We start from the raw sequence: 140,613 nt of genomic DNA, 5'->3' as shown, positions 1-140,613 counted from the left end.
GGGAGAAGACGCAAATCAATAGAAACGAAAAAAGAGAGATTACAACTGACACTGCAGAAATACAAAGCATCCTAAGAGACTACTACAAACAACTATATGCCAATAAAATGGACAACCTGGAAGAAATGGACAAATTCTTGGAAAGGTACAACTTTCCAAGACTAACAAACGTAAGGTAGATAGCTAGTGGGAAGCAGCCGCATAGCAGAGGGATATCAGCTCAGTGCTTTGTGACTGCCTGGAGGGGTGGGATAGGGAGGATGGGAGGGAGGGAGACACAAGAGGGAAGAGATATGGGAACATATGTATATGTATAACTGATTCACTTTGTTATAAAGCACAAACTAACACACCATTTTAAAGCAATTATACCCCAATAAAGATGTTAAAAAAAAATTGAGCAAAGATGAAAAAAAAAAAAGACTGAACCAGGAAGAATTAGAAAATATAAACAGACCAATCACAGGTAATGAAATTGAAACTGTAACTAAAAATCTTCCAACAAACAAAAGTTCAGGACCAGGTGGCTTCACAGGAGAATTCCATCAAACATTTAGAGAAGAGCTAACACCCATCCTTCTCAAACTCTTCCAAAAGATTGCAGAGGGAGGAACACTCCCAAATTCATTCTACGAGGCCACCATCACCCTGATACCAAAACCAGACAAAGATATCACACACACAAAAAGAAAATTACAGACCAGTATCACTGAGGAGCATAGATGCAAAAATCTTCAACAAAATTCTAGCGAACAGAATCCAGCAATACATTAAAAAGATCATACACCATGATCAAGTGGGATTTATCCCAGAGATACAAGGATTCTTCACTATATGCAAATCAATCAATGTGATACACCACATTAACAAATTAAAGAATAAAAATCATATGATCATCTCAATAGATGCAGAAAAAGCTTTTGACAAAGTTCAACACCTATTTATGATAAAAACTCTCCAGAAAGTGGGCTTAGAGGGAACCTACCTCAACATAATAAAGCCCATATACGACAAACCCACAGCAAACATCATTCTCAATGGTGAAAAACTGAAAGCATTTCCTCTATGATCAGGAATGAGACAAGGATGTCCACTCTCACCACTATTATTCAACATAGTTTTGGAAGTCCTAGCCACGGCAATCAGAGAAGGGAAAGAAATAAAAGGAATCCAAATTGGAAAAGAAAAAGTAAAACTGTCACTGTTTGCAGACGACATGATACTATACATAGAGAATCCTAAAGATGCCACCAGAAAGCTCCCAGAACTAATCAATGAATTTGGTAAAGTTGCAGGATACAAAATTAATGCACAGAAATCTCTTGCATTGCTATACACTAATGATGAAAAACCTGAAAGAGAAATTAAGGAAACACTCCCATTTACCATCACAACAAAAAGAATAAAATACCTAGGAATAAACCTGCCTAAGGAGGTAAAAGACCTGTATGCAGAAAACTATAAGACAATGTTGAAAGAAATGAAAGGTGACACAAACAGATGGAGAGATATACCATGTTCTTGGATTGGAAGAATCAATATAGTGAAAATGACTATACTACCCAAAGCAATCTACAGGTTAAATGCAATCCCTATCAAACTACCAACGGCATTTTTCACAGAATTGGAACAAAAAATGTTACAATTTGTATGGAAACACAGAAGACCCCGAATAGCCAAAGCCATCTTGATCACTGTCCATTGAACCTTTCAGATGTTGATGATGATGGTGATGATGGTGATGATGGTGATGGTGATGGTGATGATGATGGTGATGATCGTGATGATGGTGATGGTGATGATGATGGTGATGATCATGATGATGGTGATGGTGATGATGGTGATGATGATGGTGATGATGGTGATGATGGTGACGATGGTGATGATGGTGATGATGGTGATGATGGTGATGGTGGTGATGATGATGATGGTGATGGTGATGATGGTGACGATGGTGATGATGGTGATGATGATGGTGATGATGGTGATGGTGGTGATGATGGTGATGATGGTGACGATGGTGATGATGGTGATGATGATGATGGTGACGATGGTGATGATGATGATGGTGATGGTGATGATGGTGATGATGATGGTGATGATGGTGACGATGGTGATGATGATGATGGTGATGGTGATGATGGTGGTGATGATGGTGATGGTGATGATGGTGATGATGGTGATGGTGATGATGATGATGATGATGGTGGTGATGATGGTGATGATGGTGATGGTGTTGATGGTGAGGAAGACGGTGGTTTTAGTAATGATAATGGTGATAATGATGAGGACAATGATGATGGTGACTCTGATGGTAGTGGTGATAATGAGGGTGATGTTGGTGTTATGATGTCAATATACACATTTAATGAGAATCCATCATGTTCTAGTCACCAGCTAAGTCCTTTGGATATATTATCCCACTCAATCCTCTCACCTGTGAGGTACATATTGCGATTATCTTTATTTTAAAGTTGAGGAAATTGAGGCACAGAGAGGATAAAAACTCACCCAAGGTCTAGCAGGTATTTGGTGATGGAGCTGAGATACAGCTGTTTCCCTCAGTGGTTCTTGCCAGAATGGCTGACACCCCACAGGAAAAGGGTTGGGTGTGATGCCAGGCCCGGGAAGGCTCAGTGGCCAAGGAGAGAAGAAGGAATTCCTGGAGACGGGAGGCCGGCAGGAGGGGGGGCGGTGCTCAGATGGTTCCGGTGAATAGGGCAGGGAAACAAGTCATTGCACATCAAACAGACTGACCCATAGGCCAAAGCGAGATTTGATCAAATATGTTAGCGCCCGTCACTCATCACTCAACAAAGGGCCCTCAGAAGCTGGTGGCCCAGCAGGCCCCTGTCCTCTGTGCCCAGCTCTTTCTGAGATGGCCCCGCTCCCCTCCCCACTGCTGGACCCCAGGTCCTTCCAGAGACTGCACTTAGTAGGTGCTCAACAAATACTTGTGGAATGAAAGAGTATTTTTAAAAGTGTGGTTCTCATTACTGGATTATAACCACCATATCAGTCCATCAACCAGGGAAGCGGAACCAGCAGGAGGTTTGTCGTAGGGATTTTTTTCGAGGAATTGCCTTACGTGATTGTGGGGTCTGACTAGGCAAGCTGGAATCCATGGGGCAGGTGGTTGGGAAGAGCCAGCTGGGACTGGGGCACTAGGTAAGGCTGCGGCCACGGCGGATTCCTCCCTCGGCAGGGAGCTAGATCAGCACCCAGATGACCTAGGATAATCTCTTTTATTTAAAGTCAGCTGATTCTGGACTTTAACCACATCTGCAAATACCTTCCCAGCAAAATCTAGGTTTGCATTTGATTGAACAGACGGAATCTAGAGCCTGGCCTAGATGACCCATAAAACTGACCATCACGACAGCCACCAAGTTTAACCAGCGATGAGATGTTACATGCAGCTCATCAGAGTCAAAGCAGTCAATGCACGGTCTTTTGTCTGCTTGCCCAGACATCTCCCCCATCAGCCCCTCGAGGCTGGGGTTTGCGCATTGGTCTTCCCTCCATCCCAGGAGGTGAGGGGTTCCAGGGAACGCTGCTGCCCTCAGATGTGTGGGTGGTGACTGCCAGGCCAGAGCTCTGCGGAGGGCCCCTTGCACCCACAGCAAATCGGGTGACGCTCAGGTCTCTAATTGGTTTGATCCTCTGCTGCCCCGCTCCCTGCTAAGCATGGGCCACGTTCCCAGGTGCCCTGCAGCACCATGCCATTCAGACCCCCTAAGCGCCAATGGTACCTCCTTCCTCCCTCCCTCCCTCCCTCCCTCCATCAAAATGTACCTGTCCGGTCCCATCCCTGCACTGGCTCTGTGGTGGCTGAAGCAGAGGCCCCGCGAGCCCCCCGCCCACTTTCTAACGTGTCGTCCCCTCAGGGCTGTGTGTGTCTTCTCGGAGAGCTTCAGGGTCCTGACCCACAGGGCAGCCCGAGGTGTGGAGGAGACACTGGGCTTGGAGCTCAGACTGAGCAGGACCCCGTGAGGCCTTCCCGGGAACAGAACCTCAGTGTCCCCCTCCTCTTGTTTGTAGAAAATCTTTAGCCTCCTAGGCCTTCCCTGAGTTCCAAAGAGCAAATTGAATCAGAAAAGTGAGAAAATGAAGAAACAAAGGAAAGCCGTCAAGCAAGACAACATAATAATAGCTCAGCCCTAAAACAAAGCCAAGGACTTTAAGTTCCTCCTCGAGGGCTCTAGAGAACATCCTGAGCTGTGTCCTTGAGCTGTTCTGCAGGTACTGAGACCCCCAGCAGGTGGAAGAAGTTATGCAGGCTGCCCACCAGCAAGAAGACCCCAGACCAGGTGGAGCGAGAAAACTGATCACTGAGATTCCCGAAACGTCACCCAGTTACCGCAGCACCAACCAATCAGAGAACTGTGCACGAGCTGATCACACACCCCGTGAACCCCTCCCTCACGCCGTCTTTTAAAAACCCTTCCCTGAAAGCTCACCTTGTGGGAGTTTGGGTCTTTTGAACATTAGCTGCCTGTTCCCCTCTCCGTGGAAAAAAAAAAAGCTGAGTTCTGTGCCAAGCCAGGAAGCCGATCTTGGGAAGGATGGGGTAGGGGTGGGGGGGGCGGTGAGCTGACCCGGCAGGTCTGCACCCCCAGGTGTTGTCCATCCACACTCCTCCTAAATAAATACCCACTGAACGCCTGCTCTGGACCACAGCAGCCGATGAGAAGACAGGGCCTGGGACCTAGCGAGGCAGGAAGTCATGAGTCCCATTTTACAGATGAGAAGACTGAGGCCAGGAGCGGCCCCGTTCCTTCCCGGCTTGGCTTCCTTTCCATCCTATCGGCTTTGGGGCGAGTCATTTCTCTCTCTGCACACCGAGAAGGCTTGTCTCTCTGAGAACCTTCTTGAGACTACAAGTTCCTTCCTGGAACCTACTTTCTGCATCCACACAGAACCCCGGGTGGCTGCCCCCACCCCGGGCTGAGGAGAAGGAACACTGGCGAGGGGGGCGGGTCCCACCGGGTCCCACCCTTCCTTTCTGAAGAAAATGCTCACATCTCGCTCCTGCCTTCAGACCCTCACGCCCAGCCTAGTGGGGAGGAACTAGGTGATGATGGTGTCATCACCTTTTTTTAAATTTAAATTTGATTTAATCATCACTTTTTTAAAATTTAATTTTACTTATTTTTTTATACAGCAGGTTCTTATTAGTCATCCATTTTATACACATCAGTGCATACACATCAATCCCAATCTCCCAGTTCATCACACAGGCACTGCTTTCCCCCCTTGGTGTCCATACGTTTATTCTCTACATCTGTGTCTCTATTTCTGCCCTGCAAACCGGTTCATCTGTACCATTTTTCTAGGTTCCACATATATGCGTTAATATACGGTATTTGTTTTTCTCTTTCTGATTTACTTCACTCTGTATGACAGTCTCTAGATCCATCCACGTCTCTACAAGTGACCCAATTTCGCTCCTTTTTATGGCTGAGTAATATTCCATTGCATATTTGTACCACATCTTCTTTATCCATTCTTCTGTTGATGGGCATTTAGGTTGCTTCCATGACCTGGCTATTGTAAATAGCGCAGCAAGGAACATTGGGGTGCATGTGTCGTTTTGAATTATGGTTTCCTCTGGGTATATGCCCAGTAGTGGGATTGCTGGGTCATATGGTAATTCTATTTTTAGTTTTTTTAAGGAACCTCCATACTGTTCTCCATAGTGGCTGTACCAATTTACATTCCCACCAACAATGCAAGAGGGCTCCCTTTTCTCCACACCCTCTCCAGCTTTTGTTGTTTGTAGATTTTCTGATGATGCCCATTCTAATTGGTGTGAGGCAATACCTCATTGTAGTTTTGATTTGCATTTCTCTAATAATTAGTGATGTTCAGCAGCTTTTCGTGTGCCTCTTGGCCATCTGTATATCTTCTTTGGAGAAATGTCTATTTAGGTCTTCTGCCCGTTTTTGGATTGGGTTGTTTGTTTCTTTAATATTGAGCTGCACGAGTTGTTTGTATATTTTGAAGATTAATCCTTTGTCTGTTGCTTCATTTGCAAATATTTTCTCCCATTCTGAGGGTTGTCTTTTTGTCTTGTTTGTAGTTTCCTTTGCTTTGCAAAAGCTTTTAAGTTTCATTAGGTCCCATTCACTTATTTTTGTTTTTATTTCCATTACTCTAGGAGGTGGATCAAAAAAGATCTTGCTGTGATTTATGTCAAAGAGTGTTCTTCCTATGTTTTCCTCTAAGACTTTTATAGGTTCCAGTCTTACATTTAGGTCTTTAATCCATTTGGAGTTTATTTTTGTGTATGGTGTTAGGAAGTGTTCTAATTTCATTCTTTTACATGTAGCTGTCCAGTTTCCCCAGCACCACTTATTGAAGATACTGTCTTTTCTCCATTGTATATCCTTGCCTCCTTTGTGATAGATTAGTTGACCATAGGTGCATGAGTTTCTCTCTGGGCTTTCTATCCTGTTCCATTGATCTATATTTCTGTTTTTGAGCCAGTACCATACTATCTTGATTACTATAGCTTTGTAGTGTAGTCTGAAGTCAGGGAGTCTGATTCCTCCAGCTCCGTTTTTTTTCCCTCAAGACTGCTTTGGGTATTCGGGGTCTTTTATGTCTCCATACAAATTTTAAGATTTTTTTTGTTCTAGTTCTGTAAAAAATGCCATTGGTAATTTGATAGGGATTGCATTGAATCTGTAGATTGCTTGGGGTAGTATAGTCATTTTCACAATATTCATTCTTACAATCCAAGAACATGGAATATCTCTCCATTTCTTGGTATCATCTTTAATTTCTTGCATCAGTGTCTTATAGTTTTCTGCATACAGGTCTTTTGTCTCCCTAGGTAGGTTTAATCCTAGGTATTTTATTCTTTTTGTTACAATGGTAAATGGAAGTGTTTCCTTAATTTCTCTTTCAGATTTTTCATCATTAGTGTATAGGAATGCAAGAGATTTCTGTGCATTAATTTTGTATCCTGCTACTTTACCAAATTCATTGATTAGCTCTAGTAGTTTTCTGGTGGCATCTTTAGGATTCTCTATGTGTAGTGTCATGTCATCTGCATATAGTGACAGTTTTACTTCTTTTCCAATTTGTATTCCTTTTATTTCTTTTTGTTCTCTGATTGCCATGGCTGGGACTTCCAAAACTATGTTGAATAATAGTGGTGAGAGTGGACATCCTTGTCTTGTTCCCGATCTTAGAGGGAATGCTTTCAGTTTTTCGCCATTGAGAATGATGTTTGCTATGGGTTTGTTGTATATGGGCTTTATTATGTTGAGGTAGGTTTCCTCTATGCCCACTTTCTGGAGAGTTTTTATCATAAATGAGTGTTGCATTTTGTCCAAAGCTTTTTCTGCATCTATTGAGATGATCATATGGTTTTTATTCTTCAATTTGTTAATATGGTGTATCACATTGATTGATTTGCATATATTGAAGAATCCTTGCATCCCTGGGATAAATCCCACTTGATCATGGTGTATGATCCTTTTAATGTGCTGTTGGATTCTGTTTGCTAGTATTTTGTTAAGGATTTTTGCATCTATATTCATCAGTGATATTGGTCTGTAATTTTCTTTTTTTGTAGTATCTTTGTCTGGTTTTGGTATCAGGGTGATGGTGGCCTCGTAGAATGAGTTTGGGAATTTTCCTTCCTCTGCAATTTTTTGGAAGAGTTTGAGAAGGATGGGTGTTAGCTCTTCTCTAAATGTTTGATAGAATTCACCTGTGAAGCCATCTGGTCCTGGACTTTTGTTTGTTGGAAGATTTTTAATCACAGTTTCAATTTCATTACTTCTGATTGGTCTGTTCATATTTTCTATTTCTTCCTGGTTCAGTCTTGGAAGGTTGTGCTTTTCTAAGAATTTGTCCATTTATTCCAGGTTGTCCATTTTATTAGCATATAGTTGTTTGTAGTAATCTCTTATAATCCTTTGTATTTCTGCAGTGTCAGTTGTGATTTCTCCTTTTTCATTTCTAATTTTATTGATTTGAGTTCTCTCTCTCTTTTTCTTGATGAGTCTGGCTAATCGTCTTTCAATTTTTTTTATCTTCTCCAAAAACCAGCTTTTAGTTTTATTGATCTTTGCTATTGTTTTCTTTGTTTCTATTTCATTTATTTCTGCTCTGATCTTTATGATTTCTTTCCTTCTGCTAACTTTGGGTTTTGTTTGTTCTTCTTTCTCTGGTTCCTTTAGGTGTAAGGTTAGATTGTTTATTTGAGATTTTTCTTGTTTCTTGAGGTAGGCTTGTATAGCTATAAACTTCCCTCTTAGAACTGCTTTTGCTGCATCCCATAGGTTTTGGATCATCGTGTTTTCATTGTCATTTGTCTCTAGGTATTTTCTGATTTCCTCTTTGATTTCTTCAGTGATCTCTTGGTTATTTTGTAACGTATTGTTTAACCTTCATGTGTTTGTGCTTTTTACGTTTTTTCCCCTGTAATTGATTTCTAATCTCATAGCGTTGTGGTCAGAAAAGATGCTTGATATGATTCCAATTTTCTTAAATTTACCGAGGCTTGATTTGTGACCAAAGATATGAGCTATCCTCAAGAATGTTCCATGTACACTTGAGAAGAAAGTGTAATCTGCGGTTTTTGGATGGAATGTCCTGTAAATATCAATTAAATCTATTTGGTCTATTGTGTCATTTAAAGCTTCTGTTTCTGTATTTATTTTCTGTTTGGATGATCTGTCCATTGGTGTAAGTGAGGTGTTAAAGTCCCCCACTATTATTGTGTTACTGTCGATTTCCTCTTTTATAGCTGTTAGCAGTTGCTTTATGTATTGAGGTGCTCCTATGTTGGGTGCATCTATATTTATAATTATTATATCTTCTTCCTGGATTGATCCCTTGATCATTATGTAGTGTCCTTCCTAGTCTCTTGTAACATTCTTTACTTTAAAGTCTATTTTATCTGATATGAGTATTGCTACTCCAGCTTCCTTTTGATTTCCATTTGCATGGAATATCTTTTTCCATCCCCTCACTTTCAGTCTGAATGTGTCCCTAGGTCTGAAGTGGGTCTTTTGTAGACAGCATATATATGGGTATTGTTTTTGTATCCATTCAGCAAGCCTGTGTCTTTTGGTTGGAGCATTTAATCCATTCACGTTTAAGATAATTATCGGTATGTATGTTCCTATTATCATTTTCTTAATTGTTTTGGGTTTGTTTTTGTAAGTCCTTTTCTTCTCTTGTGTTTCCCACTTAGAGAAGTTCCTTTAGCATTTATTATAGAGCTGGTGGTGCTGAATTCTCTTAGCTTTTGCTTGTCTGTAAAGCTTTTGATTTCTCCATGGAATCTGAATGAGATCCTTGCCAGGTAGAGTAATCTTGGTTATAGGTTCTTTCCTTTCATATACTTTAAGTATATCATGCCCCTCCTTTCTGGCTTGTAGAGTTTCTCCTGAGAAATCACCTGTTAACCTTATGGGAGTTCCCTTGTATGTTATTTGTCGTTTTTCCCTTGCTTCTTTCAATAACTTTTCTTTGTCTTTAATTTTTGCCAGTTTGATTACTATGTGTCTTGGTGTGTTTCTCCTTGGGTTTATCCTGTATGGGACTCGCTGCACTTCCTGGACTTGGGTGGCTGTTTCCTTTCCCATGTTAGTGAAGTTTTTGACTATAATCTCTTCTAATATTTTCTTGGGTCCTTTCTCTCTCTCTTCCCCTTCTGGGACCCCTATACTGCGTATGTTGTTGCATTTTATGTTGTCCCAGAGGTCTCTTAGGCTGTCTTCATTTCTTTTCATTCTTTTTTCTTTATTCTGTTCTGCAGCAGTGAATTCCACCATTCTGTCTTCCAGGTCACTTATCCATTCTTCTGCCTCAGTTATTCTGCTATTGATTCCTTCTAGTGTATTTTTCATTTCAGTTATTGTGTTGTTCATCTCTGTTTGTTTGTTCGTTAATTCTTCTAGATCTTTGTTAAACATTTCTTGCATCTTCTCGATCTTTGCCTCCATTCTTTTTCTGAGATCCTGGATCATCTTCACTGTCATTATTCTGAATTCTTTTTCTGGAAGTTTGCCTATCTCCACTTCATTTAGTTGTTTTTCTGGGGTTTTATCTTGTTCCTTCATCTGGTACATAGTGCTCTGCCTTTTCATCTTGTCTGTCTTTCTGTGAATGTGGTTTTCGTTCCACAGGCTGCAGGATTGTAGTTCTTCTTGCTTCTACTGTCTGCCCTCTGGTGGATGAGGCTATCTAAGAGACTTGTGCAAGTTTCCTGATGGGAGGGACTGGTGGTGGGTAGAGCTGGGTATTGCTGTGGTGGGCAGAGCTCAGTAAAACTTTAATCCACTTGTCTGCTGATGGGTGGGGCTGGGTTCCCTCCCTGTTGGTTGTTTAGCCTGAGGTGACCCAACACTGGAGCATACCCAGGCTCTTTGGTGGGTCTAATGGCCGACTCTGGGAGGACTCACGCCAAGGAGTACTCCCCAGAACTTGTGCTACCAGTTTCCTTGTCCTCACGGTGAGACACAGCCACCCCCTGCCTCTGCAGGAGACCCTCCAACACTAGTAGGTGGTCTGGTTCAGTCTCCTATAGGGTCACTTTTCCTCCCCCTGGGTCCCGATGCGCACACTACTTTGTGTGTGCCCTCCAAGAGTGGAGTCTCTGTTTCCCCCAGTCCTGTCGAAGTTCTGCAATCAAATCCCGCTAACCTTCAAAGTCTGATTCTCTAGGAATTCCTCCTTCTGTTGCCGGATCCCCAGATTGGGAAGCCTGACGTGGGGCTCAGAACCTTCACTCCAGTGCATGGACTTCTGTGTTATAAGTGTTCTCCAGTTTGTGAGTCACCCACCCAGCAGTTATGGGATCTGATTTTTTTGTCATTGCGCCCCTCCTACCATCTCATTGTGGCTTCTCCTTTGTCTTTGGATATGGGGTATCTTTTTTGCTGAGTTCCAGTGTCTTCCTGATGATTGTTCAGCAGTGAGTTGTGATTCTGGTGTTCTTGTAAGAGGGAGTGAGAGCACATCCTTCTACTCCACCATCTTGAACCAATCTCCACACTCAGAAGTCTTTTAAAGGGATGAAAAATACTCAGTAGAAACACTGGCAGTAAACAAACTGGAATGAGAGAGAGAGATACAAATATACAAATGCCAGGAACCATAACTATGTGAAACATTGTTCCAAGTTCCTAATGATCAAAGTTACACAGGGAAAAAGGAAAGACTGCTTCCTCACCATTAGCTGCGAAGCCAGGGAACCGTGGTTCAGGTCAACATGGGCCCAGGAAACTGTCCAGGCTTATTACTGAGTTAACAAAAAGAGAAGACACATGAAGTCACGTATCACATATTATGATAGGGTTTCACTGTGAACATATGTCTGTGTGTGTGTGGTGCAGGTGTGAGCAGGCGAGCACACATGCATGTGGGGGGTGATTTGTGTGTACCCATAAAAAGGTGACATGAGGTTCACCAAAATGTTCAACTTTGATTTCTCTAGGAACAGGACATGGTCTGATTTTTTTTTTTTTTACACCTTTATTACAGTATAATTGCTTTACAGTGGTGTGTTACTTTCTGCTTTATAACAAAGTGAATCAGCTATACATATACATATGTTCCCATATCTCTTCCCTCTTGCGTCTCCCTCCCTCCCACCCCTCTAGGTGGTCACAAAGCACCAAGCTGACCTCCCTGTGCTATGCGGCTGCTTCCCACTAGCTATCTACCTTACATTTGGTAGGTAGATGATGATCTCAGCTCACATGTCCATGCCTGTCTCTCGCTTTGTCACAGCTTACCCTTCCCCCTCCCCATATCCTCAAGTCCATCCTCTAGTAGGTCTGTGTCTTTATTCCTGTCTTACACTTGGGTTCTTCATGACATTTTTTTTCTTAAATTCCATATATATGTGTTAGCATATGGTATTTGTTTTTCTCTTTCTGACTTACTTCACTCTGTATGACAGACTCTAGGTCCATCCACCTCATTACAAATAGCTCAATTTCGCTTCTTTTCATGGCTGAGTAATATTCCATTGTATATATGTGCCACATCTTCTTTATCCATTCATCCGATGATGGGCATTTAGGTTGTTTCCATCTCTGGGCTATTGTAAGTAGAGCTGCAATGAACATTTTGGTACATGACTCTTTTTGAATTATGGTTTTCTCAGGAATTGTTTTTAATCTCCTGTGTATTTATTTTACTTCTTAATGATATGCAGATCCTATTTAAAAAAACAAAAATACTATTTTCAAAACAATTCTCTGTATGATCACCCGCAGAGAAGCCGTGGAGAAACACGCATCTGCTCTTTTATGGATACTTCCAGTCTTGAAGCACAGCTTGAGGGCTCGTCCTCTGCAGCCTGGGTGATGGGGCCACAGCACCCTCTGCAGGCCGGCCAGCCTCACCGGCCAAGGGACGCTTCTCCTGGCAGCCCCCTCCCAGATGCAGGCCTGCCCTGGGGGGCGCTCCAGGAACCAGGCAGTTCTGAAAATTCTTTAATTTAATCCACACCACGGGAGACCCTCAAGGCAGAGCCTGGGCTGGGGGTTGGGTGGTCTGGAAATGAGCAGGGCCCTGGTTGGCTCCCGTGAGGATGGGTGAGTGGGACTTCATGAGGTGAAACAGGGGCTTCCGGGTCCTTTTTAGTTATGTATTCATTGTTTACGCTGCCTAACGAATTACCCAACTAAATCGACATCCATTCATCATCTCCATTCCAGTCGGTGAGAAGTCTGCACAGGACTTAGCTGGGCCCTGGGCTCAGGGTCTCACATAGCTGGGCTGTAGTCCCGCCTGGAACGTGGGCTCCTTTTCTGAGCTCATGGGGTTGAGGGCCGGGGCCTGCTCTTGGGTCCTGGCCACGTGGTCCTCCACCTCCATAGCCGGTAACAATGGACATTCGTCACGTAGAACCCCTCTCTTCAGGAGGAGCCCTGATTAGGTCAGGCCCACCAGGATACTTCCCCTTTCTTGAAGTCAAGAGTGAAATCCTATCAGATTCATGGGCTGGGCCCACATTGCAGGGGCGCTGATGATCTCAGCTCACACACCAGGGAATGGCATCCTGGGGTCACCTCAGGGTTCTGCCTTCACACCTGCCAGTCACTCATGCAGCCTCACCCCTCACCTTGAGCACTTAGCAGGAATCAGCACACGTACCCTGGGCACAGTCGTTGGAGACACCGGCCCAGGTTTTCAGCCACTGAGGCCTGATTAGCAGGGCTGTGGTCAGTGCCCAGTCCTGCAGCATTGGTCACGGCCCTGACTCCACGCAGCTGTCTCTGGGGCCCAGCCGGCCCAGCCAGGCCTGCTAGAGCCCACGGGTGGGGAGGCCAGGGCCCAGAGGTCAGAGGGGGTGCAATTGCAAGGAACATGACCTTGGGCCCTGGTGGAGGCGGTCACGGCCCAGAATCCTCACTGCGGGCCACCTGCACCCCCGAGACCACACTGAATGCTTGGAAGGCTCCCAGGACCCCTTCTTTCCCATTTGTCAAGAGTTGGAGGCCTGCCCAGGGGGCGGCTAATGTGGGAAACAGCTGGTCTGGAGGCAGCGCCACGTTGGGCAGCATGGCTGATGTGGCAGAGTCTGGCCTGGCTTCTGGCTGTGGGGCTCACTCCCCGCCCAGCTGCCCCGGATCTGGGCCAGGCCCCAGCTCTGCGATCCTGGGATGCCACAGCACGCCCTTAGCCATGGCTCATCCTGTCCCTCCTTTTATGGGCGGGACATGGGGACCCTGAGGATCTCTTAGACGCATTTCTCATTCAATCCTCACAACCACCCTGGAAGAAAAGGGGCCTCATCCCCTTTCATACACCAGAAAGCAGAGCCTCCACTGGCGAAGAGAACAGCTGAGGCCTCTGGTGAGTTACTGGATGAGTATCAGGGTCTTGCATTCATTCAACAAACGTGTTCCGGGCTGGCCCTCGCTGGGCCCAGGGCATATAGCAGGCGCACCATGGTCCCCAACTTCAGTCGCTCATAGCAGTGATGCCAGCACAGCTGGAGGGGCTGCAGGGCCGGGGCAATCCCCTCCACCAGCAGCAGCTTTGCCTACAAGCAGCGTTAAGACTTCACTGACCACTTGGGGACCTCTCTGCACACACACCCCCAGGTGGCAAAGGGCACCTTGGCTTGGAAGATCTTACCACCTGCAGGCCAGACAGACCTCGTCCTGGGAGTTTCTGGAGACCAGCCCTCCCCTGAGAGTGGAGACCCCCCAGGATCTGCCTCTTCTTAGACCCCCGCTGTCTTGGACCACTGCCAGGGGCAGGACTCTGATGGGTGGCACCTCTCAGCTGAGCGCTGACCCCAGCCTCCCTCCTCCCTCTGCACGGCTCCTTCCCAGCCACCACCACTGAGGTCCCCCAACCCTCGGGCTCTCCCAGGTTCCCTCCCTTCCAATGCAGCCCCGTCCTCCCACCACCCAAGAATCCTTGAGCATCTGTGACTCCTACTCCCTTCTGCTGTTCCTCAAGCCAGATGCAGGTCCTGTGCATCTCCTTGGACATCAGCCTTCACTCGGCTGCCTCCAGGAATGGGGAACTCACTTGCTTGTAAGGCGGCTCATCCCCTTATTCGAATGTTTCGGAGCTTCTTCCTCTTCACCTTGAGTCTTTGCACATGCCAGGCCCTCTGCCTGGTGTGCTCTCCCCAGTCTGTTCCAGGCTCCACTGCTCAGGCTGGCTCTGACCTCCTTCAGGTCTCGCCTCCTGGAAATCACAGACCCTTCCTCAGCCTGGAGGAGGTGAGCCCAATGGTTCCATGGCCCTCCCTGTCCTGTCAGGGCTGTATAATCACCTGCTCACATGCGTCCTCCCCCCACTAAACTCTGGGCACCGAGCCCTATATCTTGGCAGAACCATATCCCCACACCAGGCCCAGAGCTGCCTCCCTGAAATCTGATCATGAATTCATATAGTTCCAGTGAGATTCCCAAACAAAAGATGCCCAGCTTCCCTGGCTGCACACCCCTCCCCTTCCCAGAGGAACTGGCATTCATAAGCCAGGGGCCAAGCAGTGGCTGACCACCAGCAATGCAGTCTTCCCAATAAATTGACTACATGGACATATACTGCCCCCATTTTATAGACAGGGCACTTGGGTCTCAGTTTTTTTGGTTGATAATGAAAATCAAGACACCAATCAGGATTTGGCTCAGCTGCATAAGAGAGAAAACCCAGTCAGTGGCTCAACAAGACAGAGGTTTCATCTCTCCCATATGAAAGTCCAGAGGGAAGAAAAATCAGGGCAGTAGGCAGCTCCATGGTCATCAGGGACCCAGGCACCATCCTTCTGTTTCACTGTCCTTAGAGAGTGACATATATCTTCTAGGTCTCCGCCTGGTCCAAAATGGCTGCTGGAGCTCCAGCCATCACATTCAAATTCCAGGCAGAAAGCAGGAGGAAGGGGAAAGAAAAGAGAGAGGATATATACAAGTAGCCTGTCCCCCTTTTAAGATTTCCCAGTAGCCACATACAGTGACCTCCATTACATCTCTTTAACCACCCTGGGTTACAGGGGAAGCTGGGAAATGGAGTATTTTAACAAGCACATAACCACTGTGCTGGGCACCTGCTGCTTTACTCCCAGCCTCACTCCTGTTCTGTGTGATGGGGGCATTTCTCAGGCTCCCAGGCCAGGTGGCCTCCAGTTAAGGTCCAGCAGCAGGAGATGTGGAATGGGGGTGGGGGTGGGGTGGCAGGTGGAGAAGCAAACTCTTTGCTGTTCCAGTTTCACACAGTGTCTCTACGCACCTGAGTTGACAGCAGTGGCAGCCTCGGCTGTGGTCCCCACCGGTCAAGGCAGCACTGTTTCAGCCGACCCAGAGCTGTGACAGCATCTTCACCACTGTGCAGGGACTCGGGGCTCTGTCCAGTGGAGGGAGCAGCTTCTGATCTCAGGGCATCACCTCCTTTCCCCTGCCCCTCTAGTCCTCCCAGCACTGTGACCAGCACCTTGTGTTAAATCCCCTCTGTTTGAATACCTGGATGGGTTTCTGTTTTTCAGACCAGGAAATTACAGATCAGCTGCTCATGAGAGCTGACGTCACTGTAGGTACAGAGCAGCTACAGATAAGGGCTCACAATGAAATCCGGAAACCCCCCATGTCTCCCCGGGCCTTCACCCCACATGCAGTGTGGTGGAGAAGGCACAGGGCCCCTGTGTAGAACCACTTGACAACCATGGGCCCTGGGGTCCAGCTGCCTTCAGAACAGGCAGCTCTCTGTCCTCTGAGTTCCAGGAAGAACAGCTGGGAACACTTTCCAGAAGGTGACAGACTCGGAATCAGAGAACCTCAGGCAGGAAGGACGTGCAAGGTGGCGGATTCAACCCATTTATCCTGCCACTCAACAAATACTCACCAAGCCCCATGGCCAGCCAGGCCGGTTGCTGGGCTCTGGGGGCAAGGTCCGGGCACAAGAAGGGCCTGAGCTCAGCCCTCCCCCATCCAGGGCGGTGAGTCGCAGCCCTGCCACCTGCCAGCTGTGGGGCTCAGGCCTCTATCTCACTGTGCTCACTTACCAACAGAGTTACAAAGTCCTATTTTGTGTGAGGTGCTATTCCACGAACTGTGCTCCCAGGTGCTTGCCGGATGGAGCTGTCTGAAATCCGTGGGCGGCAGTACAAGTGCTCTGGGGGGCGGAAGCTGGTGGCAGGTGTGATGTGAGGCCTAGTAGGAAGAGAAGGTCCTGGGAGCATAGGTAGACCCCGTCTCTCCTCCCTGTGCAGGGTGCTGGCAAACTCCCTCAGGAAAGGGAAGAAGGAATAGCCCTGATCTGTAGAGCTTGACAATTTCCAGGGCGTAAATCCACCCAGCTTGGCTGATTCAGAGCCACCAGCCCTTTACTGCTGCTCCAGACATTCCTGAGTATTTAACAACCTGCTCTCCAGAAGATGGGTGCTCCAGTCACCGCTGCCTGCGGGAGAGAGAACGGGATTGCCCAGGCTCGTGGCACCCACCCCAGGGCGCCCAGGCCATCGGTCCAGACCACCAAGCCCATCTCGAATTAGGGATCTTGAGATGAGATCACCCTGGATTAGGATGCATCCTAAATCCTTATAAGAGAAGGAAAGGAGAGAAGACGTACAGAGAGGAAGACCATGTGATGATGGAGGCAGGGATTAGAGGGCTGCAGCCACAAGCCAAGGGTTGCCGGCAGCCACTAGAAGCTGCAAGAGGCAGGAAGGGTTCAGAGGGAAACAGCCCTGCTGACACCTTGAATTCACACTTCCGGCCTCCCGAACCGTGAGAGAATAAATGTCTGCTCCTTGAAGATGCTCAGTTTGTCCAAGGGGTGAAAGTGGTGGTGGTGGGGGGATGAACTGGGAGATTGGCATTGACATGCATACGCTAATATGTATAAAATAGGTAACTAATAAGAACCTGTTGTATAAAACAATAAATAAAATTCAAAAACAAAAAGATGTTCAATTTGTGGTGGTTTGCTACTGCAGCCATGGGAAATTCCTGGAGATGCTACCAAGTGTGAAATTCCAGGCTTCTGCTACTTAGGGAGGGGTTGACAGGACACACATGTGGAGACAACACACAGAGTGCCCACGCGCCCAGACTGCAGCACTGCCGTGCTGTGTGATGCTGGGCAACTTTCTAAACCTCTCTGTGCTTCATTTCCCTCCCCTGTAAAACAGGGTCATAACAACCCTCCTCCTAGGGCTGCCGAGGGGACTAGGTGAGACAGAGCACGGGAGGCGCTAAGAACTCTTCCCGCAGCAGTACCCGGTCATTACCCTCATTGTTATTTTTTTTCTTGTCTTGGGGCAGAGAAATGTGTGTGCTGACTCTAAAACCAAATAAAAAGATAGAGGCTGAGGCTCCACTGCAGGAGGAGGAATCCATGGGGGACTAGTTCAGGGGGGGGCTTTGCCGTGCGGCCCCAGGACACTTGTCCAGGGAAGTGGGCGGTGGGAAGTGGGAGGCTCAGGACCGGCCTCGGTGAGGGTTCTGCCCTGTGGACTCAGACGCTTGGTGGAGAGACTGGATTCTGCGTGGGGGTGGAGCGTGAGGGTTGCGAGATGACCTGGTAAAGTGAGACCTCGGAAAGGGGCAGGACGCTTTGACGAAGGTGTCCAGGTACACTCTTGCCCCTCCTCTTCTAGAATGGTCAAGAAAGGACCCCTCTTCCCACAACCCCCCAAAATAAGTTTCCAATTCAATCATTTTTTTTATTGAGCGCCTACTATGTGCCAGGGGTGGGGTCGTGGTGCAGAAAACCAGATCCAATGCCTGCCCTCAGAGGACTTACAGTTCTAGGGGGTGGGGTGGTGGGCCCTAGCAAACGCTTGCCCACCCACATGGAAAATTGCAGCTGTGACAAGGGCACCATGAGGCCACCAGGAGCACCTTCCACAGGGAGAAGGAGGGCTGAGCCAGGACAAGTGGGAGGGACAGGCAGGAATGCGGAGCCACCAGCCCTGGTCCCACAGGACAGAGCAGAGATGGAACCCTGGTCTTCTGCTGTAACCCAGAGACCCTGTCTCCAGAATAAGTGAATGAGTGAGTGAGTGAATGAATATCTCTCTTGGTTTCCCTGGTAGGTCAGGGACAGTGTGAGCCATTCCTGCGGCATCCAAATGATAAACAAGATAGGAAGAGAAGGCGGGGGGGAGGGACAGAAGGAGGGAGCAGTAGCCCTGTTGCTTTGACACTGCACACCAGCAGGAAGCATCTTCCTGTATTTCACCCTGACTGTTATCTAGAAGCTGCAGCCTGGACCGAGGGGAGGAAGCTAGTGTGGAGTATAAAAGGGAAGACAGTGACTTCTCTGGAGGCCTGTGGTGCAAAGAGCAAGGAAGGCAGAGTCTGGCAGATGCAGCTTGTAGGCTCAGCTGTGGCCGTGATGAGCTGTGCAACCTTGGGTAACTTCCTCAGCTTCTCTGAGCCTTGGTTTTCTAAGAGTTCTTTCCTTAAGGACTGCAGACTCTATGGGGTGATGGACACAAAGAAGCCCTGGGCTGTGCGTGTGAGGTGTGCTCAGGTGAGACTGAGTGCCACGTGGACATGGAAGGCAGGGGCTAAGGGGGGAGAGAAGGAGGGGAGAGCTTGTGGGGGAGGAGCAGGGGAGGGAGAGAAGGAGTAGAGGGGGTGGAGGAGCAGGGAATATTGCTCCCCCTGAAAAGAGTCAGGCAACAGATGTCCTGCAGTGGAGCTGAGGCTCAGCCTGTCTCAGAGCTTCAGCGAGCTGCCAGGTGAACAAGACAAAGCCTGCACGTAGGGAGAGCTTTCAGCAGGGCAGGGAGAAGCCCCTGTGGGTGGGTACCTGACTGACGACGGCTAAGGGAGAATGTGGGGGCTGTATCTGAGGACGGAGTTCCAGGTGCCAGGCCTCCACCCGTGCTGGCAGAGAGGCTGTACCCAAGCTTCTCTCGGACCACAGCGGCAGCACTAACAGCTGTGGCAGTGGGAGCCCATTGGTGCCCACACCTTCCTCTGCCAATCAGAGGAGCTGAAATCCCAAGAGGGTGGGACAAAACCAGTTGCTTTTTGCCCTGTCCTCCTACTACTTGGCCCTAGACTCAGGTGTAGTCTCAGGGAATGTATAGCAAAACAAGGTAAACAGAGCCCTAGCCTTTCAGCTAAAAGACAGAGGAGGGGACCTCAGGGAACATCATGAAGAGGAAGGAACTTGGACTCTGACATCATAACACTGTTCCTACTACAAACAAATATATGCCAAAAAAGTGGACAACCACGAATAAATGGACAAAATCTTGGAAAGGTACAATTTTGCAAGAGTGAAAAATTAGAAAATATAAACAGACCTATCACAGGTAATGAAATTGAACCCGCAATTAAAAATCGTCCACAAACAAAAGTCCAGGACCAGATGGCTTCACAGGCGAACTCTATCAAACATTTAGAGAAGAGCTAACACCCATCCTTCCCAAACTATTCCAAAAAATTGCAGAGTGAGAAATACTCCCAAATTCATTCTATGAAGCCATCATCATCCTGATACCAAAAACAGAAAAAGATATCACAAAAAAAGAAAATTATAGATCAATATCACTGGTGAACATAGAACCAAAAATCCTGAACAAAATACTAGCAAACAGAATCCAACAGCACATTAAAATTATCATACACCATGATCATGTGGGATTTATCCCAGGCATGCAAGGATTCCTCAATATACACAAATCAATCAATGTGATACACCACATTAACAAATTAAGGAATAAAAACCGTATGATCATCTCGATAGATGCAGAAAAAGCTTTTGACAAAATTCAACACCCATTTACAATAACAACTCTCCAGAAAGTGGGCATAGAGGGAAACTACCTCAACATAATAAAGGCCATATATGACAAACCCACAGCAAGCATCACACTCAATGGTGAAAAACTGAAAGCATTTTCACTAGGATCAGGAACAAGACAAGGATGTCCACTCTCGCCACTCTTATTCAGCATAGTTTTGGAAGTCCTAGCCACGGCAATCAGAGAAGAAAAAGAAATAAAAAGAATACAAATTGGAAAAGAAGAAGTAAAACTGTCACTATTTGCCAATGACATGATACTATACAAAGAAAATCCTAAAGATGCCACCAGAAAACTACTAGAGCTGATCAATGAATTTGGTAAGGTTGCAGGATACAAAATTAAGGCACAGAAATCTCTGGCATTCCTATACACCAACAATGAAAAATCAGAAAGGGAAATTAAGGACCCACTTCCATTTACCACTGCAACAAAAGGAATAAAATGCCTAGGAATAAACCTACCTAAGGAGGTGAAAGACTTGTACTCAGAAAACTATAAAACACTGATGAAAGAAATCAAAGATAACATAAACAGACAGAGAAATATACCAAGTTCTTGGATTGGAAGAATCAATATTGTGAAAATGACTGTACTACCCAAAGCAATCTACAGATTCAATGCAATCCTTATCAAACTACCAATGGCATTCTTCACAGAATTAGAACATAAAATCTTACAATTCCTATGGAAACACAAAAGACCCCAAATAGCCAAAGCAATCTTGAGAAAGAAAAATGGAGTTGGAAGAATAAGCTCCCCAACTTCAAACTATACCACAAAGCTACAGTAATCAAGACAGTATGGTACTGGCACAAAATCAGAAATATAGATCAATGGTACAGGATAGAATGCCCAGAGATAAACCCACGCACATATGGGCGCCTAATTTATGACAAACTAGGCAAGAACATACAATGGAGAAAAGACAGCCTCTTCAATAAGTAGTGCTGGAAAAACTGGACACCTACATGTAAAAGAATGAAATTAGAACACTACCTAACCCCATACACAAAAATAAACTCCAAATGGATTAAAGACTTAAATGTAAGACCAGACACTATAAAACTTTTAGAGGAAAACAGGAAAAACACCCTTTGACATAAACCACAGCAAGATCTTTTATGACTCACCTCCTAGACTAACAGAAATAAAAACAAAAATAAACACATGGGACTTAATTAAACTTAAAAGCTTTTGTACAGCAAAGGAAACCATAAACAAGACAAAAAGACCACCCTCAGAATGGTAGAAAATATTTGCAAATGAAACAACAGACAAAGGATTAATCTCCAAAATATACAAACAGCTCATGGAGCTCAATATCCAAAAAACAAACAATCCAGTTAAAAAACAGGTGGAAGACCTAAATAGACATTTCACCAAGGAAGACATACAGGTGGCCAAGAGGCACATGAAAAGATGCTCAACATCACTAATTATTAGAGAAATGCAAATCAAAACTACAATGAGGTATCACCTCACACCAGTCAGAAGGGCCATTATCAAAAAAGCTAGAAACAATAAATGCTGGACAGGGTGTGGTGAAAAGGGAAACCTCCTACACTGTTGGTGGGAATGTAAATTGATACAACCACTATGGAGAACAGTATGGAGGTTCCTTAAAAAACTAAAAATAGAACTACCATACGACCCAGCATTCCCACCACTGGGCATATACCCTGGGAAAACCATAATTCAAAAAGTGACATGTACCACAATGTTCACTGCAGCACTATTTACAATAGCCAGGACATGGAAGCAACCTAAGTGTCCATCGACAGAGGAATGGATAAAGAAGATGTGGTACATATATACAATGGAATATTACTCAGCCATAAAAAGAAACGAAATTGAGTTATTTGTAGTGAGGTGGATGGACCTAGAGTCTGTCATACAGAGTGAAGTAAGTCAGAAAGAGAAAACCAAATACCGTATGCTAACACATATATATGGAATCTAAAAAAAAAAATGATACTCATGAACCTAGTTGCAGGGCAGGAATGAAGAGGCAGACATAGAGAATGGACTTGATGACATGGGGTGGGAGGGTGAAGCTGGGGCGAAGTGAGAGTATCATTGACATATATACACTACGGAATGTAAAATAGTTGGCTGGTGGGAAGCGGCAGCATAGCACAGGGAGATCGGCTCGGTGCTTAGCGATGACCCAGAAGGGTGGGATAGGGAGGGTGGGAGGCAGGCTTAAGAGGGAAGGGATATGGGGACATGTGTATGCACATGGCAGATTCACTTTGTTGTACAACAGAAACTAACACGGTATTGTGAAGCAATTATACTCCAATAAAGATCTATTTTAAAAAATGAATAACTTTCTGCCAAGGATATTCTCAAGGAAGTGAAAAGGCCACACACAGAACGGGAAGAAATACTGGCAAACCATGTATCTGATAACTATCTGCTGTCTAGAATATAACAATAAAAAACCCAAATAATCCAACTTTAAAATGAGCAGAGGATCTCAAAGACATGTCTCCAAAGAAGACGTATAAATGGCCAACAGGCACACGAAAAGATGCTCGACGTCATTAGTCATCAGGGAGATGCAAATCAAAACCACAGTGAGACATCGCTTCACACCCACTAGGGTGGCTGTCACCAAAAACAGAAACAGCTGGTGCTGGTTAGGATGTGGAGAAATTGAAACCCTTGTGCACTGGTGATGGGCATGTAAAATGGGGCAGCCACTGTGGAAAAGTTCTCAGTGCCTCCAAAAGTTAAACATGGAATTTTCATGTGACACAGCAATTCTACTCCTAAGTATATAAGAAAAATGAAGAGAACAAGAGAAATGAAAACATAGGTCCACACAAAAACCCGCACATAGATGTTCATAGCAGCATTATTCACAACAGCCAAAAAGTGGAAACAGCCTACATGTCCACCAACGAATGGTTTTTTTTTTTTTTTTTGCGGTACGTGGGCCTCTCACTGCTGTGGCCTCTCCTGTTGTGGAGCACAGGCTCCGGACGCGCAGGCTCAGCGGCCATGGCTCACGGGCCCAGCCCCTCCGCGGCATGTGGGATCTTCCCGGACCGGGGCACGAACCTGTGTCCCCTGCACCGGCAGGCGGACTCTCAACCACTGCGCCACCAGGGAAGCCCAGATTTTTTTTAATGTGGTCCATCCAGACGATGGAAGATTATTCAACCATTAAAAGAAGTGATATAGCTACGACATGGATGAATCTTTGAAAACACTATGCTGACTGAAAGAAGACAGACACAGAGGCCACATATTAGTGGATTTCATTTATAAATGTTCATAGTAGGCAAACTTATAGAGACAGAGAGCAGATTAGGGGTCATTAGGGGATGAGGGCGAGGGGGGAATTGGGAATGATCACTAACAGGTGTGGGGTTTCCTCCTGGGATGAGAGAAATATTGTGGAATTAGATCATGGTGATGATCGCACAACACTGTGAAGATACTAACGCCACTGAGTTGTGCACTTTAAAATGGTGAAAACGGTGACTTTTATGTTACATAAATTATATCTCAATTAAAAATGCAATTTAATAAAAGGAAAAAAATGGACTTCCCTGGCGGTTCCATGGTTAAGACTCCGAGCTCCCTCTGCAGGAGGTGTGGGTTCGATCCCTGGTTGGGGAATTAAGATCCCACATGCCGTGCAGTACAGCCAAAATTTTTTTTTTTAAAAGGAAAAACCTGAATAAAGTTTCACAGGCCTGTGAGGAATAATGTAAGGCCGAATGTTTGTGTCATCAGAGTCCCAGACAGAGAGGAGGAAGGGGACAGTGCAGAAAAAAAATCTCAAGAAATAGTTGCTGAAAACGTCCCACATTTGGCAAGACATAAGCTTGAGACAACCCAAATGTCCTTCAGTGGGTAAACAGATAAACGAACGAGGTTACATCTGTACAACGAGAGCCACCCAGTGGACAAAGGAAGGTCCCGCTGACACAGGAAACTCCTGGGCTGGTCCCCAGGGCATCTCGCTGAGGAAGGAAGCCGTTCTCCAGGCCTCCCTGTCCCCCTGGGTTTCTTTCACAGTCGTTGCTCGAAGCCTTCTTCAGATCATCCCAATGTCCTATTTCATCTATAAGATGTTCTGGAAAAGACAGAACGTGGTGATGGAAAGTAAGTCACTGGTGGCCAGGGGTTACGGCTGGGGGAGACCACGGGCAGCTCTGGGGTGGCTGATTGGACCCCTGGGCCAAGGAGGAGAGGAAACGCCAGCTCCCCAGACGTGAGAGTCCTGACACTCGACCTGTGATGTGTGGGCACCACGCCGGGTCCAGGAGGAAGTCGGGGACACATGGAGCGGCCAGCCCTGCTTCCCCAAGGAGCCCCAGGAAGACTCCAGCACCCGGGCAATGAGCCCATCACCCTCACTGCCTGTCCCGACTTTGCCGTGGACACCCGCACCCTCCCCTCGAGCTCAGCCAGGCGGTCGCCCAGACCCCTCTCAGCGCGCAGCCCAGTTCACGGCCACTAAGCGTGTCTCCAGAAAGCTGGTGTCTGGCGCTGAGATGAAAGCGCCAGGTCTGCTTTCCGGGCAGCGGGTTTTGTCTCTTAGCGGCAGGTAGACGAGGGAGCGTCTCGCAGTGGTCCGTGTCTAAGAGTCAGGACGCTGTGCTGGTTAATCATTCCTGCAGCTGACACGGGCAGTGTGCCGCCGGGGGCTTCACTGGAGGAGGAAGCCGGGCCCAGGGCCGTGGACCATGCAGCCCTGCACAAGCGGGGTGAGTGAGTGGCAGAGCAAGGTCGCCCCAAGTGTCCACGCTCTGAGCTCAGCTCTGGCCTGATATCCGCCCTCCCCAGGCACCCTCCCTGCCCGAGCCCCCTCCACTGCCGACCTCGGCCCTCCCCAGGCCAGCTCCAGAGGCCTCTCCGGCCCTCACACCCTGGGAACACAATCCTTCCTTCCTCTTAAACTGGGAATATTTGAGATTCCACACAGTGCCCCATTGAACTTTTCCAGAAATATTTCCTGAGCAGCAAATTCTTGAGCCTTTTTTGAAATGCATTTTCCTTCTGTCCTGCTTTCTCTGCTGCCCTTTGCCTCTCCCGTGGCCCAGAAACTTCTCTGGCTCACAGGAAGACCTGTGTCCTTTTGAGCAGGGTTCCCTGGGGGGCCTTACTGAGGGGCTGTGAGTTTTCAGCCTCCATGGGTCCCATGGGCCTCCGTGCAGATGGATTCTGAACCTTGTGTCACCTTGGGAAACACCTCCCCCGGGAAGCCCTCCTGACAGCCAGCCCCACCCCGGGGCAGCACGTGGGCAAGGCGTCCATGGGGAAGAACCAACTCATCCCAGATCCAAACCTACAGGTCCTACCGTGCGTGAGCGTGCAGCCTGCGCCACGTGGGATTCGCCACGTAAATGGCGTGTCCGCATCAGGATGACATCTGATGAGCACGTGCTGGGTGCTGCTACCAGGCAAACTGCGATGAAGTCTCCCAACGCTTGCCGAGAACCCGGGACAAGCATTCTGCGACAGCCCCATGGTGCGAACTGCGCAGAATCGCCTGTCGGGGCCTCTCAGCTGTGGTGTGTCCTGATCCCAGGCTGAGCCCCCGAGCAGCGAGTGGGCGCCACGTCCCAGCAGGAGGCCTCCGGGCAGAAGCCGCGTTGAAGGAAGAAAGGAGTGAGTGTGAGCGAAGAATGAGCAGGAGAAGGGGCCCGTGGCCGAGAGGAGGGAGGCACCCGGCTTCCGGAAGGGCACGGTGAGCACCGGAGGCTGCCCTTCGCAGGCATGTGCCGTGTGAACGACCCCGACTGTGCTGTCGGCACCCTGCAGCACACGCTGTACACCGCTATTTCCTTTTATGGTCTGGACTTTCCTGTCCCGGTGAAGAAAGCATTCTCTAACCTGAGATCACAAGAACATTCTCCTGGATGTTCTTCTCAACGTTTTGGAGTTTTGTTTTTCCCATGTAGGTCTTCAATGCGTCCAGAATTTGCTTTGTGTACGATGGGGCCCTATGTCTTCATTGCCCACACAGACAAGCAATTATTTCAGCCCCATCTGTGAAAGTGCCTGCCCTTTCCACACTACATGACAGAGGGGAGCCAAGACCAGCTCTCTGACTTGCGATCCGGAATGCCCTCCTCCCCCTTAACCAACTCCTATTCATCCTTCAATACCCGATGTGCTCACTGCTCCCAGGCAGACTTCTCTGATGCCAGGCCTGGGTTTGGTGTCTCCTGTGGGCTCCTGCAGCCTCTCTGCTTCCCTCTGCCACAGCAGAAAACACAGAAATGAAGTCTGATAAACTGGGGTAGGTCGTGAAAGGTTGAAATCCTTCTCTCTCACTTGTGTGACCTTGAGAAAATTCCTTAACTTCTATTAGCTCAGTTCCCTTGTCTATAAAACAAGGGTAATAATGTATGCCCTAAAGGTTGTGGTAAGAATTAAATAAGGAGGGGCTTCCCTGGTGGCCCAGGGGTTAGGAATCCACCTGCCAGTGCAGGGGACACGGGTTCCAGCCCTGGTCCAGGAAGACCCCACATGCCGCAGGGCAACTAAGCCCATGCGCCCCAACTACTGAGCCTGCGCTCTAGAGCCCACAAGCCACAACTACTGAGCCCACGTGCCACAGCTACTGAGCCCACGAGCCACAACTACTGAGCCTGTGTGCCACAACTACTGAGCCTACGCTCTAGAGCCCACAAGCCACAACTACTGAGCCCATGTGCCACAGCTACTGAGCCCATGAGCCACAACTACTGAGCCTGCGTGCCACAACTACTGAAGCCCACGCGCCTAGAGCCCATGCTCCGCGACAAGAGAAGCCATGACAATGAGAAACCCACGCACTGCAACGAAGAGTAGCCCCCACTCGCCACAACTAGAGAAAGCCCGCATGCAGCAACGAAGACCCAACACAGCCAAAAATAAATAAATTTTAAAATAAATAAATTGACACCTTAAAAAAATAGAATTAAATAAGGAATCTTTATAAGCTTCCTAGAATATTACAAAACTCCATAAATGATCATTATAGCTGCAGTGCTGACTGTGGGTGTTGTGACCATCTCTTTCCTTGTCTGTTTCCCCCAGTAGATGGAAGGCTTCCTGGGGGCCGGAACTGGGACTGCCCCGGGGGGTGTTTGTGTTTGCATCCCAGGACAGCGAGAGGACACAGCTTCGGCCATCGCGGCGGGGAGCAGGCAGTTAAAAGGAAGAGCAGCCCGGGCTTGGCTTGGAATCGGGGCTCCAGTCCGCGTGGCCACCCCATCCCTTCCAGAGCGTCTCTTTTCACAGTGGAAAATCAGCCCTGGCAACCTCCCGCCGGAGGTACAGGCACTAGCGGGCGGGCCCTGCAGAGGGTTTCTCCAGATGGCCCCGGAGCAGCGCGGCTGAATTCCTGCTGAGAGCGCTCCCCTTCCCGAGGCGGCAGCCCGGAGCCCGGCGCGGGGGGTGGGCTGCTCATTGCCACCTTGTTTCCCGTCGCCCCGCTGGGGACACAGCCAAGCAGCGTCAGCACAGAGACCCAGGCCTTCAGCTTCCTCTCCTGCACTAAAAGTCAGAACGGAAAAGTTGACATGTTTAAAACCCACCGGTCCTTTCAACACGACTTTCTTGCCCTTTCTGTGTCCAGCCTGTGATAGGAGCAGGGGGTCAGAGAAGATGGAGCCCACCCAAGTCCCGGGCCGAGACCCCATCGCCGAGAGAGGAGCTGACGGGCCCTGGGGGGTTCTGTCCGGCCAGTCACAGCAAAAGGCCCAAGGCAGCTGCTGTCCAGCCCCCAGATGGTCTGTACCGAGCCAGCTACTGACCCACCCACCTCCCTCCGGCCAAACCCGGCTCTTCACGTCAAAGGCAAGATAGTTCATGGCCGAGCCCAGGAGGCAAACTGGCCTTTCATTTGTTCATCCATCCATTCATCCATTTGTTCATCTCTCTGTGCTTCAATTTCTTTCTTTCTTTCTTTCTTTTTTAAGTGAAATGTGATTTATTTCAATGTTTTTATTTATTTATTTATTTTTGGCTGTGTTGGGTCTTTGTTTCTGTGCGAGGGCTTTCTCTAGTTGCAGCGAGCGGGGGACACTCTTCATGGCGGTGCGCGGGCCTCTCACTATCGTGGCCTCTCTTGTTGCAGAGCACAGGCTCCAGACGCGCAGGCTCAGTAGTTGTGGCTCACGGGCCTAGTTGCTCCACGGCATGTGGGATCTTCCCAGACCAGGGTTCGAACCCGTGTCCCCTGCATTGGCAGGCGGACTCTTAACCACTGCGCCACCAGGGAAGCCCTGTGCTTCCATTTCTTCATCTGGAAAATGAGGATAATAATAGTGCCCGCAGGCTTCCCTGGTGGCACAGTGGTTAAGAATCCATCTGCCAATGCAGGGGACACGGGTTTGAGCCCTGGTCCGGGAAGATCCCACATGCCACAGAGCAACTAAGCCCGTGCGCCACAACTACTGAGCCTGCGCTCTATAGCCCGCGAGCCACAGCTACTGAGCCCACACTCCACAGCTACTGAAGCCCGCGTGCCTAGAGCCCATGCACTGCAACGAAGAGCAGCCCCTGCTCGCCACAACTAGAGAAAGCCCACACACAGCAAAGAAGACCCAATGTAGCCAAAAAAAAAAAAAAAAAAAATAGTGCCTGCCCCATAGGGATGGCGTGTGGATTACTTCCCGGAGGGAGGAGGTCTTCACTGATCAAGCTCGTGTGTCCTGCCCAAGACTGGAGCCAACTGGGGACAAAGAAATCAGGCAGGTGGGATTGGGAATAAAGCATCAGCTTTATTACTTAAAACAGGCAAACAAGGCTGGATTCAGAAGAACAATCCTGGGATGGGTACCAGCAGCGGCTTCCTAGTGCCGCCCACCACAGTCAGGCTATCGTCGGGCCACAGGCATCAGTGACCCCTGCAGGCCTCCTGTCGGGGCTGCCCCGAAACCCGGCCACCAGGTGGAGCTGACCACGCTGCGAACTTGGAGGGGACACGTCCGACCACGCTGCAAACTCAGAGGGGACAGAGAGCGGAGAAGCTTGTGCACGGCCTGCTGCCCCAGCAGGGAAGAGCTCTCTCCTCCAGGCAGGTTTAGGAAAATCCCTCCTTAAGGAGACTAGGTGAGGAAAAATGCCTTCTGCCGCTCCCACTCTGTCTACACAGGGTTGATATTGATATAAAGTGCTTAGACAGTGCCAGGTGTGGAGAAGGTGCACACTGACCATTGGCTGTTATGATTCTTACTACTATTATTTGCTAAGCCCTTGCGATGTGCCAGGCACGAGGCTAGAAGCTGAGGATGCAGAAGTGAGCAGAGCGGGCACGGTCCCGCCCACCTGAGCCGCCAGCCCAGCACCCACGAGCTGTGGGATCTGGGTAAGGCAACAACTTCCCTACGCCTGCTTCCTCTTGGGCTCGTGGAAAGGATGCCATGAGACACCGTGTTGTGTGTGTCCTCCTTCAAATAGTGGATACTTCAGCTTCACTTTGTTTGTTTGTCTGGCTGTACCACGTGGCTTGCAGGACCTTAGTTCTCCAACCAGGGACTGAACCAGCGTCCTGGGCAGTGAAAGCACCAAGCCCTAACCGCTGGGCCACCAGGGAACTCCCAGCTTCGTTCTTTTCAACTTGTTTTGGACACTTTGGGTCTTTTGCATTTCCATATGAATTTTAGAATCGGTTTGTCAATTTCTACTAAAAAGCCCACTGAGAGCTTGCCCGGGATTACGTCAAATCTACAGATAAATTTGGGGAGAAGAGTCATCTTAACCTCTTCTGTGTCTTCAGGTCTTTACTTTCCGCAGTATTTTGCGGTTTTCAGTGCACCAGCCTTTCAGCTCTTTCGTCAGATTTATTCCTATTTCGTACTTTTTGATGTTCTCGTAAATGGTTCTTTTATATTTCAATTTCCAGCCATTCGTTGCTAGTGTATTAAAAATGGCTTTATATATTGAATTTGTATCCTGCAACCTTACTTATTCGTTCTAATAGCTTTTTTGTAGATTCCATCAGATTTCCTACATAGATGACCATGGTGTATGTGAAAAAGACAGCTTTACTTCTTCATTTCCAATACGCACGCCCTTTATTTCTTTCTGTTGCCTCCTTGCACTGGCCGGCCTTCAGTACAATGCTGACCAGGAGTGGGGCAGCATATAACCTTGTCCTGTCCCTCTTCTCAGAGGCAGTCTGTCTTCCTCCACAAAGTACGATATGAACAGGGGTGTTTTGTAGGTGTCCTTGATCAGCTGAAGGAAGTTCCCTTCTATTCCTAGTGTGCTGAGAGTTTTTATCAGAGATACATGTTGGGTTTTATCAAAGCTTTTTTTGCGTCTATTGAGATGATCATGTGTTTTTTCATTTTCAGCTTATTAATGTGGTAAATTACATCAATTGCTTTTAAAATGTTAAACCAACCTTGCATTCCTGGGATAAATCTGGCTTGGTCATAACATATTATTCTATTTATATATTATTGCATTCAATTTGTTTAAATTTTTTTCACTTATGTTCATAAGAGAAGTTAGTCTGTACTTTCTGTAATGTTGTTGTCTGGGTTTGGTATCAGGATAAGGCTGGCTTCATAGAAGGAGTTGAGAAATATTCCTTCCTCTTCTATTTTCCAGAAGAGTCTGGGGATAATTGGTGTTATTTCTCCCTTAGATTTTGGTAGCATTTTCCAGTGAAACCACCTGGGCCTGAATTTTCTCTTTGGGGAGGTTTCAATTACTAATTCAATTTCTCTAATAGCTATAGGGCTACACTCTGAAAAGAGAATCTTTTTCTTCTTAAGCTTTGGTAGTTCATGTCTTTCAAGGAATGTGTCCATTGTAGCTAAGTTGTTGCGTTTTATGAAGTTGTACGTACTATTCCCTATTTTCCTTTTAATATCTGTGAAATCTGTAGTGACGTCACCTCTCTCATTCCTGATATTGGTAATACTGGTAGGCTTAGCCCAGACAGGATTTCCAACAAAATAGTAAAGACATGCTGAATTGGCTTCTCCGGTAGCTACTTCACATTCTTTCTGGAACCCCTAACGTTTCCTCCCCTCCTTCCCTTCTGCTCGTACCATCTGGTCCTATATCCAGTTGAGCCCCAAGGATAGCCAAGCAAGGTAGGACCAGGTATGGCTGCACACAACAGAAAACAGAATTAAATGGCTTAAAGAGTCCAGCAGGAGACATGAGGTCAGCGGAGACCCCAGAGCCTGCTCCCTTCCTGCTTCCACATACTCACTGTGCGGTAGGTATCTTCAAAGTCACAATCTGGCTGCTACAGCTCCGACTAGCACATATGCATCCCAGCCAATAAGAAGGGAAGAGGAGAGGTTAAGGGGGTGAGCACCCGCTATCTGTCCCCCTTTAAGGAACATTCCTAATTTTCTACTCCAGTACCTCCACTCCACTTCACTGGCCATGCCTGCAGCTCCAACTTCACCTGCTCTTCCCTTCAGCCCGTCTCTTGGGGTCTCACCAAGCCCACTCCTTCCCCAACACGACTCTGCACCAGAGTTCTGTGCCGCATCTCCTTCCCACCAGAGGCTCAGAGGATGGTCCTCATTCCCCATCCCTCTACAGATGGGGAAACTCAGGCCCCAAGAGAAGGGGCTCACCCAGGGTCTCACAAAGTTGGTGCCCCAGAAGGGCGACCACGCCAGCCCCTACTCCCGCCCAGAGCTCTAGTTGGCACAATCCGTCTGGCTCTCTGAAGACGACATTCCAAGAGATTGATTGCAGGATCCAGGACCACCCAGAAAGCGGCTGAATGAGTCATCTCACAGCCAAGGTGCCAGGTGCCTCTGAGCCCTCCAGAAACGGGGCTGTGGTCCTGCTGACCACGGCGGGCGGGGTTCTCTCATCCACTCCCCAAGTCTGCTCAGCCCCCAACACGGGTCAGACGTGGTGCCGAGCATGAGGGTTCAGCAGAGGGTCCTTTTGTCTTCCTAGAACGGTGCTTCAGTCCCCAATGCGACTCACTCGCCTCCCATCTCCCAGAGGGTGGGCACCGCTCACCACTGCCCGTGTCCTCGGCCGAGGAAGCACTGGGACAGAAACAGGCAAATGACCCCAGAGCACGGGCACAATCCCACCCTACACTCAGATCACCAGGGTTGGAAAGAACTGGAGAAAGTTCTAGACGCTCCTACAGCAGCCCCCCTATGCTGTCTTCTGTCCCCCGCCCACAGGTGGACCGCCTGGGGGTCCCAGAAGCACCTTGGGGCGCCATCAGAGTCAGGGCCTGGCTGCAGGCGGGCTGTGAGCAGAGACGCGTCCGCAGCAAAGGCTACTCCGAGCCCTCGGTCAGTCGTCTCCCAGCCACCCTGCACCGCGAAGGCCCTTGCTCATTTTGCAGACGGGAAGTTAAGTTAAACTGCCCCAAGGTATTTTAGACCCCTTGCTCTGCTGTCCCGCCTGGAGCCCTAACTCCCCTGACCCAGCCCCTTTGCCGTCCACCCCACACCAGCCCAGTCAGGAGAACCTCGGCAGGCTTCCTGCCTCCCTTCTGCCCTAACACCCAACTGAAGCCTGGACGGGCAGAGCCAGGCCAGTGAGGGCCAGCACAGGGAAAGGGCACTGTCAAAGCAAAGAGATTCCTGAATGCAACTCAGTTCTTGGAAGTCACTTTTTCCTTCTCTCTCCCCAGGTGCCCGCCCTCTTCGCGTCCTGCCAGGAGTTTGTACCTCGTGAAAATCCTGAGAGGAGGGGGCCGCCTCCCAGCCGTGGGCCTGCAGCTGACGTGGCCTCGAGCCTGGCCACCAGCAGGAGGACGAGGGGGCCAAATTGCCTGGGCCCCTCCTGGCCGGAGGGACAAGCCTCCACCAGGATGTCTTTGGGGGCTTTCTGGGTGAGGGGGCTGGAGACGAAGCGGAGCGGACCCCCTCAACAGGCGCCTGGGGCTCCCCTCTGTTATTTGGCCCCAGGGGTGCACAGACCCTGCAGGGCCTCCATCCCAGCCCCTGGCCCCCCCAGCAGCCCCGCCATACCCTCCCTCCTTCCTGCAGACAGGAGGTGCTGCCTGGGCACCTGTGCAGGTAAGGGCAGAAGGGTCTGACCCAGGTTACTCAGAGTGCGTGCCAAGGCCAGGTGTTCCGGACCCCAGAGCCTGTGCCCTCCCCGGCCATGACCTCTTGGGGCTGAAAACAGACTCTGTGAAGGAGCAGGAACCCAGGAGACTGTCAACGTCAGAGGACACCTGAGCTGGAAGGACGAGAGAGCCACCCAACCTGTCCTCAGGCGAGGACTTGGAGGCCCAGAGAGGGTGGGGGCCCCGACCTCACACAGCAGTTGGTGAGAGGGCTGGGACATGCCTGCCACTGCCTCCCAAACCCAGGAGACTGTGCCCCTCCCCTCCAAATGGCCCCCCTTCCCTCAGCTCCCTCCCCCTCCTCCCTCCCTGGCACTAAGGGAGAGAACTTCCCCAGGGTCTGGCCCTGATTACCACTGGATAGAAATGAATTTCAAAATAAATTTCTGGATGAATCATGGCAGCAGGAAACCAAAAGCTGCCTGTGTCTGCTGGAGGCTTCTGCCCCGTCTCACCTGTCAAGCGGCTTCCTGCTGTCTCCTTTTTTAAATCCTGGAAATAACTCATTGCTATTCGTTCATTTGGAACAAATGCTATGCGGCTGCAACACTGGGCCACCCAACCAGTTAGAGCTGCACTGAAGGCTGCCTGGTAATTATGACCAGTCACCCAGTACTAGGCACCTTCTGCAGTTGTTCAAGTTCGTTCTCTTTCCAGACACTAATGAACTGGGTGACAGAGCATCGCCATCAAGAAGAGGCTCCCCCTGTACACTAAGCCCTCATGCAATGTCTGAAATCAGCTAGGAGAGACGCCAGGCTTCTCAAGAAGTTGTCTGCTTGGTCGCGCGGGTTACACCGTTACAAGGTTACATTACTGCAAATGTCACTAGGGACACTGCTTGGGATAACACAGTGCTTAGCGCATGGAATGTCCCTGGTTCAATAACATCTTGCTGGACTGAAGGAAGAAAGCAGGGAGGGTAGGAGGGAGGGAAGGAGGAAGAAAGGAAGGGAGAGAGAATGGATAGACAGGTGGATGGTGGGTAGATAAAGGATGGATGGATGGATGGATGAGTGGGTGGTTGGATGGATGGATGGATGGATGATGATGGATGGCTGGAAAGATGGGTAACTGTGAGGATAGATCCTACATCCCCACAGGTACATTCATTCATTCATTCCACAAACATTTATTGAGCACCTATTATGCACCAAACCCATTCCAGACACTGGGGATTCAGTGGTAATCAAGAAAGACACAGTCTCTCTCTTCCTGGAGTTCACAGCCTGGAACTGGAAGGGGAACAAGAAGTCAGGCTCCATTTCCACAGAAGGAGTGCAGAAGGCAGTTTCCCCTTTTGCATAAGCCAGTGCACTTCAACCTTGGCTGGATATGTCTGCGTTTCTGTTGTGAGCTCAGTCATAATAAAAGGCAGTGTGGTGCATGAGAAGGAGCCTGCACTCTGGAGTCTGATCAGGTTAAATCAATGCATTGCTGCTTACCTGCTGTGTAACATGGGCAAGTCAGTTCACTTCTCTTGGTCTGTTTCTTCACCTATACAATGGAAGTAACTGTCCCCATTTGCAGTGCCGTTATGGAAACTGAATGAGAGAACGTAAAGCTCTCAATAAGTGGTAGCTTCTATGAATGTGCCTCAACTGTCAGCTTTATCCTCCCTCTTGAGTACTGCAAACATAGGGGTGTTTACCTATAGGACCCATCCTGTCCCTTGAACCACGGCTCCCTTCCTGGAGGAGGGGTCTTTCCAGTGCTCCCTATGGCCCCGTGAACCTACCTAGGCAGCTCACAGACATTCTGTCCAAGGCCCAGGCCCCACCGCAGCCGTCCAACCCCCTCTCGATGTGCTGTTGATGCTGCCGGGCTGCCCTGGGCTATCAGAGGGGCAAGGAGCAAACCCCACTGCCGTTTATCTCCCCACCCCTCGTTTCCCTCTTTGGTCCTCCTGCCAAAGTTGTAAAGAATCATGAAATTCCCTCCGAAGGTTAAGAAATTAAAAGACACGACAGTGTAAAAAGGAAAGAATGTAAACCTGTCTAATCAGACTGACTTTTCACACGGTCCAAAGGGAACCCCCCCCCAAAGTTAAGCCTTCCTTCCCCAACCATCTTCCTTGTCTTCTGAGGCAGCACATCCACCTGCAAACTTCTGCCCGTGACCCCCATCATCTCTCAGGGTCACAATGGACTTGGCACCAGCCACCCCCCTCAGGCGCTGAGTGGCCCCAGGTGGACCTGGGCCTGCAGCTCCACAGGATGCCCAACCCCCAGGGCCCTCAGGCCTCTCAGCTTCCTGAGGCTGACCCTGCTGGGCCAGCATGACCCCGAGCTAGCCCTGGCCCAGAGCCATCAGCAAACCGTTGTGACTCGTCGGGGGAAAAAGGCAGAGAAATCGAGAGTAGACAGAAACGTTTGTGACAGCTTGACAAAGCGACTTTGTTGTTAAATCTTAAAACAATGATTTTTAAATGAGCCTGTCTTTTGAATGACTTTTTATTTCATTTTCTAACAGTTTACTATATTTTCCAAAGGTATTGCTCTGACAGATTGGGAAGTTTTTGAAACTGTTCTTCCCCATAGATCATTTGAGAAGTGCAGATCTGAACGCGTAAGAAAAAAGAGGGTCTATCTTCCTGAGGGCCTTGCCGCCGCAGCCCCGCACCGCCACGCGGGGACTCAGGGTGTCTCATCCTCACACAGAACCAGGCTCCTTTCTGTTGGCCCATTCCTCTCCCCCACCCCTAAACTCCCCAGCTCAGGGACCTCCTGGGAATAGAAACCAACTTATTCGAGACTCCCTCTTAGCAGTTGATCCCCTCAGCCTCGGCACCCGCAGGGAACCTTCCTGATGGCTGCGTAAGAGGCCCCAGGGAAGCCAGAGGAGCACGAAGGCCAGGCTGTCAGGGACAGAGGCCAGGAGGGGTATGTCCCGTCTGCAGAGAGTCTGGGCCGGGCCCCCACCACTTACGTCTCTCTTGTCTTCAGCAGAAGGAAAGCAGACAGTTTACAAATAGAAGACAATGTTGGTGCAGCTGGCGGCCTCCGGGCGGAGCGGGGGATTGGGGGTGGTAGGTAGCAGGCGGGGGTAGTCACAGGCAGCCTGCGGTGTATTCCGGGTCACGAGATCCGAGCCCAGACAAGCGGCACAGAAGGGTCTCGCCGGCTGTGCCGGTCAACGTGTCGGCCTCTAGGGGTGCTCATGTTGAAGCCGGTGGCCATGGCCCTGACTGGCCAAGACTCAGGCAGCCCAATCCTTCCAATAAATGGCCTCGTACAAAATAACAGTGTCTTCTGCAGCCGCTGAGCACCTGCTGTATGCCGGGCTCTGACCAAGCGTAGGGTGCACGTGTAGCTCCCTTGAAACACAAGGGAAACCAGGACTCAGAGAAGAGACACGTTCTGACCAAAATCACAGAACATTTAAGTGTTAGTGCTGAGACTGGGACCTCGAGCACCAGCAGCAAAATCTGGCATATTTTTAGCCAAAAGGCCCATCTCACAAGCACAGAAAAGCCGGCCCAGAGCACGGAGGTCCTGGCTGCTACGTCAGCCAGCTGACCAAGCATCAGCTAGACAAATATTTCTTGAGCTGCTAGGACATACCAGGCCCTGGGCCGGACTCCTGGGATCCAGCCAGGCAGAACACAAAGTCCTGTTTCTAGAAGCAAAAGTGAACCGCCTCAGATCTGGCCCAAGGGAGGATATTTGAGCCAAGCCTGAGAGGGAGCAGTGAGTGAGCTGCATGAGTATTTTGGTGAAAGAATACTGCAGGCAGCGGGACACCCTGCTCCCTGGCCCAGAGGCAACACCAACCCCCAGTCCAGCCCCAGCCTCCTACACGTTCTTCAGGCTCATCCCAGGGTCACCTCCCCGTGGAAGACTTCCCAGATTCACCCCTCCCCAGCCTGGGTCCGACACTCCTCTGGGCTCCCACGGCCCTGGTTCTGCCGCTGGTGACACTTGTCACCTTTGAGTCCTCGTCAGCCCAGGAGCAGCGTGGGGACAGGGGCTGTGTCTGCAGCACGATTTCAGAGCCTGGCACAGAGTGAGAACCCAGGGTGCGAGTCACCGGGCACCCTTCACTGGATGGTGAGCTCCTAGCGGTCAGCTCGGCGGGGCTCAGCTTGGATTCCTCGAGATCGCTTCCTCCGAGCCTAGAACAGGACCCAGCCCAGAGCAGGAGTTCTGAGAGTATTTGTTAAATAAATGAACTCGAAGTCCCGGTGTGTGTGGACGGGCATCTCACGTGGTTCTCCCAACACGCCTGTGTGCCGGGGAGTCTTGTGAATTGTCTCACTGCGCAGCCCTGAGTTGGGGGGAGTATTTGGTAAATTTCTTAAGTAGCTAGAGAAAATACCCTCACTGGGCAGCTGGACGAAGTTTCATGAAGCGGCCACAGCCGTGCAGCCGCTGCCCAGATCAGAAAACACAGACCAGCACCTGCGCTCTGAGGCCTCTGCCCGCCCCCCGCAAGCACATCCCTCCTGAAAGCAGCACATCCTTCTCCCGCAGGCGCAGATGGCCTTGCCTGGGCGGGACCTTCTCAAAGGCGGCACACACGACACATCTCCTCTGTCCGGCTGCCCCGCGCAGCAGTCCCGCGCCCAGGACCCACCCACGCTGTGTGCCATGCGAGGCCGTGTCACTGCTGTGCGGTTCTCCCTCGCACTCAGGTCGGCCACTCGCTGTTGGAGACACCTAAGTGGTTTCCAGTGGGTGACCATCATGCGCGTTTTTGCTGGGTGTCCATCCGGGAGTGGGAGTGCTGAGTCGCCGGCCAGCAGATGCTGCCAGACGGTGTGACCCAAACTTTGGCTCAAAGCGCCAGAACCCGCTTGCCCCAGCGGCAGCGGCGCCCCACGAGCTCCGGCTGCCACAGCACTTGGAACGTCTGGTGTATTTCAGGACTTCATTCTGCTGGGTGCTGAATGACCCTGCGTGTGGTTCAATCTGCATTTCCCCGCGGACTGAGAAAGCTGAGCACCTCTTCAGGTTTCCCGATCCTTTGAATATCCTCTTTCCTGAGGTGTCTCTTTAAAGCCTTTTCCCCGTTTGTATGTTTTATCTGCCTTTTTCTTAATGGTTTGCAGTTGTTCTTTATTGTAGATTCAGATATTTTTGTCCATCGTACGTACTGCGAACACCTCCGTTTTCAGCTCGCTGGTTCCTTTTCTTACCGGTAGCTTTTGACGGGCTGACATCCTTAATTCTACTACAGCCCAACTTACAATGCTGTCTTTATGAGTAGGACTCACGTACGTGTCCCGGTGCAGAAACCTCTGCCTTCCCCCCCGCCCACCCGAGCCCTGAAGATGGTGTTCTACGTTGTCTTCCAAAAGGCTTCCTGTTCTGACCTCCACGTTCGGATCTGCGGTCCATCATAGACTGAGCTGGGGTGTGCGGAGAGCCGGGGGCGAGGCTCACTTTCCCAAAGACACGCACCTGAACGGGAAAGTGCACGCTTCCCCTGCAGAGGCGCCTTCCTCCCCCATCAGCGCAGGGACTTGGGGGCTGCACTGGATGTCCCGCCCTCTCGGTCTGGCTGCCTGTCTGGGTGCCAACACCTCCCCGGCTCGATTACGCCCCTTTATCACAGGGATGAACCCTGTCAGTGAGTCCCTCCAGCGTAGGTCTGCTTTTGCAAGATCGCCATGACTGTTCTCGGTTCTTCACACTTCCACGCACCTTTGACATCCCCCGTTGATTTTTCCCAAAGAAGGAACCACTGGGGTTTTATTGGCAGTTATTTTCCTTCAGCCCTTCACAGAGGTCGCTCCCGTTTCTCCCGGTTTCCATCACTCGTGTCGAGGAAGGGGACAGCGCCGCACAGGTTGGACAGCCAAGACCCAGGGAGACGGCCCTCGGGCTGTACTGCTCAACTGCCGCGGAGCTGACTGGCACAAACCGGCTTCCGGGGCGCCTAAAGCCGCCCGGGGCTGCTCTTCCAATTCAGGCAATTCTCTGCGCCCAAGTCAGACTAAACTGGTGTAGGTGGATCCCTGCGGGAAATGACGCCAAGGGAAGGCTCCCCATAGGGAGCTCAAACGGTGGGTCATCGTGAGCCCCAGGTGCACCCAGAATGCGCACGTTTAGCAAGCAGGTACCGGCATCCCACCAGCCTCTCATCCCGCCCTCCCGAGATCCCACGGGGGAGGCCAGTGCCCCATTTTACAGATGAAGAGGCTGAGCTGCAGGCTGGTGAGGGAGTTTCCCGAACGCATTCTCAGTGGCTGAGCTGAGACCCCGGGCGGGTCCGCCTGGCTCCCTCATCTGCGACCCCAGCAGTGACTCCCCCAACCCGTCCCTACCACCCCAATCCAGGTCCCAACAGGTGTCCTCCGGGCAGGCGACGGGAGGCGTGTCACTGGGGGCAGGGAGCCACTGCAGGGCTGGAGGAAGGTGCTGAGCCAGACGCCCGCCCAGCTCTGCTCTCCCAGCCCCCAGGTCCTGTCGGCCACGGGAGGCACACAGCAGCCTCCCCCAGGGGTCTGGCCCCTGAGATGCACCCTGCACAGGCTGCAGTGCCTCCTTCCCTCTGTGCCAGCCGGGAGCGGGGCCAGGACACAGACAGGGGCCTGCGCAGACAGAGGCCATCAGCAACCGTGAGCACAGCCGAGGGCCCGGAGGAGGGAGCCTGGGCTGCGCCGTTGCAGACGCAGGCCGGCAGCACCCGCTCCCTCGTCCACGATGTTTGCTGTGTCCACTCTGTCCCGCCCGGTCCTCGTGCTGAGCACACAGCAGCGGACCCCGCCAGCAAGGTCCTTCAAGCTCCGTGCTGCGAGGCTGACCCCAGCACCCAAAGTCACGTGAGGGTGGGGACGGCCGGTAGGGCGGGGTGCGGGGTGCGACTTGAGAGAGGAGTGGTGGCGACGCTGACAGGGCTAGGCTGCTGACCAGCCCTGGGGTCGGGGAGGAGACACCGGGCGGACCCTAGGCTTCTGAGCAGGGCCAAGACAGGGACGATGTCACCCGCAGGAGCCGCCGTGGGCCTCGACTCCGCTCACAGGCCCGGGGCTCCCAGAGGCCCCTGCTCTGTGCTGCCGAAGTGGCACGAGCCCCCTCCCCCCGGGGCTCGGCCCTGCTGCCCCCTCTCCCAGGTCACGGCCCCGCACCCCTTCCCTCACCCGCTCCTGTCTCTGCCGCACTGTCACCTGCCATCATGCCCCCTGAAGCGGTTCCTTGGAGGTTCCCATCGACTTAGCACTCAAACCTCTGAGATCACTGGGCGGCTCACGTGCCCACGTACCTGGGTCTGTCCCTCTGTCAGGGGCAGGTGCAGAGCCGCCTGGCCGATGGACACACCCGTGCTCTTTGGGGGCCACCCACACGGGGAGCGAGGAGGGCGGCTGGCTTCGGGTCCCCACGGTGGGAGACATCTTTGGGGGGCCGTCATCACAGACCACCACCGGGGAGAAAGTAAGCAGCCCCCGGCATCAGTCCCCCGGAAATCATCACTCAGCATTTTCCCATGTGTCCTTCCTGATTTTCTCTGAGCGCGCGTGGTTTCAGGAAGGGACCCACGCTCTCTGTGACTCGCTATTGTGAAAGCTCAGCGCGTCCGGGGCATTTCAGTGACACTCAGCACAGGGCCCTGTATGGCTGCGAGGATACCGCCCCCCCCCGAACCCCGCCCATCGGACACAAGCAGCAGCTGCGGCCTCTTTCCCCGGTGGGACGCTCAGGCGGTTCCCACAGTTGGTTACATAGACCGCAGGGAGCATCCTCTGGTTCCCTCTCCACGCTCACCCTTCCTCATCAAGACCCTGGGCTGAGCTCACTCCCCAGCAGCCTCTGGCCGTGGCCAGCTTGTCCTCTTCGGGTAGCCGACGGTCACGGTCGCAGGCGGAGGTGGCCAGGCAGAGCGCGGAGACCGGGGAGCAGCACAGACTCTGAAGCAGACCCGGGACCCTGGGGGCCTGCGCCCCTCAGTCCCATGGCTCCCTTCTCGGCTTCCGTGTCCCAGAGCCCCAGGGACCCCCATTCAGCCCCCTCGTGGGCCCTGCCGGCTCCACACTGCAGTCCCACCTCAGATCCACGTCTATACCCCTCTGATGGCCCCCGTGCTCCACCCTCTGCACACACTCCCTGCTGGTTTCATCCCCTCCCACTACCCCAGGTACCATCTGGGGTCAGGAGAATAGTGTCCCCTCCACCCAAGACGTCCCTGCGGGAATCCCTGTAAGCCGTGAGGTCAGGTCACGCTGCAAGGGGGAGTGAAGGGTGCAGACGGCAGGAAGCTGCTCACCAGCTGACCTTGAGATGGGCGATGGTCCTGGGCTGTCGGGCGGGCCCGATGGCATCAGAGGGTCCCTCAGTGTGGACGAGGGAGGGTCACCAGCAAGGACGTGACTGCGGAAATGGGGCAGGGGATGTGACAGGGCTGGCTCTGCAGATGAGGAGGGACCGCAAGCCAAGGAGTGCGGGCGCCTCTAGGAGCTAGAAAAGGTGAGAAGTGGATTCGCCCTGGAGCCTCCAGACGGGGTGTGGCCCTGACCACACCTGACTTTAGCCCGTGAGACCCGATGATAATTGGGGTTGTATAAGCCACCATTTCTGTGCTAATTTGTTACAGCAGCAAAAGGAAGCTAACTAACATCTCCATCTCTACCTGGGTGGTCCAAAGGACAGCTCCAGCCCAGATCCCGCTCGAGTCCAGACACATGAACCCAACTGCCCCCAGTGTCTCCACAGGGATGTCACCCCAAACTCAGCACATCCAAGTATGAATTCACCACCCACCCTCCGTGCCACCCCTTTTGCATCCCGAGTGACGGACACTGGGTCAAACACCATGACTGGAAGCCAACCGAGGTGGGCTTTGACGCGGGGGGGCACGTGTCAAAGGCCTCTGCTCCGGTTCGCCGGTGAGACCCGCCTCGCAGGGCCCAACCGCGCGGGCTGCGGTTTCCAGGCTGAGACGGGTTCCTGCCCACGAGAGCAGTGCAGCGGGCAGGGAAGGCCTGGCTCTGCCTCTTTCCACGGAAATCGCCCTCAGCACAGCCACCCCTGGGGTGTTGCTTCCCCGCCCAGCCCAGAGCACAGAAGGTACAAAAGGGCCCTCGCTGCCAGCTGGGCCTGCCGGACGGCACTGCTCACACACAGCTCCCGAGGGACCCAGCACGACTCCAGCGAGACTACTTTCTTGCCTAACTCCTTGCCCTACCTGGTCCTGACGTTCCGGGGTCCCTGTCTCGGGCTCCGCTTCTGGGGGACCTACCCCCTGCTTCGCACAGGGGGGTGCAGAGGTAGCCACCGCCCGCCTGGTGTTTCCCGAGCGTCACTTGTGCAGGGTGGCCCAGCGGTCAGCGGCTGCGGCCCTCAGCTGTCCTGCCCGTCGGGAAGTGCCGGTGGGCATCCACCGAGGGACACGGGCGCCCCTCCCTCCCTGCCTCCCTGCCTCCTCGGGCTCCCCTTTCACGGAGGCACCGCTGCTCAGGACTGTGGAGCAATCCCAACCCCTAAGGCTAGAGTTCGATTTACGATTGCTTGTGCTTCTCTGGTTACTCTAGGAGAGGTACAATCACAATCTCAGGCTTACCTGTACTCTGCTTCCCAGTTTCCACGGAAACCCCAAACGTTACCTGGCATGTGCTCAGGAGAGGAGTGCCCGACTGGGCCCCCTCCCAGCCGCCAGCTGCCAGCCCTTCATGGCCTCACGGGTTGGGGTGTGGGGCTGGCCAGCCAGCGCCTGATCTGGGAAAGGGAAGGGCCCAGAGGAGACGGGCAGCCCGAGGTCTCAGAAGAAGCTACTGGCTTGGAGAGGGGCTCCTCCCCCACTTTACAGGCAGGTGAGCAGGCTGAGGCTCGGGGAGGGGAAGGGACTTGCCCCAGACCCCACAGACCAGTCTCAGGACCCTGGCAAACATGACTGTGTTGTGGGCACATCGTCTGAGGCTCACAGCCAGCACTTTACGTTACAGCCACTGTCTGGGTCACCAAAACCACATGGTCACAGTCAGGGCTGGCGGACCCCAAGGCCCTGAGGGACTGAGACAGGCTTCCCTTCCACCCAGCCCCCCTGGGGCCTCCGAGCGTCCGCCTGCACAAACAGGTGACATGCAGCAGCCTTTGGGTGCATGAGGCGTCCCTCTGGCTGGGGAGTAGCTGGGGAGGGGGTTCTGGGGCTCCTGCCGCCCTCACCAGCCCAACAGTAGCCTACAGCCACAGGCAGGGCCGGCAGCCCTCACCCGCCCTTGTGGCCCCTAGCCACTAGCTACTAACAGCCTAAGTGCCTGGAATGTCACCTTCCTCCTCTCCCAGCCCAGTCCGGCTCTGCGGCGAGTTCAGTGCTGGTGGTGGAGCGCTTAGAGGGGTTCGCTGGCCCCAGGCCGGGCAGGGGAGGCTGGCATGGTCACAGGCCTTTCAGTCCTGCCAGGCCGTGGGCTGACCCCTGGACCAGGCACCGGGGGGCTTCGAGGGCAGCTCCGTCAGCCCATCTAACCGAGGCCCCCAGCTTCCCGGCTGCAGCCAGGCCTTCAGGAAGCCGGGACAGGGGCATGGGCTGCCCTGCTAACCAAGCCACAGTTTTCATTTGGGGCCAGAGGGAGCTTGAGTTGGGGTGTTCACTTGTGCCAGGAAACAGCTCCCAGCACTCCCAGCTGGGCCTCTGCTGGAGCCTCGGACGGGTGGGTGCTGGGGAGGGGTGGCGCCAAGGGGAAGAGCAATGCAGCACTTGGCCTGCTTCCCCGAGCAGAGCCCTCGCTCCGCTGCTTGCAGGGACCCCCGGCCGAGGGAGGGAACTGCCCGAGCCAGGCAGGGGCCGCAGAGCCCGAGGTTAAATCAGGCTAAGCGGGCGCTGGGCGCTGTGGGTCCCTGGCCGAGGCCCAGCTGAGAGGCTCTGCTTTGCTTTTAGTGGCATCAAGTTCTCATGGTTAAAAGGCAGTTTAAGAAACGCGGAATTCCAGCAGTCGTTTCCTGGGGCGCTGAGGGTTTAGGAGAAATTCCTTTCGCTTCACCCCCTGCTGTTGAAAGTCGGGGGACTGCTCCGTCTGGAGCTCTGTGACACCCTCCTTCGGCTCCTGGACGTCCCTCTGAGCGCCATCTCCTCGTATAGTACCCACTAGAGTAGGGAGCCCTCTCTCCTTTCACGTCCCGCGTGCACTCCAGCCAGACAGCCCTGGGTTCCAGCTCTGGTGTTGCCATCGACTGTGTGGCATTAAGCAAGTGTCTCAACCTCTCTGTTGTCTCTGACTTCTCATCAGTACAGAGAGGGACAATGAGGACACCCTTCTCTGGAGGTTGAGGATGAGCAGCCAGCTTCCTGCACCTCCCCTGCGTCAGCTCCACCTCACCCCGTGACCCCAGCCCACCCACCCTGCTGCCTCTCCAGGGCCACAGAGGAGGCCATGGGGGGTCTCTAGCCACCCCAAGTCTCACAAGCCGAGGCTGCAGCACTGCCAGCTAACCCCCCACCCGGGACATCCACCCACGACCTACATCTTACTGGGCAGGAGAGTCCCCTGCCCTCGCCAGTCGGCACGTGGCCCTGCTGCCTTTCTGCTCGGGACCCTCCACCTGAGCCCACACCCCGCACCTCTCGGGTTCACATTCCCACATGACTGAGTCTGTTGCTTCCGGCTGGTTCCCTGGGGTCTGGTCCTCTGGCCTGGTCCCATCAGCTGTGGGTGGGCAGGTGTGATATTGTGATTTATAGTAAGAAACATATCACATGTACCTTCACCAGGCGTGGAGAGACTGAGCCTCAGGTGGAGGGAGAGGCTGGGTCTGCACTGGGTGGACCATGTGAGCCCCTCTCACAGCCGGTGTTCACGTTCCCATTTTACAGATGGGAAATCGAGGCTCCCTAACCTGCCTGAGGTCACACAGCTAAGAGGCGCAGCCCACATTCAAACCCAGGTCTGTTTGGGCTGGTTTTATTGTTTTCTCAGCTTGGCGGAGAAAACCGGCTTGGGTGTCTCTTCCTGCCCCGCTCCCGTCCCCAGTGACTCTCTACCGGAACAGTGCATCCAGCCCATGATGCCCGGTGTGGGGTAAAAAGCAGAAAAGCCCCAGTGGGCAAACGCCTGGCAGCCGTCACCTGGATAAACCACCTGAATGGGGGGGCTGCAGGGGCTACTACAAAGGCCTGCGTCGGCCTCTGCAGACTAAGAATCACTGGACTGCTAGTCACCCAAGGCGGAAACCTACTGGTTGTGAAGGCCAAGTGGATTCATGCGCTTTCAGTTAACCTCCCAGCCGGTCCTGAGCCATCGGGCCTTCCTGGAGTCCGACCCACTGCAGCAACTGACACCATACCAACCACCCAGCCGAGCTCCTGCCTGGGGCCCGGCCGGCGACCCCGAAAACCCATCCACTCCTCCCCCCTTAGTTGCATCCTGAAGCCTGATAGACAAGGAAACAGCCACTGCCACTGCGGCTCAGGGTGGGGCGGCGACAAGGAGATCAGTGGTTTCTGCCTGCAAAACAGTGAGACGTGGACGCTGCCCCATCTTGGTTCTGGAGGAAGTTAGAGGGTAGCGATTTCCACGCTGGGACCATTCGCGTCCATACCACTTCTGTGAAGCTGGCCCCATCCCCGAACCAACTAAATCATCTACTTAACATTTTGTATTATACATTGACTTGCTTTTTACTAAAACAGATTCATTTTGAAAACACACTTCACCACTGACCATGGGAGACCAGCACCACCTGCCCTAAATGGTGAGAAATAAACACACACCCAGATTAAACCTCTGCTCGGCCCCTCGGCTCAAGGGTCCCCCCAGGAAAGAGCCACCTGGGAGGGGGGCTCCCAGGTTTGAATCTCGACTCCGGCAGCTGCTGTGTGATTTGGGGCAAGTCACCCAGCCTCTCTGAGCCTCAATTTGCTTTCTGTGGCACCAGGTCACTGACAGCCTATGGGTGGTGAGGTTTAACTATGATAACAGATATAAACCGTCAAGTGCAACAGGACTCGGGGGACGGCGTGGCTGTCCTGTCCGCCTCCTGTCTGGACGAGAGCAATCTCTTTGCAGGCAGCCCAGCCTCGCCGGGTCCAGGACTTCCCAAAAGTCCTGTCACCCCACTGGACCGAGGGCTCCATCCGGGATGAGTCGGGTGGCTCCAAGCAGCTATGGTAACCGTTTCCTGCGTGGAGGCCCACTGTTCACCCACTTCTAATGCACTTTCCTGTGAGCTGCCTCTTCCCCTAACCACAGAGCCCCCAAGAAAAACAACCCCAGGAAGGGGCCAGCCGGAAACAGGCGAGGAGAAGGTTAAAGGGTCCTCTCACCTCTCCGTGCCGGGGCTCTCCCTGCAGCAGCCCTGGGCCTCCATGGTGACCCTTGGTGGGCAGTCATCCCAGAAGCAGAGCCCAGAGGGACGAAGCACAGCCTCAGCTCCCGATCCCCTTCGAGGTGACAGCGGTCTTGAATGGGGAGACGGGGGTGGGGGTCACCTCTGGGTGGGACAGGAAGGTGGCTGCCTAGGGGAGCACACCCCCCACCGGCCAGGGACACAGAACAGGGTGGAGGACGGAGAGAGGCTGGACAGCACCTGGAAGATGTGCCACGTGACCTGAGGTCACTCCCCTGCCCGCAGGACCCCCCAGGACCCTCCCCTCTGGGTCTCACTCCACCACCAGCACCGACTCAGCCCACGGCCTCTAAACGCACCAGCCACCAAGCTAACAGCCACCCAGCCCTCGGGATACTGGGAGGTCACCTCCTGCCCTGCTAACCCCGACCAGCCCCAGCTGGTGGCAGGCCAGTCACTACGGTAACCACTCTGTTCCCCTTGGTGCACCTCCTCCGAGGCAGACGGGGTGAGCCAGGCTCTGGGGACGGGCGAGAGCTGCAGGGCCACGCACCTATGAGCCCACAGGGCTCCCTGGGTCCTCGTAGGAAATGGGACTTCAGGCCGGGCCACCTGGACACAGGCCGCTTGTGGGCCCTGACGCCGCCCGGCCTGCGGCTAGACCGCGTGGGCCTGGTTTAGTCCACCTCACAGCCACCTGTGGGCGCTCACGAGAGCCCACTTCCCACAAGACGCTCAGGCTCAGCGCCATCACCTGGCGTGTCCTCGGGGCAGGCCGCAGCCAGGCCACCGTGCTCAGCAATCGCCTGGCCTGTGCACCCAGACGTGTGGCACACTGCTGCGAAGCTATAGCGTGTGTGACGCCCAACGCCACGGTGACCTCTGGGCAGAGGGCATGGCGGTCCTGGGGACTGGTAAGAAATGGCTCCCGGAACCCAGAGGTTGGATCTGGGTGACACGGCCCAGCGCAGCCATTTCGGCAACGCTGGGTGGCAAACTGCAGGCGTGGCGCCCCGCTCAGCGCAGCTCTCAGCCGGGCAGCCCCCATTGGGACAGGCAGAGAGCACGCCGCCAGCTGGGGCAGGTGTCCCCGGGGCAACAGGGAGGGCTGAGGTCATTTCCCTGACCCCAAACAGGACGCGGGGCTGAGAACGTACCCTTGGGGCTTTTCAGGACAAGATGCCTGTCCCGGGACCTGGGGGCAGGGGTGCAGCTCATTTTCCTGAGGGCCACCCTGCCTGCCCCAGGACAGGCAGCTCTGGACGGGGTTTTGAGTCCAGATCCTGCAGACCCAGGCTACGGTGGCCGCAGTGCATCACCCTCGTACTGGAAAATGAGAGCGGGGTCTCGCCGGCTCGGGCAGACGGGCTGCCTGGGGGGCACACCCTGCACGTGGGGCGGGCCTGGGGCAGCCCCAGGGCTCACCCCGCAGGGATGCTCCCCTTCCAAGAGGAGAAGGGGGGAGGATGCCAACGCAGGGAGGCCAGGGGGCCCGTCCCGGGCAGCAAGCGACAGCAGCCTCAGCTCAGCGGCCTCGAGAATGGAGGCCCCTCGGCTCTGGGAGTAACAGCTCAGAGGCTCTGCGAACCTGGGCTCCTCCCAGCTTGGCTCTGCCCCCTTGACTTGCTACACCAGGAAGGGTCTCCACAGGCAGGAAACCGCCCCCGGGAGCCCCAGTGGTCCCCCACCCACCTCACTGGTCAGAACGGCCCCACCTGCACAGGCCGAGCCAACCACGGCCGGAGCGGCGTCACTGCAGCCACTCAGGCCCTCCAGGAGGTCCTCGCGGGGCCTCACGCAAGGGAGAGGCTGGGCGGCCGGTAGGCAGGCACAGCCCATGTGCCCACCCGGCCAACTCTGCCCATTCCTGGAGGCTGGCCAGGCGCCTGCTGGCCTGTCCTTGACCTCGACCTGCCACCGGGGGCTCCCAGCTGACCAGGGCTTCCCGAGCGCAGGGCCCTGTGCCCCGCGGCAGCCCCCGTCCCAGCCATGCCGCACAGAGCGGAAGGGAGTGGGTTCCTTCTCATCTCTCACAAATGAACGGAGAATCCCGCAGGAGGAACACTCCACAAGGAAAAGGCCGCCGGCTACGTTCCACGGAAAATCAAGGGGCAGAACCGTGTCACCGACACGGCCTTTTGTGTAAAACTACAAACACAATTTTAAATAGAAGCACATCAGGATCTGGGGATTATTTTTGTTTTCCCGGAATGAGAATTAACGGTATCTGTGGGGAGAAGATCTACGGCAGGAGGAGGCGGCCAACCCCGGAGCGGCTAGTGGTTGGCGGGGACGGCCACCCTGCTGGAGAAGGGCCAGTTCAAGCACTTCCCGCACCTCCTGAGCCACGAGACACCACGAGACTGTCACTCTCTCTACCCGATGTAAAGATGCTAAACACATTTAAGGGCGACCACATTTAAAACCAACCCAGCACTGGGACGGGGCGGGGGCAGGTGTGAGTGATTGTAGCTTCAGTGGGGCGTGAGCACATCCCCTGTGAGAAGCTGGAGCGAGGAGGAAGGAAAACGACCTTGAACGCCACCAGGGCAGAAGCGCAGCGCGGGGGAGCTGGGAGCTGCCCTCGGGCTCGGCCTCCCCGCCCCAGGCCTCCCGCAGGCGGAGCAGCTCACAGAGGCTGCTCGCTCTTCTTGGTGGTGGCTGGCCGCAACTCCCCAGGCCCGTGGGCAAACGGGCAGCGGTCGGAAGGCAGAACACAACCGTCAGGGTGATGAGCGAAAAACCAACAGATGCGGGTTTTGAACGTTTCCGAAAACTGCCTCCGTTTTGCTTCTGGTTCCTTTTCCTTCCGAGGCCTCTCTTCCCTCCAGTCGCGGATGCGAACTCGCCCGTTCACAACTGGGGTTGGGAACAAAGAGAAAAGACACAGCCGAGGCGTGAACTGCGAGCTGGGCAGGCGGCCGGGCTCTGTGGGGACAGCTGTCCAGGGCCGGGGTGCGGCCACAGGAGACGCAGCCCCCGCAGGCCCGGCGGCGGGAGGGGGAGAGGCGCGGGGATCCCGGGCCGTGGCACAAGGGAGGGGCCGAGGGGAGCAAGGACCAGGTGCAGGCGCCTGGGGCTGGGAGCCATCAGGAGGGGCTGCCGCACGCCAGGTGGACGGCAAAGAGCTGGTGCCTGAGGTCCTGCTGGTGACGGGACCCGGGCGTGGCCACTCATGGGCACCGGCTCGTGGAACAAGGCCAACGCCGACCACGAGCGTGGTCCCGACGCGGGCAGGACGTCCGCGTGGCGGCACTGGCCCTCGAGGGCACGCGTCCGCATCATAAGGAGGGAGCGGAGCGAGCGGGGAAGAGGCCCTGTCCAGGCAGGTGGAGACGAGGGGCAGGCTGCGGGGGCCAGCAGGGTCACAGGCAGAGCCCCCAGACGTAAACGGGAAGTAGGGGGTAGGGGCACGGCAGCCCTGTCGGCAGGGGCAGGGCGGGAGGCCCTCACAGAGCAGCAGGGGGCTGAGATGCGGCGGGGGGACCTGTGTGGGCAGGGTGGCCGCAGAGCTGGGCGGCTGGAGGACCCCAGGGCGGTGCACGGGGAGAGCCCGGGGCCGCCCAAACGCCTCCTGAACCAGTCGCCCCAACTCGGCTGAAGCCGCGCTGAGAGCTTCCGCTTCGCCGCTTCCTCCCGAGACGCCAACACCCCCACGTGGGACGGGGCCAGAGCAACCAAACCCGTCCTGCTTTTCCCTGGAAGCTGTACAGCCGCCTGGAGACGGAAAGGCTCGGCAGAAATAAAGGAAGCTCGCTGAACAAACCTGGCTCTCCAGCTTCTAAGGAAAACTTGAAAGTGTGCATTCACGCTTGGATTTCGCTTTCCAAATTGCCTCGTGTTGCAGCAACACGAGACTGTCTGTCTCTGCAGACTGATGCTTATTGAAAACTGTCCCCTGAAACCAGAGGAAGGAACCGCAGAGGTGCCTCTCCGCACGAGGGACACAACGCAGGGATTCACCCTCAGGGGGCGGCCGAGAAGCACCTAGGAAGGGCCAGGCCGGCCCTGCTTCCCACGAGGCAGACACTGAGAGCTCGGCTGCCCTGGCCCGGGAGCTGGGCAAGCAGCCACCGCCTTCCACAGGCGCTCCCACAGCAGCCCCTCCTGGCGCAGCCAGGAACAACACACCCCAGCCGTGTGCAAAGGAGCCTGGGAGGTGAGACTCCCCCAGACTCCCGCCGTGGGTGCCCCAGAAAGACGAGGAGCCCCTGACGGCCTGGACAGGCTCAAGAGAAGTCCGGGCGAGAGGGTGAGGGGCTCACTGGGGCCAAAGCCAAGTGCAGACCCTCACCCTCCACAGAGGCTGGCCCGTCCACGCTCCCTCAGGGCGGGCTGTCTCGCAGCGGGCCCTCCACCGGCCGTACCACGTTTCCCGAGCAATCCCCGCAGGGTCGGGGGAAGGGGACCCAGGCAGGATTCGTAGGGCCTGTGGAGCAGGCACTGGTGATGAGGGGTGGCCCTGCGGGGGGGCCAGGCCGGCTGACAGGCCCCCGCCCCCAGTCTGGGCAGGCCCGTGCCCTCTGCCTGCGCCCCTCCAGCCGGCTGGCAGGCCAGACCAGCAGACTTCCCGATTGTAAGTGCCTCACAGGCACAAAATGTGCTCTACGGAGCTCACTTCTCACCCGACATTTGTGCGCCCACTTCCTCCCCAAAGCGTGAGTCCCTCAGACTCGGTGGACCTGCTGTTCGGGCTCCCCCGCTGTCTCTGACCACAGACGTCACCTGAGCCACAGTGTCCTGAGGAAGCGGCTGAGGATTCTTCCAGAATCCCACTAGGGAGGTAAATTTACCGGGACAGCGCGGCGCGCTCAGCAGCACCAGTTCAGGGTCCCTCTCGACCCGGGGGGCCGGCCCAGCCCCCAAGCTCGCCGGAGACCCTGGGCCAGGGACCAACCTCGCTGAGCTGCGTCCATGTCCTCAAGGCTGAGCGCGGGCGCGTGCCCAGCCCACAAGGTGCTCAGGGCAGGTGGAACTGAAGCATCTGAAACTCTTTTCACCTCCTCACTCGTGTAAAACTAACCATGTTAGTTTTAAAAAAAATCTCCTACGAGATAAGACCCAGCTTTGGTGCTTATTTTTTGCGTGACTGGGTGTAGAATGTTTACTGGAGTTCAACCCCCAAGCCTCGTACTCAGAAGCGTTTCCAAAAATAAACGCGCTCAGCGATGCAAACCGCACAGAAAACCAATCGCACACATGCATATTTACGATGGGGGAGAAAAGAACACTCTTTCATGAAACCAAACAGAAAACCGTGCTCTGAACAGTAAGAAGCAGAGCAGCCCCCTGGGCACAGCGAATGTCAGTCACGAAAGCTCCACGTGGTGCAGCCCAGCTGGGCAGGGACTCCCAGCCGCAAGGCCCACCCGCCCCCTGCCTCTCCGCCCGCCAGTGGGCTGCCCTCCACAGCCCCCAACCCTGGACCCGCCAGCTCCACTGCGGGGCTCACTGCCATAGCAACAGCAGCATCTAGCCGACTGAGGTCAAGCTGAAATGAAAACCAACGTTAGCTCTGGAAGGCCCCCGACGGTGCTGCGGGCGTGAACACGCGAGCTCTCAGGTGCACACACAAGGGGCAGGTGGTACAGGTGTGTGTGCCTCGGGGTGGTGCACACACGGGCGGCGCGCACGGAGCTCTCAGGTGCACACGAGGAGGTGGGGCCGCAAGGCGGCAGCACTCGCCTCCCGAGGAGGTGCACAGGCCGAGGAGTGGGCAGATGTGCTTCTGCATCTCCGTGCGCGGTCCCTCCGCCCACGCCCCCCGTCACGGGGCAACCACCCTGGCGGCAGGAGTACAGAGGTGCAGGGGGAGGGACTGGCCCACATCCCGGGGGCGCGGGACGAGGCCTTCAGGCCCAGTGCTGGCCAGCGCCCTCGGGTCAGACTGCTATTCCGTGCTGCCACAGTGGCCTCCCCACCTCTGCAAAGGCCCCCGCCCAGCAGGGCCCGTAACCCCTCCCCACACAGACCCCCAAGGCACCTGTCCCAAGGGAGTGCCCACCCACCCGCCGGGCGCCGGGGACGGGTGGGGACAGGGAGGCTGTCATCTGGGCGTGCAGCCGCCAGCACGGACCGGGGGGTCAGGCAGGCACGGCCTCCTTGCCGGACGCCCCGCTCTGCATCCACGCAGCTGCTGAGCCTGAGGCTCTGCTCTCCGGGCGCCCCTCGGGCCGCCTGCACGAGCTCACGGGGCAGCTGGGCCTGCTCCTCCCACCACCACAGCAAGTCAGCGCGCCGCTGCCCGTCACAGAGGCCCAGGTCCCCCTCACGGCCACAGGGGGCTGCAGCCCGCCAGCCCTACCTACCCCGCCCCCACCCCGTTCAGCAAGGCCCCATCCTGCTACTTCGCACACGCTGCTCCCTCTGCCTGAAGTGTTTTCCTTGTTCACTTCACCAAGTCCCAGCTCAGATGTCATTTCCTAAGCGAAGCCTTCCTGATGCCTGTCTGAGGTGAGGCCAGGCCTCCCTGGGCGAGAATGTCACCTACGACACTAGGGTGATGCAAGAAGACACCCACTGTTTTTAAAGCCACGCACAGAAGTACTTAGGGGTGACTAGCATGTCAGATGGGATGTGCTTTAAAATACTTCCACAAAGACAAAGGGGAAAAAGCTTTAAGAAGCAAACACGACGACTTATGGACCCTCTGGCGGATGTGTACACAGAACTTCTTGAACCCCAGGTGCCCATGTCAACATCTGCGACGTCTCCCCTCCCTGTCAGGCTGCAAACTCCAGGAGGGCAGGGGCGGCGGCGCCCCGCTCTGCAGCGCTCTGCAGCCTGCGTGGAACAGCACGCAGGCCCCGGGCCCTCCTCCCTCCGCCCACCTGGATCCCGGGGCGCCAGTGTGTGTGGGGAGGGGGAGTGCAGGCACACGGGCCGGGGTAGGGAGGCCTCCCTCCTCTAGGCCCAGGGCCTGGCTGGGAGCTCAGCCAGAGGCCAAAGCACAGCAAGTACTGAAGCTCCACCCGGAAAAGCTCCCCAGCGACCGGAGGCCCTGCCAGCGTGGGAGGAGGGGGCGCGTCCTAGACGCGGCGGGGCTGGGCCCGGGGGTGCCGGGCAGAGGCTGGCAGCATCAGAGAAGCAGAGGGGCAACCCACATCCTGCGCGACTTGAGATGCACGTGAGGGGATCTATCCTCTAGCTCTGAAACTCCTCTCAAATAAGGTTTATTTCATTAAAAAAAAGGGGGGGAAAGGCAGGAGAGGGCGGGGGTAGAATCTGCACGAGAGCAGCTTCTCGTTGCCTCGGGAAGCGTGGAGCCCGTCCTCGGGCGCTGAGAACCGAGGGAGGCCCGGCCCACCCCTCACCTTGGAACACCTGCGAGCTGTTCCTCAGCAGCGTCTGCAGGCCCCCGCACTCCCGCTTCAGCTTCTGCAGCGTCTCCCTGTCCAGCTCCCCGGCCACTTCCGCCAAGGACAGGCTCCCTGTTGAAGACAGGGTTTCCCCCACGTGAGAACTTTAGTTAAACGGAATCCACAGCTTTGCCGGAACTCCGCAGGCAGAGCCATCGCACCTGAGATGCCAGGCCGCGCCCGCCGTGTCTGACCCCCGAGCCTCCCAGACACAGCAAGTCAGCCCTGCCGCGTGGCCCAGCCGCTGCTCGGGGCGGGGACTGCCATTCCACGTGCCAAGCCCGCCTCGCAGCCACCTGGAACCCCTTCTGAGAGGAGACGGGAAGTCCGGGGGAAAATTAAATCCTGGCCCAGAAGCCTGCCCTCCTCCCCCACCCCCTAGCCTAGAGCCCCACGACGCGGGCTCGCACGTGCAGCTCCGCACCGCTGCCTCTCACCCTTCCACGTGCGCGTGTCCCGAGCCTGCCACCTCCCACCCGGCGTCCCCTCCGCCATGCCTGGCAGAGGGTAGACCCCAGCCTGGGATGAGTGAGGTCCTGGGGACAGACCCGCTCACTGACGTCGCTCAGGGCTCAAACACACTGGGGGTCCCGAGCCTGACGCTGGGGCAGGGGTCACTAAGTCCAGTGACCAAGGGCGGAGCGTGTAGCTGCGAGGCTGAGGGTACCCCCCGCCCCCGCCGGGATAGGCTTCTCACGCCGGGCGGGGCAGTGGGAGTACCTCAGACCAGCCCGGCTGTTGGAGACCCACCCGGGGAGGACGGCACCCCGGCTCTCCGACGTTTCCAATGGGCGGGCAGGCCTGAGACCCCATCATCATCGGAGCCACCGCTACCCACCCAAACTGAGCCCAGGTAGAGACCCCATCTTTGCTCACTATCAGGGCGTCCCACCCCAGGCACAGGCCAGCGTTTCCTGGGCACAGTCATTCCCAAAGGACCCCGCAGAGGAAAGGACCATCCTGGGAATTAAAGGTCAGAGTCCATGTTTTCGGAGCCGCCCGCAGGTCCGAGGACCCTGAGCCCTTCGAGCCCCGCTCCGAGCCCCGAGGCAGCATCCTCCCTCTCCACCTTGGCCCGCCTCTGCAGGGCACACCGAGGAAGGGGTGCCGACCCACAGAACTCCCCAGGCAGCTGGGCCTTGTCCGCAGTTATGCGGACAGTCAGCCCCCTCCACCAGGGCGGCACTGGCTACGGCCGCCACCGGGTCCCCAGAGAGGCTCTCCCAACCAGCTGCTCCCAGGGTCAGGTGATCCCTGGAGGGGGTCAAGCTCGAGGGCACTGCCGCATCACACGTACACAAGGGATGGGAGGGGCGTGAGGATGAAGAGAGACTCAGCAGAGCACCATCCACGCTGTGGGGGGAGAAGGACCCACTGCTCACCGCTCCCTGGGCCGGCCCACCCACGGGGCCAGCAGGCAGCATCCCCAACAGGCTGAGGGTGGGGCCTCCATCTCCTCCAATGACCCCAAAACTCAGAGGGCGAGCGCCTGGCTGCTCAGGAAGCCCTACAGCACCCTCGGGCAGCAGCCCACCAACAAGCTCCTTCCCTCAGCCCATGTGCACACTCCTTAACGATGTGACAAAAATGATGAAGACTCCTCCTGACATTTAATTAAAAATGACCACACAGGGACGTGCCTGGTGGTCCAGTGGTTAAGGCTCCACGCTCCCAGTGCAGGGCGCCCAGGTTTGATCCCCGGTCAGGGAACTAGATCCACATGCTTGCCGCAACTAAGAGCCCACTTGCTGCAACTAAAGGTCCCGCACGCCGCAAGGAAGATCCCGCAGGCGGGCAACTAAGATCCGGTGCGGCCAAATAAATATTTAAAAAATGACTAAAGGGGGCTTCCCTGGCGGCGCAGTGGTTGAGAGTCCGCCTGCCGATGCAGGGGACACGGGTTCGTGCCCCAGTTCGGGAGGGTCCCGCGTGCCACAGAGCGGCTGGGCCCGTGAGCCACGGCCGCTGAGCTTGCACGTCCGTCCGGAGCCTGTGCTCCGCAGCGGGAGAGGCCACAGTGGTGAGAGGCCCGCGTACCGCAGTTTGAAGTTGGCTCTGAGAAGAGAAGAGCCCCTGCCTGGAGCCCAGCCAGTGCCCAGGGCGCCCGTTACCTCCCCGACTCCAGGCCTTCACGCTCCTGCTCTGACCCAGGGCGCCCATTACCTCCCCGACTCCAGGCCTTCGCGCTCCTGCTCTGACCCAGGTCGCCCGTTACCTCCCCGACTCCAGGCCTTCGCGCTCCTGCTCTGACCCAGGGTGCCTGTTACCTCCCCGACTCCAGGCCTTCGCGCTCCTGCTCTGACCAAGGGTGCCCGTTACCTCCCCGACTCCAGGCCTTCGCGCTCCTGCTCTGACCCAGGGTGCCCGTTACCTCCCCGACTCCAGGCCATCGCGCTCCTGCTCTGACCCAGGGCGCCCGTTACCTCCCCGACTCCAGGCCGTCGCGCTCCTGCTCTGACCCAGGGTGCCCGTTACCTCCTCGACTCCAGGCCGTCGCGCTCCTGCTCTGAAAGCTTGTCACATTTGACTGCTTTCTGCCCAACAACAGATTCGCCACTTGCAAAACCACTCGGCCAATAAAATCTCGAGGGAGGGCGGCACAGTTCCTCACGCACTTGGCTTTTTCTCTGGGGCGAAATCCAGACAGCCAGAGTCCTTCGGCGGGGGACTCCAGTGTGTGCCCGGCCCCGGCGTCCAGGGCTCCATGCCCCTCGGGGCCATCGGCACCACCGGCGGCCCCGGGTGGACGAGGGGCAGGGACCTGGCCAGGTGGGCTCACAGGACCGCCCCGCCTGCTGTTAATGTAGCGGGTTCTCCGCTCGTCCACAGAATCTTCTCCAGCGGGCGGGTATGTTCTGGATTTCCCAATGAGACACACCTACACGTGAAAAGAGCACAGGAAGTACTTTAGCAGGTTCCAATAGTATCTCAGCGTTCTCCAGGGAACTCTCTTGTTCTGGAGAATAAATTCCACGAAAGTCTTCGACACCTATCATGAAAGGAATCCTTATTTTAAAAAGTCATACCAACCAATGACTTAATATACTATCAGCAAAAGCCCACAAGAAGCTTCATTCCTGACTTCCACAGCGCCTAACAAACACGACAGACCAAGGTCACCTTTACTGAGCCAACCAGCCGCACCCCACTGCACCCCTCTTCCGCCCCACACACAGACCCTGACGGTAACCCTGCAGGGCTCTCAAGGGGCAGCGCTGCCAGAGTGAGGAGAACACGTGTGCACCTAGCAGAGCACCTGGCACGGCGGGGATGTCCAGTTCACGCTGTCCCCTTCCCCGTTCGCACGTCCAGACGAAGGCTGCCCTCAGGAGCCCCGGGGAGAGCCAGGCCCCGTCTGGCAACGCTGCAGTGGGTACAGCGTCTCTGGACGTCCTCTCCGGGCCTGAACCCGATGAAGGCGAATCTGGTTGCATCAGAGCCATCCCTCACTGCTCTCCAGCTGTGCCACCTGCTAAATGTGTGATCTCGGGCAGGTGACAACTTCTGTGTGCGTGGAATAAGGCGTGGCACGTAATCAGTCCTCAATTAACAGCTGCTGTGTGTGGACACCGCACTTGCACCTGACCCCCGAACCTTCCAGTTATAGGAAACCTGAGGTTCGGAGAGATTAAGCAATGCTCCGTGGTCTCCAGCAACCAGTAACGGAATAGCAAATGCAAACATCAAAACGGTAGGATCCTCGTACCTACGTGACCCGAACTCCAGCAAAATTCCATCCAACCTCAGAAGACTGACTTGCCAAAAGAGAGGACATGGAAGAGCACGACGTGAAGGCTCTGAAGGTGAGCCCTAAAGGACACTTCCCAAACGACCTTGAGCAGCGACAGCAGTGTACCTGAAGCCGACAGAGGGGCCCAGCGCAGGCAGCTGAGCCCGAGCGAGGGCCCGGCACCGGCCGGCGAGCTGCTGCTCCCTAGTTGGCAGTGAGGACACAGGCAGGGAGTGTCTGTGATGTGCCCCCGAACGCACTGCCAGGAAGTGGCAAGTCGAGAGTCAAGCTCAAACCTTCGATCCTTTTCACCACCGTCACGCAATCAAGCTGAGATCGGGTGACAGGTTGTCGTGTTTAGTTTTTCACAAAAAGCACTGAGGTCCACAGAGTCTCATGAAAGAAAGTTAACAGAGATTAATGAAACCAATGTCAATGGTTCCCCTGACTCTCTCAGTAGTTCAAGCCCCCTGCGTGGTAAGCAGGTCGGCCCCGACCACCTGGCAGGGTCACAGGCAGTGCAAGGGTCAATTTCTACCTGGAAAAGTTCATTTCAAGCAAATCTGAACTAATAAGCCTTTTGATGAGGACATGTGAAATCCTTTTGAGCTTCTGAAGCCATTTCAGCCTGTAATTTGGGACCCTAAGTCCGAAGTTAGAGCGTTCAGCCCCAGGCAGCACTACGGCCAGAAACCTGTAGCGAAGCCAAGCTGACACCCACTCTGCGAGGGTCCCCGAGGAGCAGTCACAGTTTCTGGAAAAGGGATGAAGACCTGCTGAGGGTTCCTGCAGAGCTGCCACAGGGCGGGAGAAGGAAGTACCAGAGCGCCTGCAAAGCAGGGATCTGCAGGCACAGAACAAGCCTCTGGACCCGCCAGTGATGGACGGGGATGCTGGGATCAGCAAGGGCACCTCTGGGACAGTCACACCTGCAACCATCCCAGTGCCGTCTACGGTTCTGTGACAAGGACGGCCCCAAGCTCTCCATCTAAACACCTCGGTGTCGCCCGCCGAGGACAGCCCAGGTGACCAGGACGCACCCTCTTGGTGGAAGGAATCCTAAGACAATCCTCCTCTACGTGGAAGCCACAGGTCGTCCCCACCTCGGTGATGAAATCCAGGTACCCTCGGTACTGGGTCTTCTTGCTCTGCCTCCGCTGATACTTCCCAACGAAGTCAAAGAAGCAGCAGGGCAGGACGAAGAAGCGGCAGTTGTAGGAGGACCTTCAAAGACAATCAGCGACATGGAAACCCACAGTCTTAAAGAGATTCAATAAAGAAAAGTCCTCAGAAAGCCACGCAGCAACGGTGTGCCCGGGGAAAACGCAAACGAGGTGCTACTGGCTCATTTTGTTTTTTATATAAAAAGAAGAATATAGCCTTCCCCAATTTAATTTCTAGAAACAATGCAGCATAGCACCTTTTCAATAAAATATGAATCTAATTACTTCTATTAAAAATATTTTTTCTATTGCAATTATGATCATCAACTGTAATCTAAAACTTTCTCAAGTACTTGGAGATTTCAGCTGTTGGACAGGAAATCTCAGAGGTAAGCAAAAAAAGATTATGATTTGCTCCTTGACCTATATTATCCTAAAACAGTCCAAAAGGATGGCCCTGGAAGGTGTTATGCTTAGTGCAATGAAGTCAGACAGAAAAAGACACATACTGTACGTTATCACTTGTCTGCTGAATCTACAAAACAAAACAAATGAAAATAACCGAAACGAAACAGACTCACAGATACAGAGAACGACTTCGTGGTCACCAGCGGGGAGAGGGAAGCGGGGAGGGGCGAGGCAGGGGTAGAGGAGTAAGAGGCACAGCCTACTACGTATAACACAGATAAGCCCCAGGGATATGCTGTACAGCACAGGGAACACAGGAAGTATTTTATGATAACTACCAATAGAGCATGACCAAAAAATTTTTAATCGCTACGTTGTACTCCTGAAACTATATAATATTGTAAATCAACTGTACCTAAAAGAAAAGGGGTGGGGAGGGCATTAAAAAAATAAATAAATAGAACAGTCCAAAAGAACCTTGGATAAAAGAGACCCGGCAATGAAACGTGAAAGGGCAGCAAGGTAACGCGCATCTTAAAGAAGTCTGCCCGAGGCAGAGCGCCCAAAACTGAGACAAAACATTTCAGCAGAGGTCTCTACTCTGAAAGACAAACCCTCCTGCTATCAGGAAAAACACACCTTTCAACACTGGATATAAACACTGTGGAAGTAATCACAACGAAAATATAATGTGAACATGTGAACCACATACATAATTTTATATTTTCTAGTATCCGTATCTCCAATAGCAAAATAAAACAGGTGGAATTTATTTTAAATTTAACCCAATATATCCAACAGATTATCGTCTCATCAATCTGGACCAGCCACACTTCAAGTACGCGATAGCCCCAAGCAGCCAGTGGCTACGGTTCTGGACAGCGAGGTTTAGGCAACAAAACATCCCCAGCCACCACTGTGCTAACACCTCCACCTACTCACCTGGCCGCAATCACAGGTATCCATGGCGTTAGTTCATCGGAATGGTTTCCGATTAACCAATCGACGTCCGGGAAGAGGGTCTTATCATTTGGCGTGATTGCACTTTCCTACAAGAAAGACACAGAACAAGACTGAACGTGTAGTAAATAGAATCAGAGCACAGAGGGAAACAACAAACGCAACCACCCCTGCAGAACCGCAGCTGTTCCCGGCCCGGTCTCAGCCCCTCTGGGCTGCAGGTCTTCATTTGCAAAAGGCGGAAGCTGGGCCAGGAGTGAGGAAGTGTGTGCCCAGCCCGGCCTGCCCGAGGGCACGGCTCCTGACAACTTTTAGCATCATCGCTGTGCCGATGAGCCAACAACACTTCTGGACGCTCATCTTCTTTTGATATTAAAAATAGCCTTTTTACATAAATATAAGACAGCTAAAGGAGACAGGGGACATGTGAACCACTTTACTTTTGACAGGAGGAGGGGCAAGAAACGGCCTGCAGAGGGGTGAGCGGAAAGCTGGGAGGTCTGAGGCTGACTTGACATAGACCCTGATGCACTTACACAACCCGCGGAATGAGCGCATCTATGAAAAGAGAAAATATAGGAAGAATTTGCAGAAGTGTGCACCAGCCTTTGCTATTACACTATTACCTTTTGTGAACTCTCAGACAGCAAGTTTTTACCCACTGAACAGGCATGTTCACCACTGTGATCGTTTCTGTAGTTAAGCTGGGAACAGCTTGCTTTGAGGATTTAAGAACTTTAAGTGAACACCTTATCCTTTCTGCTAATCAGCAGGCCGTCATTAATTATCAAAGTCAACAGTCTCAATGGTGAAGATGTCAGTGAGAACTGGAGACTGTACAGCCGAAACTAACACAACACTGCAAATTAACTATACTTCAATGTAAAACAAAGGGTTAAAAAAAAAAACTGGAAAGAGAGACTATATAACCACTCAAAATCCACTAATTTTAGAATTGAAGAATGAACCCCCACGGCAAGTAAGCAGACGTGTTAGTTCTCGGTCAGAACAAATGGGGAAGACACGATGTTAACCCTCACTTTGAAGGCCACAGGAGTGTTTTGCAAAGCTGACGGATATAAAAATTGAATTTAAATTCATCTTTTTGGCTCTTGAATAAGCATATGTGCTTCTATTTTCACATATATTAATACTATTTATTCTTTCTTCCCACCCATTCTACATTTAAATTTGCCTGCCCCTTTAAATGGTCTATATTTACAAAAACGAATTACGCTTAGTAATTACCACAATCACGTTTACAGTTTTCTTTCCAACAACATGCTAGACGAGAAAGCTCTACCTGTCTACCTGCCAGCCTCCACCCTCACATTTAACACGGGAAGATGCAGGACTCTTCCTCCAGCTCGGCGACCAGAGGTCCAGGTGTAACGAGAAAAAAATGCAGAAGAGGTGAGACACAGCACTCCTACTAGCAGGCCTTCACTGAGTGATGGGTGGGGTTTCCCCCACTCCACAGGGAACCTCGAATAAAGAACCAGAATCTTCCACCTGTTCTCCAAGGGGCACGTTGTGCCAGCCAGCTCTTCCTTGGGGTCATGATTTAAACAGAGCCTATTCAACTGCTGTGTGAACTTTTTACCCAAAGAAATCATTTTGCTGTTTCTCCCGGGACACAGGGGATTTGGGAATCAACCACGTTATTCCCTTAGCTTTGATCATCAGCCTCATCGAAATTCAGAGCCCAATTCTATTACCTGTGTGAGGACACGTGGTCTGTGCATGTGGCTGCAGAGCCTCCCCTGGTCCTGCATCTGGTTTACCACCATTCCTCAAACCTGAGATTTTTTTTAAATGTTCTAATTTATTGTAATGTATGAATATACAAGCAAATGTAAACTCTTATAGCATAGAACAAAGTATAAATATATAATGAGAAACTGAGCAAATAAAAAGCTGTCGGGCAGCTGCAATGAACCTCCCTTCCTCCAATGTTTTTATATTTTGCAATAATATTCTCAACTTCAATAGAAAGGCAAAGAGAAAATATCCAAATAAGTCTTGAAACTTTCGTTTTCTTTTCACAGATGAAATGATATACCCGAGATCTGCTTGGAAACCACGGCTGGGCTGATGCTGTGGTCAGGGAGGGGGAGGGATGAGACGAAAGAATCGCTGAGGCGGCCGATGAGTTGCTGGGGTTTGGCACGCGGGCATCTCTCCACTCCGGTATATTCCTGACGTTCTCCACGACGAAAAGCCAATGCCCTTTTCATTTCTCCAGTCGGCATCCTGCCCTCGGGCGGATGAGACGTCGCGTCCCGGTCACCCCCGCGCGTCTTCGCTCGGGGAAAGGGTCTAGAGGCGATGCGGGCAGCTGCACAGCAGAGGCCCCATGGCGCCCCGGGGCCAAGGGTGCAGCCCCACCGCCACGCTCCCCCGCCGGCTTGGAGGCCTGGGCTCTTAGAGACCAACGCCGGGAAACGCTACAGCCCTGACCTGCCACAGGGTGCTGCGGAGGAGACACCCCTCTCTGATGGCTCGGAGCTGCTCTGGACCACGGCGGGGTGGACGGGGCTCCCTGCAGCCCCGCGGTCACGACTGAGGCGAGGTGTGCTGTCCGTCCCCGCTGGACGGCTGCACGTGTGCAGCCCGGTCCGGCCACTCCACTGCGCTCCCCTCCTCCGACTCCTCGCCGGCTCGCCGTCTTGCTGGAGGCCACTCCTGGCCACGCTGCTCACAGAGTGGGACCGCCCATGGTGCCCCTGCCCCGGCCCGGTCCTGGCAGGGTGGGCACCCACTGCCTAGCGGAAGTCTGAACATGCGGCCTGTCCCAGGCACCAGAGGAGATGCAGAGGAGGGGTCGTCCTCCGCCCCCGCCACCCAGGCAGCCAATAGCCCCCTCGGGTACCCACAGGAGATGCAAAGGGCCTGCGGCAGACCCGGAGGAGGAGACACGCCTCCGGCTCCGGCATCCCTCCTTCGGTTTAACCAGAAGGCTGTGGAGGTCTAAAGCTTCATCCGCTCCTACAGTCTCAGGGCACTGAGACGAATGTGGACTGCTGTGGTTATGAGCATCTCTGACTGGCCCGTACACAGAGACACCCCTTCAAATAACCGCGCTGAGGTCAAGGGCAGGGACAGCGCCAGTACCTCTAAGTGCGTCTCTGGTCCGTACATGTCCCAAACTTTTCGTCTTCGGACATCAATCCCTCTGCCTGGATGCTGAAACGAGGAATTTCAGGAATCAAAGGTCCAGGTCAGTACACCACAATAAATTAGCAAGAACAGATCAAACTCTGCAGGTATCACCCCCTGCGTTAAGTGCAGGAGACCCTCAGCTCCTCGGCTGCTGAGAAGAGACACTTGCGTCCTGCGGGGCACAGACAGAACCTGTGCTGCCGAGGCTTCGGGAAGGGGAACAGAGCCAAGGCGTGCAAACACCTCCACGGCCACACGCAGCCCTGGGAAATACGCCTGCCCGGAAAGGGAGCCAGCTCCTCTGAGCTGGTCAAGTTCAGCTCTCGGGCTCACCTTCTCTTCCAGCCCCCAGACGAGCCTCGTCCTCAGGGTCGTTCTCATCCAGCGCACCCTGACCACACGCAGCTCTCCCGGGGCCCCACCCCCATGTCTCCACCCACTGGCTCCTAGTCACCACCAGATGCGCTAACACCCCACAGACAACCTGTTCACAGGGGTCACAACTGCAGCCTCACTCTTTTACAAAGCACCTCAGAAAGCCCCGTCTAACAACCCCATTCCAAAGTCCCACAGGTGAGGACAAATGTGTCTGTCCATAAGGCAGGATGCTACGGTCACAAGAAAACCAGCCTTCGGGTCACCACGACTGGGCTTCAATCCCCACTGTCACTCTCAAGCACGAAGCTCACTGGGCCAGGTGACGGCGCTGCTGCACCCAGTGCACTGGCCTCGCCGGACGCCACGAGACGCCGGGGGAAAGCTGACGCCTGCGAGTCCTGAACTGCTCCCAGGGCCGGGGCTGTTCTCAGCTCTCAATGCCTCTACTTCACAATCCAGAAAATGGGTGCAAGACTGACTATCACAGTTTTACATGTGTATGTGTATCAATACAATACACGGGTGCCTGACTGTCCTCTGAGCTAGAATCTAAACTTCTCTAGGGCAGAACCCACCTTATCCTTTATTCCCCTCTCTGTGCCTTGAAATGGTGGGTTTTCCAAAGAAAATACTGACAACAAAAACATCAGAGCTGCTGAAAGCGTGCTGTTCCGCAGGCCGAGTGTCTGAGAACCCTCTTCTAGTCTCACGAGACCGCTGTCTTTGGTCCTGTTTACAAGCTGCCCACCCCACAGAGTTTGCAACCAGCCACTATGCCGACAGCCAGGCCACCTCTGAATCCCGATCGGACCAGCAGAGAAAGACCCTGTGCTGGGCCTGAAGACGCTCTAGCGAAGGTACGAGAAACGGCCCCAAGCATGCTTTACCCCTTCTCTGCTCAGGATGTGGACCAGGAGGCCGTTCCCACAACCGAGGTCGACAAAGCACTGCCTGGCTGTCTCTCCCCGCTCAGCTCTCTCTTCTTCCCATAGAATCTAAGCAAACAGAAAAAAAAAAACCAAAGTCAGTTTGTGATTCACTTCACCCCAGAGTAATTCAGACACAACCCCACCTGGAACTGCAGATCCTCTCCCACAACAGGAGGAGCGGCCTCCTCCGAGGCCCCGGGCGTCCGCGCATGTGATGCCCGGGTGAGCAGAGCGAGGCGGGATCTGCCCACGGCCCTGGCCGGATGCTGCGCGGGCATCAAACCCTTCTTCTTCCACCCAGAGTCCACGTTCACGTGGTCATCTCTGGGCAAGAGCTGTACACATTACTGTCAGTTCCTTCAGGCATTCTCTCAATTCTTCAAGTGTTGTATACTTTGAGAAGCAATGTTATTTCGAAGACTAAGAGAATTACGGCTGAAAGGCAATTGCAAGGTATCTCCTCTAAACATCTCATAGATGAGAAAATCAAGACTACGAAGTTAAAGGCCTGCCCAGATCCAGGTGGTCAGCAAGGCAGCCGAGAAGGTCTAGAACTGGAAACACTGAACGCAAGGACTGCTAGGTAGGCATGTGCGTATCAGATGGGCCCCGACGGCAGCTCCCAGACGTAGCTAGCATCTCCGTGTTCTGCGCTGACTACTAATCAGGAAGGCACTGCTTCAGTTCAATTCCTGACGTTACATTTCACAATTCAGACTCGTTCTACATTCATGCAAGAGCACCATGCAAAGTTAAAAAAAAAAAATCCCTTGTGTAACCAACCCTGGCCAACAGAACTGTAGAAGTCCTGAGCTACCCGGAGCAACCTCCCGCCCTTCCACCTAAACTCAGCCCGCTCAGCCTTACCAGCAGGTAGGCAGCAAGAGCCACGTCTTCATGCACGAACTTCTCAGGGTCAGTTACTTCAGGCCACACCTACAACATTTGCAAGGGCATGTGTAAGTTTTCACCGCATCTGTGTGTGGAGTCTGAAGCAAGACTGTGGAGTAAAGACATTGTCTGTAAGACATTTAGGTGGGGCCGCTGGGCATCAGAGGAAAATGCTGAGCTATGCTACCCTCGTCACTTATCTAGACAAGTATGACAGAGAAGGAAATGAGGGGCGGGGGGGGGGTCGAGGAAGCAAAGGCGCAGGGGTCAGGAGGTCAGCGCTGCACCCTCTGGCCTGTCAGTGAGTTGCCGTCACTTGTCAGGAGTGTCACTCAGCTGTTGTCCCCGTCTCCCGATCTGTAAAGCGGGGATTGACTCTGCCTTAATTACCACGCAGGATGACCAGCAGGTACTGTGAAACTAGAAAATACTGGCTGTGCACGTGTGAGGCCTCGTTACTAACATCAGTAACGTGCAGAACGCGAGTTTGGCAGATGAGAAAAAAACCGATGGCCAATACTAAACGTTCAGATTTCTGTTTCCAGTCTAGTGGATTAGAGAGTTTGGACGAACCATCTCGCCAAGGACAATTTTAAAAGCTGGAAGAATAAAGAAGTCCCTTCTTAAAGGTACTAAACAGTAAGATAATGAAGAAGCGCTAGGCCAGGACCTGGGAGAGAAGGCGAGGCCAGCCAAGGCCAGCCAGCCCCAGCAGGAACGCCTGAGACGCTGGGGGATGCTCTGCTACACAGCAAGAGGGGACTGACACAAAAACATGTGGCAACGATGAACCGTGGTTACTTCTAGGAGAAGGGAGGGAGATACGAACAGGAAGAGTACAAAGTAGGTTCAACTCTGTTAGCACAGGCGCCTCGGAGATATTGCGGGTTCAGTTCCAGACACCCCAACAAAGTAAATATTGCAGTAAGGCGAGTCACGCAGATTTTTTGGTTTTCCAGTGCATATAAAAGTTCCGTTTACACTACAGAGTAGTCTATTAAGTGTGCAATAGCGCTGCGTCTAAGAAAACAATGGACGTACTTGAATTAAAAAATATTTTATTGCTGGGAATTCCCTGGCAGTCCAGTGGTTAAGACTCAGCACTTTCACAGCAGAAAGCGTGGGTTCAATCCCTGGCTGGGGACTTAAGATCCCATAAGCCGCCTGGGGCAGCCAAAAACTAAAATACTTGATCGCTAAAAATGCCAACCATCACCTGGGTCTGCAGTGAGTTACAGCAGTAACATCGAAGGTCACTGATCACAGGTCACCGCGACAAATACAATGATAATGCAAAAGTCTGAAATATTGTGCAAATTACCAAAATGTGACACAGAGATACGAAGTGAGCAAACGCTGTTGGAAAACGGCGCCAATAGAGCTACTCCGTGCAGGGCCGTTACAAACCTTCAATTCATAAAAACTACAATATTTGCAAAGCACAATAAATGGAGATATGCTTGTGATACTTTATTTCTTAAGCTGGGTGTGAATACACAGATGTTTGTGGTTACCTTGTTTTTACATCTTCAAGTTAAGGACCTTTTACAAAATTGGTCTCCTTTTTGGAAGTATGTGCTTTTGTACTTTAATTTTTCATATATTTTCTTCAAATACCTTTATGTTTATACTAAAGAATTATGGTAACTTAGTATTTAAATATTCCATTATTTTAAATTAAATTATTCTCCTTTTGTTCTCTTGAAAAAAAATAGTAACGTGCCAAAACAAAGCAAGACACAAAAACCAAATCCTTCTCCACAGCGTAACTGCCAGTGTTCTCATGGTCTGCATCCCTAACTATGTCAAAGTCCAGGCTGCGATGTGGGGCCCTGGGTGGGTATGTTTTGACTTAATGTCTGCATTTGTAGCTCACAGGCGAAACGACGTCACCTGGAGCAGCTTGGTACATCACCTCGTTTCAATGGGGGTGGGGGAAGTCACAGACGTCTCTGCCCAGAATTACCTTGGTCATGTCTTTATACTTCTCTTTAAGCGCCTGGTGAACCCTGCTGTACTTCATGATGGAAATGAGGGACAGGGTGCTTTTGAACCCACTCTGCCTGCTCTCCACACACCACCTGGCCAATCTGGCCAGCAGCTCTTCCCCAAGCCAGGTGGGTTTGGGATACACAATGCCATCTGAATGCCATCTTTCTGGACAGAAAATTAAAACAGATATGAACCTTTGAAAATAAGAGAGATATGAGTAAGTACAGCTGGTTTCAATTCTTATTTTCAAATTACACATTTCTTTGCCAAAAGAAGAGAGGAATTAAGACAGCTACGATGACAAAATATGGTACCCCAAACCCAAGACAATCTGGAACTAGTTACAGAATTTTCATCCTACAGAGAAAAACACATTTAAAAAGCAGAAAGAGTTCCTCCTCTCTTGCAAACGTTGTTAAAATGCATTTACACATCTTACGACGCCCATCAGCCCAACGACAAAGTCCCTCTCGCCTCCCGCTTCATGCACCGATCAGCTAGAGGCTCAAACGTTTACGGATTGCTTTAACTTTCCTAGGGTTTACACATTTCATATGTGCTACCCAGATGTAGAACGCTGGTCCACCGAGTACTTCCCATCCAGGAAGCTGAGCGCTCGGTCACCAAGCTGAGGACACACACACAGTCCCTGTGGCTCACAGTCCTTCTAGGTCACCGTGTGTCCTCTGCCACCAAAATGCAGAGGCTGCGGCCCTGTCTGTTCTGTTCGCCGCTCGACCCCGGCCCCAGCAGTGCCTGATCACGGCGGGCGCTCGCTGTCTGGGCGCCGAGTAAACGCGCAACCCGCGGGCCTAGGTCACGACAACACATCCACCGAGGCTGCGGCCCAGGCAGTGCGATGAAGGGGAGAGGCATCAAGTTTGCTGGCGCACAGAAAAGGAGGTGGCGTCCAGAAGCACAGGCGGCTGGGTGACGGGGCAGAGCTGGAGGCAGGCGCGGGCCAGGGGCAGGGGCAAGGGGTCGCCGGTCTGGTGAGAGTTACGACTGTCAGGCTTTTGCCACCAGGCGCATCAAAGGGACACAGCTCACTCCCATAAGTAACAGGTGCCAAGTGTCCGCTGAGAAACACGCCCCAAGATGCTCACCTTTCCCGTCCCTTCCCTTCGGAAGCTATCCTGCTGGGGCTGATGGCCTCGGGCCTTTCCTCTGCTCTTCCTGGGCCCCACGCTATTTCCCAGGTATCACCGGGGTCATCACGGCTACCCCCTCACCCGCTCAGGCCTCAGGGGCCTCTCCCGCCCACCCTGGTACGATGGGCACAGCACTGCCCTTGCCAATGAAGGGACCGGGAATAGAGGCCTGAGCCACCTCTCACTTCTCTGCCCGGCACTCAGCACCACCTGGCATTAGAGCATTCACCTGTCTCTCCCGGGCCTTGCTGACCCCCAGCTGCCCAGCACAAGCACACGGTGGGCACACCGAAGTCCTGCTGAAGCCAAGCACGGACCAGGAGTGCTGCATCCCACGGTGGCAACCACCAGACGTCCATTTAACTCGTGTTCTGCTGAGAAGGCCCCATACCTGGCCCCACGGTGTGGCCAGCTCCCAACGCAATGCAGGTGACAGCTGCCCGGCAGGGCAACGACAGGAGATGTCAGCCGGGAAAGATGGGGAGTAGCCACCCGGGCACTCGGAAGCTCATGGAGAACAGGGGCTGGGATTCCACCGCATCGACCACACTGAGCGCCTGCCGCGGCCGGACTTGGGCCGGGCTTCCCCAACCAGGCGAGGGGACAGCAGCCTCCAGCGCTCACCCCGCAGCTCCGCCATCGGCACCCCCTGGGTGACCCACACGGGCACACCCGGCTTTCCCACGGGGTCTGCCCTCACTCTCCAGGGGAGAGGAAAGGGCCTCGGGGCAAGGCCCCTTGGGGAGCATTTAACAACCGGCAAGAGGCTTCACCCCGGCCGACCCTGAGTACCCCACCCAGCGTGTAAGCCTACAACAGGTCCCTGGGAAGCCCGGCCCAGCCCCCTCCTGGGGGGCTCAAAGATGATTAAACCCGTTTCAGAGATGAGAAGACTGAGGGCCACAGAGGCAACGTACCCAAGCTCAATGCTGGTGGGGAAACGCAGGTCCATGTGACTCCAAAACCAAGCTATTCCCAATGTACCCCTCAGCTCCCTATGAAACCACGTGCAAAGCCCATCCCCAAGGCTGTCTTGAAAGAATAGACGCATGTGGCTCTCAGGAAAACACCAGCAGAAGAACAGCAAGTGATTTAACCTTCCTCTGACTTTTTCATTTAAAAAATACCAAATGGAAGTAAGTCAAATTTCACACTGTCCAGACAGGCCCAAACACCACGTGGAATTAAGGGAACGGGTGAAACTGCTGCTTTTATGATAAACATCACAGAACACCCGCTACGTCTAAGACCCCGTGAGCCTCAGTGGACAACGAAAAAGAAGGTTCCACTTACCACCCGTTACCAAGGGGTAAGAAATAACAGAACAACGAACGCACTGTGTTTATTTGGATTCGGTGCTAGAACCAGGTGCTACTAGCCATCGAGGCTGCACAGAATGCACGGGCCCTCCAGCCAGGCTGTGAGCACCCAGTGCCAACAGGAACAAGGGCGCGTCAGGGAAATGCCAACCAGAAAGCACGTTCCCACAAACCCGAACCGCCTAAGAGGCAGTCCCTGCTGCTCCTTGGTGACCGGAATCTTACAGCTGCCTAAAGAAATCACTGACTGGGGACTTCCCTGGGGGCGCAGTGGTTAAGAATCCGCCTGCCAATGCAGGGGACACAGATTCGAGCCCTGGTCCACGAAGATACTACATGCCGCGGAGCAACTAAGCCCAGGCGCCACAACTAGTGAGCCAGCGCTCTAGAGCCCGCGAGCCACAGCTACTGAAGCCCGTGCGCCTAGAGCCCGTGCTCTGCGATAAAAGATGCCACCGCAATGAGAAGCCCGCGCACCGCAACGAAGAGCAGCCCCCGCTCGCCGCGACTAGAGAAAGCCCGCGCGCAGCAACCAAGACCCAACGCAGCCCCCCCAAAATAATTAATTCATTGACTTCAAGCATCCATCACTGAGAGAAGAATAAGTTGTTCGGTCCTTACCATCCTCCTTCGCTCTGGCTGAGCTGAATGTGATACACGTTGCTCGTCTTAACCTTTAAATTCCCTTCACTGTCTTCTTCCAAAGGTAAAAAAATTACGGTTCCATTGAGGACATCTGGGGGAAAAAGATAGGGATAATCGATGAAAGTGCTTAGTTCAGAGTCTCATCAAAAGCGGTCTTAAAAAACAGTACTGAATGCACCGCGCCTTCAACCCCCAGGGCTTTCCCCACTCCATTTACATCAGCGAACGTCCTGGCCACGGCCCATCCCCAAGCCTGCACCGCGCCGAGCTGAGCGTGGTCCTGGAAGGGCCCCCCCGTGGAGGAGTGGTGCTCACCAAGAGGAAGAGGACAGGCTTAGCCCGCCCTGCTCTTCTGCGAAGCCCATGTGAGAATGCAGACATCCACGTTTGAAGGCCTCGTGGGCACTGATGCGCTCATCTCCTCAGGCCAGGAGAGGTGAAGTTTAAAAGGTGATAAAAGCTGGAAGGGCTCCTGAACTAGTCTGGGCAGCAGGGTCAGCGAGGGCCTCCTGGAGGAGGGAACACCCGCGAAGAGTCTTACAGGGGCACAGAGGCCCGCAGTACTGGGGGGCGGGGAGGGGGTATGCAGCCACCAGTAGTAATTCAGCAGCGCTGCTTGTGGTGGACAGAACAGCCTCCAGAGACACCCACACCCTGATACCCAGAACCTGTGACCACACGGAGTTGTTTCATGGCAAAAAGGGACTCTACAGATGTGAAGAGGGTTATGGACCTCGGAAGAGAGAGGGAGTATCCTGGACTACACAGGTGGGCCCCGTCTAGCCATGTGAGCCCCGAAAAGCTGAGAACCGTCTCCAGCTAGAGGCAGAAAAGATGCAGCAGCAGGGGAAGTCAATGAGGCTCTGAGCGTGAGTCAAATTCGGCACGGGTGCAGCTCTGAGATGTAGGGAGGCCTCCACGAGCTGCCCCAGGAGCTGGCCTTTTCCCTCATCCCTTTACCACTCATGGTCCAGCGCTCCTTCACCATCTTCCCCAAGCCTTCCAGACACCACCCCAATCCACAACCCCACCCTCTGTACTAAGGAGTCACATTTCTACGTGCCCCCTCCAAAAACAATGAAAAATCTACAACCTCCCTGGGGCATGGCAAGGAAACTGGCAGACTAAGTGCCTTTAGTGCCTTTTCACTTACTGGCTGGTTTTTAATCTAACTGCAGCCTCTGCGAGAGATTCTCCCCGGGACCAAACTCTAGGCAGGCTCCTCTGAGGCCTGTCTCAATTAGGGTTCAACCTTGGCCTATGAAGACCTGAACAAACATTGTCACAGCTCAAGGCCACATCCCTAGCATGACCCTAGGCCCCCTTAAAGGGCCCACCTGAAAAAACTCAAGGTTGAGAGAAGAATAGACTGTTCCAGCCCACACCTGAGCAAGAGCCCCTGGGACCGCCTCTGTGGGAGGGGAGGTCCTAACATCCACAGGCACCAGTTAGCAAACCCAGATGGTGTCACAGGGACTGATCCCCACCTTTCCTGCTTCTGGTTAATTTTTCACCTCCCGGGCTCTACCGCTCCATCCTCTTCCTTCATTCTCCCTGTAAAAAGCCCAGTCACCTCTGCACAAATCGCAGTGGAGTTCAGTTCACGCTGGACTCTTCCCCCTACTGTGATAGTGCATTACCAATTAAAACCTATCCTTGCCACTTTCACTAGTGTCCGGCTCTATGTATCTTTGACACCTGCCACTATCAGAAATACTCTTACCTTGCACGACTATTTCTCTCTTCGGAGCACAAGAATGCGCGTTCATTTTTGGGATGACGGTTCTGAGAATCACGTCGAGCTCGTGCTGAGCCTCTAGCTGTGATTCCGCCCCGGAGCGGGTGAAGAAGGCTAGCATCTCTCGATTACCGCTGGCGAGGCTCCGGGAGAAATCGTCCCAGAGAGAATCCAGGTCCGGGGCGGGGAAGTCGCCCTCCCCGGCTCCAGCCTTGCCGGGCTGCCCAGGGGCCCCAGAGAGCAGAGGCGCTTTGGCTGCTTCCCGCTGGTCCTCCCCTTGCTGGCGCCGGCCCTGGTACTCCTGGGGGCCCTGCTCGGGGACTGCGCCCGGCCGAGGGCCCGGCGCCCCCTCGGGGAAACACTGGCCGTGTCCCGGCCCCTCCTTGGGCCCGCATCCCGCCGGGGCACGCTCCTCCGGCTCGGGGCCTGAGCTCGGCCGGGGGCCGGAATGCTCGACCCGGGGCAAGCAGGCGCTCCGCCGGGCCTCTAGGCGAACGCCACACAGCCGCTTGTTGGCCACCTGCGGCCTCTCCACCCACACGGCCACCGCCGCCCAGAAGCCCCCAGGGAGCAGCGAATCCGGATCGCGAACTGCAACCCTTCCCAGCTCCGCCATGTTCTGTCTCCGCCGAGAGCCTCGGAGGCGCGCCGGGATGACGCACGTTACGGCGCGGCGTGTTTGCGTCATGGGGGCGGGACGCCGCGGCCGGAAGTGAAAGGGAAGAAGACGGACCCACTTCCTTTCCTGCTTTGGGTTCTTTATCGTTATTCGGCTGGGGAGTTCGGGGCTGAGGAATTTTTTTTTTAATTTTGTTTTGTTTTATACAGCAGGTTCTTATTAGTTATCCATTTTTTACATATTAGTGTGTACATGTCAATCCCAATCTCCCAGTTCATCACACCACCAGCTCCACGCCCCGCCGCTTTCTCCCCTTGGTGTCCATACGTTTGTTCTCTTCATCTGTGTCTCTATTTCTGCCCTGCAAACCGGTTCATCTGTACCATTTTTCTAGGTTCCACATATATGCGTTAATATACGCTATTTGTTTTTCTCTTTCTGACTTCCTTCACTCTGGGGGCTGAGGAATTTAACTTTTGCTTTATTCTCCAGGGAAACATCCAAGGGCGTCGGCGCCGGATAGTAACATGACCAGAGCTGAGTTTTGGAGAATTCTGGAGGTGGTGTATTTATGGAATCATAAAGGTCAATCCTGCATCCGACGTCTGATTGTTTCCGTATTGTTACCGATCAAAGTCATGGAGCCTCCGTTTGTGAATGTTCAGGGTTGTCTTCTAATGAAAGCTCGCGCGTCTCCGTTTTTACTCTGGCGTGCTTTCTCGTGTGGGAGAGTTGCAGCTGCTGCGTTCCTGCGTCTGACCGCTGCCCTGGGGTGTCTGTTAGGACAGGTGAACGTCACCTGTCACCTGCGTGTTCCCAGGAGGAGCAGAGAAGGGCGGGTACTGCGGGTTTAGGCCAACGTCAACTGCACAGTCTGCAGAATCTAGTGATATCCCGAAAACCTCAAAGATTCTTCATTCTTTTTGTACATTATAGTCCCTCAGTTGGGATTTTCCCTAAAGGGTCTCTGTCAGAATCAAGGAGTGAAAACTAACTCAGATCATGTGATTTACCAGAGAGAAGAGCAATGTCTGTTGAATTACGTAAAAGATAAATGAATGCTAAACCTCATAGTCTTTGACCATGGAGTTGATTTTCATGCTGTCTGTATTGCTTTCCCAGGGCTGCCATAAAAAATTACCACAAAATGGATGGTTTAAAACAACGGAAATTTATTCTCTCACAGATCTGAAAGCTCGGAGGGGGAATCTATTCCTTGCCTCTCAACTTCTGGGGGTCGCCAGCAATTTTAAGTGTTCCTGGGCTTGTGGTCACTAACTCTAATCGCTGCCTCTATGGTCATGTGGCCTTCTTGTGTTTCTCTGCGTCTCTTCTCCTGCAAAGACCCTATTTCCTAATAAGGTCACAGGTACGGTGGGTTAGGACTTTGGCATGTCTTTGGGGGGAGACATAATTCAACCTCCGCCGCTATCCAAAGATGTTTAGCCAGGTGGGATAGCCAAAAGATTAATAATTACAAACCTTATTAGTTGCTAACATGTGGAGGGACCTGGGCTAAGTATTGAGGATGCCGGGCGAAGGAAGATCCTGCCCTTGAGGAACCTTCAGGCCGACAGAGGAGGCAGACAGGTAAGACAATGATCAAGGAATATGAAAAGTGCAACAGTCAAGAGGCTGTCAACAGTCAAGAGGGGTGCAGACGCTGCAGAAGGAGGGAAGTTTTTTTTACACTATAAGGCTCCTCTGGGACTTTCCTGGTGGCGCAGGAAATCCGCCTGCCAATGCAGGGGACATGGGTTCGATCCCTGATCAGGGATGATCCCACATGCCACAGAACAACTAAGCCTGTGAGCCACAGCTACTGAAGCCCGCACACCTAGAGCCCATGCTCTGCAACAAGAGAAGCCACCACAATGAGAAGCCCATGCACCTCAACGAAGAGTAGCCCCCGCTCCCTGCAACTAGAGAAAGCCTGCGCGCGGCAACAAAGACCCAACGCGGCCAAAAGTAAATTAATTAAATAAAAAGTAAAAATAAAAGCCCTTGCCTGCTGATCGGCAGTGGGTAGTTGGCCTTTGGACAGGAGTCCACCTTCTCCCCTGGTTGCTGACTCGTGAATAAAGCAACCTTTCCTTTACACCAACACCTGCCTCTCAAGTATCAGCTTTCAAGTGGCAAGCAGTTGGACCTGAGTGCAGCAATGAGAGGTCATAAATCCAGAGACCAATGTTTAGGGGGAGGTGGAAAATTCCAGTTCGATGGGGGCGGTATCCCTGCATAAGCTCATGCCAGTTCCCTGCCAGAAGCCCACACATTGAATCAAAATTGCACGTATCCTGCCTCTTGGGCTCTTGCCTCTTGGCCTCCTGCCTCTGACGTCCCACACAGGCTGGTTCCTGCCTCCCTTGCCACCTCATTTCCCTTCCCTCACCTGCTAAGTCCTGCACGGGGTGCTTCTCGTCCTTGGAACTTGGAAGCTCATTCCCCTCTCTCCCACTCTGTTCCCTCTGCCTGGAATGCTCGTTCCCTATCTTCTCCCAATTAAGAGCTCAGATTAAATGTCCTCTCCTCAGACAGGGCTTCCCGAACGACCCCCGCCCCACCAAAAAAAGAGCCCTCCAGACACCTCATATCTTATTGCCCTGTTTTGTTTTCTTATAATTATCCAAGCGTTGTAGTGTGTTTTGTTTCCTTCCTCTGGAACACAAGCGTCCTTAGGTCAGGAACTCTATCTGGCTTGTTTGCCACCATAGCCCTAGCTTAGTTTTTGGCACACTGGACACACCCAGTGATAATTTCTGAGTGAAAATGTCCGTGAGGGAAGGCAGTGTGTCAGAGCCAGGCTTAGGTCAAGGTTGCAAGCCGTGGCCTGGGGTTGGGAGTGGTCTCAGGATACTGATAGCCTAGAGAACTTCCAGTGAGGTTGGAAATGTTCTATGTCTGCATCGTCTGAAACAGTAGCCACATGTGGCTACGGAGCATGTGAACTGTAGCTAACGCAACTGCGGAACTTAATGTGAAATGTATTTAACTAATGCACATTTGAATTAAAATAGGCGCATGAGGCTAGTGGCTACTGTACTGGACAGTGTGACTCTAGAGATACCCAGGTGGGACTCCCAAACACCCTCCAGGCTGGGTCCTCAACATCTAAGTGCCGGACGCCGGTGGAGCTCAGGGAAAGCAGCGGCTGAGGCTTCAGTGGGAAGGCCCTCTAGGCTCTGAGTGTCCTGAGTGCCAGCCCTATCGTGCTGACTGAACATGGGCTTCACGCCACTTCGGTAGGAGCCCATCCTCCCCATTACTTTCTAAGTCCTCAGCCAGACACTCCCCTGATGCCAAGCCTCCTTCAGTATTTAAACCCTTTGGATTGAATTGTTGGGTTTATGATTTCCAAAAATAAATTCTTTCATTGACTCATGCCTGTAACATTTGCCACGAAGATCAAAGCTTCGGCGCTTTCTGTGTGCATCTCATGCAAAACCATATTGAATTGCATAACTCTTTCCCAATACCGTTCTCAGCTGCCTACTACTTGATGTAGATTTACTACGGGGAAGGAGGTTGGTGCTTGTGGTCCTGGCAGAGCTGTGACAGGACCATACTTGGTACCAAGTCATCACGGCCCATCCCAACCCAGTGACCTGGTGACTCCTTTCCAACCACTCTTCTCCGGATCCTGAACTGGTAAGGGAGGTGGTGGTTGTGGGAGAGAAAGGAGGAAGGGGATAAGGAGAGACAAGTGGCCAGAGTTTTGGAGGAGACTTTAGTGTTAACAATGTGTTCAAATAATTGCAGTTACCAACAATGGCCAACAGAGCAAATGACTCAAAATGAGCAGGGAATGGGTGTGCCTAACAGGGTGGAGTGGGACAGATGTCAAAAGGACAAGAGTGGGCGGATGGGGAGTGACGGCAGAGCCCCAGCAGAGGACAGCCAGATCATCGTCAGCTGAGTTACCGAAAGAGCTTGCACCCTGCCCTACTGCTCACACCAGCTCCTGGCAGCTTTACCAGGAAGTAGCTAAGAAAACATATGCAAGACAGAACTCCCTTTCTCTTCCCCCAGGTGGCTCCTCCTATGTCGGTCTCCATGGCATCTCTACCTACCCAGCAAAACAACCCTGAGTAGTGTGTGAACCCTTCTCTCCCCACCTTGCCACTGCCCAAAAAGTCATTATGTCCACCCAATTCTACCTAGAGATGTCCAAAGCACGTTCCCTGTCAAATGCACGTCAAGCAGTGTCCTAAAACCAGAGAGGGAACAGAATCCCCGGGATTCTTCTGCAGGAAGGTCCACTGGGAAGATCGCCAGGGACCGTCGGAGGAAAGTGCCCCGTTCGCGCGCAGCCTCAGCGGCCTCCGCGCGCGGACGCGTCCTGCGTTTCCCGGGCGACGGGGCGGGCGGCGCGGTGAGATGACGTCAGGGGGCGGGGGAGGAGAACCGGGGCGGTGCGGAAGGCAGGGCCTGTCTGCGGCTGCGCGCGCTCTTCTTCGTCTGGGACTTCGGTCTCTGTCCCGGGGACGAGCGGTGAGCGCCTTCTGTGTGCGCTGGGCGGTGCGAGGACTCGCGAGCCGGAGGGCCTGGCGCATTCCGAAGGTCCAGCCCACCTTAGCCCGGGAGCGTGGGGGCGGCACGTGCAAAGGTCCGGGAGCAAACGTGTGTCCCGCGCGGGATTGCTGGGCGCAGAGGCTGCAAGGGGCGGCGGCCGGGCGGGTAACTGCGCGAGACGTTTTGAGGAGTTACGACATTGTCCCCTGAGGTCACCTAAAGGGAGAATGATCGGATCCGCATGGTAGGGCCATCTCTGAAATTGTCTGCGAGCGGCTGTTGCCACAATAATGGTATGGACATTCCATGCCGGGAACTGCTCCAAGTGCCCCCGTGAATGGCAACAGCCTGCAGACTAGATACAGGACTAGCCTTACCGTGTTGTCATCACCCCCGAGAGGTGACGTGACTTTGCCAAATTCGCCCGACGCGTAAGCTCTACAGTTGGGATCTGACACCAGGCGTCTGGCTTCAGATCCTCGTATGTAACAGCTGAACCATCATGCAGTACTGTTGGTGACCTCAGGCGGCATTTTGCTGCTTAGAATCCTGGCATTTGGGGTGGGATGTGCCTGATGACAGCGTTAAGACCTTGGGCAATTTACTCCACTCTGACAAGCTGCGGTTTCCTCATGTGTAAAGTGAGAGTACTGATTATACTGGGGTTGCCAGCACCGTGGAGATCAACTATTCAGTCTCTGTTAGCAACGTGTGAGATTAACACACCCACCCACACGCAATGTTTGCTCAATAATTGGAGGTTATTATGATAGATGTAATAGGAGCAACGAGAAACGAAAGGGTTCGGTTGGCATTAAAGAGGTGCAATGGGGGGTGGCGGGGGGGGGAGGAAGGCTTGGAAACTAATTGGATTATGGGGCACAAAGGAGAAGGGAATTCCAGGATGACACTTGGGTTTATAGATCAACTAACCCTTGGGCCACTGGCAGCAAAGAACTGGCCCTGCAGGGGGACAGGTAGAGCCGGGGGCTGAGGGTGAGTTCCATGCCGAACATTCAGAGTTTGAGGACCTCTGGAACGTGAGAGGAGAGGGGAGTCCAGGAAGCTGCCAGTGAGCACATGGGGCTGGAGGTGTGGAGTTGGGAGCCCTTGGTGAATTAAGTCAGTGTAAACGGATGAGATGATGCAGGGCGAGAGTGGCTGAGGCCCAGTCTGCAAGGAGACAGAAGAGGAGCTGCAGAGGCAGGAGAAGTGTGGTGTTCTGGACCAACCAAGGGATGGGGCCACCTGCAGGGAAGTCCAGAAAGATACAAAGTTCCCTTGGACTTTGTAGCTTGTATTTGGGGGCACTTGGTCTCTGCCAAGAGCCGTGCCTTACTTTTTATTTTATTTTATTTTAAATTTAACCTGTTTATTGAGCTATAACTCATTGTACAATTCACCCACCTAAAGTGTACAGATCAGTGGTTTTCCCTATCCTGTATTCACAGAGTTGTGCAACCAACCCCGCTGTTTAATTCCAGGACGTGTTCATCAGTCCAAAAGAAACCTTGGACACGTTAGTTGTCACAATCCTTATCTTCCCACCTCCCCAGCTCCTGGCAGCTGCTAACCTACTCTCTGTCTCTCTCTTTTTACCCTATCTGATCATTTCACTTAAATGGGATCATGCGGTCTGTTATCTTTCAAGTCTCACTTCTTTCACTCAGCATCATGTTTTCAAGGTTCGTCTACATTGTGGCATATGCCAGTACTGCCTTCCTTTTTGTGGCAAATCACATTTCATTGTACAGAGAGACTACATTTTATTGATGAACATATGGGTTGTTTCTACTTTGGGGTTATTATACATGCTGCTATGAATATTCTTTGGATATTTATTTTCATTTCTCTTGGCTATATTCCTAGAAGCGGAATTGCCGGGTCATGTGGTAACAGTATACTTAAGCTTTTGAAAGCTTACCAAATTTTCCAAAGTCACTGCACCATTTTACATTCCCACCAGCAATGTATAAGGGTTCCGGTTTCTCCGCATCCTCATCAACACTTGTTATTATCTATCTTTCTGATCCATGGCCATCCTAGGGTATGCAAAGTGGTATCTTATTTTGGTTTCGATTTGCATTTCCCTGATGGCTAATGCGGTTGAGAGTCTTTTCGTGAACTTGTTGGCCATTCGTATATCTTTGGAGAAATGTCTATTTGAGCCGTTTAAATTGGGTTATTTGGCTTTATTATTAAGTTTTAAGATTCTTCGTGTAGTCTGGGTACAAGTCCCTTATCAATATATGATTTTCAGATCTCTTCCCCCATTCTCTGGGTTGTCATTTCACTTTAAAAAAATTTTTTATTGGAGTATAGTTGATTTGCAATGTTGTGTTAGCTTCAGGTGTACAGCAAAGTGAATCAGTTGTATATATAGCCACTCTTTTTTTTTTTTTAAGATACTTTTCCCATATAGGCCATTACAGAGTATTGAGTAGAGTTCCCTGTGCTATACAGCAGGTTCTTATTAGTTATCTATTTTATATATAGTAGTGTGTATGTGTCAGTCCCAATCTTCCAGTTTATCCCTCCCTCCCCCTTGCCCCCAGTAACATAAGTTTGTTTTCTACATCCGTGGCTCTACTTCTGTTTTGTAAATAAGTTCATTTGTACCCTTTTTTTTTAGATTCCACGTATAAGCAATATCATATGATATTTGTCTTTCTGTGTCTGACTGACTTCACTCAGTATGACAATCTCTAGGTCCTTCCACGTTGCTGCAAATGGCATTATTTTGTTCTTTTTTTATGGCTGAGTAATATTCCATTGTGTATATGTGCCACATCTTCTTTATCTGTTCTTCTGTTGATGGACATTTAGGTTGCTTTCATGTCCTGGCTATTGTAAATAGTGCTGCAATGAACATTGAGGTGCGTGTATCTTTTTGAATTATGGTTTTCTCCGGGTATATGCCCAGCAGTGGGATTCCTGGATCATACGGCAACTCTATTAGTTTTCTAAGGAACCTCCATACTGTTTTCCATAGTGGCTGTGATAGTGACCAGGGTTCTTGGCCTTCCCCAACCAATAGAAAGTAATCAGAGGCCAGACAAGAAATTCAAACAAGGCTTTATTGGGACCCCTGCTGCAGCAGAGGGGAGCAAAAAACAGGTACCCTTGCTGGCTCGCTCCCTGAGGGGGTGCGAGCTGCTTCCTTATATGGGGTGAGGGTAGGGGTGTGTACAGCGGTCGAGCCGGAGGGGTGGCTTAGGAGGTTTGCCCATCCCTTAGGGGGGGTTGAGTGCAGGGGGCATGCTCAGGACCCTGCTTTTGCTCCCGGCTCTTCAGAAGTGGCATTTGAGTTTTTTGGTCTTTTGTATATTTTGTCCAGAATTTGCCCCAACTGCCCATGCACGCAGTTATTTTTAGTCCCGTATAGTTTCTTTGTCTTTTGTTGCTCAAGGAGAGGTGTGTCCATGTGCAAGCGCTGCAGCAAAGGGTCCCAGGTCCCAGGCCTGTCTCAGTTGTATCAGTTTACATTCCTACCCACAGCTCAGGAGGGGTCCCTTTTCTCCACACCCTCTCCAGCATTTATTGTTTGTAGATGTTTTGATGACGGCCGTTCTGACCGGTGTGAGGTGACACCTCATTGTAGTTTTGATTTGCCACTTTCTTGATGGTGTCCTTTGCAGCAAAACATTTTCATTTTGATGAAGTCCAATATGTATATTTTTTCTTATGTTGCCTGTGCTTTTGGTATCATCTTTAAGAAGGCTTTGCCTATCTTGAAATTATAAAGATTTACTCTTATATATATTTCTGAGTTTATAGCTGTAGCTTTTACATTTAGATCTGTGATCCATTCTGAGTTAATTTTTGTGTATGTGTGTGGCAAGAGTTCAACTTCATTCCCTTGCATGTGGTTACTCAGCTGCCCCAGCCCCATTTGAGAAAAGACTGTTTTTCTCCGTTGAATTGTCTTGGCACCCTTCTCAAAAAGCAATTGACCCTACATGTTAAGGTTTATTGCTGGACTCTCAATCCTATTCCATTGATAAATATGTCTGTCTTTATGCCGGTACCACAGTGTCTTCATTATCATCACTTTGTAGCAAATTTTGAAATCAAGAAGAAGTGTGAACCTTCCAACTTTGTTTTTCAAGGTGTTTTTGTCTATTCTGAGTTCCTTACACTTCCATATGAATTTTAGGGTCAGCTTTTTAATTCTTGCAAAACAAGCCAGCTAGAATTTTGACTGGGATGACACTGAATCTGTAGATGAGTTGGGGAATATTGGTATTTTCACAATATTAAGTCTTCTGATCCGTTAACAAGGGGTACAAGACTTCCGCCACCAGGGCAGTCGTATTTAGGTCTTAGATTTCTTTCAAAAATGTTTTATAGTTTTCAGAGTACAAGTTTTGCACTTCTTTTGTTGAATTTATTTCCAAGTATTTTATCATATTTAATGCTGTTGTTGATGGAATTGTTTTCTTAATTTCATTTTTGAGTTGTTCGTTGCTAGTATATAGAAACCAGTTGACTTTTTTTTTTTAATATTTATTTATTATTTATTTAGGCTGCGCCAGGTCTCAGTTGCAGCACACAGGCTCTTTAGTTGCTGCATGTGGGTTTCTTAGTTACGGCATGCATGCGGGATCTAGTTCCCCGACCAGGGATCAAACTCAGGCCCTCAGCATTGGGAGCATGGAATCTTACCCACTGGACCACCAGGAAAGTCCCGAAACCAGTTGACTTTTGCTTACTGACCTTGTACCCTGCAAACTGGCTGAACTGATATTATTAATTCTAACCATTTTTTGGAATTTCTGTATACAGAGTCATGTCATCTGCAGATAGAGATAGGTTTCTAATCTGGATGCCTTTAATTTCATCTCTTGTCTAATTACATCGACTAGCACGTCCAGTATAGTGTTGACTAGAAGAGTTAGTGGACATCCTTGTCTCGTTCCTGATCTTAGGGGAAAGGCATTCAGTCTTTCATATTTAAGTACAATGATAGCTATGGGGTTTTCGTAGATGCCTTTTATCAGATTAAATAGCTTTTATCAAACTGTTTCTAGTTTATTGAGTTTTTGTCATGAAAGGGTGTTCAATTTTGTCAAATGCTTTTTCTGCAGCTGTTGATATGACCATGTGTTTTTTGTCCTCTATTCTGTGGATAGGGTGTATTACATGAATTGATTTTCAAATGTTGAATCAGCCTTACATTCCTAGTATAAATTTCACTTGGTCATGGTGTATAATCTTTTTTGAATGTTGCTGGATTTAGTTTGCAAGATGTATTGAGGACTTCTGCTATATTCATGAGGGGCGTTGGTCTGTAGTTTTCTTGTGATGTCTTTGGTTTTGGTTTCAAGGGAATACTGGCTTAATGGAACACTTTACAGACATGTTCCTTACTCTTTTTTTTGCGGGGGGGGGGAATGGGGGGAAGGGTTTGTAGATTACTGGTATTCTTCTTCAAATGTTTGGTAGAATTCACACCCGAAAGCCTCTGGCTTTTCTTTGTGTGTCGTTTATGGATTCCTAATTCAATCTCTTTACTTGTTATAGGTCTATTCACATTTTCTGTTTCTTCATGAGTCAGTTTTGGTAGATTGTGTCTCTTGAGGAATTGGGCCATTTTATGGAGTGTATCGGACTTGTTGGCATTCAGTGGTTCATAGGATTCCCTTAGAATCCTTTTTATTTCTTTAAGGTCGGTAGTCATAGCCCCTCCTGGGTTCCTGAAGTGAGTAATTTGTGTTTTCCCTCTTTTTTAACTGGGTCAATCAAGCTAAAAGTTTGTCCATTTTGTCAGTCTGTTCAGAGAACCAACTTCTGTTTTTGTTGATCTTCTCTTTTCTATTCCATCCTTTGGGCTCTAATCTTTTATCTTCTTCCTTTCTGCTTGCTCTAGGTTTAGTCTGTGGTTTTCCCCAGCATCTTAAAGCGGTGCCTGAAGAGCTTGCCTTGGGCTCAGACTCTGGGTTCAGGTCCCTTCTCTACCATTTCTCAGCGGTGGGGGTTCCCAAAAGACAGCAGGCCTCCCTGAGCTGGGGTTCCTGCATCTTTCGAGAGGGCCAGTAGTACTTGGCTCACAGTTTGCGGGGGCAATGTAAGCTGCAGTCTGTGGAGACATCATCCCTGACACACAAGTGGGCGGGCAGATGTGCCCCTTCCCATCTTTTCCTCTGTCACACACACAGGAGACAGAGGTGCTTCACCGGTAGAGACCACTTTCCCATTGTGTTTCAGCAACCTTGACCGTCATACTCAGAGTCCGACATCCTAGACTATTCTAATGTTTAACTAGAAGGACTTAAAGGTTCCCTTGGGCCTTAGAGAGTTGAGCTGGGGACTCTGCTCTCCTGGTGGCCCTCTAGGTCTGTGTTCACAAGCGTCTCCCATCCCTGGCTTCATTGGCCCAGGCACTGTGGAAGAGGAGCCAGTCTGCTCAGAAAATTCCAGATCGAACCTTTGGTCAAGAGAGCTGGGTTGCTCTGTTAGTAGAAGCCAGACATCCCCCATCCAGGCTCTGGGCAGGCATCCCCCGTCCAGGCTCTGGGCGGGCATCCCCCGTCCAGGCGGGCTCAAGGGGACCCTAAGGGTGTGGCCAGAGTGCACTGGCCAGCGCCGGCTCGACTCCAGGGCGAGGCTTCCTGGGCCACCCGTCTAGATGGCCCGGCGGGGGCGAGGTGTCTTCAGGCCGGGCTGTAGCACGCAGAGCCCTGGACCCTGGTGCTTCACAGCGCCGGCCCTGGGCTGCCCTTTGCCCCCGTCCAACGCCTCATCACCTTGGTTCAGGAATAGAAACGCGGAGCGCTCACCTCCTCTCCGGGAGGATGGCCGTCAGCTCTGTGGCCCCCGCCGGCTGTCCCTTCACAGTCAGAGCTCGTTTGCCCTTCACAGCCTGCTGCACACGTGCCGTTGTTGGTGATGGTGTGAGTAGGACGCGAGCTGACTTGGTTCATGTGTCTGTGCAGGTGGCGGGAGCGATGGCGCCCCTTGGGGAAGGGAGCGATGACCCCGTGCTGCCAGACCTGCCCCGGGGGCCCCTGCATGCGGCCCGCGCCCGCGCCTCCTTCCCCTGGAAGGAACTGGCGCTGTTCTGGGAAGGGCCGGACATGCTGCGCTTCAAGGTGAGGCTGGGCTGGGCGGCGCCGGGGGACCCTCGCGGTCGGGCAGGGTCTGCTGGGTAGCTGGGTCCTCGGCAGAAAGGTGGGGCGGGCCCTCGGGGAATCACAGGGAGCCGGGAATGCATGAACACAGAGGCCTGGGGCCCTCCGCTCTCCCCTGGGAAGGACTCTTGTCTCTGTCCCTGCATTTCTGGGTTACACTGCACGTCTGAGGCCATGAGACGTGGCCACGAGAAGTCCACATAGGCCAGAGCATAGCGACATTCCATACTTTACCTCCAAATCAGCCATTCCGCGCCCCCTGCGTTTCCAGAAAAACATCTTCTCGGCGCTGGAGAACGACCCCCTCTTCGCCCATCCCCCCGGCAGTCTCTCGCTGGAGAAGTACCGGGAGCTGAACTTCCTGCGCTGCAAGCGGGTCTTCGAATACGACTTCCTCCGCGTGGAGGACTTGCTGGGGAACCCGCTGAGGGTCCTGGCGCTGATCCAGTGCCTGGGCATGTACGACTGGTCCCTGGCCACCAAGTTCTTCCTGCACACGCTGGTGAGTCGGCCCCGGGAGAGGAGAGGAGAGGGATCCCCGCTCTCACCCTGCGCCCCGGGGCCACGACGACTCTCTGTCCACGTGGACCTAAAACTCACTCAGCCTGTGAGAGGGAGACAGGTGCCTTTGTGGGTTCGTGGTTGTCAGCGTTTGCCTGCTTCTAAAGTTTTGGGAGATCTGTGCGTTGGGGAAATATTCATTTAAAGAGATTTCTAGAAAATAAGATAGGAAGCAAAAGCAGAGATGAGAATGTGGGGGCAGATCTTGTGACTTTTAGTGAGAAGGCCAGTGTTTTTTCAGCCATTTATGCAAATATTTACGCGTTAAGTCCTTGGATAAAGTGCAGTGCTGTGAAGTTACAGCCCCATAGGAACAGGAGCGTTGGGAATTTTGCTTTATACCAAAAAAGAAAGAAAGGGAGGGAGAGAGAGAGAGAAAGAAAGGGGGGGGGGGGAGAGAAAGTAGGTCAAAGGTGAAGCCTGTGTTTCTGCCTCAAATACATGGGTAGAGCTGAACTTGAGAAGGTGGCCTCATCCACGTGCTGCGTGAAGGAAAGGTGGGCTCACTCTGCCCTTCCTGCACCCTCATCCCTCATCCAAGCCCCATCTCCTTGCTGTTCATGGACCCTCACAGTTCAGTGTAACTCACGTAAACTGCTTGGGACAAGGACCCAGGTCTCGCCACTCCACGAGCTCAAGGCTGTGTCTCAGGGGACCCTGGACCTTGGACGCCAGTGCCCTTACCTCTGGGGACCTGATGACCTCGCTGTGGGATGCTGTGGTGCTGAGGGACCATGGTAGGGTGGGTGTGAAGTCCCAGGGCGGCGGCACTCATTAGCTTCCACCTTTTCACGTCATGGTGTTCTGTTTTCAGACCTTTGGATCAGCGATCTACACCTCTGGTTCTGAAAGGCATTTCAAATATCTTCCAAAGATCTTCAATATGGAGGTCAGTTGAGGGTCGTGGTGAGTCGTGAGTTCACGTCTTGTTCCCTGTTCCCCTTAGAGGTTTGTGGAAAGGGCAGCTTGCAGCAGGGGGTAGGGATGCTCCTCTTATCTCATGATGTTTCTAGGTTTTTCACCAAACAGCTAAGGCTGTTGTTTGCCAAACTGGGGTGTGCCACATCCCCAGCATTATAGGAATTTAGGTTTTCATTATCGAGGTAAAGCCTTCCGTTCTCTTCTGCTGCCCGGGAGCCGTTCTTGCCGCCGTGCTGACTTAGCGAGGCCGCCGTCAGCTCTTCCAACCTGCTGTTCTCACAGGCGGGAGCTGCGGCCGGCGGCCGGCACGGCAGGACGGCTCAGTAAGGTCACTGGTTGTTAGATAGGAAATGGAGATTCGGGGCTTTGATGGGGGGTTTAGGCCGTAAGGGAAAGGGTGTTGGCAGGGCCCCTCCACGAAGGGGACCCTCGCCTTACATCATTTTCTGTTTCCACATTAGATTTTTGGATGTTTTGCTCTGACTGAAGTGAGTCACGGGAGTAACACCAAGGCCATGCGGACGACCGCACACTACGACCCCACCACGGAGGTAGGTGACACCCGCCCGTCTGTCTCTGGGCTTCGAGCACATGAAACGTGGTGTTGTCATGTAATAAGACCAGGAAACCCGTCTTTTTACGTGAGTGCACACTGAGATCTGTCACGCAGAACACTGGAGCTTAGGAGATAAAGGCTGTGAGATGTGAAACCCAGTCCCACCCGGAAATCTGTCCTGGTTTGCATTTGGGTGGCATTTGAATGTGGTGAAAGCACGAGCTACCATTGGGTACAGTTTATTTCTTTGTTTACCAGGTTTGGTGTTTGATTTGTAAACCGTTCAGTCTGCTCCTGCTTTGTAGAACAAGCAGTAAAGAAGATTCCCTGTGACCCTTGTCCCTCTCTAGCTGTCTGTCTGCATCCCCTGCCTGTGGCCAGGCTCTTTCGGGCAGTGGCCCGGCCCCTCCGGTCCTGGCGCTCCTCCTGCATTCGTGGATTCTCGTGGCACACGTCCGGGCGACCCTGGCCGTCCTTGCTGTCAGAGGGCGCGTGCTCTAGAGGAGGCGAGCCTGCGAACAGATGGGGTCGTGGTGTGTGGGGCGGACGGCAGTGAGGGAGGTGGAGAGGACGGGGCGTGCGGGGGATCTGTGACCTCTGCTGCTCGCATCCCGTGGCCCCTTTGCCCCCATGTCTCCCAGAGGCCCGCATCCTTCTGCCACTTTCTCATGGTGCTGGGATCCTGGGACCCTTTGGCCTCCACCCGCCCAGTTGGTCGTGTGGTTCGACAGAGCCCTGTGCAGCAGAGTGAAGCCGTGTCCCGTGCGTCTGCTCAGCACGCGGCCATCATTCATGGGACAGCGCCGGCCGAGTGTGGGCTGTGTGCCTGCCGTGCTGCAGGCTGGGGGCTCGAGGATGAACCCGAGGAGCCCCCGGCAGAGCAGGGACAGTAGAGCAGTGGACGGGGGTCACAGTGGGCGCCCCGCAGGCTGCCAGGCGGTGCCTGGGAGCAGAGCCGAGGGTCAGCCACGCTTTCGGGGCTGAGAGCAGGCCGCGTGACCTCTTGGGTTCTCACCCGTCATTTAAGCCACGACATACCTTTGTCTGCACCCAGGTCTTTCTGGCTCTCGGCCTTCTCTTTCCTTGGCTCCCGTGCCCCTGGGCTCTCGGTGTAGGGGGGGCGGGGGGCTTCCAGCTCTGGCGCAGAGAGGTCAGTGCCTGGTGGCCTGGTGGCCTGGGTGGAACGCGGACAAGCAGTTGTTTTTGACCCCGTTCCTCTTGGCGTTTGTCCTTAAGTGCAGATCGGTCAAGATTAGGATCCCCGAGCCTCCCACGGGCCGCGGGTTGTGTTGGTCTAGACAACGGGTATTTGTTGAGCACCTACTGTGCGCTAGAAGCTGCGGTGAGGGCCTGGACTCACAGCGGCGAGCAGGCCGGTGGGACTCTTATGCTGGAGGGGAGACGCCGACGGTCACCGGCGTGGAGAAGCTGGGTGTGCCAGGGCTGTGGAGACGCGGGGGCGGGGGTGAGGAGAGAGTGTGGAGGGTGCGGGGAAGGTGTCTGTATATTATCTCATGCAGTAGCACACGTACAGTTTATAAAATCATACACACCGCCGGTTATAGAAGGGAATTCTCCCTGTGAGCCCTGCAAGAACAAGAGAAGCTGAACTGGAACCGGCCTCCAGGGGCCTCGGGAATTTATGCGGGAGGTGACACGCTCTCCGCTGCCCGCAGGCGCGGTCCGTCCAGTGACCAGGACGCCCTCTCCTTGGAGTGTTTCCCGGGCCCTCCATTGGGGCGCCTCCTGGGGGCAGCCCCCAGCCCTGCTTTCCTCTTGCTCTCGTGTTCTGTCCTGCCTCCCCAAGGCCCCGGCTGTGTCCTCGGAGGACCTGTCCCCTCCTGTCTGCTCCTTCTTTAATTCCTGTGCTTGTCTGCCTCGTGCTCCTGGGCTCGTGGGGTGTCATCCCCCCGTCATCTCTCCCAGCCTTTAGGTGGGAGAGACAGGGCGAGCAGAGGGACAGAACGTCGTGAATCAGAGGTGGATGAGGGGTCAGGCAGGCGTGAGGCAGAGGAGGGGACCCGTGCCTCCTCCCAAAGGCCGTGTTCAGGGGGGGCTTGCTGGGAAGGTAAACGCTGTCGGGCGTTGGCAGCTTCCAAGGTATTTTGCTTATATTTTATTGTTCGACATACTGGTCATCGTTTTCCATAGGAAGGTGCTTCTTTAAGTCGTAAGACCAAGGACGTGCTCTGTTTAAAAGCAGGGCGACCTGTGCCACGCAGGAGACGACCTGCAGCCTCTTCTTACTCCTGCCTCAAGAGGTTTTGAACAGAGAAAATCGAGTGTGTCAGAGACAGAAAGAAATTCCATGTATTCCCCAGTCTCCAGCTGTAACTTCCATTTTTTTCCCTCGTGCAGGAGCTCATCATACATTCCCCGGATTTCGAAGCCGCCAAGTTCTGGGTTGGCAATCTGGGCAAGACGGCTACGCACGCGGTGGTGTTTGCTCAGCTGTACACGCCGGGGGGCCAGTGCCACGGGCTGCACCCCTTCGTCCTGCAGGTAAGGGCAGGTGTTACCCAGGGGGTGTCTGGCCAGTCTGGAGACATTTTCCTCACAGCTGGGGACGGGGTGCTTCTGGCATCTGGGGTCCAGACCAGGGTGCCTTAAACACGCTGTAGTACACATGACAGCCCTGCTGCCAGCCCCCGCCAGAAGCCCGCCCCGCCCCAAATGTCAGCGTGCTGCCGCTGAGAAGCCCTGAGCCCAGGATCAGCTGGGGGAGGATCTCCATCCTCCTGGGGGCCACACTGGCATGGTGGGACGCCTGTCCCCACCCCCCAGGCTCTGGTAGCTGGTCTCAGGGGCTCCAGGAGTCCCGACGTGAAGTCTGACTTGGGGGCTTTCATGTAGCCCCTTCCTGGGTCACAAACGGAGCTTTGGCCATCGGGGGTGCCTGGGATGGCCGGCCTGTTTCCCGCTGCCAAGGGCGGCTGCAGTGTCCCTGGACTTGGAGCTCTGGGAGGTTCTCCAGGACCTTTCTCTCTGGGCTGACTGGATACTGAATGACACCCTGCTTCCCCCACCCCCAGACCCATTCTGACATTTTTTCTTCTCAGAGACTTTTCTGACGGGGGCGGTGCTCTCATGAGAGAAGAAAATCATCATTTTTTTAAAAATTGAGCTGAAATTCATGTAACATGCAATTAACCATTTTATTTATTTTTAAATTAAATTAATTTATTTTCTTGGCCTCGCTGTGTGGCTTGCGGGATCTTAGTTCCCCGACCAGGCATTGAACCCCGGCCCACGGCAGTGAAAACGCAGAGTCTGAACCACTGGACCGCCAGGGAATTACCAAAATTAACCATTTTAAAGTGAGCAATTTAGTGGCATTTAGGGAATTCACGATGTTGTATCTCTCTAGTTTCAGAGCGTTTCCTTTCTAGAAGAAACCCCGCGCTCATTCAGCACCGCCTCCCTGCCCCCCTCCCCGGCTCTGGCAGCCAGTGGTCTGCTTTCTGTCTCTATGCATCTCCCTCTCCGGGATGTTTCATATAAAACGCATCACGCGCTGTGTGACCTTTTGTGTCTGACTTCTTTCTCTTCACGTGTTTTTGAAGTTCATCCACGTTGCAGCCTGTCCCAGAACCCCCTTCCTTTTCGAGTCTGAATGGTCCATTATGTGGACGGTCCACAGTCTGTGTATGCATTCGTCCGTTGATGGATGTTGGGTGGTTTCACCTTTTGGCTGTTGGGAGTAATGTCACTGTCAACATTCATGAGCAGTGCCTGTTTGCACACCAGTCTTCAGTTCTTCGGGGTACGTACCTAGGCGTGGAATTGCTGGGTCGTATGGTCATTCTGTGTTCAATTTTTTGTAGAATCCCGTATAGTTTCCACCATTTTACATCCCCACCTGCAATGCCGAGGGCTCCAGTTCCTTCACATCCTTACCAACACTTGTTATTTTCCTTTTTTCCCCCATAACCACCCTAGTGGGTACGAAGCAGTATCTGGTTGTGATTTTGATTTGCATTTTCTTAATAACCAACAATGTGGAACATATTCTCCTGTGCCATTTGCCTACCTTCTTTGTCAAAATGTCTATTCAAATCCTTTGCCCTGTGGAACCAAGCAGGGACTGAGAAAGCAAAGGCTGTTTGCTCAGAGCTGGCTGAGCCGGGGGTCAGCCTTCGTCAGTGTTATTGGCGGAGACCCAGAGGCAGGCAGAGGCGTGGGCGAGCTTCCCAGTGGAGAAAAGGGGGCTCAGGGTGCCTGACGGGGCTGGGCGCTGGGAGGGTCTAGAAGGGGGGGCATCCCGGGTGACTGGTCAGGGGGCAGGCGGGGCCTTCTGGGGTTGGTCCCGAGTCGGAGGCAGGACGACGATTAGGGAGCCGTCAGTACTGATCGAGTCCTGGCCGATTGTCCAGCGGTGGCTGTTTGGCCTCCTGGCTTGTCACTAGAGACAGCAGTCTGCCCTCCTGCAGGTCCGACTCCCAGCAGGCTGGCTCCCGGGGCTGGCGGCTACAGCCCGAGGGTCAGAGCCCTGCTCTCGCACGTGGTCTGGTCATCGTCCAGTTGTATGTTCAGACCCTCAGTTCATGTCTTAATCGGATTGTTTGTGATTTTTGGTGAGTCGCAAGGGTTCTTTTTATATTCTGCATACTAAGCCTTATCAGATGGCTGGTGGGCGAGTATTTCCTCCTGTTCTAAAATTGTCTTCACTTTCTCGATAACGTCCTCTGTGCACAAGGGCTCGAATTTTGACGACGTCCAGTTGACCCATTTCCCTTTGGTGCTCATGTCCTTATTTTTCAATTTGCAATGAACCCCTGCAGACCAGGTGTAGTTTTTGATACCTAAGGCAACCATACACTGTTTCTGGAGTACAGATTTGTACCCGAAGTGAACTTCTTATGGAAATCGGACTTGAATGCAACGTCTTTCAGTGTCTCCGGCTCTTAGATTGTAGAGCCATGGTGTTCTGGATTCTGTTACACGTTGTGCTTTAAACACTCAGTAGGATGTTGCGGGCCTCCATCTGACATATCCCCTCTGTGTACTTAGTGCACATCCAGGGCAGGCTCGAGGGCGGCATGAATCCTGCCCTCGTGGAGTTTACCGTCTACTCAGAAAGAGAGGTTGAAATAAGTCATCACAAAACTATTTAATTAGAATGTGCTATGTGCCACAGGTCATTAGCTGATGAGTGGAGGGGTATAATTTTTTTTATTGGAAAATTCAACACGATTAGTTTAATCCAGTGTAGTGGCTACCGCTATTTAGGTACCAATACTTCTTTTCCTTTAATTAAAAAATTTTTGTGGTTTCTTTTTATTGAGGTATACTTGATTTACAACGTTATTTTAGTTTCAGGTGTACGATACAGTGATTCAAAATTTTTATAGTTTTTACTCCATTTAAAGTTATTATTAAATATTGGCCACATTCCCTGTGCTGTACCACGTGTCCTTGTAGCTTATTTACTTTACACGTAGCAGTGTATCTACCAGAGGGCGTAATTCATTGCACGTTTGTTATATCACATCAGGTGGCCAGTCTCCAGCTATTATGGGAAATGTTATATGTAAATTGATACAATTTAATACTTTTGAGAAGAGGAGACCATTAACTTAATTCTGGTTTTGACTTTAGTGAGCGTCCTTTCCTTGATTTGAGAGGTTAACGTGAAGTTTGTAAGGACGATGTTATCATTTCTTTCTGGATGAACTGAAAACTGGCATTAGCAGTGTTTTTCTGTCTGATTACTTGAAAATCACTAACTGTTTTTCATGTCTCTTCTCCTCTCCATCTTTTTTGTTTTGTTTTTGTTTGTTTTTTTTTTGCGGTACGCGGGCCCCTCACTGTTGTGGCCTCTCCCGCTGCGGAGCACAGGCTCCGGACGGACGCAGGCTCAGCGGCCATGGCTCACGGGCCCAGCCGCTCTGCGGCATGTGGGATCCTCCCGGACCGGGGCACGAACCCGTGTCCCCTGCATCGGCAGGCGGACTCTCAACCACTGCGCCACCAGGGAAGCCCTCCATCTTTTTTTAAAAACGATTTTTTTCTATTTCATAAGAGTTTTTATCTGAATCTTCACTGAACCTTATTGTTTGTCGCTAGCTTTCAATTTTATTTTATCCGTATTATAAAGTTCAACTAAATTAGCTAACTGTTCCACTGAAAGAAAGAAAAACTAGCAATTCATACAAATAGCTAAATTTCTAATAGTACAAATTCAGTAGTTCTTTAACACGGAGTTTTTTTTCAGCCTCCGTGCCGTTGACGTTCGGGGCTGGATAATTCCATGCTGCGGGACCACCCTGTGCCCTGTAGGATGTTTAGTGGCATCGCTGGCCTCTGCCCACTGGATGCCTATAGTACCCGCCACTTATGACGACCCAAAATATCAACAGCCATCGGCAGATGACCCTGGGAGGGGAGGGTGGCGCAGTCACGCCTGGCAGGAATCACTAAAGGTCTTTGAGAACGAAACTCCATACTGTCCGCTTAGACCGCACGAGGCGAGGACCAGGGAGCCAGCTGTCTCTGTGTGTGTTAGGAAGTATATCTACTGGAAGCTCATCTGGGGGAGCAGAGATTTACAAAAGTAATCCACAGCAATATGTGCACAGCCGTTTTGTCATTTCATGAAAAGCCAGTGGAAAGTCCTCCATCGAAAACGTGCCTGGGAAATACCTGGCCTCCTCCAGGCAGCACGTACTAATCAGCTCCTCCGTCAGTGTCCTGGGGCCACCATAACCAAACAAAGCACCACACACTGGGGGCCTGAAACCACAGAAATTTACTCTCCACAGTCTGGAGGCCAGAGGTCTGAAATCAAGGTGTCAGAAAGGCCACACTCCCCCCGGAGGCTCCATGGGAGGGTCCTTCCTATCTCTTCCAGCTTCTGGTGACCCCCGAGTTCTCGGGCTGTGGTCGCTTCCATCCCGTCTCTGCTTCCATCTGCACGTGGCCCCCCTCTCTCCATGCCCTCTCCTCCTCTGACTCTTGGAGGACAGCGGTCATTGGATTCAGGGCCCACCCAGGTAACCCAGAGTGACCTCACCTCCAGATCCTTAATGATATCTGCAAGGACCCTGTCTCCCAACAAGGTCACATGTTTGGAGGACACTTCAACCCACGGCAGCTACACAGAGGGAGCCTGTGGCTCGGTCCCTGGGGGTTTCGAACATTTTCATCTTGATTCTCGTGTGGTCATAAGAGTTCCCATCTGTGGTTTGCAGATTCGGGACCCGAAGACCCTTCTTCCCATGCCAGGGGTGATGGTTGGCGACATCGGAAGGAAGCTTGGACAGAACGGTCTGGACAACGGGTGAGCGCGCACCTTGTACTTGACGGTCGCTCCTCCAGGGGTCATTCCTCAAGGCTGCCTGCTCAGCACGTCCCCCCTGTGAGCCCACCGGCTCCCTCAGTGCTGTCCCCGTGCCCTCCCAGGCTCCTGTGGGATGTGCCTTACCTCTGCACTTGAGATCATGTTGGGAAGGGCCGGGTCCCGTTTGTACTCCAACCTCAGGAGACATAAGTGGCCCCAAGTGCAGAGCACACAGGCTTCTCCCCGGCAGGTGGCCACTCCATCTGTCAGGCCAGGCTCAGGCTGGACACCCGTATCCCGTGGGGGCCTCGGCCTGTGACCCGGGCCCTGCTCCCCATCCTGGAGCTCAGGCACCCAACAGGTGTCCACGCTGGTTCTGGGGACAGAGCCGGGTGCCGGGTAGCGGGGGCAGAGTGGCCTGAGATGAGAGCTGGGCTTGGGGAGCTGGAGGGGGGCGGGTGGGCAGGGGAGCCACGTCAGGAAGGGCCTTGGAGTCTCCCTGAGGGATTCCCGGGCTCATTCATGGCATGAGTTTTGGAAGCAGATCTGGGTTCAAATCCTGGGTCCACCTCTGCCTCTTTGTGTTATCTTGACCAGCTTTCTTGGCCCTCTCCTCCTCTGTAAGGTGGGCATGATGTCCCCAAGCCGGGCCCTCTCGTAGCCCTGCCTGGGGGCCTTTGCTACCTGTCAGTGCTCTCATCACCTGCGCCTGCGGGCGGGACTCAACGTGCCGTCTCCCGGAAAGCCTGGCTGCGCCCCTCTGTTCTCCTGAGACGCTTTCTACCTGGGGGGGAAGCACAGCCGGGGGTTCCTTAGTCGTGCACCTCACGCTGCGTCTCGGGAACGTTTGCATACCTGCCGCTTTGTCGGGGGGCAGAGAACAGAGGAGCCCGCCTCGCTGTAGTTGGAGCCCGCTGCTTATCCTGACCCCGGTCATTCTGAGTGTAAGTCAGGAGCAGCAGCTCATCTCCGAGACAGAAGCTGGGCCAGGTGGTCTCCCACCACCCTAAGCGTGGAGAAACCTCCTTTCAGCTGTCCCCCCTCCCCAGAGGTAGGGGAGCTGGGGGCACGGAGAGTGTCTCAAACCTCTGCTTGGACCCTCAGAACAGGTGGGGCCCCAGCCTGTACCAGAGAGGGCGGGAGAACCATCGATTTTCACTCTGTGTAGCTGGAGGAGAAAACGGAAGGATGTTGCTAAAACGTGAAACCAGAAACACACACACACAGCCCTTCTAACCTATACCTGTCTAGAGCTTTAAGTGCCTCTCTCGCTGGCCTGTGAAAAGAGCCTGTTAATTAATGCTGGAGCCTGGGGTGGGGGGAGGAGGGTGTCAGTTCCCTTCCATCACTGCTTTGTGCGGGTGCATGGGGCCCCCCAGCAGGGATGGGTCATGTGGCCTGTGGTCCTTGGGGCAGGGGAAGCTCTGCAGCCCTCAGGGCGAGGCCGCCACGCGGCTTGGAGTGTTTGAGAAGATGGACCCGATCTGGCCGAGGTGAGTCAGCGTCAAGGAGGACCATGCGGGAGGTGGAGGTGGAAGGCCCCGTCTTGCTCTGGGCCCTGAGCACGAGCGTCCTTTATTAGATCCACGCATCCCATTGTGGGACCCGGAAAATGCGTGTACGGTGACTCCATCTGTGGAAGGGTCTGTGCTCACACGTAAGGCCGGGCAGGTGTGTCTCCAGGCGCCTGGCGGTGGGAAATGACCCTCCAGCTGTGAACAAGTGCTGCTGGGTCACTGCTGTCCAAGGAAGGCCTTGGGTGAGGTCACAGATCTCCAGTCCCCATTCATTTGCTTTTACAAGTTAGAACCTTTAACACTGTTTTGGGACATCCGTGAAAAACTCTGCCCTTGGTCCTGCAAATCAAGTCCCGTTTTATTTATTTTTATTTATTTATTTTATTTTTTAACATCTTTATTGGAGTATAACTGCTTTACAATGGTGTGTTAGTTTCGTTTCAGAAACTGTTAGTCCCGTTTTAGAGACTGAGTATTTGTTTCTTATTGCGATGGTCCCAGGGAGTCACACCAACGTAGCAAAGGCCCTCCTAAATAAACATGTCGCGTCCGAGGGGCAAAGCTCTTCTGAGACTCAGCAGTGCCAGCCCGGTGCCGCCAGGGGGCAGCATGGCGACTACCCTGAAGCCGGCTCAGAGCGGCCCCCCCAAACCAGAGTCGCCGTTCCCATGGGGCCACTTGGAGGCCGGCAGACAGGACGTGGAAGCAGCCGTACCCTGCGCCTTTGAAGGTTCAGTGGTGCCTGGGGTCCCTCGGCCGCTGGACTGGGGCTGGGATGTGGGCCAGGGGCGGTGACGCAGGCAGTGCCCGCCCCGCCAGAAACGCAGCTGTCCCTGCCAGCTTCGGGGCGCACGCCCAGCAGAGGGCGCGCGGGTCTGAATCCCTGGCTTTCCTTGTTTGCAGGCCGCTTGCAGAGCAGGGTCGGGATTGAGATCTTTTATTTTGAAAAAGTGGTCAACAGTTCATAGGTAGGTCACAAGGATTCGTGAGTCTGTGGGAAGACTGTGTAGAAATCAGAGGCAGACGTAAATTGCACGGATTACTTTTAGCCAAATAACTCTAAAAGCAAATCAGGAGAGATCCCTCCAGTGAACGGTTGGGCCTCACCTTCAAGGTGGGCTGCGGGCATCCTCACACTTGCTCAGAGGTGAGGCGGGGAAGCGTCTCCAGAGCGGCTGGGAGGACGTCCCATGAGGCTCTGGGGCCCAGGTGGGGCTGGGGCAGCAGTGAGAGGCCCCAGGAGTAAGGAGGCCACCGGGAGGTGGAACGGGTGGCCCAGGAGGAAGGGGGTGCGGGGCCTGGGGCAGGGTCTGCCGCCCGCAAGCCCCCCAGCCCTGCCGTATGCTCACGCCATCGTGTCACACGCACACCCCGTGTCAGATACGACCTGTGCGGCCCCCCGCCCCCCTGCCCTCGGGGGACACTGGGGATTGTGACCAGGCTGGCCAGCATCGACTGTTCCTGGAACAGCCTTTGCCACATGGCAGTGCTCAAAAGAGAATGTGTAAAATTTCGATTTCAGTTAAGCTCCAGCGAATAGTTTTGCGCCTGTAAATACATTCCGCCTTGTTCCATCCCTGCGTGGCAGGGAGGGTGAAGAGTTTCCACTCCTTAAAAAGGGCGCCCTCAGTTGACAGCATCAGACTTGTGAAAGCATTCCTCGCCTTTCAAGTGGTGAGCTGGACCAGACCAGGGACGTCGGCACTGAGGCCGGGCGTTCTAGAGATGTGGGTCCCGGGGCCCGTCAGAGTCGCCCCAAAAGGCCCCGATGAGTGGCTCCTTCCAGGCAGGGCCTTCGGGTGCTCGGGCCGGGCCTGCGTTTCATACGCCGGAGGGAGACCCTGGCCTGGATGCTGCTGGGGCCCTGGTGGCCTCACGTGCAGAAATCCTAGTCGCTTCCAAAGGAGTTTGGGAGGGGCCCCTCCAGCCGCCCCACGCCCAGCCCTGGCTCTCAGCTCTTCCCCAGGTGCACTGGCTGTGTCACCCCTCAAGGCTGCCCCGGGACTCGGGGTTCTGTGGAGGTGCACCAGCGCCCTAAGGACAATGTCTCGCCGCTGTTGATTCATCCCCGGCACTTAGGACGTGTCTGCTGGGTGCCAGGCATGTGGCCCCCTTATAACAGGGTCCCTAACGGCCACCGAAAGGCAAGTGGCTCAGTGGGCAACATGGCCAGGACCGCCATCTAATGGTGCTGTGGGACCCCTGGGTGCTCACCTCGGGGCAGGCGTGGGAATCGTGGCAGGCATCTTGGAAGAGGTGGCAGCGCTCTGAGGGCCGTCGGCCCCGAGGCCAGGAGAGGGGCTGGCCGGCTTGACGGTCACAGGCAGATGTGACCCAGCTACAGGCTGCGGGCTACAAGGAGGCAGCAGCTGACAGGGGTCCCGCCGGAGGGCTCACCACGTTTCCCTACGGGTTTAGATTCTGTTGGTCCCAGGGACCCAAGATTCTCGTGCTGGGTGTGACCATTCCGAGCTGAGGTTTAGACAGGCCTCTGCTCCCGTGTGCGGGACAGGGGGACGAGGTGGGGTCTGGAGAGAGCCAAGGGGGAGACTGTTGCAGGAAATGGGACAAGAAGAGGCACAGACCATCAGGACACAGCTCGGGGTGGGGGTAAGCACCGTGGCTCGGACGGTGGCTGGGGAGCCACACAGCCTGGGATCCAAGCAGGAGCTGGGGGGTGGTACGCGGAGCTGCCCCCCTTCTCCGCAGGGCGCTGCCCTTCTCCCCAGAGCTGCTTCCTCTGGTTCAGTAAAAGAATGTTCCGTGTGACATCGAAACTGCTTAGAAGTCAGATAAGGCGCTGTCGGAACTGTTGATATTTTAAGATGGTTTGGGTTTTTCTGCAGTGTCCGTACCACCCGTTACTTCGCATAACCTTGTTCCTGCGCTGTCGTGAGATAGATCTTCCTTCCTGACAACCACAGAAAACACCTTCGATTACTGACACACGCGTGTTCCCCAGGGATGCGTGTGCACGCGTGTTCTCAGCTGCTCAGGGAAGCTGACTCGCCTGCCCTGGAGCCCTAATGGGATGGTGCAGTACCCGTTTGACTCGGGACGTTTAAAACCTCAGTTTGCTGACTTTGTCACTCCGTGTGTGGACTCTGGTGTGGGAGTCAAGTGTGAGAACCGGAGATTCTCATCTTTATGAAAACGGTCCCGCCTTTTCTGCCGAATGACCGGTCCCAGGTGTTCTGGCCGCAGCGAGCGAGGATGTTTCCTCCTAGCGTGTAGTGTAGCGGGAGCCCGCGTGCAGCCCTGAGGCCCGAGCGCCGGCGGTAGTGGGGGTGGGGGGGCTCACCTCCATCATTACCAACAGACGGCCACTTTATCTCACGCAGAGCCCATCACTCATACCACCTTTTGCTTACGCCTACTTTTTTGGATAAAAAAATTAGTTGAAATGTCTTGTCTACTGGTGCCTTCTCTCTCCTGCGTTTTTGTTTTGTTGTGTTTCGTTGGGTTTGTTTTTTTTGGTCTTTTGGGGATTATGTCACCTTTTGAGCTGTGCTTTGCCTTTTTTTTTTTTTTTTTGCGGTACGCAGGCCTCTCCCTGTTGTGGCCTCTTCCGTTGCGGAGCACAGGCTCCAGATGCACAGGCTCAGCGGCCATGGCTCACGGGCCCAGCCGCTCCGCGGCACGTGGGATCTTCCCGGACCGGGGCACGAACCCCTGTCCCCTGCATCGGCAGGCGGACTCTCAACCACTGTGCCACCAGGGAAGCCCTGTCCTTTGCTTTTATTTGACTGAGTTTCAGGAGGGAGAGGAGATAAGCCCCGGGGGCCGACCCCAGTTTAACCAGAAGTGCTGTGTCTCCACACAGATTTGCCATGTTCCACAAAGTCAGGATTCCTCGCCAGGACCTGCTGAACCGCTCAGGAGATATCACCCCCGAGGGCACCTACGTCACCCATGTTAAGGTACAGCTGCCTCCAGGCCCACAGGACACCCACCCCCTGTGCTCAGGGGGGAGAGTCACCACAGGAGCCCGTGGCCCGTGCAAACCTGTCTAGGATCAGGTCCCAGTGCCGCCAACAGGGACGGGAGTGCTTGGGTCGGCCACACCCCCAGGGCCCCGAGCACGATGACCTCCCCCCACCCCGCCCCTGCCAGCCCCCCGGCATTTCAGTCAGGGAGGTTGCCCCCGCTGGTGCTGATTCCCACCAGGGGCTTAAGAGTGAAGGGTCGCCTTGTGGGCTGTGCACCAACGGGGGTGACAGTGTCCTCTGGTGTCTGACCACGCCCCTAAGTTCATTGAGCGTAGACATGCAGTGGCACGGCCCCGGGCGCTTTCCAGACGTGGCCAAGTCAGGGTAGCTGAGCCCTCCCAGGCCTGAACCCACAGCCGGGATGACGCGTCCCGGCAGCACGTGCGCGTGTGAGAACCCCGCCTGACGTTGAGCTTCGGCTGCTTGGAGCCGAGAGAACAGGGCTTCAACGAGTGTGACGGGTACCTTCAGATGACGAGAGAAGCTAGAGGTGACACGGGAAGCCGTTCAAGAATGGAAACAGCGCTATAAAAAATGAATGAAAAGTACGAAAGTAAGTCATCGAGAGAACCCAACAGATGGGGTACCAACAGCGGGAGAGTGAATGAGCGGTTGGAAATCAGAGTGAAGGAGGCGGCAGGAAAGGACGGAGAGAACCACGGGGACAACGTTTTGCAGAAACGATGAAGGTAAATGTCTCTAAAGTAAAGAAGGAAGAAAACCTTGACAGAGGGGCCCATAGAGGGGGAGTCAGGGTCTCCCATCCCACACTCACTGCGGAGAAGTGTCAGAACCTCGTAGAGAAGATGCTGAGGGCTTCCAGAGACAGGATGCTGGGCCAACTCCCACGGAATAGAAGCCCCTTTAGTCTCAGAGTTCTCCGGCACGACGCCGAACGCGAGAAGTCAGTGAGATGACGCTTCAAACCATTGAGGGCAAACAACTGTAAACACGCTGCTTCTAAATCCAGCTGGACTGTCATTCGTGCGTGAGAACAGAATCAATATTGTCGGCCAGAGGCTTGACGTGTTGCCACACAAATACCAGCGTGGACATGATTTTGGAAGAAAAGTCCGAATAGTAAAATAAGTGAACCCAGGAGGAGCAGCAGGGGGTAAGGGAGGTGCATGTGATCGGATAACTGGGTGAGCCTTACGGGCAGAGGTACCCAAACACCGCCGACGGCCCTTAAAGCACGAGCCGCTGTTGGAAACAGCGATAAGCGCGTTGCGATTTACAACACGTTAAAAACAGACGCACAGGGGCAATTACCCGGTTTCAGAGATCACAAAGGACAGCAGCTGACCATCACACCGCTTAGAATGGTGGTTTGACGGACCGGGAGGAATCCCAGGTGGGGGGTGAGGGGGTGGGGGAAGGAGCCTGGTTTATAAACGAAATGTCGGTGCCAGCCATGCCCTCTGCTTCGGCTCCTGCGTCGCTCTCGGCACAACTGTCCGGTCCTCGGTGGGATTGGGAGCGGGGCTTCGTACTTCCCGGTGGCCGTTTGCAGGTCTCTGCAGATGGTACATCTGCCCGGGGCCCCGTCCTCCTGTCACTAGGCATCCTCTGTGCCTCCCCACAGCATCCCGTGATGGGGACGCCGGCCCCCATGCAGCTTGGCCTCCTGGGCCCAGGGGCCTGTGCCTGGGGCGCCCTGGGGGCAGGGCCTGGAAGTGTTGAGTGAATAAAGGAGCGCCCCTCCACGTCTGTGCCCGTCCCCAAGACAGCCTGCGGGTCCCAGGTCCGCCCTCACCTGCCTTCCTCCTGCAGGACGCCAGGCAGCACTTCAGCGAGTCCCTGGGCAGCCTGTCCTCCGGCCGGGTCGCCATCGCGGGCATGTCCGTCGTGAACCTAAAGCTGGCCGTGTCCATAGCTCTGCGTTTCTCAGCCACCAGGCGTCAGTTTGGACCAACAGACGAGGAGGAAGTACCGGTGCTGGAGTATCCGATGCAGGTACAGCTTCCGCAGGCGTGAGTTCACTTTCGTTCTGCTCCGCGTGCAGACATACCTCCTCTCTTAGGTCGCTGCACCTGGGTTGCTGGTTGCTGGTCAGGCCTCTTCAGGAGTTAACAGAGGGAGTGACAGACACTCACAGGGAAGGAGTGCGGCGTCTGGGGCCACACGCGGTCTCGATAAATGGTCTTTAGTTGAACAGGAGTGTGTACGACCAGCAGGACGCGCTCTGGTGAGGCCGAGGGAGCAGGTGCGCACGCTCATCCCACCTGCGGGACCCTGACGTCCAGGCCACACTCCAACGCGCTCGTCCCATCCCTGGGAAGTGACCCCAGGACACAGCAGCTGAGGGGGCAGCACTGTTCGTGGTGACGTCCTCTAGCAGGGGGGACGCTCGCCTTCCGGGTCCTCCGAGATGCGGCAGCCCTCGATGGCAAAGGTGCAACTCAGGCTGGGCATCACCTGGACGCCGGGGCGGGGCGGGGGACGCATTTTATCACAGCGAGCCCCCCCCCGGTGCCCCTGCGGCCCCAGCCCTTCTGTGCGCACCGGGCAGCTGCCCTGCACACCAGGTGGGCTGGGGATCCAGGTGGGTCCCCGAGGCTCGAGTCAGTGGCTCCTGCCAGAGTCAGCAGCTAAGTCGGACCCAGGTCTTGGCCAGTTAGGCCTGAGCAAAGGTGTATCTGAGCGCAAGTTTCAGGAAATTGTAACTGAATCGAAGTTGTTTCTTTTAAGACTTCTTTTACTATGGCCGTGAACCTGTTTTAATACCAAATAAACAAGTAAGGAAAAGCCCAGTGCCTGGCTCATGCCGGGCTGGCACACAGTGTCCACCACACCACCAACCCTGTGGCCTTGGTGAGGTCACGGCACATCCGACTGCCTGGGCATCAGGCCTGGCTCAGCGATCACGAGAGCCCACCTGAGCCACATGCTTGGGCTCCTGACCCCAGGTCCGCCCCCTCCCTGCTGTGTGTCCTTGGGCAAGCCACTGAACCTCTCTGTGCTCTAGTATTCTCCTTTGTAAGTTGGGACTGCTGATAATACCTCTCTGCGAGTGGCTGTAAGGATTAAATACGTTAGTGCATGAGAAGCAGTTGGCACCGTGACCACACCCAGGAAACGGCAGGTGACCACAGTGCTGCCGACGGTGGCACCTGTCTCCCAGGTCCTTTCAGGCTCCGCCCCCTCCATCCACGCAACAGCGGATGTGCGCTGGTGAAAGAGACACCCTCCCTCGGCTCTCCATGAGCCTGTTTCCCCGTCTGGCTCTGGGGGTGGTCGCTTCATTCCCCGTAGGCTCCCAAAGCCCGGGCATCGCCAGGGGGGCCCCGCGCTCAGGCACGGCCGCCTGGCTTTCTTAGTTCTCTTGTAGATCAGCGTTTGCTCTGGCTCAGGGGCCACGTGGATGGGAGAGCGGTGAGGGGGCCGTGCAGGGTGGTGCACGCGGCACAGTTTCTCCTTGAGTGGGGTCGTCAGGGTGGTGCGGGAGACCCGGCCGCACCGGAAGAGCGTCGGGGGGCAGGCGTCACGGGGGTGGGTCCGGGAGACGTGCGGGACCTTCTGCAACGAGTGGGGACGGTGGGCAGCGGGTTCCTGGCGCTCCAGCCCCGGAAGGCAGGCGGGCCCTGGGGGCACTTGGAGGCCTCCAGGCAGGGACTTGTCTGTTTCAGCAATGGCGTTTACTCCCGTACCTGGCCGCGGCCTATGCCTTGGACCACTTTTCCAAATCTCTCTTCCTGGATCTGGTGGAGCTTCAGCAAGGCCTTCTGGGGAAAGACCGGAGCGCCAGGCAGGTGAGGGTCTCCGCTTTTCTCCACAGCGTTTGTCATCCTTTAAATCTCACGGGTTGGGCAGCACAGATTCAGCCTTTCTTTCAGAACAGCCTCGGTGCGTGGATTCGCGGGGATGGAGGCTCCGTCCGACCTGACCCGTGGGCTGTGTCCTCTCGGAGCCCTCGCTGCGATGGGAACGTGTCAGGCACGTGTCCACATTCCCGATTCTCAAGGATGTGCTGACACGTCTCCTGGTTCCCGTCTGTGAGTTCAGCTGCTGTTCTCCTCTTGAGAACATGATGGTTTTGCAAAATCCGCATTACCGGCCCCTCAGTCGATTTCACGGTTCTGATCCCTTTGTAAACAACCTGACAAAGGTCTGAATCCAGCTGACCGGATTTGACTTGACAGGCGGGGCTTTGCTCCAGAAATGAGCGTGCAAACCCACTGAGGTCGGCCCCTTCGTAGAAAGGGGTCCTCCGCTAATTTCTGTGTGGACGGTTCATGTGTTGTTTCTTTTCCCCCCTTACGCTGCCTCCTGGGCAGCGGTGAAATGGGAATCACACCAAGGGCGTCTGAAAACTGATTAGGAATGCTGCAGATCGGGGTTACGTACCACGCCCTGAAAAGCCTGTATCAAATTAGCACGTTTTGGAATATTCAGCGTAAACATCCAGGGGTCCAGAGGTGGGGAGGGGGAGGCGGGGGGGGCGGGGGCTTGCCGGCAGTGTGCACGGCTGAGCAGTCAGGCCGACCGTGACAACCGTGACCCTGAAGACCGTTTCATCAGGAGTGCAGGGTTACGCGTGTTTTTTCTCCCCAGCGTGAGTCATTGAACCTTTTGCCAGCGGACAATGGAGTTGTCCTGTTAAAAATGTTTTGACGTGTCGTCGAGCTCTGTTCTTTCTGAAACTCAGTGCTTCAACCCAGGCACAGGTTATAAAGTAGCCCTTCTTCGAAGTTGAAAACGCTGGTCAAACACATCACGTTATTTAGCGGGTGTGTGTGTGTGTCTCTCTTGTAACTACGTTGAATATCGAGTCGAGGCGAAAGAGTATTTACTAGACGTGTTAAGGCTGGGGATGCTGGCTGGGCCTCCGCGCAGTGTGGACTGAGTGGCCATGTCTGTGCAGTCCTCTGGGGCCGCCTGCCACCCTCTCCCCTGGGGGCAGCGTCTCGGCACCGCCTCCCACCCCTTGGGTTTCTTCTTAGTCTCCGCTGCAGACTTCGAGTAAACGGAGTCATAACGTTATGCTCTTCTGCCATCAGCCTTCCCGCTCCCCCGCGCTCCCACCCCGTGTTCACCGGCTGGGCAGAGCCGTGGTCGTTTATTTTCACTGTCGTGGAGTTGTGTGACTGTACTGCAGGGTATCCCTGTTTACTTGAATCCTGTTTTTTAAACTAAAACTGGGTTTCTTTCCTTTGTAGTTGTCGGGTACCTCGGATTAGACTGGAGGGGACATGAGCCTCTGAGGCTGTGCTTGAACTGACCCCTGACCTCTGGGGTCGGAGCCTCTTTTCACCTGTTCTCGTTGGCTTCTCTCTCCCAAGGCAGAGCTGGGACGCGAGATCCACGCCTTGGCGTCGGCCGGCAAGCCCCTGGCCTCGTGGACGGCCCAGCGCGGAATCCAGGAGTGCCGGGAGGCGTGCGGAGGACACGGCTATCTGGCCAGTAGGTTTTGGGGACACGTGGGCTGGTCTCCTGTCCTCTCCCGCACCATGTGGCTCACGGCCAGGGGTCGGCAAACGACAGCCGTCGTTTGCGGGCCAAAGGCCGTCTCTGTGGGTAAAGGTTTTTGTGAATAAAGATTTGTTGGCCCCCGGGTCACACCCATTTGTTTACACACTTCCTGTGGCTGTGTTCCCACTCCACCCGCCCAGCAGAGCCGTCTCAGCAAAGCCTAAAACATTGACTGGCTGGAACTTTCCAGAGCGGGTTTGCCAACCCCTGCCCTAGTCCAGTCCCTCGGCTCGCCGCCACCTGATGCTCCTCGGTCGAAATCCGGGTGTCACGATGCGTGGAGACCGAAAACCAGAAGAGGAAGGAGCTTATCTGTTCATCTGAATTGGAACTTTTTAGTTAATGGCTTTGGCAGTAAACTGGCAGCAAGTTTTGTTCCGAAGAAAAATTCTGAAACTTAGAAAAAGAGAGTTTGCTTTTATTGACACTGGCAGTCGGTCAGCTGGTGGATGGTGGAGGGAGGGGGAGACCGACAGCCCGGGGCCAGATCCCGGCTCTGCCGGTCACGGGCTTCGTAGCCGCAGGCAAGCTGCCCACCCTCACTGCCCCTCAGCTTTCTTCTCCGTAGAATGGGACTAACGATAGGATAGCACAACGGGGGGCTTTGCAACGGGTAAGTGAACTACCCCACATGAAGGGTCGAGCACAGTGTCGGCATAGGGCGTGTGCCCCGTCATTTTGGTCTGTTATTATTATTGTTATTATCGTGGTCGTCATCATTACTGCAGCTTACCTGCCTAACTCCCCGTGTGCTAGTCTCTTCAATAACTGATTGGTTAAAGTCTGGTTACTCAAGGCAACAACAGAGCTGGCAGAGACTTCCTTGACAGTTTATTCCTCCGGAAGCCTTTTAGGAGCTTTCAGTAACCGGGACGTGTCCCAGTTACTCCTCGTGCGGGGGCGGCAGGCAGGGGGGCCCCTCCCCTCCCCACACTCCACGTTTACTGACGTGTGGGTAATCATGGGGCTGCAGACGTCACTCATCCATGTGTTTTGTCCTCTGTGCAGTGCTCTTTGTAGTATTTGTTTGTTGTTATAGCTCGTATAGAGACGCTATAAATAGTTTAGAAGGAGGAACTTGAATCACGCAGCCCTTCAGACAACAAAAATGACTAAAGGAAGTGTCATCACATAATACAAACAGGGCTGAAGCCAGTGAGGCCCAACTCAGCAGGGATAAACGTAAAGCCGTTTATCTAGATTTAAATATCAATTGCAAGTCATTTCTCTAAGGGCACTCTTAGCCCTTCAGGTTCAGTGGTCTAACTGTGGCATGGGCAGCAATTCAGAGGAAGATGATCAGGGTGTCATAGGTGACCACAAGCCTCGTGTCTGCTGCTGAACATCTTACACCCTCTTGGGCTGTTCATAGCAATACGTGAGTGTGAGAAGTTAGGGTCCTACCCTTTCTCCCATCTCAGCCTCACGTTTGGAGAACATTCTCCGTCAGAGGATGGAAACCTAGGTGGTGAAGATCTGGGAAGCATACTTTATCAAATCTGCAAAGGAATTGGGTTATTTCGCTGGTAGGAAAGACAAGAGAAAAATGAGAGTTGTCTTCAGATATTTGAAATGTCTCGTGTCCAAAGAAGGGTTCCTTCAGTTGGAAGAGGAAGAAGGGCACCCTCGCGCTGCTCAGGTAGTCAGCTCCGTCAGTGACCCCACTGGAGGGCGCTTTGCCAGGTGACCTGAGAGGCTCGTGGTAGGGACAGGGATGCTGATGCCAGCAGATGCTTCTTGAGCGTGGCCCTGGGGCTTCACGGGGAGCCACCCGCCTCTCTTCCCGGGGACCTCGCAGGTGTCACCAATATGTCCTTAAAGAGGGAGCAGCCGGATGGAGACGGCACACCGCGGGTCGGGGGTGGAGCTGGCACTGGGAGCAGGGCGGGAAGTGCTTCATCCGGTCAAGCCGGGCCTGGGACCTCAGAGTCCCAGGTGGCAGCTGGGGTTTGGGGGGCACTTCCCACATGTGCACCCCCAGTGACGAGAATGCTGGGGCCTCCTTGCAGTGAACCGTCTGGGAGACCTCAGAGATGACAACGACCCGAACTGCACATACGAAGGCGACAACAACGTCTTGCTGCAGCAGACCAGCAACTACCTGCTTGGGCTGCTGGTGCGCCGGGACCAAGGTGAGGAGGCCGGCGCCCCTGCAGCCCAGTTGGGGGCGGGAGGGTGAGGTTCCCAGGCCCCCTTGAATTAGCTCTTCTGTCAGGATGGACTCTGGGTTTGCAGGAAGGAAATGTGTGATCAAATGGGGATGAACCAGCTTCTGAAGTGATGGGCTGGGGCAGGTGGGGTCCTTCCACCAGACATCCCCTGGGGTGGGGGGTGGGGTCCCTGGCTCTCCCGAGTCACTGGCTGTGCTCCTAGACGGTGCCCGCATTGAGAGCCCGCTGAAGACCGTGGACTTTCTGGAAGCCTATCCCAACCTCCTTGGCCACGGGTTCGAGGCTTCCAGCCCTGAGGACTGCTTGGACTCCTCAGGTAAGTACACTCCCTCCGTGTCTCCAGGGTGCACTGTGCCTGGCAGAAGCTGGAATGGCAGCCCATCTGCCAGAGAGCAAGGGGTGCTGGCTCTGCTCCTGGCCCCCCACCGTGTTAACGGTTGTGATTTTAATCGCAAAACCGCTGTCGAGATGCTGTGTGTTCCACGGAACGCTGTTAGCGGAGAGCCTTTGGCGTGGCAGGAGGGCACCTGGCTTTACAGAGTGTCTGTGTCCCCCGGCGGCAGGTCGCTGGGTCCTCCGGGTGAAGGAGCCGCCCCCTCCCTTACTCGGAGGATGGAGAGCATGTGACACATTGCAGCATCAGCAGCTGCGGGCACTGGGCGTGCCATCTCTGGGGGACCCCGCCGGGCTGCACCGCGGCTCACGTCTCCAGGAGAGGAGACCACGGCTGCTCAGTCCACCCCAGTGCACCCCAGTGCATGTCAGCGGCCGGAGCAGGCATCAGACCCGGGCTGGGCTGACTTGCCGGCTGTCTCTCCTCCACCTTCTTCATCACCATCATCATCCAGAAACACTGCTGCTAGTAACTGCTTCGTCTCCCTCACCACACTTCGTTACAGCTTTTCTGACAATAACGCACCTCCTTTATCTCCCTTTTTAAAGTGCTAAGAGGACACAGGGACACACTTGAAGATCTCTTTCTGATGCTTACAGAGCTCCCCAAATGTTGCTCCAGGAAGCCCCGGGAAACGACCTAATCATTCTAATAACATCAACCCCACCGGAATGTTTTCCCCTAATACTGTCCCCCACTGTAAAATCAGAACGTAAGCACGTGGTCTGCCAGCTTCAGGAGGTGTCCGCTGTGCCCGCTGTGCCCCTTCCCCGCTCGCTGGAGCTGTGGACGCAGGAGCTGTGTTGCGCGCCGGCCATCAGGAAGCACGCCAGGGCGGCGTCATCTGTTTTTCCTGTGGGTGCTCTAATTTCTGCTCGTTCCAACAAAGTGAAAACATTTTCTGGAGCAAAGAACGCAAACAAAATTCATTTGACAAAAGGGGCTTGGCATCCAACACTGACGGTTGGGAGCCCACAGCCAGCCGTTCGTCTCCAGGGCATTCGATCATGAAATCCCACACCTCGGGGCCGGCCTTTGTCTCAGCTGCATCTTGGGTAAAAAGTCCATAAATGACATATGACCCTGGGGCTCTGTAGGGCTGGACACTCAAGACCTTTCCAGTATTGAGCGAGGGCTGTCTGCAAGGTCAGGAGATTTTTCCTCCAGGGATTAAAAGGTTTCTTTGGAGAGGGAGGGGCCGGGTGGGGCAGCTCTCTGTCTGCTTCCTCTGATTTATGTGCTGAGGATGCGTGTGTGCTGAGGATGGGTTTAACAAATGGTCCTGAGTGTTGAGGAGCTGCACGTCGCTTAATAACTGAGGCCCAGTTTTTTCCTTTAGTTGGCTTATTTGCAAAAATATTAAATAATTGGAGTTCAGCGTGTTGGCTGCTCTGACCATTGTGTATACACGCAGGACAGTAGGGTTGTGTAGCATCACGTGTTCAGAGGGGTACATGGTGCGGTCAGCACACCGCCCAGAGGTTGGAAGCTCAGGGTCTGGAGTCAGCTGTGTAACCTCGAGCTAGATGCTTAACCTCTCTGAGCCTCAGTTTCCCCTGTAAGGTATCAAGAGGGAATGCGGTACCCCCCGCCCTCGTGGGCGGCTCACCGCCATGAGTTGGGGCCCTCCCTTGGGAATGGTGGGTGCAGAGTGACCCCTGTAGCGTCAGTTAGCTGTTTCCCAGGAAGGCGGCTTGCAAGGTGGGTCTTGGAGGTTCAGAGCGGTGTGTTTGGGGAGCAGTCAGCCACACAGGAGCCGTGGGGTGGGCATGGTGGGAGAGCAGGTGGCTCCCACACCTGGGGCTGTGTGCCAGCCGAGGATCTGGGGCAGGTGGCCAACCCTTGCTTTCTGGGGCGCACCTGGGCCAGACCCCACTTTGGAAGGCGTGCTCTGGTGCCGACGCAGAGCAAGGCTGGACTCGGGAGAGCAGCCAGAAGACCAGAACCTGGGCAGGGGCAGCACAGGAGAGAGTGACGGGAGCTGGGCGAGGGCACGGGGGACGGTCGGGGGGATGGTCAGGTGGTACGTTCGATGGAGGGCCAGGTGAGAGACCCCCCGGGGGGTGGGTGCTGGTGAAACTGGGAGTTCAGGGGTCCCACGTTGAGTGCCCGGTGGGCGTGTCGGGGAGCCCCGACACTAAGAGGCCAGGCAGGTGGGCAGACCTTGGAGTGATTGACCGTAGTGACAGCGGCCGCCCTGGGAGCACGCCTGGGTGGGGGGAGCCGGCATGGGGAGACAGGCAGCGCTCAGGGCCTTCGAGGGGTGCAGGGGAGCGGCCAGGGGAGCCCCGAGGAGGCCATTTGTGACCCAGGAACCTGGGAGGGACTTGGGGACTGAAGTTGAAGCAGCATTTGTCTTGGGCCGTCAGCAGCCCCCAAGCAAGAGCGTTGCCGCCCACCTGTGCCGGTTTCCCCCAGTTTGCTCCCGATGACTCCTCACGCCCAGACGGACTCTGCGAGCGGCCCGCACGCCGCGGGCTGCGATGGTACCTTTTGTGTGCTCGCTGGGGGCTCCGCCCTTCCGTGTGAACACGGAGCAGTGTGACCCGCTTCTCTCTGAAACACTAAAGGCTGAAAGTGGAATTTCTAGGAAAAACGTTCCAGCAACTCACATATCGAGCTTGCTTCTCACTCGGAGCACAGAGCAAACCGTGAACTGGTTGCTGACGTCAGCACGGGGGCTCCACGTGGTGCGGGACCCTCGGGGAGCCGGGTCGCTTCTGCAGGGGGTCGCCTGCCCGGGCAGCGTCAGGGAAGAGTCCAGAGGAGCCGCGATTGCTGCGTCGTGGGATGGTGGGGCCCCTGGCTGGGGTCAGGAATTAGCCTGAGCGGCTGCTGGCCTTGGCGACTTCCTGGGTTTTGTTGCCATGTAAATAGATCATGGAAAATCTGAGTCCCCGTGGCGCCCACCTGTTACCGTCTTGGTGACGGTCCATCCGGCAGGAAGAGTTTAGCCACAAAGACCCTGGGACACACATGCGTCAGAGCGGGCCCCGTCGGCATCAGAGCTGGTTTCCAGTGTCCACCTGGCTTTTCAGGGATGTCCTGAAGGGCAGCGCCCTGGGCCGCTGGTTTGCGGGTGTCCCGTGGCACAGGACTGGGTGTGAAAACAGCAGGAATGTGTCCTGGACCGAAGCTCACTGCCCCGGTGTGGGCGGGGCCGCACTCCCTCCGGAGGCTCCGGGGAGGCTCCCTCCTCATCTCCGCAGTTCGTGGGGGCTGCAGGCATCCCTGGGCTTGTGGCCGCGTCCCCCATCTCTGCCTCTGCCTTCGCACGGCCTCTCTTCTGTGTGTGCGCTTCTCCTTTTTCTCGTTGGATTCAGGGCCACCCTGATCTAGGATGACCCCGTGTTGTCCCGTCATTCCATCTGCAAAGACCCTGTGCCCAAGTAAGGGCACGTTCACAGGTTTCAGGGGGTTAGGACATGCCCCGTTCCGGCCACCCCACCCGGCAGGCCTCTGGGAGGGGTGCGGGTCCCGGGTCCCCACCCCCGCCTCCTGGGCTCCCTGAGAACAGCTGTGTGAGCTCGGGCAGCTTGCGGCCTTTGAGCCGATTCCTCAGCCCAGTGACATGGATCATCTGCTCTTTAATCAAGTTCTCAGCTGTGCTGTGAGGTGACGGATGCGACAGCGTGAAACGGTCGGGGGTCCGTAGCAGGACCCGTAGCGGTGGGTACCATGCGTCATCTTCCCAGGGAACGGGCTGTGTGACATCGAAGGAAATCCCAGGTGCCCCGTGTCCCGCCTTTGTGCCCAGACCCAGTTCGGCCAGATCCCACCTGGGAGTCTGGAGCCGGGAGCAGCTGCAGGCCCCGCGGGCCTGGGCGCCCTGGCTCTGGGCCCTCTGCCTGGGTCGGGCGGGAAAGCGTGGATGCAGGGCCACGTGGCCAGGTCACACTCCACACCCCTACCCCGCTCACTCGCCGTGTGCCTGGGCTCGTCCTCACGCCCTGTGTCCTTAACGGAAGAGGCGGTAGCCGTCCTGCCGGGCAGGCTGTTCTGAGGCCGCCGAGTCCTCGGAACTAGCGGAGATGTGGCGAGAAGGACCCACAGATGCGGGCGCGGCGCTGGGGCCTGGGGAGGAGGACGGAGGTCTTCCTCCAGCCCCTTCCAGCCCGTCCCTGTCTGTCTACACCCCTGCCGTGTGCTTCCTCTCTGCACTTCAGGGCTCTCGGGTGAGGGGGGCGAGGCGTCAGGGGAGCCGGTGTGAGGTCCAGGGCCCCAGGGCCGGGCTGGCCAGGCGGACAGGGCGCCCCTCCTCCTACCGCCTGCTGGAAAGTCGTCCTGACGTCCGTGCGGATCCGAGTTTCTTCCAGACTGTGTATCCTCATCGTAAATGAGGTGCTTCCCCCAAAGTGCCTCCGTGACCCTGTGGGCTCCGTGGCTCCGGAACCATGGAGAACGCGGGCTGGCCTCACAGCAGAGCCAGGAAACACCCTCACCTGCGCCTGTCCCAGCCCGGCCACCACCCGGGCTGTGCCGTGGGCAGTCCCTCAGTTTCCGCACCTGTAAACTGGAGAGCTGAGTTCTCGACAAGGGTGAGACGCCCTACGGTGACATCGGTTACAGTTTTCTCCGTTTCTCGTTTTGAAGTCCCGCTGGCGGCATACGAGTGGTTGGTCTGTTACCTGCTCCGCGAGAGTTATCAGAAATTAAATCAAGAGAAACAATCGGGAAGCAACGACTTTGAAGCAAGAAACAACTGTCAGGTACGTGTTTGTTTTAAAAGTTGCTTTTCTAATGATTCGCTCCTAATTCCCGCCCCGTCGTGTCCTTGGTGAGCTGCATGTCCTGGTGATGGCAGGCCCCGTTGCTCAGCCCCTGTGACCTCGGGCGCTTGGCCTGACCTCTCCGCACCTTGGTTTGCTGTTGGGACGGTGGCGCCGCCCCTGCCCCGTGTGGAAGAGGTTGTGGGCATCATATCTAAGGCCCCTGACAAGTGTGTGGCCCGTCGGCCAGAGCTGTGCTGGTTGGAGGGGGGACCCGGGGCTGTGGGAGCCCGTCAGCCACCAGGGTCCCTCCCGACCAGCAGAGTGACGGCTCGGTGACTCCTGTGAGGTCCCACCCGCGCTCTGTCTGCATTTGCTTCCGTAGTCATTGTGCTTCTCTCCAAGGAGGCTCGGTGAGATTGGCCCACGGGCAGCTCTGGTTCTCACTCTGGGACAGGGCTGCCTCTCGTGTGTGGAATCCGCAGCACGAAAACAGCCGCTCTAAACACCTGTTTACGCGGGATCTGGTCCTGCTGTGGTCCGTGGGCCCCGTGCATCCACGGTGACGGGTGTCGTTCGGGAAAAACGTAGCTCAGGAAGCTTCCAAAACTGGTGTCGTCCCTTCACCTTGGACACTGGGCGATGGAGCCTCCCCCAATAGCCTGGGGCCACGTCTGCCCATCACCTCCGAGGGCCCCGCCCCCTGTGCTGCGAGGGACAGCTTCACCCCCTTGAGCAGGTGCAGTCAGAGCAGAGCAGGCATCCGGGGACCTGCCGGGTGTGTCTGCCCCAGGAAGGGGGAGGAGCACACCAGGATGGGGCTTCGCTGGAAAGGCTCCGACCGAGGGCGAATAAACCAGGATCAAACCTGTGTCTTCAATGAATTCAGCAGACGTCAAGGTGGGTGAAACCCTAGTTCAGTCCAGGAACCCGAGAGAGGAGGTGTGAACACGATCCTTCCACGTGGGCTGGGGCCACGGCACCCTCGGTCACTCGGACACTGACGGCTGCGGAGTTCCTCCTTTCTCTGCATTGTAGCCCAAGACCCCGAAGAGATGGAGGACACAGAGGTCGCCCCTTCCCAGCACATCCGAACCCCGCAGAGCTGCCCAGAAGGTCACCACAGGTCTCGTCCGAGCCGATCTGCGACACCGTCATGCCCGCCGGCCTGTGCCCGGCACCTGCACGCTCAGACAGCAGAACCCGAGTGTGTGGCGTGGTCGTTTGAGAAGGAATTCACATAGACCTTCGACTGAGAACTTGGCAACAGCACCTCAGTGAGCCTCGTGGCAGAGGACAGGAGGGGCAGCGTACCCAGCCTGGGTCCAGCCAAGACGGGTGTCCCTGGGGAGAGCCTCGGAGCTGAGGTGCGGCCAGACGGAGTGGCCGTGGTGTGTACTGGAAGGCGGCCGCGGGGCTTGGAGGGGAGGGTGACCCGAGAGGGGGGCTGCGTTCTCCAGACCTGGTCTGGATCACGGAGCATTAAGCGTGAGCGCTGGGTCATCCTGACAGCTGAGAGCGCCTCACAGCCCTGGGACAGACGTTCAGGGTCCTGTGGAGATGTGGTCCCCGCCCGCATGGTGATGGGAGCAGCAGTAGAGCACGAGAGGGAAACTTCAGCGAATGTTTACGTGCCCTCGGCGGGACGAGCTGCTCAAGTATGACAGGAAACTCAGAGGCTGTGAAAGAAGAGAAAGCTGGCAGCTCTGACTACACATACGTCCCCCCTTTCTAAATAGCAAAGGATACTGCAAGCAGTCAGAGGACAGATTCCAGGCTGGGGAAGCATGAGACGTACGTAACCGACGGTAGCAAAGAGTTCCTACAGGTTGAGGGTCAGCCTGGCCTGGAAACCAGCCGCTGGCCCCAGGTGGCAGCCACAGCAGTCGCTGACCATGAACCAGGGCCAGGGATGCGCGGGTCAGAGGACGGTGTCTGATGGACGAGGGCCACTCCACGCGCTGCCAGCCGAGGCTGTGAACTACTGTGCCCTTTGGGGGAGGTCACTGGCTGCTTTTGTGAAAATATAAAGCGTGCTCACTCTTTGACTCGCCGGGGGGTAGGGGGGGGAGTTGATAAGCTTTTCTTTATCTGCTCCTGCTAGTAAGAACTCCCAAGCATTGAACCCAAGCCAGCTGTGACCCCTGAGCCCAGCTCTTTCCCCCACACTGCACGGCTGATGTCCACGCTTGAATAGTTCAGAGTTTGTTTTTTGCCTAAAATATTTATTACTTGGTAAAATGCAAATATACTCAGAAATCAGAGCACACCAGAAACTGATACCTGGATCCGAATTTTTTCCCTGGGGCTGTAGGTTTAGTGGGGGTGGGGATGCATGGGAGGGAGGACCGTGGCACTGGGACCAGGGCAGGGAGAGGGGAACGGACCTTCCTGGCCTCACACGTCGGACTGCTGGCCTCTCTCTGGAGCTTTTCGTGGTTACAGAGCGGCAGAAACATTGAGTGTGGACCAGCTTGTGCCATGGCGGGTAGGACCACCCCTGAGTGTTTCTGTCCCCGCCACGGCCCCAGAGTGGACACCATAAGGACCCTTTGTGGGCACTGGCCCATGTCTGTTAATAGTGTGGTCAGATCTGCTGGCGGCAAGGACAGGCTGTCCGGGAGAAGCCAAGGACGGGTACTGCGTGTAAGAATTTGGGCGGGAAGTGGAGGGCGTGGGAGCTGGAGTGAGGCCCTCACCCCTATGCATGTTCGGGCTGTGTGATTTTGGGGGACCTGTCCGTGCATTGTGGGGTGTCCAGCAGTACGCCAGGCCTGTACCCACTAAGATGCCAACAACACCCCCGAGTCGTGACAACCAAACTGTCTCCTGACGGTGCCAGATGCCCCAGGGCGCAAACCGGCCCCAGTCAAGGACCCCTGAGTCAGTGGAACCTCCCGTCTGGAGCGGGGAGCTGATGGGAAGCGGAAGCAGATCCGTTCTCTGTGGCTCGTGGAATCTAGCCTCTGCCGTGTCTCCCTTCAGACGCCTCCTGCCTGCCCACGGCCTGGCGTGGCTGTCACCCTGCATCCACGTGACCGCCCAGGCCCAGCACATATGCTGCCCGTGCACTGTGTTCTCCACGGCTATTAATGCAGGTTCTCAGGCAGCAGGGCAGGTGGCCTGACGAGCGGCCAGGAGAGCCAGCCAGCCAGCCCCTGGCGCCCAGTCAGCGGGGTGGGGAAGTAGACGTGGGCTCCTGAGCCCGCTGCTGCGTCGGGCGTCCTGGGCACGGAGGTCGCGGTGGGGCGGACCCCCAAAGCCCAGGTCCCCCAGGCGGCCGATGGCCTCATCTGAACATTTCCAGAAGCACACGTAGCAGCTTCATGCGTGTCCGAGTCCTGGGATCGAGACAGAGTAGAAGAGCAGCCACCATCACAGCAGCTTCTAGGACCCCGAGCAGGTGCCGGACACGTGAGATGCTGTCTGATGCCCCTCCTGGCAGCGCTGGAGGCTGCACCCTGACGCCCCCTCTTCTCAGACCAAGAAGCTTGGGCTTGGGGTGGAAACCGCCTGTCCACACGTGCACATCTGGAAAAGCCGAGTGGATTTGGAAGCTGGTCCCCTCGACCCTGAATCACTTCTGCGTCAGTGACTCAGAGCTCAGCGGGGCTCAGGATGTGTTTTCTGGGTGGCGAGGTCAGAGGTGGCGCTGCCTTTCCAGGCCTGCACCAGCCGATGCCATAGCTGAAATGGACGTGCGCCGCTTGCACGGGGAGATGAGATGAACGCAATGTGATTTCATACTAGAAAATCCACGTGGTTGAAAAGGAGAGAGTGAAGTGGAGAGCACGGAGAGTCTGGATTCAGTTCTGAGCCCGGCCTCTGGGATTCGCAAGGGCCCTCACGCAGAGCGGAGCCCACAGCGCGTGAGCACGTTTAGGGGTGTGGGTGGTTACTGTAATGACACGCTCGAGCGACGTAGTGAAGGGGTGGACACTGGGGCCAGCCTGCCTGGGTTCAGCTATGTCTCCACCTCTTGCCCGTTGCGTGACCTTGTTTCATCCGTGGGGTCCGGGGAGGATCAAGGTGATAAACTGCTGGCTCTTGTGGGCTTAGTGCCTGGCCTGGGGTGAGGGTGGGGTACTCCCTGCCCACCTCCGTCGTCAGCTTCCCTCCTGTGAGGTCTCCTCCCCCAGCCTCCCCCAGCGCTCACCCTCCAAAGCCAAGGGCGCACACACCACAGCGTGTGCGAGAGGGAAGGGGACAGAGCCGCTCTGAAGGCCCCGGGCTGGCCCTCCAGGCCGGACACGGGACGCAGGATGTGTGCCCTTGCGGCTTCAGAAGCCCAGCGGGGTGTTGGGGTCGGACGAGGCAGACTGGCACGAGGCCGGGGAAGCGTCCTCCCCTTGAATTTTCTGCTGAGGGCGCCTAGTCTCGGGCAGGCCCTGGGAGAGCCTCGGCCTCGGAAGTGACCAAGGGGCGACCCAGTGTTTGCTCTGAAAGTCGAGAGCCGGCCTTGAAATCATAGCCCCTGCCCCTTGGTGCCTGCACCCCCTTCCCCCCTTCCCCCGCCCCGGACCGCACTCTGGACCGCAGTCTGTTGATTCTGGTCGATGGTTGGGGGCAAAGTAGGCAGGCACTGAATAAAGGTCTTCACCCTGCCCCGTCCCCGGCCACCTCCTTGCTGGACTATTTTTTTAATTACACAAGCAACACATGCTCATTATAATAAATCAGGAACGCATCTGTAATTGTTCTAATAAAAAAGCAGTAAACCGATCAATTAGAGATGGGGAAAGAAAAGCTGACGAGCAAAGCTAATGATTAGCAGCAGATGTTTTGGATATTGGTTAGAGAAGCAAAAGCTGGGACCGAAAGATCCGTGGTGACTTCCTGCTTCCACACACAAAGCCAGCATCCGAACTCACACGCAAGTCAAACTCGGCCGGGAACGGCTGCACGTCTTGGCCCCTGTCCAGTGGTTGCCTTACTCCTGGACGTGATAGGAGAGTGGGCGAGAAAGGCTGATCTTTAGAAACTTGGGAGGCAGGGGCGTGGCCACGCCCTTGGAGGAGCTGACGTCACTCTCAGGTGAGTCCCCGGAGTAGCCTTGTCCGTGGCCCCGCGTACAAGAGAATTGACCTTGTGCTCTCAGGGAGCCCACCTCCTGGAGACGCCACTGGCCGCGCTGGACGAGCCCGCCGTGCCTGTGTGTTGGCTGTGGGGTCACCCCGCGTCCCAGATGGGACTGAGCTGAGAGAGGTCGCCGGGCCTGAGGTCCAGAGCCGCTGCAGCTGGGCTTGTGTTCCTGCAGGCCTTTCCGTGGTGCTTCCCCAGAGGCACTGCCCGGCCCCGTCCGTCCCCTGCTGCACTTATGCTGCTGGCACGCAGACCTTGCTGTGTGTCCCCGAACGCCGTGTGCTGTGTTCTGTTGCAGGTGTACTGCTGCCGCCCCTTGGCCCTGGCATTCCTGGAGCTCACGGTCGTGCGGAGGTTCCACGAGCACGTGCACCAGCCCGACGTGCCACCCCCGCTGCGGGCTGTGCTTGGGCGGCTCAGCGCTCTCTACGCCCTGTGGTCCCTGCACCAGCACACGGCCCTGCTCTACCGAGGTGAGCCCCCTGCCCAGGAGCTGGGCACCCTCCGCTTTACCCAGGAGACTCTGCTTTCCCCATGTGGTGCTCCTTCCATGCCATTTTCTGAGCACTCATCACACGTTGAGTGGGGAGCCCAGAGGCCACAAGAAGAAAAGCACAGCAGCAGGGTGGCGCCCACAGGGCCGAGCCCGGGTTGCTGGGGCAGCACCCCCAGGAATGCCCAGACTGGGGATCCGGGAGGGCTTCCTGGAGGCGGTGATGAATGGCCTGATTCCTGGAAGATTGGTGGGAAGGGGGTAAACCTGTGTTTCTCAACCTTCATTTTCATTATTATCCCCCAAGGAGCCCTTTTAGACGTTTTTTCCTAACAACCCCCATGACGTGTTAACACTACAGCTATTCTGTGTATCTGTTCACGTTCTGTGCGTACATCTGGGCTGTGTGAGGAGTACACTTTTCCCCTCCCCCTTGCCAGGAACCCATGTTTTCCCTCTTGGGGCTGGTGTTGCCCCTGGGAGGTGGTGCCCGAGGGCTCCCGGGTAGAGGGAACAGCGGGGTGTGGGGCGAGGCGCCCACCCACTCCGAGTGAGCAGGCGCTGTTCTCTGCGGCAAAAGTCAGACAAAATCAGCCCCACAGCAAAGTCGGGGCCACCTCTTTAGGCCTGTTGGATGGCACGGCACAGCCCGCCGCGTTGTAGGAGGTGAGGATGAGGGGCTGGGTCTCGTGCCCAGCCCCTGGTGGCTACAGGCGCCCACATGCCCGCAGGTGCAGCTGTGTGCCCGCAGCCCCTGTCGGCCCCCAGCACAGCCTCCGGCCACCGCCCGCGCCGCGCTCTGCCTGCCGCCGGCCCTGCCCCACAGGTCTCCCCCCAGCCCCCCGAGGCCACCTTCCTGGGCTTCAGCCTCCCCAGCTCCCGGCTCTGACCCCCAGCACAAGCTCAGTGAGCTGGCGGGAAGGGGGACACAGGAGCCCAGCCCTGGCCGGTGCCTTTCTGTGAACGGGTCGCAGCGGGGCTCGGGCAGCAGTAGCGAGGCATTTTCACACAGAATGGGCTCTTTTGGAAAGCGGTTTCAGCATGTTTGCAATTTGTGGGTAATTTGGGAGTTAGGGTAGCAGAACCCAGAGTAACCAGCGCTCTGCTTACAGGTGGCTACTTTTCTGGTGAACAGGCAGGTAAAACGGTAGAGAACGCCATCCTGGCCCTGTGTGCCCAGGTGAGTTGAAATCCCCTTATATCCTTATACGATTTCCACATTACACGCGATCACCCGTATATTAACGCTCACTGACCTTAGCTTCCCACTCGTTTGTGTGCGGGCAACTGTTAGCACAACCGGGAAACTTACAGAATGTGTTTATGTCAGAAATTTCAGGAAGCGTCACTTTCAGAGACTGTCGTAGAATCTGTACACATTCAGCTCACTCTAATAATTTTTTACAGCGATATCGATAATTCTCTCCAGCATTTCATGTTAGCCTCCAATTTTAGTTCGTTTCACGGTATTTTCCTTTTTTATTGCATCCTTCTACCTTTGTCGCCCAGAAAAGTCAGATGGCCCCAGCGCCACGTCACGTTCTGAGGGCACTCTGTCCACTGGAGCTTTGTGTGGGGGTGGACGTGTTCTGGGACGGCGCTGTCCCATACCATCACCACTGGCCACCTGGGGCTGTTAGGATGGCGGCCAGTGTGACCAAGGATTTTTAGTTTTCTTTAATTTTTTTTAAACCAATTTATTTATATTTTATTTATTTATTTTTGGCTGCCTTGGGTCTTTGTTGCTGCGCACGGGCTTTCTCTAGTTACGGAGAGCAGGGGCTACCCTTCGTTGTGGTGTGGGGGCTTCTCATTGCAGTGGCTTCTCTCATTGCGGAGCACGGGCTCTAGGCATGCGGGCTTCAGTAGCTGCGGCACATGGGCTCAGCGGTTGAGGCTCGTGGGCTCTAGAGCACAGGCTCGGTAGTTGTGGTGCATGGGCTTAGTTGCTCTGCAGCATGTGGGATCTTCCCGGACCAGGGACCGAACCCATGATCCCTGCATTGGCAGGAGGATTCTTAACCACTGCACCACCAGGAAAGTCCAGTTTTCTTTAATTTTAATGAAACAGTCACGTGTGTTGTGGCTGCCGTATCGGGGGGTGCAGTTAGAGGCATTTCTCCACTTTTGATGGTAAGACATGAACCACAGTCCCCAGCATTTTGCCCAGCGTCTCACACGATGGGCGACAGGCCGCTCCGTTTCTCCCCTTTCAGGGCTTTCAAGTTGATGTAGTTCTAGGTGATGCCTCTGTGGTTGACATTAAGGCTCTCCCCGGGTTTGTTTCCTAAGCGCCCATCTCTCCCCACGTGGGCTCTGGGTAAGGGTGTCTCTGTGATCGTGCTGTGTACACAGACCACATTTACTTAAACAGGAGGGGGTCTTCCTTCGTGTGTTCCACAGGTGGTGAGTTGCCATTATTAAAAATACAACCATTGGGGCTTCCCTGGTGGCGCAGTGGTTGAGAGCCTGCCTGCCGATGCAGGGGACACGGGTTCATGTCCTGGTCCGGGAAGATCCCACATGCCGCGGAGCGGCTGGGCCCGTGAGCCATGGCCGCTGAGCCTGCGCGTCCGGAGCCTGTGCTCCGCAATGGGAGAGGCCACAACAGTGAGAGGCCCGTGTACCGCAAAAAAAAAAAAAAAAAAAAAAAAAAAATACAACCATTGTTTTCCTTGCTCTCAAACGTGACACTTACACCACGGAGCTGGTGGCTGGCGGTCCTGGGCCATAATGCAGCCCGAGCCGCCTGGCAGATCCAGGCTCGTCCTGACTCGGGGAGGCCAGGGTCGGCCGGGGGGAGGGCGCCAGCTCCTTCCCCGGTCCAGCCATTCCCTTGGGCATCGTCTGTGGGGCTGTCCTCACCGTCACAGCAGAGGGGAGCGTGAGACAGAGACCCTGCGGCCCACAAAGCCGGGCTCTTTCCTGTGGGTCCCCTACATTAAACGTTGGCCGACCCCGGTCCAGGCTCGTCTCCCCTCACCCACCGCGGTGCTGGGGGTGTGCGGAGCCGTGGAGCAGCCTCTGAACCACAGAGCGGGCTGCACTTCCCTGTTCTTGTGACTCTTTGCTCAACGGTTGCTTTCATACGTTGTTCAAGTCGCCCCCGTTCCAGCGTTCTCTTGAGTTCAGCCACGGCATTTCACAGTCATTTTAAGAAAATTGTTTTTTGCATTTCAAGAAAATGCTTGGGAGTCTTCTCATATAAATTCCACTTGTCATATTGAAGAATAATTTGTATAATGGGACGGGAGAGTAATAAAACTACTGGGAACCGAAGCGCGTTGGAATGATGGCTTTTCCAGGTGCTCATAAATGCTTCTTCTCTTACATTTTTTTCCGGACATATTTTCCTCTGTTGGAACAGTAATTGCCCAGATAAGTCAGGGTTCAGAGACAAACCTCTGAAGACAGTTGCCAATTAATGAGCCACGGAATCGTCAGTTTTACGAGCGGTCCGTACCTTGTTGAAAAAAAATAAAACGTTGGAAGTCTTGAGTGGATAGCAACATGGTGAAAATATTCAGACACACACTCAGGGAACCTAAGATCCAGGCCAGTGAAAAGATAGCACTTTAGTAACTGAGCCACATGCGCCTGCCCGCCAGAGTTACCGTTGCTAGTGGGCTGTAGGCTCTGTTGCTCGGTGGTCGCCATGGAGATGCCGGGAGTTGCCAAGTGTATGGACTTTGTTTTCCAACAGCTGAAAGACGATGCTGTTGCCCTGGTTGATGTGATCGCCCCTCCTGACTCCATCCTGAACTCACCGATCGGCAGAGCTGACGGCGAGGTAAAGAGCAGAGCCTCCTCCCGTGGCGGCTGGGGCCGCTGCACTCAGGACCGCGAGCCGGGGGGGCTCTCTGGGGCCTGATGGTAGTCGTTGCAGAGCCTGAGATGATGCCGTGGCCCGGGAGTCTCTGGTCACACGTGGGCAGCGGGGAGGGAGTGGCTGGGAGACGTGGGGGTGGTCACGGGCGGGTTAGCCGTCCCCCAGCCTGCCCTCCTCCGAGAAAGGGGACGGCATTGCCGCCCGCTTGGGCCGTGATGCCGAGGTCAGCCCGAGCCTGTGCCACGCTCGGGGCCCTGCAGCTGTCTGGCTCTTTTCACGCTCTCCTGGGAGCCTCTCCACCCCCGGGTCTTCTGACCGTCTCACGGCACTAGCTCGTAACCCCTCACCCTCTGCCTGTGCTTCGCCGGCAGCCCGCACGTGGCTTCCCAAGCTCCTCTCTCGCCCCTCCTCCCCACCCTCCACAACGGTGGCTTAAAAGCAGACCTTGTCAGACAGCTGCTCTGATGGAGCCCTGCACCTGAAATGGCACCCAAATCCCTTCCTGCGTCCCCAGCCCACACGGCCTGACCTCTGCCCCGTTCTCCAAGGTCATTTCACACCGCAACCCTCCCACCCTCTGGACTAAAGTCTCACTGTCCTCCTGTTTCTCCGTCGTACTGGGCGCTTTCCCACCCCAGGGCCTTTGCACCTGTGTTCCTGTTGCCGGAGCACTTGTGTTCATTCTAAGCACCTCTTCAGAGAGGTCTTCTCCGGCCTCCAGCTGAAGGGGCACCCCCAAGAGTGGCCCCACTTTGTCCTGCTGTGGGACCCTCACGGTGCCCACGGGTGTCCCTACCTGACCTCCTCCACCACGTGGAGACGCCCGTGCTGGACGACGCCCACGGGTCTGCTCAGTGCCTCCCACTACCTGTGGGTGGTTGTCCCTGTGTTTCCATGGAGACGTGGCATTTCACAGTGTTGAAGTCACGTGCTGAGGTTCCAGGGCTGTTGTGTTCTTTCTGCTGAGACTTCTGCTGACCCAGGAGACTGAACGTAGAGTGCTAGGAACCCTCCGTCTGTCCCCAAGGGACACTGCAATCAGTCTGGGGGGGCAGACGCCTGGACCTCTGACCAGCCCAAGCCACACCTGGGGTTGGGACAGGAGTACCAGGCACTGGGGTGGGCAGTTCGGACAAGTCCCCCATCGAATCAGGATGGTGGGGACCGTACATCTGTGGAGGGCCTGCCGTCCTCTGGCTGCACAGCTGGGCGGGGCGTCCCCGCTCACGGTGTGTGTTACCACGTCCACTTCGCCAGGGAGAAACCCAGCCTCCGGAGGGGCCGGGCGGGTTGTAGCGGAGCCAGGATTGGGGCCGAGATGGACCGTCTGGAGGGAAGGCAGGAGAGAGTGAACGCTGCTCTTGGCTAGGGCCCCCGCGGGAGCATGAGGACGATGTGCTGACAAGCCCACGGGAGGGGGGCTGGCCTCTGCGACACAGGTGCACGGGAGCGTTAGCCCCGACAGGCGGCGCCGAGCAGCTCTGCAGAACACGGCCCTGGCTCGCGGGCGGGCGGCGGCGGAGTAGGGGAGGGCCGCCCCATCCCGTCCTGTCCCGATACAGGGGCCCCGGGTTCCACGCTGACACCAGAGCCAGCCCGAGGCTTCACCCAACAGAGTGCCTGACGCAGTGTGCATTCCTCCTAGTGTTAAGGGCTGAGGTTTGAACTAGGTGCTCCTAGGTGAGAAATTCATTTTATTTTATTTTTAATGTCAGGCATTACTTTTTATAAATTTATTTATTTACTTATTTTTGGCTGCGTTGGGTCTCCATTGCTGTGCGCAGGCTTTCTCTAGTTGCGGCGAGCGGGGGCCACTCTTCGTTGCGGCACGCGGGCCTCTCACTGCGGTGGCTCCTCTTGTTGTGGACCACGGGCCCTAGGTGCACGGGCTTCAGTAGTTGTGGTGCGCGGGCTTCAGAAGTTGTGGCGCACGGGCTGTAGAGCGCAGGCTCAGTAGTTGTGGCACGTGGGCTCAGTAGTTGTGGCTCACAGGCTGTAGAGCGCAGGCTCAGTTGTAGCACACGGGCTTCAGTAGTTGTGGTGCGCGGGTTCAGTAGTTGTGGCTTGCAGGCTCTAGAGCGCGGGCTCAGTAGTTTTGACACGCAGGCTTCAGTAGTTGTGGCGCACAGGCTCAGTAGTTGCGGCACACGGACTCTAGAGCGCAGGCTTAGTCGTTGTGGCTCACGGGCCTAGTTGCTCCGCGGCGTGTGGGATCGTCCCGGACCAGGGCTCGAACCCATGTCCGCTGCATTGGCAGGCCGATTCCTAACCGCTGCGCCACCAGGCAAGTCCCAGAAATTCATTTTAGATGAGCAAGCACAGCTGTAGGAGATTGAGATCATCAGTAAGTGAAGCATAACGCTCCAGGCTGTGCAGTGTCGCCTCGGGTTGATGACCTGTGGAGACAGAGCCTGTCCTTGTGTCTCCCTGGGAGCCAGGAATAGCAGAGCGTGGGCAGAACTGCTGAGTGTGCTTAGCAGGTGCAGGGGAGGGTGGCTTCTTAAGAGCAACATTTGCCAGCATCAGCCAGATACAAAACCGGCCCCTTCCCTGTCTCCACGGACCTCAGCCTGGACGCTGGCCGTGCTGGGAGCAGGGAGGCGTCAGGCGGCTGCCTGCCACGCTCAGGACCTTCCTCGAACATAACAACCGAGAGCAGTTCCGCCTGGGGGGCCCTGAGGCGACGGCTAGCTGGCCCGGTCTGCACAGTGTGACGGGGCAGGCAGAGAGGGGACAGTGCGTGCCCAGGCCCTGTGGCCCAGGGGACAAGCCGTCACGCTGCTGCTGGGCTGCCCCGCCGCCTACCAGCCAGCAGCCGCGTGGGTGCGAGAGAAGCGTCGACTTGCAGAATCTACCTTCCAGGAGAATTTCCAAAGCAAAGGGCGAGCGGGATGTCTTCATCATTAAGTGTACATTATTGGCCTTCATAGTTGCATTTTCACAAGTGTTCTCTACTGGCAAAGACTGATTTACATAAATTAAATTTAAATCATCTTAAAATGTTTCCATGAGGGACAGGAGAGAACTTCCTGGGTGTTCACAGTTGCACTGGCACACTCAAAGTCTTTCTCGTTACATACACGTGTGTTCTGTATCTTCTGCAGCTCTATAAGAACCTCTGGAGCGCTGTGCTTCAGCAAAGCAAGGTGCTAGAGAGGGCGTCGTGGTGGTCGGAATTCTCTGCCAACAAGCCCGTCATAGGAAGCTTGAAATCCAAGCTGTAGTCGCACTGGCTAACCATGATGAAGCCGTGAAGACGTGGACCTCGAGTTCAAGTTCAGGAGGCCCCAGAGACGGCTGCCGCTCTCCGAACCCACAGCTCTGCCCTTGCCCGGCTGCTCGTCCCGTGGAGCCCAAGGCGGGACTGGCTCATCCTGGCCTGCCCCCCACCCCGAGTCCCAGCAGGACGGGTAACGCCTGAAGGGCAGGGCTGATTCGCTGGGTGAAAAGAAAACCTGTAAGATCATTTCTTCCTGACGGACTGAGCGCTTTTTGATAATTAGAGCTTTGTACGTTCTATTTTCATATGCTGATTGTGAAACTGGTCGTTGGTGATTCGGGTCGGGCAATATTCTACCTTCATCTGAGATTTCTTACAAGGCTGTTCTTCACTACGCCCTGTACGATGCCAGTCTGATTCTTCGTTCACTCTGGTTTGACTTTCTCATGTAATTAAATTCTGACCTTACTCATTTGCACCATGGACCACCCGAATGACATAGTTGAAGATTTTGCAGGAAAAGAAAATCAGTTTGATTACTTTGTTGTGTGGAACTGGAAGCTTCCATCAAAGAAATGTTTCCAAAGGAAAAAAAAATGCATAATGGCTTGAACGTCTGGTCGTCCTTAAGTTCCGACCTCGCAGCTGTGTACTTTGTCACTTTGTTACGTGAAGTGGTTTGTTCCTACAGGCAATGGAACACCCACTGCTGCCTGGCTCCGCGGGTGGGGGTGGGGGGGCGTGTGCTCCGGGTCCTGGGCGCCCTGATGGGGTGGCTGGGGGAGACAGATGGAGGGGGTCGATGGGTGTCTCCACCTGTCACTCGAGTGTCCCAGGTCAGGACGATGGCTGGTGGGTGGGTTCTCACTCGACACCCCGTCTCCGTTGCCCCTGGCCTCGGGGGCAGGGAGGGGCCGTCCTGTGGCCTCACGAAGAGGCTGAGATGGAGGATGGAGGCTGACCAGGTGCGGCCCCCTCACCTCCTGTGTGTGCCCGGGACTGGCTCTGCCTTCGGCCTCCAGTCCTCTTGCCTGGGCGGAGGGTCTTGTCTGAGGACCAGAGGCCAGCGGGGCCTCAGAAGGAGCTTCACGTGGCTCCAGGCCGGCCCTTCTCTGCAAATACTGGGCTGCACAGAAGCCTGTCCCCCGGGGGAGCCCTCGTCACGTGGTCTTTGTCTGTGAGCGCCCTCAACACCTGGCCGTCGAGGGCCAGGGGCCGCACGGACGATCTGCTCTGTCCCAGGGCTGCCTACGTGGCGTCCCAGCCCCGGCTCCCTCCGTCCTTCCTTGGCGTGTCCCTCTTCCCTGACCGACCAACGGCCTCTGTGTGGACACGGATGTGGGGTTGGCAGCGGACTCCCTTCCCACCTGGTATCTGAGCCGGGGGGCCTGTCCCTTGCCCTGCTGAACTGTCAGTCGTCTGCCGGAAGGAATTATGTGACATGCTGCCTTTGCCACGTGCATAGCCCAGTTCCCTGGACAGCACAGCACTGACTGGCTTGTAGTCGGTCTTCCCATTGGTCTGGAAGCTCTTTGAGGTCAGGGACCAGGTCTGAATCACCTGTTTCCAATTCCCAGCCCGAGGCCACACACGGGAAGTGCTTGGCAAGTGCTGGAGGGGCGTGGATGGTGGATGGATGGGTGGATGGATGAATGAATGAGTGAATGAGTTGCATGAAAAAACTCATGAATGAATGAGTGAAGAAGCGAATGAATGAACGAGTAAAAGAATGAGCGGGGTGGATTTAGAGGCTGCTGAAGGAGGGAGGACCATCTTGGCCCCAGTGCCCAGCGATGGCAGGTACGGCTGTGGTCCCAGTCACTCCACCGAGTGGGGCTGCTCGCCTTCTCGTGTGAGGTTCGGGCCTTCCTGTCTCCACCCTGGGCTTGTGCTGTTGCTTTGAGCCCATGCTGACCCCCGCCCACCTTTCCAGCTCCGGTACCGGCTGCAGCTCCTGGTCAGCCGCATTCCAAGGCAGTAGCCAGGGCTGTCTACCCTAGGTGGGGCTGCCTCCCCTCTGGATCCCTGGGACCAGGGGTGGTCTCCTAGCTCTGCCCCTCACAGGGCGCCACCAGTGAGGTGCTCCGTGGAGGGAGAGGTGAGCAGAGGGGTGGGCACGTCCTTCACACTGAAGACCAATGACATCCCGTCTACAGCAGACAGGATGTGTGGACCGCTGTGGAAATAATGCTGGAGTACAGTGTGACCAGACGGAGCCCACCAGCCACTGAAAAATCCATTTTTCATCTTGCAGTATCACTGCAGTTGAAATTCTTTAAAAATCATCCCAAGGAAAAAAAAAATGCCAAAGCCACTGCTCCCCTCCAGCCCTATTAAATGAGCAAATGCTATTTCCAGAGCTACTCACTTGCCCGTCTCAGTAACCAAGTGTTTTTTCAAGGAGTGTGTTTCTACTCCTATGTAGAAAATCATGTATCAAATGACAGAACGCTGGATAAAGGCTTTGTGAACACAAACGCGACTTGGCCAGGGAAGCAGCAGTGGTCACGCTCAGCCTCGGTCATTCAGCAAGGAGATGCTGACCCTCCACGAGAACGTACAGGAAGGGAAATGCAGAAGGGAGGGCCGGGTGGGAAGAGCAGCCCAGGGAAGGGGCGTGCTCGGCACCTTCTGAATGGGCGGAGCTCAGCAGGGAGGACTTGGAGTCCGGGGCTTTCCCTTGTGACCACACTGCTACTGCACCTTGGATTTGATGTCCCTCTTCCCCAAAGTAATGGCCACGCAAGATGTTATGGCCGAATTGTGTCCCCCCAAATCCATATGCCAAAGTCCTCCCCCCAGCACCTCAGAATGTGACTGTACTTGAAGAAGGGCCTTTAAAGAGGTGATTAAGGTAAAATGAGGTCATACACGTGGGTCCTGATCCAGTAAGACTGGTGTCCTTATGAGAAGCAGGGGTCAGCACACAGACACGCACAGAGGGGTAACCATGTGAGGACCCAGGGAGAAGACGGCCGTCCGCAAGCCAATGAGAGAGGCCTCAGAAGAAATCAACCCTGCCCACGCCTTGATCTTGGACTTCCAGCCTGCAGGGCTGTGAGGAAATCACTTTCTGTGGTTTGGAAGCCCAAGCAAGGAAGTGCACAGGACCCATTCCCGTATGATCTCTGTGAGCCCAGACGGGCCAAATGATTCCACCTGTTTCAGCCGGTGGCTTGGTGGCTGGTCCAGGGTCCCTCTGGCAGCGGGCACTCTGCGCCCAGAGCGTGCAGATTGCAGCCTGTGTTTCCGCTGCGCAGAGGGAAAAGGCCAAGGGGACAGGGACTGTGTGTGTGTTTCCGGGGAAATCGTGGGCATGTGGGCGCTGGCTGGCGTGGGACATTGAAAGGGAAGCCAGGAGGAGACGTGTGCAGGGCTGGCCTGGGGACCGGTGTCCAGGTGGCACCTGACTCACAGCCGGCGTTCCCCTGCCTGCCTTTCTCTTCCACCAGCCCCGGGGATGGTGGCCACAGTGAGGAAGTGGGCTCTCGGGTCAGGCAGCCCACAGTCAGGGGCTGGGAAGCAGACTCAGGTTCCCCGGCTCCAGAGCGCACTGGCCTGCCACTGGGGAGAAACTGCAGGCCGTGTACATCTGATTCCAGAGGTAGGGATCGTCCCCATTTTCCAGGCGAGGACACTGCTGCTCGAGAGCTCAGGTGGCCAGCCTGCAGTCCCAAGTGCTTCCACCGTCCCTCGGGGAGGGGCTCCCGGGCTGGGGGCTGCAGCCCCTCCAGGGCTAACTTTGTGAGTCCAAAGGTGGCAGCAGAACCGTCGTGCGCTAAGAGGGTGGAAGAGGAGACCGGCTGCCTTGCGTTCTGTCCAGGTGGTCTGTGGTGAAATCGTCCTTCCAGAAGGTTCCTTCGTCCATAGCAGGGGCCTCGGGACCAGTGTGCTGGTTCTCTCTGGCACGCTGGGTGGGCGGGTGTTCAGAGTCACACTAGTGACCGTGTTAGGAGTGGAAAGCAGAGTGATCTGGGATGATTGATCCTCCCCAGGATGGTGAGGAACCACGGGCATCTGGCCGGTCCCCAGGGCGTGCTCGCAGCCTGAGGTCGGGAGAGCCGCACGTGAGGAGCGCAGGTCTGGGGCCAGGCAGACATCCTCCCAGAGAGGGTGGGCATTTCCAGGAAGACGCCCTGCTCCCAGGGACGCCCTCGGGGAGGCGGGAGGCCTGGGGGCCTGGTGGCACCTCTTCAGGACCCTCACCTCTCCGTCTGCAGCCACGATGACGGTGACTGCTCTGCCGATGGTACCTGCCCCACCCCTACCCCCTTCCCCCCACCCCTGCCTGGCTGGCCCACAGGGGCCAGAGGCAGCAGAGACAACACTGCTCAGAAAGCGGTGACACCGGCCCAGCCAGGGGGACACAAGAGCCCTTTGTGGGGACGGGAGGGAAGAAAGTGCGGGCATCCTGCCCAGCTGTAGGCCTCAGACGGTGTCTGGTCTGTGTTTGCACGACGTCTTCCTACAGCCAGGCTGGAGAAGCACCCCCACGGTCCGGTCACCAGGGAGAGGTTTCCTTGCTCTGCTCCAGGACCACAGTGGTCTCAACAGATCTCAGCCTTGGACCAGGTCCCACGCTTCCCTGAAGCAACCTTGAAAACTCCAGGGTGATGGGCTCGGAGAGCCATGAGCGGGACTGGGGCAGCCAACAGCCACGGGCACCCTCCCCGCCAGCCAGCTCCACCCCTCCCCAACCTCCACCCAGGCCCTCCCCAACCTCCACCCAGCCCCGCCCCCACCTCCCTTAGCCCCGCCCCCACCTCCATCCAGCCCCTCCCCAACATTCACCATTTATTGAACAAACACCGCTAAGCTTTTGCTGTGCGCTGGTCTCTGAGCAGGTGAGTAAGTGGAGGTGCTCCGTGGTCGCCGTGCTCGGAACTGCCCAGCAGGGGGCTGGCCGCTGTGGTGCCCTTTGCTGCGGCTCCACGTCTCCGCTGACGGGCTCTTGGGTGCTGTGGGGACAACGTCCGGGACACAGTGTGCACCCAAGCAGTGGGCGTGGAGGAGACGCAGCACATCTGCCACCGGCACGGTCGCCTGGCACTTGCAAATCTAGCAGAGCCACACACAGCCCTTGACCCAGGGCGGCCAGGGGGGGCTACTCCTCCGCGCACGGCTCCCCTTGGCTGTGCTGCGCGCTCCTGCACTGCGGCATCCGCTCTCCAGCCCAGGCGGTCTCTGCACGGCCTGACCCGGGGCCCGCGGCCTGTCCAGGGCGGCTGATCCATCCCAGATGCGGGACCCTGTCCGACCCTTAGCACCGAGCCCTGGGCACTGTGGGAGCCGCCCTGTGAGGTCACAGCTGTCCAGTTAATTGGCCCGACTGTGGGTCAGGTCCAACCCTGGGAGGCGGGCAGGGGTGCCTGCAGTGGGGGGGCTTCTAAGACGGCCCAGGCCCCCAGGGCGAATGAGGGAAGAGAGGCCCCCTGGTAAACTCTGACAACTCCTTTGGCGAATTCCCAGCGTCCTGCCAGGCAGTACATTAACCACTCAGGGGCCAGCGAGCTCCGGTCCAGAGCTGAGCTGCAGCAGACGGTCTGCCACCTGGTGCGCCGAGGCTGCGCCAGGCCCCTGAGCTAAGCGACCGCTTGAATCCCCCACTGCCCCAGATTTCAGCAGGTGTGCTCAGCGAGGCCACGAGGCTCACCCCGGGGCACGTGACAAGGCCTGTTGCCTCGGGTCCCCAGAGCCAGCATCAGGACGGGGTGGGCGGGGCCGGGCAGCCTGGGTCTCCCTCCCTGCCAGCGCCGGGAGGATGGAGGACTGTGGTGAGTGGGCAGGCGTGCCTCCACCCCGAGAGCCTGCAGAGGCAGACAGAGGGCCCCACGCAGCAGGACGGGGACCTGCAGGGAGCGCCATTGCCCTGCAGGGCTGGCACCATGGGGCCTCTTAAAGCAATTTTTAAAAATTTCACTAAGCCACGATGACCATGCATCGACTCGCACCAGACGTCCGGGCGAACCCGCCCCGCCTCCCTTCTCACGGCAGCCGCTCATGGCTCTTGCCCAGTGTCCCTCTGTCCCAGCCTCACGCCTCCACTCTGCACCCCCACCTAGCCCGACTCCTGTCTCCCCCGGGCTCCCCCTGCCCTCAAGCCAACGCCCCTTCCAGCCCCTCCGCAGACTGTTTGCACAGGCTTACCCTGGACCCTCGCGAAAGCCACTCTCGGGGACCCTCCTCTGTGCTCCCAGCGCTCTGCCGTGCCGGCCACAAGCTAGGGGCTCTGTCAACAGCAGCGGAGTTCCAGAAGCTCTGGCTGTGAAGGAAGCTGATGGAATTTCACGACTTGCTACCTTTGTGCAAACTTCCCACCGCGGCAGAGCCCATGAACATAGTCCAGCTGAAACCACGGCGTTGTAACAGAAATCTTAGCCTAAATGGATCAATAGTAAGCCTTGGGCGCGAAGGGTCACACAGACACGCGGGGCCGCGGCCGCCTTCCTGATTCTCGCGTGCCTCTCACCAGACTCGGGGCTGGTTCGCGGACCCACGTGTGCGCCATTTACAGCTGTCATCTCCTCTCTGCGGCCGGGCCTGACAGGCCTGCCTTCCCAGCCTTCCTTGCAGCTGGAGACGGCTGTGTGTTTCGGGCTGAATTCTGTCCCCAAATCCACATGTTGAAGCCCCAGCCCCAATACCTCAGAGTGACTGCATTTGGAGTTAGGGCCTTTAAAGAGGTAATTAAGGGAAAATGAGGTCCAGAGGGTAGGCCTTTAGTCCAGTATGACTGGTGTCCTTGTAAGAAGAGATTAGGACACAGACAGGGACAGAGGGGTGAGCCTGTGGGGACACAGGGAGAAGGTGGCCGTCTTCAAGCCAGGGAGAGAGGCCTCAGAAGGAACAACCCTGCCCACACCTTGATCTCGGACTTCCAGCCTCCAGGACTGTGAGGAAATAAACTTCAGTCTGGTTCTGGGTTACCAGCACACCGTGCCTGGTGGGTCTGGCGGTGAGGTGTAATCAGAAGTTTGGGGGTGGGGTTTCTGGGGGAGGTTTTAAGAGAGGGATAGGCTCTGGGAAGCCCCTCTGCCTAGCCCACCTGCCTGCCTGTCAGCGTCGGGGAAGCAGGTGGTTCCGGGTTGAGGAGAGCGGGTTCCCGGGAGTGCTGAACTCTCCCCCTCCCTGGGGCGTCTCCTAATCCCTCCCCCACCACATCCCTGCCTCCAGGTCAGGCCCCCTGGGGGCCGCCACAGCTCCCGGCCCAGCAGAGGGCGAGGGCGAGAGGGAGGCCCCCCGTGCTGGAGCGGCACCACGGGGCTGAGCGGACCTCACCTCCCCTCTGCACCCCAGCTTCCCCGTCTACCAAAGGAGCGAGTGTGAACTCAAAGCTCTACCCTGAGCCTTCCAGCTGACATCATCTCTCTCTGTTAAGGGTTCTTTTTAAAATCAGAAAAACAATATAAACACATCCTATAAAATTCTCAGCTCAAGCAAGAGAACCCCCCACGGCCTGAGCCACACGTCTCCAAACGGCAAATCCTTCATCGTGGGGCGTTCTATCCCGCACCTGCACCTGCACCTGCGGTGGGTTTTCTGGACGTTGTTACACTCCGGGGCTCACGTGGTTTTTCTTGTTTCCTCTGTTAAGATTCGATTCTAAGTGTTCTCCACGGCACCGTGCAGCGCTCACACCCATCTTTCCAAGTGGCTGCGTGACATTCCACCCAGCACGCAGGGCCACGGTTGCTGTAGCCAGTTCCCCGTGGTCGGATGTGAAGGCTGTTTTCTGATTCCCCCCGTGACAAATGGCCCAGCGAGGGGTGGACAAGGTCATGTGCGTGTCCTCCCCTGTGTATTTGGGATTATACGGTGCCCTCCCAGAGTGGGACTCCTGGGTCGAGGTCCACGCACGTTTTTGATGTTTACCGGCTCATACACGTTTGCTTTTCACACTTGTTAAACCCCGATTTGTCAAGTCAGCAGTGAGGCTTGGGGGTGCGGCTGTCAGCTTACCCTCCCAGTGCAGGCACTGCTGCTGCAGGACATTTAAATTTAATAGGTGGGCCAGGACTAGAGGGAGGCAGGGTGGACGTGGAGAGCGCTGGGCGGGCCGGGAGCCCCGGGGTCCCATCTCACCCATCCCGGTGGCTATGGTCAGCTTACCCCTCTGCTCCCCAGGTCCCGCCCCAGGGCAGGGCACAGCTGTGGGAGCCCCAGCCAGACACCCTGGGGTCACCGCTGGCCCCTAGCGACCTGGTCCTGACGAGGCCCCGGGGTGCCCCCTCCCTCAGAAGCCCCCCTCTCCGTGCCCACCCATGCACCTCTCTGAGCCAGTGCCCATCACCTGGGCCTGACGGAGAGGACTCCCCGCGCTCCCCGCCCCTGGGGGCCACGGGGGAGCTCCTTGGACTGCATTCAGGGTCCTTCATGGCAGCCTCCACGGCCCGCCTCCCTTCTCCCCTTCTTGCCCCTGCAGCCCAGTCACCTCTGGCCGCTCACCAAGCCCTTGGCCAGCCCGGCTTGGACCCTCTCTGAGACCTTCCCCTGCCTCCGCCCCCCAGGGCACCCACCAGAGCCCCTCCCTCTCCGCTTCATCTCAGAGGCACGTGGGGACCCTCTTTCCGGCACTGGTCGTGGGACAGCAGAGGTGGAGGGCGAGGGAGGTGGGGACTCCATCCCCAGCCTCTCTGGGCAGCGGTGACGTCAGAGCCCAGCCTGCAATCCCAGGCCCGTATTTCCGGGCCCATACCTCTTCCCCAATCCCGCTGCTTCTCGCCCCTTTTCTAGAAAGGCTGGACCCAGATACCCGGAGGGGAGAGAACTTGTGTGTTGACATCAGGGGTCCCGACCCCCACTCCCGGGATCAGGCAAGCGACACGAACCGCTGGTGCCTCAGTTTCCACACCTGTAAAATGGGGCGGCCCCGCCTACATGGCAGGGCTCCTGGGAGGGTTTGAGGAGATAGTGGGCCGGGCTCCTGTGAGACGTCTAGCAGGTGGTGACCAGCTGCTGCTGTGCAGGGTCACGGCGGGGGGGACGGTGCCGTCTGGGGCTCTGGGGGCATGGGGGGTGGCCCCAGGCCTGGCAGATGCTCAGGGTGGAGCCCCAGCTGGGGCAGCTGTGCACGGGCCCTGGGCTCAGCCCGGCCTGGCGAGCTGGGCTCCACAGAGCACACTGAGTGGCTGGTCTGGGCTCGGCGGGAGGCCCTCGTCTGAGAAGGCTGAAGGGAGCTCGATGTCATGCCGGCCTGAGCCCGAGGCCTGAGAGGGCAGGGTGGGCATCCTGCTGGGCGGGGCAGCACGGCCTCCCCCAGGCCTGCGGGAGGGGGTGGCTCTGGGGCCTGGCCCTGAGTGTATAAGCCGGGCCCGTGGCATCGGAAGTTTCTCCAAAACGGCCATTCTCTCCTGGCCTTGCAGCTGTTTTTCCTTAAAAAGAAAAACCCAAACCCAAACCAGAACAACCGAGTGGGGTTTCAGCGGCACGTTTGCCAGGCCGCTGGCGGACACGTGAGCAGAGCCAACAGCTGCGTTGGAGAAAGTCCACCTGACAGGGCCCTGCACCCACTCCTCCAGCTGCAACTGCTGTGTGGCGGGCCCAGAGCTGTCCTCCCACAATCCCGCCAGATCCCTGGGAGGACAGAGGGGCAGCTGGGGTCTCCTGCTCAGAGCCTTTGCACAGGCTGTTCCCTCTGCCTCCCACACCATTCCCTTCGTCGTCCTCCCAGCAGCTCCTCTTCCCAGACCGACCCTCGCTCTGCCTCCCCATATCCGTGGCCCAGGTGGCCCGCCTGCGTTCCACAGACGGCTCTCTCGCGGAAACGCGCTCTTGTAGAAGACGCGCTCTCTCGCGGAAGTCGGCTTTGTGGTTCCCCTCCAGGTTCCTCTAGGCTCGCGTGTGAATGACAGTGTCCGTTTAACACTTGCAGGACGGAGCGCTACTGCATTGGGTACCTGATAACTCCTGAGGCGCAAAGCTGAGTGGCCAGGGCCCGGCCTCTGCAGATGCTCCTTTGAAGCGGCGTCCTGATTACCAGGGAGGCGAGGCATCCTTCCTGAGGCTCTGCTGATGTAAGTCACTGAGGGTGCACAGGCAAGCCCACTCGACTGAGCCACACCTCCTCCAGGGAGCCCTCCTGGGCCCCTGGGTCAGCACCCCTACTCTCTCCATCAGAGCCCCAGCCCCCCGGCTGGCCTCCCTGCCTGTGCCTGCCCCCTCTCTGATGCTGTTGTAGGATGGGGGCACTAAGGGAGAAATCAGAGAGCACTGCTCCTACGGCGCTGACATCCCCGTGGGGAGAATTAGATTAGAGTGTAAACAGTAAACAGAGCATGCCGTGTGCTCTGGGGAAAGTAAAGGCGGGGCAGGGCTAGGCCTCGGGCAGCAAGGGCGGAAGCAGGGAGACAGGCAGAGGGTCCCACAGGGACCCACCAGCTGATGGTGGCTCCGAGCGAGGTGGTGGGAAAGTTCTAGGTCTGCGGGTGTTCAGATGCTTCAGATGGTGGTAGACAGAGGGGTGACAGCCGGTCAGTGACAGTCTCCAGGAGGTAGCCCCTGAAGGGATAGATTGACTTTGAGGGGGGCCAGGAGGCAGACTCGGATGCGCCTGAGCCCAGCCGTTTGTCACCTTGTGACCTGGGACAGGTGACGAGCCCTGAGTCCGCTTCCTGACAGTTCAGGAGACACACATGCCGCTGGACAGGTCTGGGCGCATCCCCTGCGCGGGAAGCCTTCCACCTGCAGGTCCGTGCTTGGTGCCGTTCCCCTGAAGCCTGGTCGTCTGCCGCATCCCCGGGCACTGCTTCCGGGGGCTCCCAGGGGTCACTCTGGTCCCCCAGCTCCACCAGCGTGGCCCAGCTCGCTCCTGCAGAACTCCCTGCCCCTGCCCAGTCCGGAGCTCGTGTCCCTGGGCCTCGGGGCCCTTCACCTGGGCATCTCCCGGTCCACACCTGCCCCACCTGGGAAGGAAGAGACGCTGGGAGGGGCGCCCAAAGAGGGGGTGCCCGTAATGGAGTGTGGTTCTGTGTCCACAGTGGCCTGGGATCCTTCCCGTGAGCTGCGCCCTGGGCTGCAGCCGTCAGCAGTCCAGACCCGAGCCCAGCGTTCACTCCAGCAACGTCCTTCATTCAGCTCTTTCTACAAGACAAAGGAAGCTCTTTGGAAACACCTCACGTAGGGGTCGGGCATCGTTTCTGACTTTGAGGACCTGGTATCTCATCCCCCAGGTGGGCACTGGGTCCGGCAGGCCCGCCTTCCCTCATCTCTCCCCACCTGCCCTGGAGCCTGTTCCCACCCCGCTGGGACCAGCCAGCTCCCGGGTGCATCCCGTCCCCGAGGGGCCCCTGGTCTTTCTCTCCACCAGACCCTCACCCCTGCTCCTTCTGTCCCAGGTGATCTCAGCCTGGGGGTCTCCTCCTCCCAGAAGCCTCCCCTGATCCCGCCTCCCTTCTGGCTGTTAGGTACCACCCCCTCACGCCCCTCCCCTTGCCCCTGAGCTGAACTTGGCCTAGTGCTTTCTCTTTAATATCTGTTTAAGAAACAAGTCTAGAGTGCTTGTCTTGCCAGACTCCGTTGGAAGCACCCTACAGGTAGTAAAGTATTTCACCTCCAGTTACTCTCCATTCACAGAGGAGGAAACCTGAAGCACAGAGAGGGCAGGTCGCTTGCCTAGTGTCACACAGCCGGCCGGGAGCAGAGTCAGGAGGCAGATAGGCCCGCCCACCGCCTGTCTCCCCTGTGAGTGTGTCTGACCCCTCGGAGGCTCTGGCCAGGCCTGCCTGGCCCACAGCGGAGCGCGGGTTCATGACCGTGTGAGAGATGCAGGTGCCCTTAGATCCGACCCTCCCCACCTTCCAGCTGAGGAAACAGCCCCAGACAGCTGGTGTCCCTCGTATGTCACCAGAGGCCACGTCCAGACCAGCCGGCAGCCCTTCTGAACCCAGCTGGCTCGGCCCTGGGGTCGAGGCCAGTGCGTTTACTCATGGCTGGGTGAGGGGGGGTCAGTCACCCAGCTTCACTGAACCTCACTCTTCTCACCCGCAGGTGACACCCCAACCTTACGTGATTGGGGTGTGCATTAAGTCCTATAAACCAGGTAGCCGTGAACTTTAACTTCCCAGGTATCTGCTTGAGCACGGGTCCCGAGGGGGTAGATCTGGGGGTGCCGCTGGCGAGCCCCCTGTCCAACAAGCTCTCAAGTGACACCCAGCTGCCCAACTGCGGTCACACTCTGAGCAGCAAGGACATGAGCCCAGCACAGCGAGGCCCCTGAGCGGGCCCCTCAGCCCCCATGTCACTGCTGGGGGCAGGTTTAGGGACTGGCAGACTGAACCCTTTGTGTGGCCACGGGGCTCACAGAGGCTAAGCGGAGTATTCACAGCTGTTGTCAGAACTGCAGAATTTGCCAGCAGCGTGGAGGAAACGATCCTAAAGCCCGAAGGACAGATGGGCCTAGAAGCGTGACTCTGCACGCACGCACGCCCACACGCTCTGAGCGCTGCTTGTTCCCACGCTGGGGGCAGAGGGGCCAGATGTTGTATTTTTCTCAGAGCACAAAGGAATCTCGGCCCTCGCTCCCGCGTCCTCCAAATGGCAAAAATCCGGTGTTCGTTTTGCATCTGGAAACGAGAGGACAGAGTCCCCGGGATGGCCTGAGGGCGGCCAAGTCAGCTCAGTTCGGGGCACCCATGTCGCCCAGGCCTGTGTCCCCTCCCCTAAGGGTCTCCAGATAGGATCTAAGGGGAGGCAAGACCAGGTGGGGAAGCCCTGGGTCCCACCCCGCACGGCCTGGCCGCTGTGACTTGCCCGAGCGTCTCGGGGCCCTGCTGCCAAGGCTCTTCCTCCGGACCTGCAACGGGAGGTGGACGTGCCCCATGGAGCGGGTACCCGCCACACTGCCTGGTGGTCTCTGAGATCCCCATCTCCACCAGGGAACCCAGGGCCCTTGCCTCTCACTCGTCCTCCCTCCCCCGTGCCTCTCAGGCAAGGCAGGGTCTCCATCCGCCTCCCCGGGCCAACTTCCCTCCAGCTGCAGTCTGAGCTCTCGCTTATCCACGGCTCACAGGAAAACCTTTTCTTAAGTCTTTTAAAATCACAGTTGTATGTGCGTATAATCTAAGGAGTTAAATAATTCCCAGGGCTTCTTATAAAACAACAACAACCCCTACCTCCCACCCCACCCACCCCAGTTATTCTTCCCCAGAGACGGCCACTTCCTCTTTTCTAAAAAAGTAATTCTTTTGGTATTTCTGCCTGTATTCCTAAATAACATTCTTGTATTGCTCCTTCTTGTTTTGTCAGCTGAATCAGGATCTACTGACTTCCCCTATGGAGAAGAGGCATAAATTTTCCCTCATCTGCTGCCCCTACCCCTACCACCTCCTTCCCAGCACCAGCCCTGCAATGCAGAGAATGTGGTTTCAGTTACCTTCACACGATCACGTAAACGGAGCCTACGGCAGAGCCAGGTAATATACTATCATTCCTTTTCCTGCCTTACCTTTTTCCCCGTAGTTATCAATCGCTATGTCGTTTTATCTGTGTTTTTTTTTTCTTTATGTGCTTATTTTAATCCAGCTTCAGACCCTCTGCCTCTTGTCTACATCTCTAGACCGCAGACACATTGGGTGTCCTGCACCTTCCTTGGTCTGGATTTACTCCCTTGTCTTGGGAGCCTGTAGTCTGCTGGCTTTCCAACAAGAGTGCAGGGGAGAGTTCAACTGTCTGGAAAGGTCCGTGCCATCCTACACTCGATCGACAGTTGGGCTGGCTGTCCCAGGGCATCCGTGCTGCTACAGCAGAATGCCATTGACTGGGCAGCTTAGAAACAACAGGCTCGGTGTCCAGCGAGACCAGCTTCCCAGTTCGTAGATGCCATCTTTTTGCTGTGTCCTCATGTGGAGGAAGGGTGTGTGAGCTCTCTGGGGTCTCTTTTATAAGACCACTAATCCCACTCATGAGGGCTCCACCCTCGTGGCCCAATCACCTCACAGAGACCCCACCTCCCGACACCATCGCATTGGGGCTTAGGATTTCAACCTGTGAATTTGGGGGTGGGGGACACAAATATTCAGTCTATCGCACTGGGTATAAAATTCTAATTTGAAAATCATTTTCCTACAGCAAAGGGTGGGCAGAGGCCAATTTTGCAGGAACTTCTCCATCATCTTCTAGTTGCTATGGTATAACCGCTGTCAAGTCCAAAGCCATCCGTATCCCTAATACTTCATGTGTGACCTTTTGCTCTTCTATTATTCAAAAATTAAAGTGATTAAAAAAAATAATTGTGAACGCTCTCATTGGGCCCTCACGCCTGCATCTTTCAAACAGGCAAAAGCGAGTCTTGGTTTCAGGTGTGTCCGGGGGAGCTGGCAGGAGTAAACCTTGGCTTTAGGTGCTATCTAGTGTGGAGCCAGTGGGTACTGTGATGTGAGGGGGGGTGAACCTTATTGTCACGAATCTTACTCCTGTGGGGCTGTGTGCTGTAGATCTGGCCGCGGATGCTGCGTGGAGTGCCCGGCACGCAGTGGCCCTTGGCAGGGGGAGCGTCCAGCGCCATCGTCCCCTGCAGCAGGGCACCTGCGTCCTCCCCCCATCCACCCGCGGGAGCGCCCACCTGGCCCAGCCGCCTCTGCATCGGCCCCCTCCCGGGTCCCCACGGCCCTTCAGGTAGCTGACTGTGTGCATCTCAGGGTGGAGTGGGGAGCACATGAGGCCCCCGATGCTGCAGGCGACACTCGGAGGGAGGCAGACTCTGTCCCCTCCTCCCGTCTGCCTTGGGTCTGAGTGGGATCATGCTGGGTTGGGTTAGAGCACGGGTTAGAAGGTGAAAATCACAGGGCCACCCTCACAGCCATGCAAACCAAGGTTAGGGGCTTGATGCCTTGGGCCTCAGTTTGCACACCTATAAAATGGGGAGAGGAGAGCTCTTCTGAAAATTAAAGCGATAACGAGGTATGGTTTGATGAGCACTTAGGGGCACAAGGGGGTCTTCGCGCTCACCGTCGGACTGCCTGCCAAGGAGCCAGGGGTCCCTGGTGGGCCTAACACGTGGGATACACGCCCTTGAGGCTCCACCTAGAGAGGGGCCGGGCTTGTCCCCAGGGAGCTGGAGCCTGATGCAGACCGCGGCCCCCTTGTCCCCGACCCGGAGCTGCGGCATTCTGGGAGGCGGGGGACTCCCGCCGGGAACGGCTGGGCCACCCGCTCCCTCTGATTTTTCATTAGGACTTGTCACCTCCCTTACCCTCCCTGTTGGGCAGCGTCACGGCTTACAGTCCCCTTGGGGCCGTCCCAGCCCAAGTTCCGTCAGCTCACCAGGGTCAAGCCGGGGGACCTGCACCTCCCAGAAAGGAGATGGAGGAGGGCCTGGCGTGGACTCGGGGTCTGTGAGCCGGCCTGGGCTGAGCCACGGGCGCTGAACCGGGGGGCCCGTGGGCCTTCCAGGCGTGGGTGAGGATCACGTCGGAAGCCTCTCTTGCAGGCAGGTCAGCGCGGCTACAGAGGATGGGCCTGAAGCAGAGATGGGCAGAGGCTGGAACCCTGGAATAAGGAGCCGGCCCTTACCCTGGGGACCCCAGGGGCCGCCGGACAGTATGCATTTCCTGGACGTGGGGTTGAGGGAGCGGGTGGTGTCCAGAATGATTTCTGTGACTGGGATGGGGCAGGTGGGGCTGATGGGGGGAGGGATCCAGGAGGTCACTGGGTACCTGGCCAGGTCCTCTGTGTCCCCAAGGCCTGCCTGGGTCTCCTGGGTCACGCCTCTCGGGTCTCCGTCCTCGGGATTTTCCCCTCCCTGGTTCTCCACGGGTCCAAGCCAGCGGGGTCCTCGTGTACTGGTGCCTTTGCAGGAGTTTTGAGCAGCGTTTCTGCCCCCTCCTGCCCCCTCCG

General features: G+C 55.0%; 2 protein-coding genes across 4 annotated transcripts; one reads left to right on the top strand and one right to left on the bottom strand.

The window, feature by feature from the left end:
- Positions 1–48,529: 48,529 nt before the first annotated feature.
- Positions 48,530–72,952, bottom strand: TRMT44 (tRNA methyltransferase 44 homolog). Of its 2 annotated transcripts, none has more exons than XM_060013040.1 (11): positions 72,314–72,952; positions 70,567–70,681; positions 67,450–67,669; positions 65,460–65,528; positions 64,551–64,658; positions 63,238–63,309; positions 60,106–60,212; positions 58,633–58,816; positions 56,338–56,740; positions 53,818–53,934; positions 48,530–49,363 (listed from the first exon to the last, which is right to left on the bottom strand). In XM_060013040.1, the coding sequence occupies exons 1-11, from the start codon at positions 72,942–72,944 to the stop codon at positions 49,134–49,136; spliced, it is 2,256 nt and encodes a 751-aa protein (XP_059869023.1). In that variant the 5' UTR covers positions 72,945–72,952; the 3' UTR covers positions 48,530–49,133. The 2 variants fall into 2 exon arrangements, 1 of the variants encoding a protein (XP_059869023.1); XR_009519633.1 differs by having other exon boundaries at positions 49,227–49,363; positions 56,474–56,740.
- Positions 72,953–77,416: 4,464 nt separating this feature from the next.
- Positions 77,417–125,414, top strand: ACOX3 (acyl-CoA oxidase 3, pristanoyl). Of its 2 annotated transcripts, none has more exons than XM_060013038.2 (18): positions 77,417–77,553; positions 84,395–84,550; positions 84,861–85,091; positions 85,965–86,039; positions 86,533–86,622; positions 88,986–89,129; positions 93,818–93,906; positions 99,247–99,343; positions 101,186–101,368; positions 103,042–103,164; positions 104,695–104,815; positions 106,894–107,016; positions 107,258–107,371; positions 112,043–112,158; positions 117,539–117,713; positions 118,846–118,913; positions 121,437–121,523; positions 124,667–125,414. In XM_060013038.2, exons 2-18 carry the CDS (start codon positions 84,407–84,409, stop codon positions 124,784–124,786), a joined length of 2,100 nt encoding a protein of 699 aa, XP_059869021.1. In that variant the 5' UTR covers positions 77,417–77,553; positions 84,395–84,406; the 3' UTR covers positions 124,787–125,414. The 2 variants fall into 2 exon arrangements, with proteins under 2 accessions (XP_059869021.1, XP_059869022.1); XM_060013039.2 differs by having other exon boundaries at positions 77,439–77,507.
- Positions 125,415–140,613: the final 15,199 nt, after the last annotated feature.

Source organism: Delphinus delphis, chromosome 5 (assembly GCF_949987515.2).
Source record: "Delphinus delphis chromosome 5, mDelDel1.2, whole genome shotgun sequence".
NCBI lineage: Eukaryota > Metazoa > Chordata > Mammalia > Artiodactyla > Delphinidae > Delphinus > Delphinus delphis.
This window is presented reverse-complemented; position numbering and strand designations above follow the sequence as displayed.

Excerpts from the sequence above, each read along its gene's own strand:
- TRMT44 (XM_060013040.1), bottom strand. The coding sequence starts at position 72,944 with ATGGCGGAGCTGGGAAGGGTTGCAGTTCGCGATCCGGATTCGCTGCTC. Across the intron at positions 65,529-67,449 it reads AGTATAAAGACATGACCAAG|GTGTGGCCTGAAGTAACTGA; the intron begins GTAATTCTGGGC and ends CAAATGTTGTAG. Across the intron at positions 58,817-60,105 it reads ATACCTGTGATTGCGGCCAG|GTCCTCCTACAACTGCCGCT; the intron begins GTGAGTAGGTGG and ends TTGTCTTTGAAG.
- ACOX3 (XM_060013038.2), top strand. The coding sequence starts at position 84,407 with ATGGCGCCCCTTGGGGAAGGGAGCGATGACCCCGTGCTGCCAGACCTG. Across the intron at positions 86,623-88,985 it reads ACTACGACCCCACCACGGAG|GAGCTCATCATACATTCCCC; the intron begins GTAGGTGACACC and ends TCCCTCGTGCAG. Across the intron at positions 104,816-106,893 it reads AGGACACGGCTATCTGGCCA|TGAACCGTCTGGGAGACCTC; the intron begins GTAGGTTTTGGG and ends GCCTCCTTGCAG.